The 121,896-nt window shown below is 45.2% G+C and overlaps 5 protein-coding genes and 1 long non-coding RNA gene across 12 annotated transcripts; 3 read left to right on the forward strand and 3 right to left on the reverse strand.

Moving 5' to 3' along the window:
• Positions 1-22,252: 22,252 nt before the first annotated feature.
• On the forward strand, positions 22,253-28,461 carry meox1 (mesenchyme homeobox 1). Its single transcript, XM_077000470.1, has 3 exons — positions 22,253-23,265; positions 26,784-26,956; positions 27,708-28,461. Exons 1-3 carry the CDS (start codon positions 22,788-22,790, stop codon positions 27,828-27,830), a joined length of 774 nt encoding a protein of 257 aa, XP_076856585.1. The 5' UTR covers positions 22,253-22,787; the 3' UTR covers positions 27,831-28,461.
• Positions 28,462-29,752: 1,291 nt separating this feature from the next.
• LOC143510777 (uncharacterized) lies at positions 29,753-41,626 on the reverse strand. The gene is made up of 3 exons (XR_013130081.1): positions 41,396-41,626; positions 37,609-37,770; positions 29,753-32,055 (listed from the first exon to the last, which is right to left on the reverse strand). It is a non-coding gene; the product is annotated as an uncharacterized LOC143510777 (long non-coding RNA).
• A 9,191-nt stretch (positions 41,627-50,817) lies between these two features.
• On the forward strand, positions 50,818-75,624 carry etv4 (ETS variant transcription factor 4). Of its 5 annotated transcripts, none has more exons than XM_077000480.1 (13): positions 50,818-52,057; positions 52,692-52,799; positions 53,452-53,542; positions 53,737-53,784; positions 58,827-58,880; positions 68,154-68,286; positions 68,403-68,591; positions 68,701-69,005; positions 71,257-71,325; positions 72,018-72,065; positions 73,006-73,178; positions 74,369-74,470; positions 74,580-75,624. In XM_077000480.1, the coding sequence occupies exons 2-13, from the start codon at positions 52,743-52,745 to the stop codon at positions 74,805-74,807; spliced, it is 1,497 nt and encodes a 498-aa protein (XP_076856595.1). In that variant the 5' UTR covers positions 50,818-52,057; positions 52,692-52,742; the 3' UTR covers positions 74,808-75,624. The 5 variants fall into 5 exon arrangements, with proteins under 5 accessions (XP_076856595.1, XP_076856593.1, XP_076856594.1 ...); XM_077000478.1 differs by lacking the exon at positions 50,818-52,057 and adding an exon at positions 52,090-52,234; XM_077000479.1 differs by lacking the exon at positions 50,818-52,057 and adding an exon at positions 52,147-52,252.
• On the reverse strand, positions 73,884-86,821 carry dhx8 (DEAH (Asp-Glu-Ala-His) box polypeptide 8). 2 transcript variants are annotated; one of them, XM_077000472.1, is made up of 24 exons: positions 86,664-86,821; positions 86,266-86,351; positions 86,007-86,079; positions 85,815-85,906; positions 85,594-85,700; positions 84,956-85,330; positions 84,687-84,831; positions 84,369-84,572; positions 82,947-83,034; positions 82,704-82,801; positions 82,446-82,593; positions 81,939-82,120; positions 81,622-81,816; positions 81,297-81,482; positions 80,916-81,126; positions 80,576-80,757; positions 80,340-80,480; positions 80,099-80,254; positions 79,790-79,927; positions 77,836-77,964; positions 77,343-77,539; positions 77,034-77,213; positions 76,651-76,912; positions 73,884-74,377 (listed from the first exon to the last, which is right to left on the reverse strand). In XM_077000472.1, exons 1-23 carry the CDS (start codon positions 86,770-86,772, stop codon positions 76,693-76,695), a joined length of 3,642 nt encoding a protein of 1,213 aa, XP_076856587.1. In that variant the 5' UTR covers positions 86,773-86,821; the 3' UTR covers positions 73,884-74,377; positions 76,651-76,692. The 2 variants fall into 2 exon arrangements, with proteins under 2 accessions (XP_076856587.1, XP_076856586.1); XM_077000471.1 differs by lacking the exon at positions 73,884-74,377 and having other exon boundaries at positions 76,048-76,912.
• A 286-nt stretch (positions 86,822-87,107) lies between these two features.
• On the forward strand, positions 87,108-111,041 carry spata20 (spermatogenesis associated 20). Of its 2 annotated transcripts, none has more exons than XM_077000475.1 (16): positions 87,108-87,376; positions 87,834-87,968; positions 88,120-88,184; positions 88,261-88,415; positions 88,517-88,660; positions 88,785-88,986; positions 89,359-89,489; positions 89,597-89,701; positions 90,142-90,216; positions 90,847-91,059; positions 92,553-92,745; positions 93,708-93,876; positions 97,572-97,780; positions 99,529-99,728; positions 100,184-100,299; positions 109,794-109,904. In XM_077000475.1, exons 1-15 carry the CDS (start codon positions 87,186-87,188, stop codon positions 100,289-100,291), a joined length of 2,295 nt encoding a protein of 764 aa, XP_076856590.1. In that variant the 5' UTR covers positions 87,108-87,185; the 3' UTR covers positions 100,292-100,299; positions 109,794-109,904. The 2 variants fall into 2 exon arrangements, with proteins under 2 accessions (XP_076856590.1, XP_076856588.1); XM_077000473.1 differs by having other exon boundaries at positions 87,109-87,376; positions 100,184-100,264; positions 109,794-111,041.
• Positions 111,042-111,571: 530 nt separating this feature from the next.
• On the reverse strand, positions 111,572-114,133 carry LOC143510780 (uncharacterized). Its single transcript, XM_077000476.1, has one exon. It carries the CDS (start codon positions 114,025-114,027, stop codon positions 112,261-112,263), a length of 1,767 nt encoding a protein of 588 aa, XP_076856591.1. The 5' UTR covers positions 114,028-114,133; the 3' UTR covers positions 111,572-112,260.
• Positions 114,134-121,896: the final 7,763 nt, after the last annotated feature.

Genomic DNA, 121,896 nt, shown 5'->3' on the forward strand with positions numbered 1-121,896 from the left:
GGGGGCATCAGTGATGGAGCCTCGCCTCCTGGGTCTGGTACTAGATATGAGCAGATTCCATTATACAACATTGAGAAAGCAAACAAAATATGTTTATTTTCTTTCAAGCATTTGAGGGTATCATTCAAGCTATCAAGGGTTTGATTCAAGTGACTGAGGGTATGATTCAGGTGGCTGAGGGTATGATTCAAGTGACTGAGGGAATGATTCAGGTGGCTGAGGGTATGATTCAAGTGATTGAGGGTATGATTCAAGTGATTGAGGGTATGATTCAAGTGATTGAGGGTATGATTCAAGTGATTGAGGGTATGATTCAAGTGATTGAGGGTATGATTCAAGCGTTTGAGAATATGCTATAGATCTATGGCAGCCATCTCCCCATATGAGAATAGCTGTTCTGCTCAGCTGTCAGATCAGGCACACAGACCATGAGCCAAACCTCAAAGATTCAAATTCAACAGTGTGTTTTTTTTAGACTCCCGGGCTGTCTCTAGCCCACACATGTATGCGCTCTACAAATCATATTCAAGCAGCGAGCCCTCTGCCCGGCATCTTCAGGGCGTGAGGGAAGAAAATGAGTAAACAGGAAGGCCGTCGGGTGACTGGGACAAACTCGATCTCGAGCATGAAGGCACAAAGCACGAGCGGGCCGTATGCACTAGGCGGGGCTCCACATGTGTGTGATGTTTACACAGTCTTCTGTATACAAGGGGTGACATCTCACAGGAATCCAACAGGCTCATTTGTCAGGGAAGAAGGGTAGCCGAAGGCAAAGGGAAATATGTCTAAGCAGACACGATCAACAGAGCCAGCATTTCTGGAAGCTATAGAGAAACATATTGTGCTATGTTAGTGGAGGATCGCGTGCTGCATTGATGATGCTAAGTGTCTCATGTGTCTGTCTCTTACACCACGGTTCCACGGTTAGGACTCTTTTTGGGAATGTTGCTGTCTAAGAGAAGAACTGGCTTGAGATGTTCTATCCCGCCACAGCCAGCGCTGCTCTGTGTGCGGCTTCAGACCCGCTGGACTTTTGCTCATTTGGCATTCGCATCCCGATCCTGGAACATGTGACTCCACCTCTGAAAGGTCCTGCGTGTGGAGCTGCTGTGTACTGAGCCGAAACTGCAGGGAGTGTTCGCAAACACAGGGCTTCGTTATCTACCTCCCCAAACATGAAGAGATTGTTTGCTTTTTTGGTTCATTTTCATATGACTGGTCATTTTTGTGCGGAGATTATTATTATTTTGTGCCAAATATTTAGTGTTCTCGTTATTTGAGCATGTGTATAAACAAATGCGTCATAAGTAATCCATCGTGTATGCACTAACACAGAGACATTTTCCCACACAGGGGCCAGGGTTGGCAGTGCGGCCAGGAGCCTCCGTCTCACTTAAAGCAGCCAGACGGGCATGAAGCAGACCCCCGCTACCCTCGGTAACCGTGCCACAGACCAGCACAGCTCATTTACACATCTATTCATAAATGGTGTGTCGGCCAACTCCGAAACCCCAGCAGTGACTCTTCCAAAGTTTAATATGCGCTGCATGTTCAGCTGACCAAAAGGTTAACGTCCGTTACGTAATCACAGTATTAGTCTCACTTACAAAACTGTATCCAAAAATAGAGCACTAGTTGATGTGTCGATTGCTGAATCAGTGTTGCCTATATTGACTTAACAACGGAGGCTTTAAAAAAAGGGCTAATCTTAAAAAGAATAAGGGAAGAGGGAGTTGTACAGAGGGGACATGTGAAAGCACTTTGATTGCGATCTAATTCCAGCGCAGTCCGTTCCACGTTCACTGGGGACGTATGACATAACCAGCCGACGGGAGACCAATGTGAACACTCAGGGCTGACACCAAGGCGCCTTGCGCGGTGAGCTCCGTCATCCCACGAGTCCCGTCACAAAACACGACTTATTAACAGCCGATGAAAGTTCCTAGTCTCCGCGTGCTTCTTCATGTCTGCTGCCCTCCACTCCTCGTATCTGCCAGCGGAAAGGCCGGCGTATCGCGGGGAAGTCGTTCTGGGCTGTTTTAGGAAACCATTAGCAAAGGCAGCGATGGCTCTGATTGTGGCAGGCTTGCTTCCTCACCCTGACTCATTGGCGTGCTATTTACAGAACGCTGATAATTGTTCGGAGGCCAAACACCAGCCTACAGATGCGTATCGTGAAATGGCCCAGCTAGGCTCCCGTCCAGGACTCTTACCCTGAAACTGCAGCTGGGTGTACGCGTGCTCGGTGTACCCACAAGGGAGAGAGAAGAAAAAGGCACACGCACGCAAGGACACACGAATGTGCACAAGTACACGCACACACACAGGAACGGATGGACACAGAGGCACATGCACAGGAGCTCATCAATCACGCTTCCTCTAGGGGGTCTGCATGGCCAGGCTTAATGTCTGTTGTGCAATCGGTCTTACGTAGCGCTCCAATATTGGTTACAGTCCCAAGGCCTCAGCTTGGCTTGGGGCTATGCCTAAATACTCCACAGCAAATCAAAGCTGTTTATAATGAAATTGTAAGAGAGGGAGAGAGAGAAAGAGAGAGAGAGAGAGAGAAAGAGGGAGAGAAATAGGGAGACGGAGAAAGCGAGAGAGAGCGAGATAGAGAGAGAGTTGTGTTGTGCAGATGTGATTGCTCTTTGCTTTTTACATCAGTGTGGTCTTCCGATGGCTGGCCATGGCCTTGGGAGCAGGGGCCAGGCCCTCCATCCATCAGACACCCGCTCTAGTCACACACTCCAGAGGGGGGCGGAGCCCAGCCGACTGCCTGACAACACACGACTTCATCAGGGTCCCACTTCAGCAGCAGGCCGCATCAAAGCACGGAGAAAAAAACCAGCACACAAGTCCCACTTTACTCTGTCTACATGACAAAGATGTAGTAAGGAGGAAACCGTTTCTAGAAAGAAACCGTTAACCGTTGCTTCCTTGTGGTGGAATTCGGCAGGCAGAATTGATTTGTTGATTCACCAAGACAACATTGGAAGCACCTGATTCCAACAAGGAAAAGGTATCCAAAGTACATTGGATGTTTATCCAATCCTGAAATAAGCACCGGTGACCCCAGTCCCCTCTGGTCTTGCTTCCTCAGTCCAGCTCTATAAAGCTTACTGTGTGACTCCACAGATGAAACACTCCAGTTTAAGAGCACAGGGAGGGACTTGGACACAGTGCTAGGCACTGTCACATCTGTAAACCATAACAGAAAAGTAGTTTGAAACAAAGGCTTTTTCCCCCCTCAAATATTCTGCGTCTAATGAGGGACAATCCATGTCTCTGGGAATTGAGGAGAGTAGAAGTCCAGAGAGGGTTTAATAGAGGAGTCTGTGTATTCAGGCAAACAGAAGTTGACGTCCAGTTTTGTTTTTTAATATCCCACTCCAATTTGGCATTGATGCCAAACTATATCATGCTCAAAGCCCACAAAATAACAGGCAATTCTAATACGAATGTTTACAAGTTGCTTAGAGATACAAAGTGGCAAGACACTCACACCCTCCCGTCAAAGTTAGTTATGTGTGAGCCCCGCACCAAGCACACCTCTCACCTCCAGACACGTAACCACCTCCTTCTCATCCGCCTGATAGGCAGGGGAGTGAACCATGGCTTTTTTATCATTCTCCTATTGCCATGTGCTTGGGCCTTTTACTGAAGGCAGCGAAGGGACTCGTGCAATTAGTCAGTCTGAAGTCTTTGTCTTAGATGGTAAATAGGAGACATTAGTGTAATTTGGGGCTGGCTCCATGGAGGCTGAAGGCTTCTCTCAACCCCGGGTCTGTCTCCGGCCACGTTTGCCCCTCTGCTACACGCTCACTCCATGCTGACTCCCACTGACATGGAGGAATAGAGGACATGTTTAATGTTTATGACCCCACAATGGACACTAATTAGATTTTTTTGGTGGGAGGGGTGGGGGTGGTCAATGCAGCAGAACTGATTAGGAAGAACTCATCAATTTGTGACAGAGAAAATCCCCTGGACAGCCTTGGAGGTCACGCCGAACTTTTCTTCACGACGCGTCGGTGTCGTCACAGCTCAGCGGCGCCGGCCTGGGCAGAGGTGTCGCTTCCCATCGTCCCATTTCTCATTCCTGCTGCTGTTATTGCCTAATCAAAGCTGCACGGCTCATTTGATTGGCTGACTGGTCAATGACACAACGCGTATGAGCGCTCCGACACTCGGCCAGGCAGAAAGAAAGACGGGTTGAGCCAAATATGAACCAGACTCATGTGGGCCAGCATCGGTGCAAAAGGCCCCAAACCACTGAGGCTTTGAGCGTGACCGCAACAAAATGAGTCAGAGCCCGGTCGGCCGGTTCAGACGTGGGCTTTGTGGAGTGGACCGTCTCCTCATCGCACCCCCTTTGCCATCACTCAAGCAGCCTGGGAAAACCTCCGCGGATTCACAGGCACTGAAACTTAATTGAAATAATAGCGGCGGTATATCTAAATGGGCAGAACACAGCCGCGCGGGCCACTGTTTATGTCTGCGGCGCGGGGTAAACAGGCTGTCATTTATCACGGCTCCTGTTTGTTATAGAACGTGGCTCGGCTACAGATCTTATCCGCCCAGACAGGGCGCTTCAGCCTGAGCCTTGGCCGCTGGCAGTCAGTAGGAAGCAGCGCTGGGACGGCATCCTCTGCTTGCGGCTTACCTGTCACTGGCAGCCATGATGCTGTCTGCAGGCCTGCCTGGCCTCACTGGTCCCCATGGGTGCCGGCTCCTGGCTGCCGGCCGGGGAGGGGCAGAGACGCCTCCGTCGCAAGTGATAAGTTCCTTTGAAACTCCTGCATGCTCATATGCGCCTTTCAAATACATTTCGCACAATTATGAAAAACGATTACAGCTATTCGCATGGGAGTCCGCGCAGACGGCTATCGGGCAGGAAACGTAAACAGCGCGCGCCACGGAGCACGCTTCAGCAGCTGGGCGACGCCGGTCACGTGCCGCCGTCCAAACGCGTGCGGACACGGGAACGCTCTTTTGTTTTGACTCGCACAGCGGTCCGACCCCGTTTCTGTGTGAACGACTTGTCTTGATCGGAGGGCGAGAGTGTAAATGTAAATCGTAGCTGCAGCACATCTTGGTCTCCAGGGCTGTGTTTCAGAGAACTTTCTGGAATGTGTCAGTGCCCAGCCCCAGCTACGATGACAGGTTGTGTCGTTGGGCCCCTATCAGCACAGTGTGTTTTGCTGAGGAACCGCATCCTCTGGCTGTTGGAAGCCCCTGACCCTAGGAGACCTTCTCTAGCGCAGCGGGCCTGTAGCTGCGCCCACACCGCCCGCTGGTGTTAAAGCTCCAGGGCTACGGGCGAACCTGCTGCAGAGCGCTCCGCAAAAGTGTGGGAACAGACGGGATCTCACGGTGGGGTCCATGCCCCCATCGCTTGTCAGTAGTGACAGATGCCTCTTTGCCCTCTGTCTGGTTATTGGTCGGGGGGAAGGGGGTCCACAGGAGGAGAACAGTCACAGGTCACTTGGCTCGGGCAGTGGAGGCCGGTAGGTTTCATCAGGCAGTGTTGCAGTGGCAACCTGAAGGACAGGAGCTGATCTCCTGGGAAGAGAGTGAGTGTCTGGGTGCTCTGAGCCTCCCTGGTGAGCGCAAGAGAGCAGGAAACGAGGAAAGCAGCTCCCTCCCCGTTCGGCATGTGTCATCTCTCAGGACTTAATGAAAACAGAGCTGAATGGTGTGATTGGGAGTGTTGATGGAGCTGGGGGCAGTTATATGTTAGACCTCATTAACAAGCCTCTCTCTGAGCCCCCCTGCATCCTCCCCTACCATTGGCTCTCTCTCTCTCTCTCTCTCTCTCTCTCTCTCTCTCTCTCTCTCTCTCTCTCTGCAACTATTTCTCATCCTCTTTCTCTCTCTCATTCTATCTTTCTCTCATTCCCTCTTTCACCCTCTTTCTACTCCCTTTCTCCTTTTTCTCTATCTCTTTCTCTCTCTCACCTCCTCTCTTTCATTCTCTATCTTTCTCTCTCACTCTTTCTCTCACCCCTCTCTTGTTCTTGTTCACTCCTCCCTCCCCCACTGCTGAACTGTTTCCCCGGCGCTCTCTCCAGGTGTGGCTCCCTGGCTGCCCTGCCCCGCCCCCTCACACCCAGGGCAGGTCTGCACCCCAGTGACCCTCTACTCAGCCCCGAAGGTCTTCAAGACCGGCCGATTGAAACCATGTGAGATGAGGCAAGGCCTGGAATCAGCTTTTGAAATGAGACCCACAATGACAAATCTGTGGGAAATGTAAGATCTGTAGTCACCACCCCAACATAAATAAAAAAATATGAATATATGAATACATAGAAGAGAAAATTTACATTTGTTCTGATACTATATAAACATGTCCTATGGTCATAATCTTGACAAGTGACCACATAGTTTAAAATATGCAACATGGAGGCATTAATGAAAATCCTTCATAAATAAAAGACTTATGACTTTTATCATCTCATCTTCAAGGTTTCAAACTTCCTTTAAAATGTATGTCCTCAAGTGCCTTGGGTATAACAGAGCTGCAGCATCTCTGATCACTAGTGCCTGCCTATCTCAGCTGTTCTGGCACTTAGCCACAGCTTACGAAACATGAGGTTGTGTGATAGACATTTGGTGAGCAGGCTTCACTTAGGTTGTGCATGCATTTGTAATCACTGAAGACACCCTTACATTTCACACTCTTTTTCTCTCTGTCTCACTCTCAGGATGGGGATTCTTTAGCATCTTAGCATCTGTGCATATGTACATGCACAAAAAAGCGCATGCCTTATAAGTGCTACACACACACACACACACACACACACACACACACACACACACACCACCCAAGCACATTGTTTATTTGTTTTGGGCGTAACTTTGAAACCACGGCTCTAGGTCACACATCACTTCACCTTTCATTTCAAATGGCAGACAGGGGGATGGATGGATAGCACATTACACTACACTTCTCCCCTCTTTCCCTCTTTCTGATTATGGAGAGGCAGATTCAGTTTGACTAATCACACTCTGCAGAAGCGGTGAGCTCAGCCGTTCCACTGCGGAGGCCAACTTTGCATCTCAAGCAGAGCCCACCTTCTTCTCCTCTTCCTCTCCATGAGGCAGAACTCTGTCCAGCTTTATAGAAGCCAGAACGCCAGCTGGCTCTGATCACACTCCCGTTTAACCCTGTCGGAACACCGGCGCTGAGACGCTCTGGACCTGCTCTCATTACCATCATCACAGGCGTGCACTGAAGGCGTGGACCCCCCCCCCCCCCCTCTCTCTCTCTCTCTGGAACAACTTTATGCAGCAATTCTGAGCAAAAGCTTTGAAGTGCTTGTCCGTGTCACCGCCCAGTATAAGGGTAAACATACAAACTCTCCTGCCAGGGTTATTTTATCAAAGAATTAAAAGATAATGCAAACGAGAACCACACAACATATAACTTGCAATAGTGTAAGCAGGTTGTAAATAAAATTTACAAAATTTAAAATAAGCAGTTATGATTATTCTGCCATTCACCAAGCTTAATGCTATCTGTGACACGAAGCTTTGATTGTCTGATTACATTTAGCAGTATAGTGATATAAAGCTTAGTTTAATTTAGCATTCCTTTGATTATTGGGACACTTAGGCTAATGGTGTTTTTATTTTTGTGATGTTTATGCTTTTTACAATTTGCTGTCCCACTTTCATCATTTATTTCACTAAATAGTAGTCAAGAGCATTAAGCCTACTGTACCATAGGCTGTATCATAACCATCTGTACATCACACCCCTCTGTACATCACACCCCTCTGTACATCACACCACTCTGTACATCACACCACTCTGTACATCACACCCCTCTGAACATCACACCCCTCTGTACATCACACCCCTCTGTACCTCACACCCCTCTGAACATCACACCACTCTGTACATCACACCCCTCTGTACATCACACCCCTTTGAACATCACACCACTCTGTACATCACACCCCTCTGTACATCACACCCCTCTGAACATCACACCCCTCTGTACATCACACCCCTCTGTACATCACACCCCTCTGAACATCACACCACTCTGTACATCACACCCCTCTGTACATCACACCCCTCTGAACATCACACCACTCTGTACATCACACCCCTCTGTACATCACACCCCTCTGAACATCACACCCCTCTGTACATCACACCCCTCTGAACATCACACCACTCTGTACATCACACCCCTCTGTACATCACACCCCTCTGAACATCACACCACTCTGTACATCACACCCCTCTGAACATCACACCCCTCTGTACATCACACCCCTCTGAACATCACACCACTCTGTACATCACACCACTCTGTACATCACACCCCTGTGTACATCACACCCCTCTGAACATCACACCGCTCTGTACATCACACCTCTCTGAACATCACACCTCTCTGTACATCACACCCCTCTGTACATCACACCCCTCTGTACATCACACCACTCTGTACATCACACCCCTCTGTACATCACACCCCTCTGTACATCACACCTTTGTGTACATTACAACCCTCTGAACATCACACCCCTCTGTACATCACACCACACTGAGCATTGCAAATGATTTTGACTCATTTGAGTTGTTTAATATGCATGTCATGTTTTTCAGATTAACTGAAGTATCATATAATGTTAGATCAACTGAAATATCATACCACGTTAGATCAACTGAAGTATCATATCATGTTAGATTAACTGATGTGCAACTCTTATACTGGTTAGAAATGTCTGCTCATGGCAACTTCAGAAGCTAATGATTTGAAACTGACACAGATAACTAGATAATTTACTATTTATAAACTTCAGACCCAGTTTCTTTGGGGAAGTTCATCCTCAGGGATGTGACATTTATTTTCTAGTCTATAATAATGCAGTGCTATAGTTAAGCTATAGTTAATATTGTTTTTAACCTAAAGTTGATAAGATATAGGTGACAGAGTTGATAATATTAATATAAGTGATATAGTTGATAAGATATAGGTGAAATAGTTGATAAGATAATGGTTATATAGTTGATAACAGTTGAAATAGTTGATAAGCTATAGGTGCAATAGCTGGTACAATATAGATGATATAGTTGAAAAGATATAGGTGATATACTGTAGTTGATATCCTATAGGTGAAATAGTTGATAAGATAGGTGATGGGTGATATACATTGTTTGATAATCTATGTGATATACAGTAGTTTATCAGATATAGGTGATATAGATGATAAGCTTTTGTTAAAATAGTTGCTAACATATAGATGATATTGTTGATAAGCTATAGGTGAAATAGTTGATAAAATAGACTATAGGTGGTATAGTTGATAAGCTATAGGTGAAATTTGATAAGATACAAGTGAAAACGTTTATAAGATCTTGGTGATATAAGTGATAATCTATAGCCCCCATACTCAAATAGCGGCATACTATCTATCTAGTTCTGGCCCGCGAGCTCTTTTGAAAAGTGTTTTTTTAGGAATCTTTTTTTTCAATCGCGCTATCCGCTCTTATTTTGAAATCGCGCACCGCGATCTCAAGACGATGCCGGGGATTGCCTTTATGGCAACAACAAACAGGTAGCAGACACCCAAATGCGTTCGCCACAATTGAGTGAGTACTTACCATCATGGAGACCATGAATTTTCTTTAAAGAAATAAGTATCAGATCTTGACATTTCCTACATGCTATGGGTTCATCGTGCATTATTGTGTATATCAGGGCTGCCCAAAGTGGGGCACATGGGCCATTGTTTTTGCCCTCAAAAACACAGGAGATAGTTATTAGTAAAGTTTGCATATAGCAAAAATCATTCTAAAGAGACATTTTTCTGACATAAATAAATAAATAAATAAATTTTTTATACAATTTAGTTTAGTTAGTCTTTTCAGAACCCCTGTGTTATATGGTCATTGCAGAGTCATGTTTGGAAGTAGCCTTAACATCACATTTTAGTGGCTGTCTTGTACATGGTTAACCCAGAAACAGACTCAGAGTCAGGTTAGAGATTGTGTTGCCTGCAAAGCTATCAGAGAGTGGGTTTGAGCAGACTCACGCGATCTGTAGTTCTGGAGGTCTCTTTAAGGAAGTGGGGCACTGGTTAACTCCTCCATACAATGTAGCTGAATCGTCCTTCTTACACGCAGCCTGCAATGTCGGGGCAGCAGATTTCTTTATTGTTTTAAATGGAGGAAAATAAACAGGGGCTTGGACAGGAACTGTGAAGAACAGACAGGCCCAAGGATCTTTAATTCTTCATGGACTTTTCAGAGTCAGTATACACGATGGAAATGAACACAGTGCTTACTTTTCCATTGAGGAACGCCCCAGGGCCCATCACCAACACACGCTCTGACAGACATTTCAGGACTACGATTGCTTATTGCAAAAACAAACCTTTCAAAATCATAAACAGGATTCGGAGACATTACACAGAAAATGTTTGTTTTCAGGGTGTGTGGCGCAGTCTCTCTAAGGAAACAGTGACTCCATCGGCAGCCTCTTAATGGCCACGCGTCCATGAGGACCTCGGTGCTAGGTGGACACCCCACTCTGTGTCAACCGGTCAGATGAGGCGTACTGGCGATGAACATATGGAAGACTAGGGGACACAGCGTGTGGCGGCCCAGATTAAAAAGTCCTTTCTCCGTGTAAACATGCGATCGGAAGTTCACAATTACGTGGGTGAAGATAAGGAGCTGGATGAGATAGGAGCAGAGCAGAGCAGGCCCACTCCCTGCAGGGCCTCTGAATGCACCTCCACACGCAGAGCACACACACGCTCAGGGGAGGAGCCAGCCCTGCCCGAGCAGACCAAGAGCAGCAGAGCAGGCCCCAGTGGCCGTAGTGCTGACCTCTCAAACGCCACTGGACAGACACCATCCAACCCAAAGAGAATCCCAACTAGAAGAATGTTGTCAGGACACCCACCAGCTTCTTTAGAATACGCATCCTGTAAATGTAAAGAGCACACAGCCCATCTCTCACTGTGCTAAATTTCAGTTGGTAGTCTGTTGGTAAGTTTTTGGAGGTATGTGTTACCTACAATAACACATACGGTCATAAGATTAGGTGTACCTAATGAAGTTGTAGATCTGTAAGCACATGGTAAGTGTCTCTCAGTGGCTGGTGAACGTACCGTACATATATGTATATGGATGCTGCCCAGGAAGAAAGCGCTGAATGATTCAAATAGCGTGTAACAGATCGGTGATTGGCTAATGAAGTCTGTCGCCTTTGGCTGTTGCCAGGAGTGTTGTTGGTCTGGAATGGTCATTAGAGTCACGCTGGAGAGAGGAGGGGGTGTCATGCTGGTTTTCAAATATTTAGCCTAGCCTCTGAGGCGAATAAGACACTGTTTATTTAATAAATCATTTCTCCCAACAAACCCAAGTACAAACAGTCTAGCACAGAGGCAAATATCAGGAGTGCATGTGTGTGTTAGTGTCTAAGTGTGTGCGTATTTAATGTGTTCCTGAGGGTACAAAGTAGAGAGAGAGAGAGAGAGAGAGAGAGAGACAGTGACAGAGGGAGAGATTGCAGGTTGGGAGGGGGGTTCTGTTGGCATTTTGCCTCTCTGTTGAGTGCTGGTGCCAGCGAGTCTTAATCCCTCAGCCCCACTGCATGGCCCTCATCTTTGGCTCTCAGCCTCCGGGGCCTGACCCAGGATCAGTCGACTGGGGTAAGACAGGCCGACTCACACCTTCCCGCCGCTGGTGCTGAAAGCAAAATCATCCAGGGGTGGGGGGGTTGGGGGTTGCAGCGTGGGGGGACACGCGTCTATGGCCGTCATGATAAAATCCGCCACTCACTGGTGGTTGTCGGTGAAAGATTGAACAGCCTATGCCATATCTGTGCATATCATCAACATATAAATTACATTACAGCATAAACAGTGCTGGAATGGAAGAACCACCTGTGGTTGGATAATGGTGGACGTAAATGGGTCTGTATGGTAATGCAATCGAGGTGATGCAGAAACTGGGGTCATTGGTCCAGGCTGAGCAGCTCAGGCCCATTTAGGAAACAGACAAACACCTGTGTAAAAGTTTCATAAACCAGAGGTTTCGCTGCACATAAATAGCAATAATGTTTATGGGATTCATCGTGGGTCAGGAAAAATATTCAAAACGCAAAGCTGTGTGGGAGGCTCTCTGAGGAAATAGCTTACATTAGGTCAGTACTACAGAGAGAGAGAAAAAGAGAGAGAAGGAGAGGAGAGAGACAGGGAGGGGGAGAGAGAGAGAGAGAGAGAGAGAGAGAGAGAGAGAGAGAGAGAGAGAGAGAGAGAGAGAGAGAGAGAGAGAGAGAGAAACCACAGAGTGACCAGAAAGAGCAAGAAACATGTCTGAGACAAGGGGATATTAGTTGTAAATTTAGAAAAATGTATCTGAAGTTAATATATGACCCTTAAAAAATAATAGTGGGTAAAAGTACAGGTCAGTTTGGGTGAACAGAATGAAACTGGCCTTCACTTACACCCCCCTCTCTTTCATTCTCTCTCCCTCTCTCTCTCCCTCTCCCTCACCCTTACGAGCAGACCTCAAGTGTATCTTGCCCACATCTCACTGAACCCAAGCTCACAGCCAGACCGGAACTACGGGGCATCCGTCTGCCAGCTAATCGCCTCTAATTGTGCCCTAATAGAGAAAGCAATGAAAGGACAGGAGGAGGAGAGGAGAGAGGGAAGAAAACAAACACCAGCAATAGGAAGAGGAAAAGAGTCATTTCAGTTGAAAAATATTAATGTAATCAAGGTAAATTAGCAGCATAGGGATAACATTCCTATGGTGCAGACTGTTTACTTTCCGGGAGAGCAGCAAAGAGTGTATGGGCACAGGGGAGTCCATCACACACACACACACACACACACACACACACACACACACACACACACACACACACACTAACAGATCATTAACCGTAAGCCTCCATGGTACAAAGCGCACACTTGAAAACATATATACAAATTCACTGTATTTACAGCATCTGCGTAAAGTTGGCATAGTGAAAGAAACAGAGCATTACACAACTAGGTCCTGTTTCCATGGTAAATAAAGGAATGAATAAGGGATGATGAATGAGGGCTAAATGGAACAGAGAAAATGTAGGGGAGGCTGGAGGAGTGAGGGGAAGAGGAAAGGAACGAGGAGTGTGATGGCATGGCAAAGATATGTAGAGATAAAGAGAGAGGGAGAGAGAGAGAGAGGGAGGAAGAGAGGGGGTGAGAGGGAGAGGGGGAGAGAAAGGGAGGGAGAGAGAGTGGTTTAGAGTTTTGGGTACTGGGTGGTTGATATGCGGGAGCTGTCATTCAGTTGATAGACTATGAGGACGTCCTGTTTTGGTATGGGGGCTGAACCTGAGACCCCCTCCTTGTTAGTCATGCTTGAGTGAGTAGGGGGTGACCTGCGGGGGGGGGCACTGAGCCCCACTGAGCTGACAGCATCCTGTGCTCCAGGCAGGGCACACATACTGGTGCCTTCTGCAGTAATATACACATGAACATACTGACTAGCATATACAGGATATAAACAATATCATACCACAGCATATTCACACTGGCTTTAGTCCTGTTGCTGAATGCATTCGTTCTTTCACACACACACACACACACACACACACACGAATGTACGCATGCACATGCAGACTTTCACATGCTCTCCATGGGGCCCTGTGTAACTGGTCTTCCATGCATTAGTGCTGGCTGCTAGCTGATTTACGGGTGTGTGTTTACCGAGGCGAACGTTTGAAACTGTACTCCTGTGTGACGGAAAGACTCTCAGAGGCATCGAAACAATGAGAGCGCACTGGAAGAGATGGCCAACTGTGCATGAAACGATGCTCTGGAGAGCCCAGTTCACGACCAGGACCGGGTCACGGCCTCGCGGTGCACACTGCTGCCCAGCGCGGACGCCAGGGACCACAGATGGGAACATACAGCTGAATCACATCCTATTACCAGATATCACGTATTGCCACATAGACCCTCTTAAAGAACGCACGTTAAAGTGATGGACGTTGTCTCACTCATCAGTAGAGTTTGCAGGCTGAAAACACGAACGTGACGTGAGGAAGGTTGGAAGGGGGGTTGGTTTCTCCAGAACCCCCCCTGTGCAGGTCCGGTTTGACCTCCATCTTCTCTCTGTGGCATGGGATCGCTGTGGAAAGGATTTCTGTCAAGCGTCAGGTTAAAGCAGTGTTAATGACACGTGAAAGACATTCAGAACCGTATGTGCCCTTGAACAAAACAATTTCATGGAATGAGTGTGTCAAATAAAGTCATAGAGCATCCACCAGTGGCATACTACAGTACTACACCTGTGGGTTTATTGCTCTGGGACATACTGATGACCAGGGACAAATCTCTGCATGACTTCTGCATTGGACAACAGGTGCCAGAATCCTGGTGTTGTACAAGAAGACTGTTGGATTCAATCCTGTACCGCTCTCAATATGGTATGTTTCAACGAAATATAAATAAATATGATGTAATGTTATGGGGTCAGATAAAAAGTGTAGGTCATTCATTGTCTATGAATAATGACAGAAATGACTTTGGCCAGTTGTTTTTAAATTGAAGACAGATGTTCTTGTGAAAACAGTTCTTGGGTGGTGTAATTTAGGTCACCCTCAGACATGGGGGAGTTTAAAAACAAGGTTTCAACACAGCCACCACTACTGGGAGTATTCGGAGGGCTGTGTTGCTGTATCGTAGTCCTGTAAATCCATAAACCTGACTATACAGTGAATAAACGTGAGCCCTGGAGGAACCTTAAACACATTTCATGGATATGATCTGTAATGATGTAGCAGATTATAGAAACACACACATCAGTTCCCATTACACATATGTGCACACACACAAACACTCAGACACAGTGAGTTGATATGCAGAGTTCTAAAGCAGTTCTAAGGACCACCAGAAGGTCTAAGGTCATATTTGGTACATGTGAACATGACCAAATTAATAATAATGTTAACAAAAGGTCACCTCGCTAAAGTGTTGGCTAATCTTTGAAATTTTTCTGTGATCTAAAAAGATCTCCTTGCACTCTTCATGGTGGTCATATCTGAACACCTCTCCAGAGATTCGCACGTCTTGACAAAGACCAGACAATGGCATAAACAGCAACTCAGACACTCTTCTGCAATTTGAAACTATCCTGTAGCTTAACAAACCCACATGTGTGCCTTTTAGTTCAGCAGCTGTGTTGTAGATGTCACACCATCCATCAAATATTTCACACATTTATGATTTTGTTTGATTCCACCCTTTTCAAGCCACTGCGGTGTATAGGAAATCACGCCTGTATAGTCATAAATCAAACCTCACTGCAACGTGTTCGGTCTCAGCGCCTGAAGACAGAACTGCAATGCCAAATCTGAGACACAGTGAAACACAGCATACAATAAAAATCTATATAAACAGACTGAATGTAAAACCACAGGTCTTCGTTTTTAAGACTCTTAAGCATCAAGTGTCAGATACCTGCACAATATCCCAAGGCTGTGAATAGAAGCACATAAAACCAACAGTGCACTGCCAGCATTAAGAGATGATCAGAATTCTCCAATTGATGTGTTTAAATACTGCTTTCATTTGATCTATTACAGACCGTTAAAATATTTTACTTTAATGGGTTTGTCTGCCATACCTATTAAAAAGTATACAGTTAAATAAATACCTTTACTGCAAAGCACAAAGGAAAATATAAAAAATAACCCTTTCTAACCCTGACTCTGAGATTCTTACACTGTCAAGAGTATTTTAAAGTCCAGATCACTAGTGTGAAGAGAATTGCTGGAGATTTCAGAATTAAAAGACTGCACCTTAAATCAAGAAATCCAGGTGGAAAGTACATAAGACAGGGCCTACTAAAAAAAAGCAAAACAAGCCAACAATTACATTTTTCATTGATGTCCACCAGATGGAGCCATATTCATTTGTTTTAAGGACAACTCAGTGAAGGCGCTTAGCATGGTACTTGGGGTCAATAAAGTTCAGAAATATTGGGATATAATGTAATAGCACAACTGAATTCAGCAAATTCAGTAAAAACCAGTTGTACCATTTGGCACAAAACATTAAAGCTCACATACAAAATAGTTTGTTTCAGGTACCATTAGTTCTTTGAAACTTTGACATATTAAACTGATTCTGCTCAGTGGCATGAAACCCAAATTCTCTGATGAAACCAGAGTATCTTTGTGACTGGATGTAAATGTACATCAAGTCTGACTTATAAGATGGATAGCCAATTCAATACATGATGGGATGGATAGGATACTTTATACATCTATATGCTAGCTGTAGGTTGACCCCCACAACCACCCCCCCCCCCCCCCCCCCCCCACACACACACACACACGTTCATATGCAGTTTGTTTTGGCAGCAGTTTGTGTGTACAGGAATATGTTGGAAAGAGCAGGCAAGCACGAGTACAAGATTTAGCAGTATTTCAACCCACCCCCATCCCCCCACCACACACACACACACACGCGCACACACATTTAGAGCATCTGTTTGGAGAGTGTATGCCCTCTCTAGAGTGTCCTATGTTGTACGTGTTCTGCTTTGGATGTTTTGACTTTAGCATTCAGATTAGCAGGTTTTTCACTTCTATATTTCAAATGTTTACTGGCCCTCTCTGTTACACATTTAAGTCCAGATTCTCAGCTGCTCTTCGTTTCACTTAGCAAATGAAAGTGCTATCTGTCCTGTGCCAAACGAAAGCTCAAACTTTGCTGCAAGATCTCTCGCAAAAACAGCTGCTTTTCCCTGCAACATTACACACGAAGCTCAACAAGGCACACGCGTTCCTGCTGTAGAGCCCTCAGCACTGCCAGAGGGACCGGGACGAAGTGTGTGGTTGTGGTTTCTCTTACGGCACCCCGGTCTGTGTTCAATCTGATTCTGGTTCCCCTCAGTCCTGCGTGACGTGCTTCCACGACCCGTTTCATCAGCCTGATCGGCGACAAAGGGGAACCGAGCTTCCCTCCCAATGTGGACTACCAGAAACCAGAGTAACGCCACAGATCGAATCAGCGCCATTTCCGGCACCTTTTACGGCGTGGAATTCCCAACACCACCCGGCGACTCGGTCCAACTGGAGGCGCTTTCGCGGAAAAGCCTGGCCCGGCCCGGCAGAGAGGGGCGGCCCGATTGAAGCGCTTCCGAGTATTCTCTAGCGGCGCGGGCCGGAGCGCAGGGGCCGGATAATGGATTTAGCAGGGCAGGTACACAAAGCTCCTGCGGCCAGGGAGCGGAGCTGTGCCGAGTTTACTGTCGACGTCTGGAATGTCTTTCCGCCTTCACTTCTCCCTCTTCTGACTGAGTCACGTCAGATCTCGACGCTGTCTCTCTTCCTCCGCGGCTCTCTGCTTCCTTTTGCTTTATTCCACGTTCCTGTCATCCCCAATTCTCGCTTTGCAACATTTTAAAGCATTCATATGGCACAGAGATAACTTTGTCTCTACCTCTGTTTGGGTCGGACTCGTGCTTGAAGGGGTGAAAGGAATGGTTGGTTTCTGGCTTCTTTTCATGTCTGTTGTTGGGCTATATGGTCTACGTTACTGTTACCCTGGAGCAGATGTACATAGGCAGATGTAGCAGATGACTTTAGAAAACTAATCTGCAGCGATAAACAGATCTGAGATGCACAGTAGGTCAAATCTTCCCCGTCCTCCAAACCAAACAGGAAGAGCGAAGCTCTCAGAGCTTCACTAACACAATAGAGCAGGACCGCCAACCGCTTCTGACGATAATAATGACCGGATATTATTAATTATCACCCTGGAAACACGTGCGGTTTCAAATAAGAAATTCAAGGTTGCATCAAGGCCATCTAATGACTATAATGGTGTAATTGCGGCATGAGGTTTAATTGTACAAAATGAGATGATAAAAAAGTGGATAAGCTTCTTCCTTCCAAGACAAACCAAAGCTTGGCATCGTGCTGCTCCAGTCCTTATAATACTCGTGGGCCGAAGAAGTGAAAAGAGACGAAGGGATGATGAAATGGAAACGGAGCAGTCGTCCGTGATGGCCCAAGTGTACCTGGGGGTGGGGGTGCGTGGGCTTCCATCAGCGCTGTTGGACCTCACTGATAGGGCCAGGAGGTCTCCGGAGGACCCTCGCCCTCCGCACATGTTTCTCTGAAAGTGCAGAGAAATGCCGCAACCATGAATAATGCACTTTACAAAGCAGCGGCAATTTACGACCCATGTAAGATGCAGCGAACTGGATCTACTGATTCAACAAACAGAGCGCTTCTGGCCCGAAAGCGCGCCCACGCTGCGGAATCAGCGGCGGAGCTAGAAGGCAGGACGCATGCGTCGCGCACGTGCACGGGGCTGCTGAGAAGTTACCAGAGAGACATACGGTTCCACCGCTGGGGTGTGTGTGTGTGCGCATGTCTGCGTCCGTGTCGTGTAAACCGGACCATCGCGTGGTGTCGGAGGAAGTGTTTGCGCACGCCGTTCCCAGTCGGGTTGTTTAGCAGGCCGAGGCCTGGTTCTGGGAGGCCTCAGGAGAGCGACACAGCCGGCGAGGTTCAAAGCGCCGCTCGCTGAGCAGGAAGTCCAGCCCTGGGCTGTTTGGAGCAGGCCAGGAAGGTGTTCCACGAACATGCAATCCCATAGTCCCCTCCCATCCCTACAGATCCTGAGAGAGACTCCCCCGGGCACAGTAAACACTGCAGAGGAACAAGGGACCTGCCTCAGGCATGCAGATCAAAATAAGCCTGGACCACGGAGCCATGCTCTAACCAGGAAACTCTACGTATGTGTAAAGACAATGTTAACTGAAGACGCCTTATTTCAATCATTGTTGTAACGCCAGTGTTTTGCTGTGGTTTAAACAGAAAAACGGAAGGCACCACAATACTTCTAATCAGGGGCTAAGCAAAAAGCTGTTTCAGTATGCGTCATAGCTCACTAATACCCTTGTAGAAGTATAGAAATGTGGAAGTGTTTGATTTCCACCACAAGAGGGCAGCATGCTCTCGCGTTTTTTCACCCTTCTTCCAAATCGGTGTACGTCAGTCCTGTACTGCGTACTTTGGGCAGCAGACAGGGCGACGGTGTTAGCATCACTCAAATCTTTGGACTGTTGAGCTGAGTTCACATATTAAAACCAACCTAGATTTAAAACATTTTCTGTCATCAATGACAGTATAATTTAGCAAAGAGTAAAGCTGTTTTTGTTCATGGGAATAATGAGAAAATGTGATACATCCATGAAACTCAGGCTTTCACGGGCGTGCCACCACACCAGCACATCATTCAAAACCTCTCATTTCTGAAAACGTCTCAGAGATTGGAACCCACACGAAAGTCAGAGCACTCAGAGCAGATTAAATGGGTGATATGTTACACTCATGGCAGCTCGTGTGCCACACCTACGGATGTGTGACTACCAGCAAAACCAGCCTGCTGTATCTTATAGCAAAGCACACATTTGGAGCTACTTTGTAATGACTCCACTGATAACCTCTGAACACAGACAAGCAACACTCCAGTGTATATTAAACACATTAAACAGAAAAGAAAGATAAAATAAGTGTCATGTTGCATGTCATTACTTGCAGGATATTTATTTCAGAAAAGTACCTACTCTGTATTTCTTGCTTTTGACACTCAAGTAGACAATGATTAATTCTTATTCTACATCAAGAAAGACTTTCAATGCTGAAACACAATTATATATACTATATATATATATATATATATATATATATATATATATATATATATATATATATATATATATATATATATATAGGTTTATAGACTAGTTGACAGGTATAAGGCTTGGTGTGGTAGCATATGGCCTGGTGTGTGTGTGTGTGTGTGTGTGTGTGTGTGTGTGTGTGTGTGTGTGTGTGTGTGTGTGTGTGTGTGTGTGTGTGTGTGTATAGACTGGTGTAGGAGTACAGGGCCTGGTGTGTGTATACACTGGTGTAGGTGTTCAGGGCCTGGTGTGTGTGTGTGTGTGTGTGTGTGTGTGTGTGTGTGTGTGTGTGTGTGTGTGTGTGTGTGTGTGGACTGGTGTAGTAGCACAGAGCCTTGTGTGTGTGTGTAGACTGGTAGTACAGGGCCTGGTGTGTGTATAGACTGGTGTAGTAGTACAGGGCCTGGTGTGGTTGTGGTTGTGTGTGTGTGTGTGTAGACTGGTGTAGTAATAAGGGCCTGGTGTGCAGGTATATGGCTGGTGTGGGGAGTGAAGTGGCCAGCAGCAGGAGTCCAGCAGGACTGTATGCTCCCGCAGCTCTGTGACCCCGTGCTGGGCGGCCCGGGCTGCCCCTGCGCCTGTTTTCCCTCCACTTCATCTTCCCTCCTGTCATGAAGACGGATCAAACAAAAACACCAAAACACCCTCAGTGCCCTGAAACCGACCTGCTAGAGTGACAGCAACAGGTTTCAGTGAGGAGCAGTGACTTCGTTATGACTCAAACCCACCTTCCCTTTGAAACATGCAAACATGGAAAGAAGACAAACACACACACACACACACACACGCGCATTCCCTTTCTTTAAATTAACATAAACATGCACCCATGCACACACAAACACACACTGAGGCAAACAAAACACACACACACACGAGCGTGCACACACACACACACACATACACACACACACACATACACACACACACACACACACACACACACACACACACACAAACATACACACATACACAAATGTACAGCTCTTACACAGATGGCCTCCACAAACCACAAATGCTGCGTAACCCCAGCCCCCTGCGGTTGTGGCTGGGCCCAGATTGCCAGTAAAGAGGAGGATGCTTCATGGCTCAGCTATTTGCTGGGTAAAGGGAAAGCATTTCTGGCCGACCTCAGCCTCTTCCCATCGGCTGGTCTGCTGCACTAGAGCAGAAGGCTGCTTAGCACCACGAGGCCAGTAAGAGGACAAAGCATGAACACCGACCACAATTATTTACCAATATACTAATATAAACATGTGCTGTACATCATTCTCAACACGACCTAAAGACCTGAGATGGTTTCAAACCTCAAATACACTGAAGTAAGAGACAAGACCCACAACAGCACAACAGCAAGCCGCCAGTATAAACACTTACTAATAACTTGGGCTGAGAGATACAGTGAGAGGCCAGAAGACTGTGAGTGAATGATCCAGACTGCAGAAATAACAGTCTGACCACATTCACAAAATGGATGAATCGTGTACAGACTATATGATTATCAATGATTAACAGTGATGTGCAAATATGCATTATGAGCTAACCGTAGCCTTTTCAGGAAAAAAAAAGACTTTAATGGTCTACCATGACAAACTATTTGTATAAATTTTTTAGCTACTGCCAAACTGAAGGGATAGTAAAATATAAGTTTTCAAATTATAAGTCAAAGAATGTGAATGAATGATGTAGACTATGTACAGAAATAACAGCGTGACCACAGTACAAATTGCATATTATGTGCAGATTATCCATGATTACAACTAATATACACAAACTCACATGCATTGACAGTGTCAACAGTCAAACATGACACCTTTCTATATTGAATAAATATTTTAAATGCTATCAAATTCAAGGGCTAATGATTTTCAAATATTAATTTTGATAGCATAAAATATACTTAATAAACTTTGAAATTAATGGAATGATTAAATCAATATGGCAAACCACTTCTGTGTCTCATTAATTTACATAACACATTCAAACAGGATGTTTGCTAAATGATCCACATAAATTATTCAGATCACTTTAATAATTTAGCTCCAGTAATAGCAGTGGCTTTCTGCTTGCATATTTCCCTTCCATAAGTGGATGTATCCATGGTGTGGTGCTAAAAGTCCAGTATTCATCATGCAATTCCACATAGGGCAGCGTGAAGAAAGGCATTACCAAACTCCACTGCTGCCCCCCCGGTAGAAAAACCACTCACTCTGGAGGCCACGAGAGGTGGAGAGTCCTGCTCTGGTGGTGTGCAGACCGAGCAGACAGGGTCAGCCCCCCCACCATGCCGCGTGTCAGGCTAAATTGCACAGATCAAGAAGAAAAAGAAAAGAAAAAAAAACTAAAATGGTATTTTTAAGGAAGAACAAAAAAGGGTGAACTGGACGTCTGTCCCATGTGGGTGTCCACTTTATATTTTACAGACAGTGTTCCTTTAAAAGGCCGCGCCTGGAAATCCCATTAGATGTGCATATAAAATTCCCCCCATGATTAATAGTAGATGCGGCAGGGCTGGGTTGGAGGGTACCAACATGTGGCCTGCAGGACTCCGCCCCTGCAAGCTCACATTACACTCCATAAACTTACCACTCTTTCCCACCTAAGCGTTTAAAAGGGAGGGGGATCACTTGACAGGAATGCCTCAGAACTGTGAAAGCAGCCCGTAGAGCTGGGAGTGGATACAGTGGGCTAAGATTTAAGCTGAATGAGAGGGTGTGAGAGTGTGGATCACAGCTCCATCACACACGGCCACTTTCAGAGGGAGAGGAGAAGAGGGAGAGAGCTGTAGTGACACTACTCCTGGAGGGCGTCTGACCTCACACTTCACGCCGAAGGAGCTTGAAACTGAATTGCGTGGAACACAGATTTGAGCGTTGCTGGTGACGGGGACTCTCCACGATGCACGCCTAACGCTACGCGCCAAAGTGGATGTTTCTCATCCTGCAAGTGTCAAGCAGCCGCATCTCCCAGGGACTCTGCCTTCAGACCGTGCGTGCGTGACCCGTGCGTGACTGCGTGCGTGTGCCTGCGTGCCTTGCACCTCGCGCGTGTGCTTCAGCATGGATCAGCCGGCCAGCAGCTGCATGCGGAGCTCGCACGCGCCCAGCGCCCTGTGGGGCTGCAGCAGGGGCCCTCACCCAGGCGCCGGGGCCGGGGCCGGCTTGCAGCCCTACCAGCAGGCCCCCTTCTCCCTGCACCAGAAGCACGACTTCCTGGCCTACGCCGACTTCCCCGGCGCCTGCCTGCTGCCCGCACCGCACGCCTACCCGCGCGAGGACAGGCTGTACCCCGCCGAGCACCACGGAAGCTACCAGCGGACAGAGTGGCAGTTCCCCCCGTGCGAGCCACGCGGCAGGGGCCAGGAGCCATGTCAGGCAGCCGGCGCGGGGCCTGGTGGAGGGGCGGACGTGGCCGGCGCGGTGGCCGACAGGCTCCCGGGGACAGTGACGGCAGGGCTGGAGGGCGAGTACTCCCCACAGGGTGTCACCCTCGGCGACACTGAGAAAAAGGGCTGCAAGAGGAGAAGAGAACTCGCAGGTGAGCACCATGATACATTATGGAGGTGTAAGCAGCTAGCAGGTCAGAAGGGTGTTCAAGATTCAAGAAACTCTATCTACATATACACATACATGTGAGTGTGTGTGTGTGTGTGTGTGTGTGTGTGTGTGTGTGTATATATATATATATATATATATATATATATATATATATATATATATATATATATATATATATATATATATATGAAAAAGAAAAAAGTACCAATTTAAGCTGTTACTTTGATAATTCTGCAGTTTTTCAATGTTTTATAATTGTCATGTTTTCTCAACCTGTAAATACCTAAATTCTAAGTTTATGTTTAACTGAAATACAAGCAAAACTGAGGCATCTTTTAATTATTACTCATACACCCATATCGGTATTCATCAATATTGGTATTCATCATGCCAGAAGTTTTGCATATTAATCTGCTCTTGCATGTTCTGCTTACACCACTCCATAATGAGTATTTGATACACACTGGATTATGCTTACAGAATTGTTGCCCAAGGTGCAAACAGCTCACAGCAGGATTTAACAAGGAGCACTTCACACCCACCCGAAGTAAACATATTAATACGTAACAACTTAGTCTCTGAAATTATATACAGGAAAACAATTAGAACAAAAATAGTTTAATGACTTAGGGTGGCAACAGGTATGTGCATAGTGATTGAGCCATAACCCATTAATCTTCCACATATTACATGCATTATGTAGTTTCCTTCTATTGTTGAAGCTCTTGGGCTCCCTGGTCATATTCAGACACCTATTCAGTTGTTAAAAAATACATTTTGTTTGTGCCATACAAAAATATCCAGGATTATTCTTATGATTCAGATTCTTTTAAATGCCTGTTAAACAACCTCCACACACTCTGCTTTAGTGAAAACAACACAGACAAAAAAGCCCAACAACAACACAGTGGATAAACTTTTCCAGAGGCAACAAAAACAGTAGAGAGGCCCAGTGCAAATCTACTATTGTATGGAATCTAAATCAAATCAAATCTCTGAATGCGCTCGACGTGCTGTCCTGTGGGAGCCAGAATGTCAGTGAGCCCTGTGGTTATGGTTAATAAACTCCGGAAATGATTAAGTCCATATAACAGCTCTGGAAACAAGCGTTATGCATCCTTCCAATTTCATGCTCTTCTGAGGAGGTGAGGGGTGCCGGTGTCACATCTGGAGCAGGCGTTCACTTCAGACTTCAGCCCCTCTGTGGAAACGGAGGAAGGCCAGTCGTTCTGAGAAAAAAAGAAACTTTCTCAAAGATAAATATATTTCCCAAATAATGTTTGAGTGGTTTTGTAATTCAGTGACTAAAAAGGCCGGTTTTGTATTCTCTCTCTGTCTGTCTGTCTGTCTGTCTGCCTCTCTCTCTCTCAAACAGTCGTGAGCAACTTATAGAAGTGATTAGACAGACTCTATCATGAGGCCCTCTCCCTAACCAGTATTCCCCAGCCTCATGACTCATTATAAATATATAACCCTCACTCACTCGTGGTAGAAACATGGCAGACCATGTCTGTGATATAACTTTCCTGTGATTCCGCTCCTGCGTTCTTACCCACTGACATTTTCCTGTCGTTAAGCAGTAACGTAATCCTCACAGAACACACTCTCAAAATGAGGAAAGCACACTGTTCCTAAATGTATTCCCAACTCCGACGGAAACACTCCGTATGCATATGCATGTGACTGTATCGTGGATTTGGCAAAGTGTCCAGAACAAAATTAGCATGATGCAGTGTGTGAAGTGGTAGGTGTTGACAAGATAATCATTCCCAGCTTTGTTTATGTTTTCAATGGGTTGTCACTTCATGTGACAACAAGACACTTACTGATTGTACATAATTGTTAACAGATATGAAAGTTAAGGCCAAAACCAAATTCTCTTTCACAAGACATGAACGCATCCTAATCTCACACAACAAAGACTCCAGTCAGATGATACGCCTGCCATTAATCAATTCATTCGTTTTTGCAAAGTAAAATCTCCATTTAATAACTACAGTGAACTGGTCAATAAAGATCACGAAAAATTCGCTAATTCTAATTCTACAACCCAGACGTGACTACCTTTAATGATATGCCGCCAAATATTGAGCCTCTCCTATTTTGTTTCGTAATGTTAATTGTCAGAAAGCGAACCCTAACTGCTGACTTCTTTTAACTTCATTTACACCAGCAGCTTTAGCGTCCTGGCCATAACGGACCAAATGCTGTCGGTCCAGGCGCCCTGCTGAGGTTAGAAGCTACTCACTAAGGCTTTATAGGCTTTTGCTAGAGAAATTTATTGGAGACTGTTTGGTGGACACACACAAGCTCGCGCGTGCACACACGCATACACTCCCACACACACGCACACACACACAATGCCAGGTGTTTCTCTCCAACCTTCCACCACATGTCCATTTAGTGCTCACTGCAGTGTACTTAAATCAATGGGATTTTAATGATGATAATATGGCTCACCCTTAAAGCCGCACTAGCCACAGGTTGCCGTGGGTATGAAGGCGCTTTCTCCCGTTGCTAGAAATCTGTCTGGCGCACCCCCGCTCACATCTGGCCATATGACTGTAGACCATTTCACAGTCTGGCCTCGTGGATCTGGCAAACGCCAAGCACAACTTCTCCCTTTGACAAATTATAGACATTTCGTAGGCATTGCGTCACCTCTTGGTGGTGCTACCGATGCTGATATATGACTCGGGAGCTCATAAGTTTAGGATGGCAAAAACAACCGAAGTCCAGCCTGTTTGTTTGTAATGGAAAATGCTCAGTGTGCTCTGTCTTTACACATTGTGTTAAGTATTTTATTAACATCTTGACAACAGACAAAGGCTCCAGCTTTCTCCTTCACACAAAACTATATTTTTTGTTTCTGCTCCAATGTGACTTGTCAGGTTGTGTTAAATTACAGTGGCAAGGAGTGCAGAGGGCATGAAAGGAAAGACTTCCCACACGCAACCCACCCACCCACACACACACACACACACACACACACACACACACACACACACACACACTTACTTCAGCTGTACCCATCCAAACCTTTGTTCTTTTGACAGCAGATTTAACTATGTTCCGGTACATTCCGTCCTAACGCGAGTCCTCTGTGGCCAGTTCGGTGTGCCCCCTCTACCTCGACACACCATAACTCGGGCCCAAGCTCTCTCTGATCTCCCTGCAACTCCGCTCAAGTGTGTGGCCTGCGTGGGTCACAACTGCCAGTAAACTGTGTCGTAAAGAAGGACCATTTTAAAAGTAACACGCGTGTAACACAGGCCAGCCATAGTGTTCTGCTTTAATGTTGCATTACTCCTTTTGAAGGGAAATCCATGTAGTACAAATGACCTTGTAGTTATAAAAAAATGTGCAATTGAGTCTGTGAAAGTTGTGAGTCTAAAATAACAGGAACAAATGTTTAATATCATAACACCTCTTCACAAAGACCTGAGCTGAAACAAAGGCAGAGCCTTAACTGCTTCTCTTGGTACCTGTCTTGTTCAGATATTCAGGACTCTGGCTTTAAGCCCGACTCTAACTGCAAGGCGCGGAAGGAGCGCACGGCCTTCACCAAGGAGCAGCTGAGGGAGCTGGAGGCGGAGTTCACCCACCACAACTACCTGACGCGGCTGCGGCGCTACGAGATCGCCGTCAACCTGGACCTCACCGAGAGACAGGTAGGACAGCAGGCCTTAGGAGACTCTCCGCTCGCCTCCCTAGGAAACCTTTATCAGATTTCAGCAGCTGATCCCACACAGTCTGAAGGAGGTGAAATGGGAGTGACATGGGGGAGGCTGGTGCAGACCCCCTCATCTTAATTTTAATCAAGCCTTCGATAATTCTGATATTTTTAAATTGTTTTTACATGTGGACTACTCTTTATTCCTGTCCTAGATGGCTTTCCCAGGCCCCCAGCCACACACACACACACACACACACACACACACACACACACACACACAGAGAGAGAGAGAGAGAGAAAGAGAGAGAGAGAGAGAAGATCCCAAAGCTGTTCAATCCCTCTGCACCTCTATCTCCACTTTTTCCAATGCAGTCAGCATTTTTTGGCTGAATGCCGCGCCTTGCGCTCAGATAAGTGGCAGATAGACCCAGAGAAGGGAATACACTTAAAAATAGTGTGGGAACAGATGGTCTCTGCTCCTGTGTTTCCATGGGGAATGCTGAGAGGGATGCACAAAGGTCACAGACTTTTCTCCTCTGAGTTTAGCAGTCAAAAGAATTACATCACAAGATACTTGATTAGTCACCACAAAATACCTTAATGTACATTAGAATACATCAGACGCATCAGAAAAGATGGGATTGTGATTTTCATAGATTTTCATATAAGCCTCGCCATTGCATATGAAAATTAGGATCAAATATGTAGGGATTTGACTGTATAGTGATGATGTGTATTTTCCACAGGTGAAGGTGTGGTTTCAGAACAGACGCATGAAGTGGAAAAGGGTGAAAGGTGGTCAGCCTGCTTCTCCTCATGACCTGGAAGCAGATGAGATGGACTCTGCAGCCTCACCCAGCTCTGAGTAGTGTCCCTGACCTCCATCTCTGTCTGCAGAAACAGGCCTGCACCACTTTGTCTCCTGGGACGACTGGCTGCCACAGACGAGCCATAAATATGCAATTAATATGATATGACATTTCCCATAATCCTCTTCACACATTCAGAAAACCTGTATGGATGAAAGCATTTGGGAGGGCCTCTTGTCTTAAGAGACTCTAATTTGGATCCACTATTAAGCCAAAATTCATGTTGCCCACTCATGAGCTCATGAATGCGATTGGTATCAGAGACTGCTTCTCAACTGCAGACACCACCCATGCTGCCGTAATGACACTGTGATGTGGGGGTGTCACCAGACAGACTTTGTGCCATGACAGACCAGTAGCTGCAGAAGCTGAGCTGCACCTGCTGTGACTTTTCCAAAAGGCCATCAGGACGGCTTCTCCTGTCCCTGCCCGGGTCGGCCTTCCATCAGCAGAAAGCTGTTTTCCCGCTCAAGTCACGCTGTCACGTTGTTCACAGAATATAGATTTTTATATATTGAACAATTGTTTTCTTTTTTTCGTACCTTTTTTTTCACATTGATTGTAGTTGATAAAACACAGATGTCGCATACTGAAAATTGCAAACATAATAATAAAAAATAAATCATTTAAAAATGGGAACAATATTATGTTATTTTTTAAAACCTCAAATGTTGAATTATGATCTGAAAAACCACTAAGACAGCTTCTTGGCTTTTCTTAAATCTCTGTCTATGTTTTGGCATTTTTGTGTAGGATTGAGTCTGCTTGGCATAACTACACTGTCTAAAATGTTTTATAAAATGTATATTATTTCAAATTCTTCAAGCAATAGAAGTTAAAAATGATTTAAAGCTCTCATGATGTTCTACATCAGATTCTTGTGATGAACATTTAGAAATAATAACCTCTCCTCTGTCACATGTCTTGAGCCAGAGCTAGAGATTTATTAGTTTTCTATCATTTATAACAGTCACTGGACACACAGTAGAACCCCCAAAGGAAATACCTTTCAGAGATGGCAATGTTCAAATTTCTTTTGAGCCATTGTTCGATGAAACAGATCTCCAATAGCCTCTTTTCCATCCTGCCGAAAATCTACTATCGAATTTAAATCTTTTAAATTAGACAGAACACTGAAATCCTCGTTATGGCCCTACACCTCCCACAATGTGTTAATGTAAAATGGCTGTTGCCTGAGGGCCCCTGTGCTACCTCAGCTTCAGGTCCTTGGCCTTGTGGCTAGTTTTGACGGAAGCATCTGGACCGTTCGGGAAAAAAAAAAAAAATCATCAATTCTTGCCCTAACTGGACATGGGGTGAGGCCACTTGGGCTGCCCGGTGCTCAAGACGTCTGGAGCCCTCGCACTGGAGGAACACAGCGGAGAAGAGGAAAGAATAGGTGGGTACGCAAGAAACGACAGCTTCTCAAGAGCAGGATGTTGTTGTAGCAGGTAGCCAGTCATCCAATTTCCTGCTTCCCAAAGAAAACAGCGGTAAAGCATCCAGAGTCCGGAGTGGGGGGGGGGGGGGGGGGGGGGGGGGCTTACAATGGTGGGCCTTCACCGTGGCCAGGCCGGCCAAACAAAGGCAGGAGAGGTGAGTGAACTCTATGCTGGGCAGACACAGGAATGGTCGCACACACCCACGGCAGGGGCGAAGGCTTCCAGTGCTGCTGACCCCAGCGAACACAGCTGCTCACAGCTCGTCCTTCATTGCTTCCTCTGCATTCCACTCTTATGAGGACTATTATTGTATTAGCGGTAATGGCTGTCAAAACAAACTGTACATATAAGCCATAATTATTGTGTTAGAGCACCTAAAGCAGGAGCACTACAGTGGGTAGTGATTTTTTTTACACCTATGACATTTTCTAAAATAAATACTTTTAACTGAAGTATATATAGAGATTAGGTTTCCTTTATGCAGGGGGGTTACATTTCATATGTTTAAACAAGACATTTTTTCAATTCACATTAGATATTAAATTGGTACAAGATAAGGCACGAAGAGACAAAAATAACAGCTAGTGTGTATATATAATTTAAGTAGGTAGATTAATATTACATGCTAAGTTGTCCCAGAAGCAAAAGAAAGAAAACATAATATAACAATACTCAGATTGCACAAGCTTTTACTGAATTAGCTCAGTCCTACGGAAAAAGATGAGACAAAAAGCATGAATCATGAGACATTTCTTCCCGTTGTGTCCTGAAGAATGCAGTAACGTAAAGGACCCGTTGCTAGCTGTCAGCACTAGCACAGAAGACAGAGCCTTCTCCAGCCAGTGTGTGATGATGAAAGCAGATTTAACTTTAAAACATTCTTTAAATAGCTTATGACTACAAATTTTGTGGATATGACCATTCTATGCCCAGTTAAGTAAAAAAAAACAGTAGTTAGACAAGAAGCAATACTCTGGTCAGTAGTTAGACAAGCAGCAAGTGACTTCACTTTATAGACCAACACACATGCTTCCTGAGTTTCACTTCGGAGTAAGAAGAAAAAAAATTCCTCAAATCTGTATTTATCTTCAACTTTTTCCCACATTGGGCAGATAAAGATTTAAAAGCTTTGCTTTTGCTCTTGAAGCAACATGGTGAGAAAAAAAGTAATCATGTTAAATTCAAACAAAGGCATTGAGTTATTTGTGTTGCACTGATTCTTTCTTGCCTTAATTCCATTGCATTACATGCAGTCTAAAGATATGTCACAAGCACCAGATTGCTCTGGCTTTTATTATGAAGTGTCCTGATTTGTGGTCAGTGCTGGAGTGAGTGGTGGGTGGAGTAGGGTGGGTGGGGGTGGGGGTGTTGACAGATAACCAGAACACTGTATGTCAGGCCTAAGAAATGGAATTAAAAGCATGACTCACAGGTCCAGTCTCAGTACCACTGCCGATCTGCAGATCACGTTTATATAAAAGCTCTCAGCTACTTTTCACGGTTTCCTAGATATGCGTTTCCACAAGGGACACTAAAGTATTCCAAGGCTGATAAGAACCACATTTACAACATCAAGCTTTCACTATATAGCACAATTGTCATTTCCATCATTCCATCACTGTGGGGTTTTTTATTGAAGTAGGCAGCTATAAAGTGTCTTGTCTTTTGTAAAATCATGTGTTGGACAGAAGGTTTGTGACTCATCAGTCACTGATAACAAATCATGTCAAAAACGTTCACATGAATGATGTCATGTGTAAAGATCTATTGTATGATACATGGCACATTTTGCTTACATCACTCAGGAGTTTTAGTCATTCATGTATAGTGCAAGAACAGAATGAACCTGAAATAGGGAGAACTATATAGTAGGACTATAAAACCTGTATGTTCACCCATTATAAATGTAAACACCTACAAACTGAAGCTTTACAACTCCAGTGTGCTGAAGCACAAAGCCTAAACAGCCTGAAGGATCCTCACGCGCCGTACTGAAGATGCCTAATACTTCACTTTTACATGAGATGCGTGTAGACTCCTGAGAGAAGCATTGTGGAGCCCTGACTCTTCCCATCAACCCCCGTGGGACAGCACCGCCAAAGCCTGGGAAGTCTGTCCTTCTTCAGGCCATCAGGCCTCAGAGCCGGCCTGGTGCAGCCCTGTGTCTCCTCCTCCTCCTCCTCCTCCTCCTCCTCCCAGACATGTCCCTGCTTACGTCTCCTCTGTGCTTCGACCCACCTGCAAATCTGCTTCCCTTTTCTCCACACCACTGCCTGGTTTTTGGCCCGCGCACACGGGGGGGTTCAGTGTCGGACAGGAGGAGAGGAGCTTGGGCGGAAATGCGCCATGGATCCCGCGTGGCCTCCCGAGAAAGCGTTTGAGCTCCAGAGAGGAGGCCAGGAGAACGCGGGTGCAGGAGCGCACGCAGCTTAACGGAAGCGTGGTGCGTGTCTGAGTGCGAGTGTGCGGCGTCTGTTGAAACAGCTTGCATGTATGCGTAGGATGTGGTCAGTGAAATGTCTGTGCCCCCCCCCTAAAAACTGCTCTGATGATTAGTGACCCCCTTAGGAAAAGTAAATCTTGCAGTTCCATTGCACAATCAGTCAAGATGGGCCAGGACTGCACAGTGCAGCTTTAAATTATGCGGGACTTCCTGTGGAGTGCCTGGGATGGTTCCTATAGCGAAGAGGAGGAAGAAGGCCGGAGATCATTCTGCACAGGCGAGTTCTCTACCTGCTCCGCTCCAACTGAAGAAAGGATCCAGGCATCTCGACGGGAGGCTCCTGAAATAGACACAAACATCATCACTCTTCTGGACTGAAAGAAAACACATTTTGTTGTATGTTAAATAAACATTAGTTGCAATTATCATCCAAATCTTGGGCAATAATCATGAATGGATTGTTCTGTTAACATTTTTGTCCTCTTAAAAGATCAAATATACTCATTCCATAGTCTTAGTTCCTGAGTAGAAACATTAGACCATGTTCACTCTGGTAGACATCCTCGAATGGCAGCGTCACTTTCTAAACAACAATCACACACAAACAGCTCACTTTTTTTTTTTTTGGAGATCTGAAGTTTTCTCATAAAAACTTTTAATTTCTACTTTTACTAAGGAACCTCCTCACCAAAATTCAAGATCTCCTAAAGGCTTTAGTGCTGTTGTATTGATTGAAAGTGATTTCTACCCTCGTTTGTTGCCCCTCCCTGTTTTCTGTCTGCCACCCTTAGAAGTGTCTGCCTAGCCCCTCAGTCCCTATTTAACAAAAGTCTTAATGTCTAGTACAATTGGTGTTGACATGTAGAGGTGCCGGCTTTTATGAGAGACCCGGCTGACTGAAATATGAGCAAAGGCATCGGTGCTGGATCACCACCACGCCACTGCCTGGACTACCCATAAAGACACTCTGTTTGAGCCTCATTTTAATTGCCCCAATAAATAGCAAACTTGGATTTTGACATAAGGACCAAAATGTGTGTGCGCCAACATTCTCTACATTCTCCGTTAAAGTTACTACAGCTTCACATCATCGTCGACGTTTTTGGAGTTGGGTTTGAGAACTGAATATGTCAGAGAAATCTAGGTCACATCAGTTCCAAGCATATCTACTATATATCTGCTGAGCATCTCAAATATATGACATGGCTGGTGTATTCTGTCTTAAAGGCAAATGCCAAAGCAAAGAAAAGACTGATGAGTGATCCAGGCAGCTAATTCCTTACAATCCTGCGATTGTTACAATGTAATTTAAAGATTAGATGAATTCCAGCTCACTACCATTTTATTGAGAAAACTGCTGTCATCTATAACTGCATAAGCTTCGTGGACATAGACACACACGAGCTGTGCGGTTGTCAGTGGTCTGCTGTGAGTGTGTGTGTGCCAGTGTGAATGGCCACCAGAGGATCTGGTGTTGTGGGCCACTGCTGCTGAGGCATCACTCAGGTCCGTGCAGCCACGGGAGAACTTCAGGAGGAAGGGTGCGCCACGGACGAGCTGCATGAAGAAATAAAACACGAGGTGCGCACGCAGTTCGCACAGCGATCCTGAAACCCTCGCGAGCAATTTGTTTCCGCAGTTTGGAAGGCAAGGCGAGCCAAGTTATTCATATACCTCCTTTCATAGACAGGGGCAAACGTGAAGGCTTCACATACGAACAGAAAAAGCTTATTACACCCTGAGCTCTGTCTGAGATCTTTGTCAAGAAATATATTAAAAGTTCACATATAAAATGTATTAAAATTGACATATAATTTTTTTTTAAGATAAAACTAAAGGTCTAAGAGAAATTAAACAGAGTTAAAGTAAATAAAATGAAAGATTGAGAGAAATTAAGAAGGAGACTACAATGCATAAGATAAGGAATATATTAACAAAGAAGGAAAATAAAATATTAATAATGAGAAGGGATGATTTTTACCTGTGAAAAATATTTTTAAATTAAAAGTAAACCCACATCATGTCTTTAATCTCTGAAAGTGTCCTTTGGCTAGTGACTGAAAGAGTCTCACATGAGTTCGATACAGCAGGCATCATGTAGCTCAGGCATACATCAGGTGTATATGTGTAACATCCAGCAAGTACCTGGTACATATTTTATTGTAATACAGTAAACAATCAAGCTGAAGGAAACTGATTCCACTATGATGCACCATGGAGATAAAAGAGAGTGCATGCATTCAGACAGGTATAAAACGCCTGTAGTACCTCACTGACCTTGTAGTACCCCACTGACCCTGTAGTACCCCACTGACCCCACTGTACTACAACATGCCATGTCATGCTTCTCTTCTCCCCCCAGTGGTAAGGGCAACACTAACCATTAGTCTGCAGTTTATCTCCAAGATTCGAGCAGACACAGATCATACTCACAGTCTCCTAACCTCCCTCACCTCAACACCCCCTCTGCCCCCCTCCGTCTTCTCTCTTTTCTCTCTCTGACCCCACAGTCAGACTCCAACTCCCATAAGGCCGTTGGGGGTGGGGGGGGGGGGGGGGGGGGGGGGGATTGGCTGAGCCTTGGCGTGACAGGCTGGGATTTCTGGAGCCTTGGCTTTAATATTCTCCTTCCCGCACTGTCTTTCATCAGAGCTGTGCTGCTGGGCCAGGGCTTGGATTTCAGCCTGCGTCCCTGCGCACCACGTGGGAGGATGATATCTAACACATGCCCCCATGTGTTCATCAGACAATGGAAGACCTGTCAACGTCTGCTCTCTCTTTCTGTCTCTGTCTGCCTGTCTGTCTCTCTCTCTCTGTCTGGCTGTCTCTCTCTCTGTCAGTTTCTCTCTCTCCATCTCTGTCTGTCTGTCTCTCTCTCCAAGACTGTGGTGCAGTTCGCTTGTTCGATGCACGCGCACCCACCTTCACGCCACCTCCCTACCTACACCACCTCTTCACCCACGCTCCCTCCGTCACCGGTCTCGCGAACACCACCCCCACGCTGCCTCTAATTAACACCTGCTTTCACGAGCATGTTCCCCAGTCTGGCTAAGCTGTTTGGTCTGGGGAGGATTAGTGAGGGACCAGTGGTAATGCTCTGCCTGCGTGTCCCGCTCACGTCTGAGGGACATCGAGCCGTGCGGCACAGACGGGGAGCGCTCCGCTCTCACGCCGGCCCTGGCTGGCACCGATGCTGAGTGGGCATCTGGCCTGGCGTGCCGCCCAGCACCCGGGCCCTGTGACCTGAGCTAAATCACAGCGGACGTCTCCTTACCATGCCAAGGAACTATGACTATACAATTGCAACATTATGAAATTCATACTTTTACTCTCAATTTAAATAGTTATTATTACTACTGATTTTCTGAGAAATAGAAATAATATGTTGTCTATTTACCTTTTATAAGGCTCAGGTAGAACAGATAACCAGTAAACCAGTGAAACAGGGCATAGTCACGAGCAGGCAACACTCAGATACAACTGCGATGTCATAATTTAGGGACACTAGCTACTCTGCACAGACACAAACAGTCTGCACAGTCTGTGGAGGAAGGAAATGAACATCTCTAATTCTGATTAGCACATTCGTCTCCTCAGACATAACTGCTTAGGTTCACCAAGTACAAGGAAAACGTTTTGGAAATGCCGTGAAGTTTTTCCCCATGGACACAAGTGATCTGAGTTTCCACAGAACGAATCTCATTTTTCTCTGTCGCCGCCTTCCCAACACGCTGTGCATCAGCTCCTCCATCCAGCCTCGGTGAGGACAGCCTGCGTTCTCTGGCCAGCGCCTCCTCTGGTTTGAAATGAGATATCTGAGAACAGCTAGCTGTGCACACAGCCCTGGGCCAGCCTGGAAACAAGGGCTGAAACCAACAGCCTGAGGTCAGGGGGGAAGCCAGGAGGTTTTCTAATGAGACGTAGTGCAAGTTGTGTTAAAAAAAGGGCAGGCCCTCCGGGGGAAGCTATACAGGATTTCAACGTCACTAAACGTGCTTGTGCACACACACACACACACACACACACACACACACACACACACACACACACACACACACACACACACACACACATGCACCCACACTTGCATGCAGAATTAAGTGAGAATTTCATGAACAGGATGCAGTGTAAGCTAGTGGCTAACACTTAAATCAGAGCTAATGGAGGTTGTGTACTCAGCCTCCCCACCCACCGATCTGAATATTATTTATCCCGAGCATATGATAGGAAGCACAGAGTGTATAACTCTCAGTTTAAATGTGCAATGATGCAAAGATATATGGAATTGCAATAGACTCCTACCAGACATGACTAAGTCTTTGTCGGCCCTGGACTTTAAGCCTATCTAGACCATAAATCCTAGAGACAGGACTGGGACACTGAAAAGGCCCAGCTGTTTAGTGAGCACATCAGTTAGTGCACTCACATCAGCAGACATCAGTGGGCAGACAGGCTGATTATGGGACCGGAACCTCGGACAGCTGGGGGAGCTGTTGATGGGCTTACACTCTTAACCCCACACCACACGTTCCTTTGATATAAACTATACTTTGATTTAGGAGTGGGGAGCTCCCAGAACCCTAGCGAGGCACCATACGACATGGTGTGTGTGAAGCCATCTACCTTCCACCATTCAGCACCCACACCGCTCTCACCTGTCCTGCCCTCGCAGCGATTACGATGAAACTTCTCTCCAGTCTGTGGAGGAAGTCTCCACAGGGTCCAGGAGGCTCGGTTTCCCCCACGGCTGCCCCTCTAGATAATGCAGCCCAGGACACCAGAGCTCAGGCGGTGTCCAGCCTGGCGCTGCCCAGTGCAGGAGCTGGGACCATGGGCTCTGCATGCTGACCCAGGCCCACTGCACGCGGGCCTCCTGCCCCAGGCACCAGGGCCGGGTCCTCCCTCTCCTGTAACTCATGAAGTGTTGCTCACACTCTTGGCTCTCTCTTGTCCCGTGTCTCTTTGGTTTGACTCAGCGCTCACAGCCAGCAGCAGGCTGTTCTCGTTTAGCGATGGAGGTCTGACCCTAAACTCACGCGGTCCGCTTTCCCCTCTCAATCACTCTCTCCCTGCTCTTTACAGCTCACAGCAGCTGGCCACAGCCTCACGCTCCCATGGGCTCTGGAGAGAAGTTGAAAGGATGAGGCAAGGTAGGACACAGGGACAGGAATGAAAGCCATTAAAGCGTATGAATGACAGATGTGAAGTTCTGAACTGCCAAGGAGTCGACGTGACGTACATATACAGAAATGGGGGTTTGAAAGCTGTAATAATGCATCGATAATTATAAACATGACAAGCCACTGCACAGTGGCAGAGTGTGCGTGAATGCACCGAGATGCTTTTAGCAGCAGCCACTGAAGGACTGCAGGAGAAAACACTCAGCTTGTTTAGCGTTTGGCTGGCACTAATCTGGCTATGTTTTATATGGCCTCTGTTCTCTTAGGGTATGCAGTCAGACATGGCTGAGACTAAACACATGGATGGAGAGGCCTGCACCTCCCCCGCACCTCCCCCGCACCTCCCCATGACCCTTTGTGAAAACCAGGAGACACGTCGGAGGAAACCCGAGCTGCAGCAAAAACAGCTATGAAGTCAGACCTTTATTTAAGGAGTCAGGCGGCAGATCTCTGATATCCCAAGTGTTGGTGTGCAGTGGGGTTGGGGGGGTGTGGCCAGGAGGGGGGTAAGGGGAAGATGGGGTGGGGTGGGGGGGGGGGGGGGGTGGAGGTGATGGAGTGGGTGGAGGGGGGGGGGGGGGGGGGGTTGGGTGAGGTTTGCGCTGCTGTTTTCTGAACGGCTGCCAGGAAAGTTTAATGGCTGTGGAATTTGGACAGGAAAAAAGCGGGCTGGAAGTTTCAGAGGAAGTGGGGATTTGTGGCTCACGCAGCACCTCTGTTTGTGTTCTCCCGGAGCGCCTCCTCTCCGCCTGCTCCCGCCTCGCTCATTGTGAGGAAGAGCGTCAAGCACTTTTCCACAGATCAGCCCGGCTGCCTCGGGAGAATAGGCACCGGCGACACGCAGGCCACGGTGTGTGTCCCTCCATGTCCACACCCTTAGCATAAACACACACACACACACACACACACACACACACACACACACACACACACACACACACACACACACCCACACCCACACACACACACACACACACACACACACACACACACACAGCATCTATGTATACACAGTACTGAACAATAACGTGTCAACAGCAACTACTAAACTCTAACTTTATGATTTTACATATAGTGTGGGCCATATTTTGAGGGGAGGGATCATTGACATAATTGACATAATCATGAAGGTTATTTGATTAAACAGAGAAACACAATCTCATAAGCAATCAACAAAACTATTCTATGCCATTCTCTAGACCCACAACCACGTTCTAGTTGGTTTCCTTGAATGACCTCAAGCATGGATGCAATGCACTGCTAGCTTCAGTTTGTTGACTAAAATCTTCCATTTGCCTGATTTTGCTTTGCTGAACTGTCTGGCTTCTCCCTGCCCCACACTCTCTGCCCCACACTCCCTGCCCCACACTCTCTGCCCCACACTCCCTGCCCCACACTCCCTGCCCCACACTCTCTGCCCCACACTCCCTGCCCCACACTCCCTGCCCCACACTCTCTGCCCCACACTCTCTGCCCCACACTCCCTGCCCCACACTCCCTGCCCCACACTCCCTGCCCCACACTCCCTGCCCCACACTCTCTGCCCCACACTCCCTGCCCCACACTCCCTACACACCCCAGGGTGAATTTATATCACTCAGAAGGTTACCAGTTCCACCTCAAGACCTCATCATGCCAAGTGCCATCAAAATATCCAAATATCATTTGATAAATAAATCATACACATATCTCTAATGAAATAAATAATGTTTAATATATTTGGCCCTATTTAACAACAACCAGTAACAGACATGCTGTGCATTACCAGTCTCCACATGTTTCTTATCTCTAAGTCCCAGTGGTCCCAGTATGGAAGACGCCACTGGTTATGGGCAGTGGAAAAGCGTGTCTCTGAGTTGTGTCTGCCCACATGTCCAGTTGCTGTCACTGGTAATGACTGTGCCTTTCAGCCTGCTCCCTATCCCTCAGCCCACACCTGCATCCAGAGGCCTCCGTGCTGAGGCCCGTACCCTGACAGCAGCACCACGACCCGCTCCGTGAAGCGGCTTCAGCCACATCGGGCCTGACAGCGCCGGCCACATCAGACTCACCAGCGTCGGCTAGAAATGGACATTTGGGGGGTGAAGAGGTTTTTGCTGCGCATTGATCTTTGAAGTTTGAGGATGCTCTTAGTGAACCGCGAGTGCGGTTGACCGTGTCGGTAGAGGGGCGGTGCGGTGCAGAAGGGGGTGGGGCAGGGCGGAGTGATCAGGGGGCCCCTGACACATTTGTGTGTAAAAGGTCTGTTTCCAGTCAGACTTTGTCATCAGGTTCAGTTCGAGAGGTGTGAAGCCAGACACTCAGAACTGCAGCACAAACGGACAGGAGGAGGAAATGTCCACGAGCAAATGGCTCACACGTGAGACAACGGGTTGAACATAAAAACCTACCACATCACCCGAGGACGAAAGAGAGGGAAACGGCCGTCATAATCCTCACGCGGCTGCTGCAGAAAGTCCCCTGCCTGGAGAGGTTGACAACTTTTAACACCAGAGCTCCGTCCGAGAAACAATCTTCTGACAACACAGACACCTCTAGACAAACACACTGGGACTCATATCAACCCAGCACGTGACAACAGAGATGACGGCCTGTGGTTATCAGTGCTCTGACCAGAGGAGAGTCAAATATGTCCAAAACACATTCAAATAACCACAGAGACACAACAAGGCAGGAGGAACTGTTTACGTCTTTCATCCATCACATTCAGCATGACACCCAATGGTTGTTTGGCTTTGGTCGTTTCCAAAGTAATATCACGTCAGAGAAGGATTATATCTTTTCTCCACATATTTTGCTTTCATACACAGGCTACTCTGATGAATCATGAAGAGCAACATTCCCTGTGTTGGGCGAGGAGAGGAGATGAGGCCTGCACCTGTCTTCTTACAACAGACCAGTACTAAGAAACCAATCAAATTTGCATTTACATTTAGGGCATTTAGCAGACGCTCTTATCCAGCACGACTTACAAAGCAGATAAAGAGGTTCACTATTTGTACATAGATTAACCAAAAATCCCCTTTCATTCCTGTTCTGACTGACGAGTCTGGACACAGTGGGTTAAGGTGATCCGCTTTCCCTTCTTGACCCGACTGTCACTCTCTACCGTTTCCCTATGCGTGAGAGACCTTTCCCAAGAGAGGTGTGTGTGTGTGTGTGTGTGTGTGTTGGTGGCTGGGGTGCACTGGAACCTTGCTGGCTACCTGTAGCTGAGCTCCCACAGCAGGTCGGGCTGGAATAACGGGGCGTGTTTATTCAGCTGGTTCAGGGGAAAGAGGATGTGTTCAGGGCCTCATTAATCACGACCGCTTCGGAAGAGATAAACAGCTCGGGCCCAGCGGGGTGCTGACGCTCTGGCCTGGTCTGGGGGGTGAGGGGGGACAGGGCACTGGGGACAGAATCTGTCCACACTACAGGAGGATTGTCCAAACACTTGCTGGACAACCACACTGTTGTTAATTACATCAGTAAGCCTACAGCCTTATGTTGTTAGTATTGATGTAATTTGATCATTTACATCTCATAAGTCATATGTGGGCAAAACAATGCCAAGGAATCTTAGAGGATTCATAGCTATCAACAATAACTAAAATCATTTTGTTGATTATTTTCAAAATATGCAAAAAAAGTATCACTTATTAGCATTCTGAATGCAATAATCTTTAGAGGAATTGTATTTGTCTGAATGAAATAATTAAACAACAATGAAGTAATAAAAAAAATAACACAAATCTTTGGTGGAAATGTACAGAAAATGTACTGTAAAATAAATCACAGGGATGCTGCAACAAAGAAGATCTTAAGAGTAAAACCATCTTACATTTAGCATTAATATTGTGATTTAAAATATTTTATAAATATAGATTACATTTAAATTTGTAAATTAAATATCTGTCAATATATTTAGATAATTATACATAAAACAGTTAGAAATAAATGATTTTTTTTTACAGTAATTAATTCCTTTTTAATTTGTATAATTAGATTTTATTGAAGAACACAGAAGCAGCTTGGTTTCTGGAGCGAGGGAAGGCATGAGAGAGGAGAGGATTCCCTCCTCAGATAAACATGACGCTGGCGTTATGAACCTGCACCCTCCACAACCAAACAAGACGCCAGAACGCAGCCACTGACAGCAGCTGTTAGAGGAGCCCTCCAGAAGCCCATCAAACTGGTTACACAGTTCATCAATGAGCACACACTGCATGGAGATCAGCTACAGTGGAGCGGTTCTGGTTCCAACCCAAGTAGAGCGTTCACACAGCTTCATTCACCAATTGCTTTCACAGAACAAACTCATTTCTAAATCATATTTAAAATCGAGGAACGTTCCACACACCAACAAACAGACGGAAAGAAAGAGGGAATCTGTCGTCTGGTGCAGACACAGGGCCAAACGGGTGTTATTCTACACTCCCCAGCCCTCTCCTGTCCCTCCACTGAATACAACTATGCTGCTGAAACCCAGGGCTGCTACACCAAGCCTCCTGTAATTACCTGCTGGCCTTCCAAACTCCACACTTAGCCCATGTGTTTCCGTCTAGCCGGGCTTCCAGTCGTCCTCCTGGGCTGGAGCTCTCCGGGGACGCGGGGAAGGAGGCAGGCGGGAGTGCAGAACAAGGGGAAGGGAGGGAAGAGAGAGACAGCTGGAGGAGGGGGAGGCTGAGAGATGAAGAGAAGCTCAAAAGTACGTGGGGAAGAGGAGGCGACAAGGAAGACTGTGCACATATTTTGGTAGGAATGGAGGATGAAGATATCATTACCTTATGGGTTGGAATAAATATGGAAGACATGTTTGTGTAAGACTGATTTAGCTGTATATAAGAGATTATTATGCAAGAGTCGGGTGCATAAGTGTGCGTGTGTGTGTGTGGGCGTGCGTGCATGCGTGTGTGTGTGCGTGTGTGTTTCTTAGTGTACATTTACAGATGACAGTCTTCCAGTCCCTGTCGACTTCATTGTCATGCTTAAGTCTTTCCAAATCCCAGTTCCGCTGCATGACATGAAAGCCTAATAGGACAAACTCAGTCTCCACACACAAATTTATTTCATGCTATATCAATAAAATATCCAGTTAATATTAGCACTGTCAAAACTAACACAGATAGTATTCTTTAATTACAACAATAACAACAAAAGACAGTAACCCTTCCACATCTAAAGTTATTCATTCAGCGTTAGACGTGCAACATATGAATGAGTACAGGCAGAGAAGACAGAATTGAAACCTCTGCTGCCATCTAGTGGAAACTCCATTTAAATAAAAAATATATATTAACTGGGAATTACCAGAAGCATTTATTCTGTATATAGTGCGTAACAATATCAGCAAGATATTTTTTAACGGCAAAAATAAGTATGTAATCATTTAATTATTTTTAACCCAGAGACATATTGTCAATTGCAAAACCTATAAATTAGCGAAATACTATAACAATAGGTTGCATTCAACCAGAACAATTTTCAGACATTGCTATAAATCTAAGCAATTTTCTTTGAGGAAAGAATACCCAGGAGTTTTCTTTTCATGTGAATTTCCTGTTTTTAAGTTAATGCCATTAGTGACCACTTGGTGGTATCTGTTACCACTAAAGAGCCCATTATCATGCCAGGAATCTTTCTGACTTGATGGTTGAATACATGACATTCAGAGTTCATTTCAGTGTTCTGTTTGCATTAGTGTTACACACACAAAAACTCAACAGCATGGCTTCATACAGTGAGCACCTACACTTCAAGCATGTCCCTTTGCATGAGCCGTATATCTACAATATGAACCTGGGTTTGAGAGAAAACAGACAGACACTGAATTCTCAAGACAACCGCAAACTAAGGTCATTTTAATCAGTAGATCCACCTTCATGTAATACTCGTGTGTTCCTCTCCAGAAAGAACGGAAGTCCGAAGCCTTTCCCATGAGCCTGCCGAGGTGGGAGGGATATTTACTTCTGACAAACAAACTGCTGGATTTACTTCACTAGGCCCTGTTACTGAGAGATAGTACCATAAAGCATATCAAGCGATTTCTCCGAATGATCTACGTATGCCAGCAGAAACCCACCGATGCACATGATCACAGTCAGATGTCTCCTGGACAGGGTGATGCAAGTATACAACTGTTTGTGTTTCTGTTTACTCAACGACACTGCCGTCTCTCGCCAGCTTGTGTCTTAAAGGGGCGGTATCGACTTTCACCACGGGAGGCTTGGTCTTGGGAAACTGGACGCCTCCCCGCCATTCACATTGTCCACAGCTGAAGAAAATGTGATCTAAAGGTGAGGCTCCACTAATGGCGATATTTTGACCAAGGCAATACCAAGGCTGCGATTTACCTTGGCACCTTGTCTAGGTCAACGGAACGATACTCCAGAGCAGAACAAAATGATGCCATCTAAAACTGAGAGATTATTGCGTGCATTTGTTGAGAGGAAACAATCCAGGAGTCCTGCAGTGTGAACACAGCCAGTTGAACCGTTTTTTCTCACCTCAAAGTTACTGTACATACCATATTTACACAATGATACGTGAGAATGGTTCACCGCAGGGCGACCACTTAGCCTGAATGCCAAACGGATTCTGCCTCCCACATATTGTAATACTCCACAAAAAAGGTTCTCCAAAGAGCTTAAGTAACAAATGGCTAAATGACCTCTTTTGAATCTCATATGATCATGGAATGGCAATTGTAACTGGATAGCGTGGAGAAAATGGTACAGTCAACTCCACCCAAGGTACTCATCTACGCATCTGAGATTCCTGTGCCAAATTTGTTTTAGTTAGTTTTTTTTTTTTTGTGGAATGTCTCATATGATGTGGAGGAAGCCAGACCTGAGTTAGGTTAACTAATAAGGTCAGATTTTACTAAGAGCAGCTCAAACAGATGAACACAACAGGTGGTGTGATATGTGATGGCTAATTGTGGAACACTGTGCGATTTGACTGCTATTATTCAAACACCTCATGAAGATCAAAGAGAAACAGCCCATGTTTGTGTTCGTCTTTTGTTCTTTACCAAGTATGAATTCATGTCCAGTTATCTCCAGGGCGGCAGATAGTTTAACAGCTTATTAGGGTCTAATTAGAACTAGATCACTAGAAAGTCCCTGTGATCTATTTACTTGTGGTCACGAATACATCTTATGTTTTATTTCAGCTAAGATGAAATAAAACAAAAATAAAATACATGTTTAGAGATCTTGTCTATGTCACAGCCTTGCTTTTCTTCCATGCTACATTCTTTGTAAACTGTTCACTTGATTGCTGGCCATCATTTCCTCCTTGGTAAAGAACCTATTTTCTGGGTCACTGACCCCACTAAGGCAGTCATTTAACCACTCAGGAGGTCCGCTAATGCTTCAGTACACTCCCCTACACAATCATCACAGCCTAGTTTCGTGACATTTAGGAAGTGTTACAAAAACATCACGCATGCCTCCAAGGTGGTGTGAGGTTGGCAAGGTCATTCATCTAAGTAATGGAACTCTAGAATTACCACATGTGCTAGGTGAGAAACAGACCAACAGATAGACTAAAGACTCAGGGAGTGACAGTGTGTGTGAGAGAGAGAGAAAGAGAGAGAGGGAGACAGAGAGAGAGAGGGCAGGAGTAATGCATTTCTATTCACCTGCTTGGTTTTTTGGCTCTGCTCATCTCAATTAGGGCAAAGAGGAAGGGAGGGATCTATTGCTCCATGTAACGAGATTCCCAGCTAATCAGTGACTTTCCTGCATTATCTCAGCCATCAGGACACAGGGGAGGATGTGTAACTGAGACAAAGGCTGATGTCATGTTGCGCTGGATAAAGTAAGGCCACAGTGGAGTGGGAGAACGACCAGTTTTTAATCTTGCATGATGTCCCATGAAGTGGCCCACCTCAAATAAGACAGGGAGGCGGTCACTTCATAATCAAGATGGTACTTTCTGTAACATGGACAGCAGAAAAGGAGGAAGAGATCTATGGCAATGATCGGATGAGTATATGAAGATAAAGGATGCACATGTGTATGAGTGTGCGTGCGTGCGCGTGTGTGTGTGTGTTGGGGGCTGAATCTTTAGGGTGAGTTGAGAGAACAAGATGGAGTGTACACATCAGATGGTCTACTGAACTCGATGAGGTTCTCTCCCTTACTGTGAGATGAAGGTGTCTCTTACACCAGCCCACTGTGCAGTGTGAATGGAAAAATGATCTCATGCCTTCAAATACCACTGACTTCATCCACTGACATCAGCGTGACATCAAAGTACACCTGCCTTCATTCCTGAAATGGATGGCAGCATGTCTGCAGAATGCTCTGTATACACCACGGCAAGACACACAAGAGTGTGAAAAGGGTTGAAAGAAGAAAGGACCTAAGCTTACGTGTAAGACCACGTTTGAATGTAACACCCAAGCTCAGCAGACGAAGAGAATATAATACAGTAAAGGGTCTTTATCGAGAAAGATATTGGGACTTTACTTTGCTCCAAACCACAGAGCCACCAGACATCACTTTTCCATTGTTGAAAGGACTAAAATAATGAAGTACAGATGCAGTCAGAAGCTTCAGGCATGCAGACTGAGGGTTATATCCAGCTGTTCCTCTAGAAATGTACATAGTGCAGTAGCAACTCATAATGAACATTGACACATAAAGCTGTGACATTTGTTATGGATGTCCTAACTCACCATGTTAAATAGCTGATGTGGTAAAGTTTAATGAACATTATTCAAGCATACTCAAGCCTTAAAACCAAGTCTCACTGAATCTATTAAAAAAGCTTTCAAGCTTCTCTTCAAGTGGAGAACTAAGAGTAATCGGGAATTATGATGTTGTAAATTTGAGATTTCTGCAGCCGCCATCTTGTGGCGGAGAAGCACGTCCAGCTTTGGAAGGATCTGATCCACGTTTGACATCAATATATTCTTGGGGCAGCCTCAGAGAACAGGTCCCACACACCTTTATAATCGCAGAGATGAGGCGTGGACATTCCAGCTACTCCTCACCTCAACCCTCCGGCTGGCGGAGGACACGGTGAGGAATTCTAACCTCTGTTCACACGTGTTCCCTGTTCTGTGATTTACAGGGTTCAGAGAAAGCTAATGGCAGTCCTTTATAAACACTTCAACAAGGAAAAACTAAAGGGGGAACACAGAGTGCAGAGTTGTTTTTGACGTAGGTGGCACAAAACAGAACCTTTGAATACAAAGTAAATAGTTGTAGAAGTTAAAGAAACAAATGTGATACGGGAAGCGTGGATCAAAACAGAAATCAATTCTACCCAATTTACACATGATTGACCATAAAGGGGGTGTGCATCTAATGTCAGATAAGACATAACCAGTCAAATCCAGAGTAAGCACATAAAACTGTTTGGGTCCTGTCTAGGGCTGAACGATTAATTGCATTTGCGATAATCTCGCGATATTTTAAAACGCGATTCTCTAATCGCACAGGCTGCGATTTAAACTGGTCACGTGACTTGGGAGCGAGCTGAGCCGAGCACGAACGGAGCAAACCGAGCAGGAGGCAGGGAGGTAGAGAAGTGAAGTTAACACAGCGCACTTTAACTTGTTGCACAATGGCTTCAGGCTCGACAGAAGCTGACACAACTGAAAGTCTAATACCAAAGAGGGGCAGCACATCAGTTGTGTGAAATTACTTTGGCTTTTAAAAAGATGCTGCTCAACGTCATGTACCCTGCAAAACGTGCCTTGCTACTGTTGCTATGACGCGAGGTAACACTACAAACCTCCTTCAGCATTAAAAAAAACACCACAAAGCCTCGTATGATATTTGTAAGGCTAAAATGCCAACGACTAGTGCTGCATCTTCAAATACGCAAAAGTGTTTCTCTGCGCTTATACAGCTTTAGTATGCGGTGAGCAGCGAAATACTGTAAAATCACGCATATAGGCGCAATAAGATTTAAAGCGCGGATGAATCGCGAAATCGCGGATAGCAGCAGACAGGGTTCACTGACCGAACCGTTTAATAGTGTAACTCCTTATGGATGTAATTTGAAGCGGCACGCTGAAATAACTCGGGCAGTAACGGAGTTCATCGTGAAAGACATGATGTCCGTTAATATAGTGAACAAGCCTGGCTTCATGGCTTTGTTAAACACACTGGATATGCGCTACCAAATGTCCTCACGCACACATTTTAGCCAAGTTGCTATACCTGCAGGGTTGCCAACTCTCACGCATTGAGCGTCTTAGACTAAAAAGTTACTAGTTCGCTCTGGCGCCAACCACAGGTGATCGATCGATCACGATATAATAATAATAATACTTAAATTTAGTCAATTTTACACCCCCCCCCCCCCCCCCCCATAACAACAAATTACATTCGCCACCCACTCCAGGTTCAAGTCTCACTCCAAGCGATCTTGAAAAGTTGGCAACCCTGTATCTGAGCTGTATAAAAAATGCCGAAACAGAGTTTCCTGAAAACAATGGAAAAAAATCTTGATTTTAAATCGCAATCGCAATTTATAGATAAAAAATTGCAATTAGATTATTTTCCAAAATCGTTCAGCCCTAGTCCTGTCGTAGTCTCTACTTCCAGCTTCATGACTACAACTGCCAACAATTATTATCTTAGAAAACATAAAATATAAGAAATATGTATAAAGAAGAAGGATTTCTCAAAGATATATTTACATTTAACAGGATATCCTCTGTCTGTACACTGAGAGTTATGATTGGACACATTTTCCACACAGTGTCAGAGTAGTTTATTGGAGAAAATAAACCCAGTGACCAAACCATCTACTATAGTAATATCCTGTTTAGACAAACACAGCTTTATGTAGGGCACATAGACTACATGTAAATAAATTCACATTGCAGTATGCTGGAAAATGGTATTTTATAATGTTACAGTGAACGTTACAGTAATTAAACAAACCAGACACATGGTTGTTTTTGTTGGTGTGATATTTAATGATATAAATAAGCCACCAGTCCACTAACTGCAGACAACTGATCTGAAGCTGTTTGTAATTATTACAAGCAATCCTTTTAATTCCTTTCTAGAATTATAGCAAACATGTAAAGCGTTCACAAACAGATCATTCCACAAATGTTCTGCTTTGGAGATGTGGTACACAGCATGAAGTGGAGACTCAGATGACAGTCTCGAAGCACTTCTGAATTCTCCACAATATGACCTGAATATGTTTATGATCTTGGCTTTCTTGGTCTGGTGTGGCAATTAGTCAAATCAATCATTCCATTTGTTATTCACAATGGAACAAACAATGTTGTTTTATTGTTTTTTAAACTGTTGATGATGAGAGAGCTCTGCACAAGAATTCCAATGTGTCTGGACGGTGGTCTTTACACAAATGGCAAATAAAAAAAATCTTATCTTATTCTTAGCACTTGTATTAGTAGGTTCTTGGTAGGCAATTCTACTGAAAAAAACAACAAATTTTATGGCTGTTTTTGCTATTTCATATTAAAATCTAGATTGGCTTAAATGGATATTTAAGCCCCATTGCAGTGGCATGGTGAGTGTTGTGGTGATATTTGATATTGTTTGTCCAATCTATTTTTGGTATTTATTGTAGGTAGATGTAGCAGATATTTTAAAAAAGTTACGTCTGTAAAATGTAATGTATATATGGGCTGCCAAATGCAGTCAATCTCTTCAAACATCTACAAATGTTACTCCTGTAGCTCATGTGGCAGAGCAAGTAGAGGCAGGTGTTAATCACACCAGGGTCATGGGTTCAGTTCCCAGGAAGCACCCCAAGTGCCATACTGACAAATGTACAAGTTGCTGTGGATAAGGGAGTCGGCCAAATACTGTAAATATAAACTCTGGTTCAAAATGTACCTCTGGCAATGTTATTGATACACCCCTGCACAAAAACCCAGGAGAAGTAAATACAAGTAGATTACTATAACGGACTTACATGTGATATTGCTTTATTCTTTGTATTAGCATGGAAATGAAGTGGAAATGGGATATAAATGTAAATGTCAGTGAGTCGACAGAGCCAACAATTGAGTGTTTAAACAAAACCAGCACTGTCAGGGATGCTAACAACAGTCCTCTGTGTGGCCCCTGCACGCCGCTCGCTCTCGAATTAGAACCAAAGAGAAAAAGTAAATCTCTCTGTATGGGCTCCTGATGTGTCACTGGCAGCCAGAGAAAAGCTGTGATCAGGAGCAAGAGGGAAAAGACATTGTTCCTGATGTAGAGATTCAGCTGGGCCAGTGCAGCTGTGTGGCCCTTAGAAAGATGTGGCCCTGGAGGGCGGAGCCATAAAGCAGGAGCCCATTGTGCCAGGCTGATTGATCTCCCACAGCGGCGAGCTTACGGCGAGACCCTGACATGAACAGGGAGAAGGCCTGTTGACAAACAAGCAGGCCTCTGTGTGCCTCCGGAGAGACAGGGGCTGCAGGTGCTGGGGGGCACGCTTGGACCGGGCCGTGGAGGGCTTCTCGGATGCCAGGGGAGACGTTTCCTGCCCAGTCCCACACAGACAGGCGTCCAGGCAACGGCCAAACACTCGTCAGGAATGACTACCAGGCCAGGAGCAATATCAAAGCATGCATAAACACCCGTCAGTGCAACAGAAACCTGCATACGCACAAGCATGTTTAAAAACACATCTAATTGCAAAGACGAGCGCACACACGCACACACATACACACACACAAAGAGGAGAAGATGCAAAGAAATCTGTATACAATAGACAAAAAAACCCAGACAGACATACAGATACAAACACACATTCACAGATGGACAGACACAGACTCTCAGTCACATTTGTTATAAAGAAGCCTAGGTCTCATCTGGTTGTGTGTCCAACAGTGCCAGGCATTGCTTGGGAGCTGGACAGAAATCATTTCATGTGCGCCGGTGTAGTGCAAACACGATGTGACACACGGGCCCTGTGCCAGAGTGTGTGAATCTGCCAGCGTCTGCTACTGTTCCACACAATGACTTACAACCAGCCACAGACAGCCACATGCTAACAGGCCATACTAACTGCATCTGACTGTGGTCAGTGTTGAGGTCTAGTGTTTTCGTAGTGACATGCAGCTTTTAAATAAGCGGAAGGGAATGGCTATAATAAAAACTATTTGCTCCCCATTCATGGAGAGATCAGTTGATGGTTTTGGAGATACCAAAACTTAATGTAGAGGAGTTATCACTAATGCAGAAACTACACAGATATCATAATACAGCAGATAATGTTCCACACATTCTCTGGAGCGCTCTGTAAAGCAAGCTCTTAAGGTGTAATTTCCTCCCTGCCATGACCATTTACATTCAAACATGTGCTTCGCAGGCAAAAGTGAGCCCTGGCCTTGACTCCAACACAGCGGGCTTTGTAGGAGAGTGTTCAGGTGAAACTCATTCCTTCCCTGTGACAACTGGAGGAAATCAGAGCAGACACGGAGCGGCGCCTGGAGGGGAGGCGGCGATGTACGGCAGCGCGGGCCAAATTTGGCACCCTGGCACAAAAAGGACGTCAGATAAGTCCACGGCCCAAGCATTCTGGGCGACTTATTTTTAGTCTGTTTTTAGTTTAAGTTTGAAGGAAGAGCCCCCACCCATTGAGTTAAACAATCTAATCCATCTAGCATTTCTTGCTATTCTTATACATTTATCTGGCAATGCACAGTAGTATTGCAGGAATTAATCAGCAGTGAAAAAGTATAGTTGCAGGAGGACCTTTAAAAGGACATGGCTGCTACAGACTACTCTGATGACAAATGTATGTCAGGCACAGTGTAATACACTTGGGAGACATAGTGATTATTTGGCAGCAAAAACTGAACATACGTTTCATGCCTTGCACAAATGGTTCAACCCTGGGAGATAATAGGAATCTCAATAGGAGGGCAAAGTGCAGGACGGTTACCCACTGCAAACCCTGACTGGAGCCCGACTTAATGCTTTAACCATTAAACCTTTAAAATATCATAGTGTGGGTTTCAACATCCCTTTCTTTGTCAGCAAGTTTAAATTGAAATCCTGAACAAAGCTGATAAGATAAAATGGTATAACCAGGTAATCTCAGCACTCTTCTTACATAAACAATCCAGCTCAATCTCGTGTGTTTATTGAAACAACCGAAACAACGTTCATTCTTTTTAATGTAGTTAACTAGGTCATTTAGACATTTGTTATCATTGAGTTTAATCAAATGCCTAAACTCCAGTCTACGTGACCATATAATTTACCACGAGACTTACCTAGAAGAAATCATATTACTCGACTGGTGTCTAAACTGAGCGATTAAAAAGGCATTAGACATCGAGAGCTAAATTCCTTACAGCCCTAACGGTGATAGCGATGAGATGTTTTCATCACACTGTCCTCGCCTCTCGCTTTTTTTTCGACAGAAAGAACCTAGAGTTCTTAAATTACATCTGGAAAAACTTTGGCAATATAAATAATACCAATCTTCGATTACTCTGCTTTCTGTTTCGTAGTATCTTCATTACTTAGTAACGTATTATTGTGGAGAGCGTATAGTCTTTAGTTTCCTTAATAGACGTCGGTTCTTCAGAATATATAACATCTCGGACTTTTTGTGAGCATTGTAAACCTGTTTTAGTCTGCGTCATAGCCTGTTGGAGTTTTCAAAATGTCCGGACAGACAGCGCAAATATAAAATGGCAATCCTACAAAAACATTAAATATTCATCCGGAATTTGAATGACGTATTTTATTTTCGACACGAGCACTATCAGCTGAAATAACACATACAGACAGACCTAGGCTATAGACCATTTTAAAAGCATTGAAATTGTCTGTATTTATTTTTAAATTCACGGTGAAAATATACTAATGTTTACTGGTGCTTTAAACTATTGAGAGTAAATCAAACCCGTTTAAATTGCTTAATGTAACGCAGCTTTGCTGGGGAGGGACCTCGTGATGTTTTTTCAAGCTGTGTCTGTTGTTAATAGAGCGTACGCTGAAAACAACTCCGTACATTCATGCCAGGGCAAGTTTTATGAATGGAGTTTTTCTCCCTCAACTTTCTCTTTCCTTTTTGTGAATGAAAAACAACTGCAAAATCTAGAAGGAAAACTGTTGGGGTCTCAATCGTGGATTGGTCGGATAGAAGCAGGCTCCACCCCACTTGCTGGGATTTAGTACAGTTTCGAATCTGATTGGTTCAAAGGAGGAGCTGAGATTTCATTCATAGGTAAGACCATTCATTTGGACAAAGGAAGAAATCTGAACCCTTGAAAGAAGAAATCCACCAATCACGAACGTTTGTGTCTGAGCGAACAAGACAGCGAGAGAAGCAACTCTTACGAAAACCAACTGTAAAGTCCGGGAAAAAGTTTTTTCCATTAAATTGTCTACCTCTACCATCTGGGTACATGAATCATCTAATGTTAAGTTTACAACGCTTTACATTTTCTGAATTTGATCACGTACAGGCATGCTTCAATTATTACAATTTCAACTTTAACATAAACAGCTGAGGAATGTGACATTTTAGACTTCAGGTTACTCTGCGACTTTTTGTGTCTTGGTGGAAAAACAGCAGACAAAATATCTTCACACCCTATTTACCAGAAATTCTATAGAGATTGTAACTTCCTAAAAGAGAATAGCGGGTAGATATACCGTAAAAGTGTTTAGCCTGAGATGAGCTCTGCTCTGGGGAAGGTTGTATGTTTGTGTTGATGGGTAGCCGCAGTCCGCTAAATGGGCGACTTTGCTTGCGCTCGCCGCATTTTTTTGTGAATGGAACTCATTACGTATGCATCTTTCTCTCCGCTCCATTCACAACTACTGCTGCCTCTCTCCCCTCTTCCTTCTCCCTGCAGGCTGCGTGGATTTCATTCAACACAGCCTAAATGACCACAAACGGTTAACGGATGGATTATAAAATGGATGGATATCTAGATCAGCAAGTGCCTTATACTTTAGCTAATGTAAGTATGTGTGTATTATATATTTTAAAGCTTTGCTAAATGTGTTTTGCTGTCGGTCCGCCGATCGTCGTTGCCTGTGATTTGTTTCAAGGCAGCGCTCCGCGATTAAAACTGTTCGGAGTTTGTACCGAAATAACTCCGAGTCTTATGCAGTACTTACTGATGATCTAGCGGAACGTTCATTAAACTTTGCGTAGAGTTGTACAATTAGTGCCTATTAGTTACATTTCCCAAGAAAGTTTCTGTTTATATTTCGAATTTCAACTAGAGTGTACCTAATGCGTAATTGTCTCTGTGAAAAATCAGGGACTTATTTAGGCTAGCTGTTTTAAATATGTGAAACTAAAATGATTCACTGATTTGGATATTTGGCAACATATAACAGTAGCATGGCCTTCTTTCATGCAGTAGGTAATGTGTTTGTATGTGTGTGTGTGCGCGCGCGTGTGTAACCCATGGTTATCAATAATATGATGTGGATTTTTATATCAATATTCAATAGTGGTATTTTCAAATACATCATCTATTGTATTTCACATTCTAGATTGAATCTGTTTACGTTTTTCAACTTTTCCTCAAACAGCCTATGCTTATTTATTTTTTAAACATGCGTATGTATTTCCACTTACATAATATACTTACTGTTTTGCAGAGGTCGCAAGGAAATGGACCCCTAAATAGACTGTTGCTGGCAGCGAAAAGGAAATACATGGACACCGAATTACCCCCTCAGGAATCTGAAGGTAAAATAACAAGCAATCTTAGGAAATTTACTTTGGCCTTTATTTAGCAATTAAACCCTGACAGCAGTCAGGACATCACACTTCATCAAGAACAGAAGCTTGTGATGAAAGATTTAACTTAAAATTGTATAGGTGACTTATTTCTTTTAACAAAGACTTGAATCTGAGGATAATATCTGTTTCCCCCTCCACAGATCTCTTTCAGGATTTAAGTCAGCTTCAGGAGACATGGCTGACAGAAGGTGAGGCTGGCGTTGTGTCGCATGTGTCGTGTGTCTGGATGCCACTGGTCGTGTCCTCTTTGGCAACGAGTCAATGTCACAGGCAGCTTAGGTACAGCACTGTCTCTGGGTGAATCGAAAATACAGGATTACTTAGATAGAAAAAGGAACCTTTTTTGTTAGCAGCATGATGGGATAGCACAGGGCAGACTGCAACATGATTTCTTTGACCCCTGGCCAGAGTCTTGTGTTGCTTTATTATGCTGATCTGAGAAGGAAATGGGTATATGTAAAAATAATATTGTATACGGAATATGAATTTGATAGTCTGATGCAATAATATTTTATATCCAGTTGAAGATGTTTTTTTTAAATAATGGGCCCTTTACTAACTGAGCATCACCAGTTTGTTACAACTATATTTTAATGCTGAAGTTCCAAGGATAGTAAAGTAATGCACCTTTGCCTGCTCAAGTACTGTATAATATTTAGAAATGACTAATCCACCTTTGAACATTTTACACATGTAAATTTTATTCACTGCATGGAAAATTTTATTTTCATATATTTATTTACTTACATACTTATTTACCTGCTCAAATATATTTAATATATACTTTACGAACCTAATAAAAACTTGAAAAATATCAAAATCAATCATGGCTTCATAAAAGCAAGCGGAAAAGGTTTGTTTACAAAGTTTTTTTTTTCCTTTAAGTTCTTTTTGTTGCCTTTTTTTCCTATTTTTAAAGAAATAAAGCCATTCTATTTAGGCAGAGCAAATTCCTTCTAAATATGTGGAACTGTTGCCTGGGGTTCGTAGGAACTGCTCTTTCAGATGAAGGGAAGTACTTGAGAGGCCAGTACAGACACTGAGCTATTGTAGTTCAAGGTCAGTGCTCACATGTCAATGTGGAGCCGTAATTAATGCTCACGGCTTTAAACATGGGAATCCTCATTATCTGTAAGGACTTGGAGGAGCCTGTCTGCTGTCTCTTTATGCTCTGCTATGCCTCTTGTGTAAATAGCACGTTTACATTGAATGGTTTTCTATTGCCTTCAAAGGTTCACTTTAGTTATGATTTAGGTGTAGTTGAGTAGATCAAGTGCATCATTGGCTACAGTGATTGGCGATTGTCCCGTATAAACGGATGTTGTTTTCCTCGGTAACAGTCAATTATCACACTGTGCTGCGTGTCACGCAGTGCTGAGCTGTGAAGTTCACACACAGTTCGGAGAGACGGGACAATGAGTATGAAAACAACAATGATAGCTATCGCATAGCCTCAGTTTGTGGACGTTTCTGAGGTGTATACTTATGTGAAACGATCAAGGAGATCTGGGACTAGGCAATAATTACGAAAGTTCAACTAGTAGTTAACCAAAGGGCTGAACCAACTGATTTAGAGGAGGGCTAAACGAGAAGTATGGGATTATTCTGACTGTGCATCTGCATACAGTGGGGCTCCACAGAAAACAGGACTGTAACCTGTTACAGTTCTGAGAGCATAAACTTTTCTTTTTCATCTGTAGAGGGTAAACATCTTATTATCAGGTGATTGTGGTTGTGGGTGATTCACCGTTTGTAAAAACAGCAGCTTGAGGGCTTTTGCACTTTAAAGGGATAGAGGAAGAGAGAGAAAGAGGACAAGAAAGTTCTGAATGGATAAGCTTGTCGAGTCTTGCCATTAGCCTTTACTTTTTCAGACGGACCTCTTGGCTCCTCCCAGGATCTGCCTGACTAAAAAAAAAAGTCATTCAGGGTCCCTGAGAGAAAAAGGAAACATGTCTCCATGCTTGCATAGACACACTTCCAGTCTTGTGCTGACTTGCATTTCAAAGCCCTTGACAAGATGTTCCTGGAAGCTAACTGACTACACACACACACACACACACACACACACACACGAGCGCGCGGACAGAGAGAGACGAGTGGGTTGGGTTCCAGTTAGCTCTACAAACCCATGAGCCAGGGGCACTGATGTTGAGACAGTCCTTAATGTTTTTGTCTTTACACATTGCATGTGTTCTTTTTCAGGCATGCTGGAACTAGCTTGAATGATTTATTGTTTGATCTGGAAGACCAAATATTGGCCTCTGCTCTGAGTCATGAAAAACAGTCTCATGCTGCCCCTCAGGGCAGAGAAGAAGAAAACTTGAGTGGGTCTAATAGAATTAAACTATAGCAACAGGATAGAGCAGTATGTAGGAAATTAATGTAATTTAACTGAGCATGCTCAAAAGGGCATCGGCCCTGTTTCCAACACACAGGAAGTGGCACAGTAATCTTCAGTGTCAGACTTCCTCTTTGTTGGTTTCTGTGTTTATGGTCTGCTGGCTGAGAAGGGAGGATGAAGGGTGTGAAGTGTGGGAAGATCTCGGTTCTGCTCCTAACCATGTGAGATTAACTCGCTCACTGGAGCACCTACACCATACACACTGGGTCTTTTCACTGTTGATCCCTGCTACTACTATGGTACATGGCAGCATACCTGAATTAATTATCTCATGTATTTATTTTTGCATTTTTAACCATGTTATTTATGAATCTCAATTCATGAGGTTATATAGCCTATTTAAGACTATGAAGAAGCCTATTGCTGCCTATGATCTGATAAAAATTTTTTTTTAGATTTATTTGTATTTGATTGTTCAAGGATAAGACTCTTGTTTTTTAGGTTCAAAAAACTTTTTAGACTCTGGACACTCTTGAATCACATTTTCACTGCTCTGATGAGAGAATCTTCCAAATAATGTCAATATAATTTTGTATACTTTAAATATAAATATGTTCAAGTGGATGTGCCTGTTGCAGACATACTGAAGCACTGGCAATGTGGCAGCTGCCATAGCAACGTAGCTTTCATTCATTATTTTTCTACACACCCTCTGGCTGGATGCACCAGCTCTTACCTGGCACCCTAACAGAGAACGGCCAGCTGGAACCAGGCAGCCCAGTGGATTCTCCTCCAGTTCCACCAGTCCTTCTTTCAGACTCAGTGGAGAGTAAATTAGGTTTTTTGTGTGTCCATAGAAATGCACGTAGACTGCAATAATGTCAGTGGAGCACCTGCAAGTGCAAAAGCTTCTTTTGCATAACAACTACGCAACTATTGTTCAGAGTTTTCCTCATTCGTAACTGCAGCAACTATAAACCATAAGAGGTAAATGTTCAGCATGCTGGTAAATGCGAGGACAAAATCATTATTCAAAGAGGTCATCCAGGTCGTGGACGGGCTCCAGTTACTGGCATAGAACAGGCTGGAGGATTGGAACAAATGAGCTGGATATGCAACTCAAGGGCAGTTTGGGAAATGGAGCCAGCGGTGTTTGTAGGGCTGTTGTCTATTTAGGCTGCTCTTAAATGACCTGTTTGTCTGTTCTCTTACACCGGCACTCGGCATGAAACAGGACAGCATAAATCCCTTTGAATGACCCGAAGAGTCGGCCCTACACTTAGAATGTTTTGGGCTCTTAGTTGTACTAAGTGGATATCCTTGAAACTATAGTCGATTATTGACCCAGTATTTTCCTTTGCAGATACATAAAAAACAAACTCAGCATAACCGCAAAAGGCCACCGATGCGTTTTATGGAACCATATTAAATTTGCCTCGTCATTCTGCAATCTAAGACTTGCCTGGTCTGTCTCTTGGTGTATTTGTATGTATTCATGTGTGTGGACTTCACCCTGCGTGAACTCTGAGGGGACATAACTGATTATTATCACGAAACAAATTTTTCATTCTAACTGCCCTGCAATAAGACAGTGAACAGCATCTTTGCATGTTGGAGATGTTCCCAAAGCAAAGAGATTTAAAAACTTTAATGTCAAAAAATAACAATGCATTTGCCTGTAATGCATTATTATGATCCTGGAAAGGGGAGTGGTGAGGAGCCCTTGGCTCCGCCCTTGACTCCACCCTTTCTCTCATGGCCCTTCCTCTCTCTCTTCAGCCACTTCTGAAGTATGTAAAAGCAGGTGATGAATTCCAGAAGTCTTCACCTAATTAAACACGTCGGTGCAGTCTGTGAAATTTCCTTGAGCCTGTGAGCAGGCAGAGACGTTGGGCAGAAACGCAGGGCTGACGCACCTTCCCTTCGTTTCTCCCCTCTCGTCCAAGCACACGGGGGATGGGGAGCACAGGTTTTCTACGTCACGGATGTTCAAACGTCCGCCGGCAAAATAGGAGAGATGATGAATGTTGCTACCGCTGCTTAAAGTCATCATTTCCTGTGCTCCTGTACTGATCCACTATCAGTTTGGTTCAGGAACACAGTCGCGTGTCTGACACTAAGGCCTTCAGCCTCTTAGTGTCATCAGATGAGAGACACGCAGAGCCAAATGCACACATAAACAAAATAGGATGTACTACACAATTCTTAACGTGCAGTTAAAACATGACGGAAAATCAAAACCACTTCTGTGGCTTTGTTGGTGACCCACTAAGAACTCGGCACAGTGCGGAAACTACTTATCGGTAGTTATCTTTAGCAGTGGTGTAACAAAACGTTGCACATTTGTAGAAGAATAGGCACCAGCCGCCTGATGGAGCCCAGCAGTAATCAAGTCATCCTTTCACACGCACGCACACGCCACCTTCAGCAGGGGTATCGATCTACTGCCCATGGAAAAGTGCTGGCACAGGCAAAAGAGGAGCTGAAGGTCACATGGCTACCCAGAGGCAGTAACTCAAGTTTCACCCAGATGAAGGTGAAGGGAATAAAGGCTTGTCTAATGGACAGGCTTGGTCACCCCTTCTCTGGAGCACAGGGCTCACGTTCAAGATGAACAGCTCTGCTCGAAGACAAATTATGATCTTCATTCCTCTATGAGAAATATACTCTATGAAAACATTTTGAATTAATTATCAGAACTATGATAGTATGGTCACTAGTTTTAGCTTTTGACCATGGCAATATCAATGACATTTATTATTAATATTAAATTTAAATATATTAATATTACCACATTTCTCTTTTTTAATTTGTACACTGTTATGTAGCTGTATGTCATCAAATCAGGAGAGTTCTGAACATGTCTTCTCTTTCTCCTAACTGCAGCTCAAGTTCCTGATAGTGACGAGCAGTTTGTACCTGACTTCCACTCAGAAAACTGTAAGTAAACTTTTCATTGTACTTTTGGCTTTGGTAGCTTTTGGTAGGTTGTGTGGCATCAAAGTTTTTACTAGAGTGACTTTGTGAGCTAGTGAGTGAGAGTTAGTCAGTGAGAGTTAGTCAGTGAGCGTGAGAGAGAAGGTTAATGCTTACTGGACAGAGACGGAGAATGATTGGTTGAGGAACTGCTTGAGGCTTAGGTGTGGTAGTCAGAGATATAATAGTGTTGTCCTGGAGCTTTACGTAAGAACTACGGTGACAAGCCCTTGATACATGACCTACTGCTCTTACAGACATATTTGGATGCTTGCATTAAAGGACACCGTCCATTTGCATGTGGTTCAAAGGCTCAATTGAGCAGCTCAGGAAACTGGTAAAGGATCATTCAGAAGTCGCAGACAAAGATTCTATTTTTTGTCTGTCAGAGGTGTAAATGGGAAAGCAAATTCCTGTACCACACAAGGACGCCTTTTCAGCTGGTTTCCTTTTTGCGTAGTTGTGTCACCGCACAATGGCGTGCCAGGCTTTGTGGAGGGGTGTGCACTCTGTAAACAGCTCTCCTGAATCTTTTGTGGAAGCCCCATTCACAGACCCATGGGTTGGGCCTTTACCGCACTGGCAGGTCTGCGGGTCCTGTTGTGGAAGTGCTGCTAGCATTTTTAAGGGTTATAGAGTTCGAGACATGAGTCACACAAACAAGGCCCCTGCAGCAGAGCTGTAACCCAAACTGGGCAGTGGCTCACTTAAAACGAGAGGACAGAATCTGTGCTTTTCACAGAAAGCCCAAAATCTAGTGTATGCAAATACTACCATTTAACCCCATCACGAGCCTGACCTGTGGTGACAGATGCTCCTCATAACATATTGTCCTTGTCTGTTGGCCCACAATGGGAAGGAGGAAGTGGAGATGAACTCTGGGGCATTGAGGGGTCATGTCTACTTAACCCCAGCAGGGCAGAGCCAATCGACACAGTTCAGTCTGCCACTGCGAGGTTGCAGGGGTGCTGCCTGACAGCCCTGTCACATTAGTTAAGTGGAGCAACACTATGATTGATGGCCATGCCCGCCCCTTTCATTCTGATACAATGCCATAATAACTTATGTATGCTCTGGAGTGTCTGGGCGGAGAAGAGACGGCAGTTGACAGGCGGCCATGAGCGGAGGCTCCTTCTCCCTCATGGTTTTGATCGCTGTGGTCGGAGTATTTCGAAACCACCAGTGTAGCAGAAATGGAAGTACTGCTTTGCTCTGCTGCAGGCGAGCGTTTGGTCCTCCCTTACGCGGAGAGCGCGGGTGCTGATTTTTCAGGTAAATCAGATGTTTTGAAGAGCCGTGCCAGCACGCTCCATCACACAAGGGTCTCCTTGTGTCTCGGATGTAAACAAGCTGTGATCGAATCGCATGTTTCAAAGCTATCTCTTCAGGCAGGCCGTTGCCCATCTGAGCACGGACTGAACACTAGAGCTGGGCTGGAATGTCTTTTTCTGTCTTTTTTTTATCTGAGTGGAAAACGATGTTGTGCAACACCTGCACAGCTGACAAATCTATCCACATCTCTTCCTTGTTTTCCACAATAAGACCAAATTGGCCAGCTCTGTCACTGCACCCGTAGGCCCCTGCTGAGAGCGCTCGGTCCATTGTGATCTCCAAGTGAAATCCCACAGCAGGTGAAAATTGCCTTTACGACTTGTCTTTGATACCTTTGAAGCAAATCTGTGGCCATTCTCCACTACCGCGCTGCTTTGTCCTGGGATCGTAGGGAGCAATTCACCAGCAAACATGGCAGCAAATGTAAAAGGTAGCATCCTCCTGGAGCTACGCTTGAAGTCAGCAAAACGTTTTAGTTGTGAGGCAGTTGTGAGGAAAGCCATAAAAGTTCACAAATACCTTTAAGTGTCTGGGATCCACATTTATTTGCTTACCTAGGGTATTTCACAATGTACTCTATTTTTCTAATGGAAGGTAGTAAGAGCCAAAAGAGATGTTATCACCGTAAACAAGGAACACCAAGTCCTCTGATAAGGACACTAAAGAAACTCTGATTTTAAAGAATGTATTTTTGTTATTCTTTTCCCATGAGAAAAAAAATTGATAATACAGATTATTGTTATCTGCATGTGTAATTATTTTTTTACACTATGTTACTATCATGAAACAAGTGATGATTGAGATGTGCTGTTTGAGTCTGCACTCAAGAGTCTCCCCATTCATGAAAATGTCCTACCGCAAGCTCCACCCTCAAGGTTCCTTTTTCTGAATGGAGGGTTTAGCCCCTCCTTTTTCCTGTTTCTCTACGAACTGAGCTGAAATGTGAAAATCTGGACTGCTCTCCTTTTCACCCCCCTTTCCTTCTCTCTCTGTCTGCACTGAGTGTTCCAAGATGTGAGCTAATCCAGCAATTGCAATGTTGTGTGGGCCGATTGTTTGGTTTGGTGCCTTGTAGTAATTATATAGGAAGTTGTGGCTATAAATCCAGTTGCAGCTGTTCCAAAGAGGCAGCAGAAGAGTGAGAGAGATGTGAGGAGAGACAGAGGGAAGGACAAGAGGGTTCAGTGAACTTGCTGTACCAACTTCCCTTGGTTTCCAGTCTGCAGCTCACTCTTAACTGTGAAGCGTATCAGTGAAGCAATGTAGTGTACAGGCCCCTCGGCCCACCCCTAACAAAACACACTGCTGCAGCACTCCCTACTTTCCAAAATACAGCTGCTATGCAACAAAGTCTGCAAAAACATCTTCAAGACTGCCAGAAATGCGCCGAGACTACTCGGCCAATCCCGTAGAGGGGGCGGGCCCTTCCTCCCTCTAACTTTTTGCAGAGAAACAACCTATCTACAGGCACGCACACACGACACAGGTCCTTACACACACACGCACACACACACACACACACGCGCGCACGAACGCGCACGCACACACACACACACACACACACACACACACACACACACACACCCACACACACACACACACACACACACACACACACACACACACACACACACACACACACACACACTTAAGCCCCACATTTGTATGAATGAGCTGGTTGTGAGGGCCAAGCCGAGCCAGGACACTGAGTGAAAATGAGATCTCCATTCACCACTCCGGCTGCTTGAGTGTGGCGCTGTTCAACAGCATGCTTATTGTCCCTTCTCTAATTCTTTTCCTTCCTTTCTTTTTCTTTTCTTTCTTTCATGACCCTTTCATTTTCTTTCTTCCACACTAGTTTGTGTTTATTATTCTTATTATTTGTAACGTTGAAACTAAATAAGACACAACTTTTTAAAATGAATTAATTTTTTATTCCCTCCTAAAATTCTCTTCATTTTATTTATGCACTGAACTATAATCTTTAGTAAACTATCACTCCCGATGTGAATGAAAGCGTTTCTTCTCACTGTTGTGGCTAAAGGTCTGGCCATGGCCCATGGCTCATTGGGGCTGAGGTACAGTGGTGAGGCTGCAACGTGCTGTACTGAATGGACAGTGTGTGTTTTACTGCATCACTCGGCCAAGGGCTCCTGGGGCTGGACGGGGGGGTTACGCCAAACACAAACCAGCCCAGGACGTTCCTCCCCCCTCTCTCTCTCACACACAGAGGCACAGAGGCACAGACACACACTCTGTTGTTGAATGGAAAAGGATTGGTGGGGAGAACAACAGTGCAGGCCTACATCGAGGTAAAAGAGCAGCAAAAACAACAGGAGAACTTTGGGTCACTGCTGCAGGCTGGTAGAAGCTGTGCCACTGTTGTTGGACGGGTCGTGCCTGGTGTTGGACGGGTCATGCCTGGTGCAGAAGTGTGTTAAACTCCAGACTGGATCTTTTCCTCGTTCTGTCTGTGTCCCTCTGCCCTCCCATTTGTTTAGCTAGGTGTCTCCGTGATCCTGCTGACACAGACCAGGTCATATATCGAAAAAGCAGTGATAGACCAGTCGATCCTACGTGGAGATGATGGACAGCTAGAAGCAGGAGAGAGAGAGTGACAGTGGTCCTGGTAGAAATGTATATCTCATGGGCCTGACAGGAATTCGATGGGCATGTTTTCCCTCTCGGGAGATAAGGAGGGCATCTTGTCCCCCACGCCTCACAGTTGTGAATGGGCATCTTCACGGTGGGGCTCATTATATCATTTCTGTAATAAGATGGAAATCAATATGTCCATTAGACATTTAAAGAGCACAGCTATATTGAGAGCTGAGACGTTGAAGGTGGGCTGATGAATTACACCTTGTACATACACCCATGCTCATACTCTCTCTCTTTTCCATACTGTTTCTTTCACTCTCTCTCTCTCTCTCTCTCTCTGTTTGTCTCTCCCTCTCTTGTTCTTTCTGTTTTTCATATTCTCAGACATTCTTGTACATGTGAATTCATCCTAACCCTGACATAATGAAATTGTTGGTGAAAACTTTCACCCAGATTTATTTGGATATGTCTTGTTTGTGGGCTTCCTGTGAAATGACAGTGGAAAATTTTTGCAGTTGGACAGTCGGGTCCCTCCGGGTCGTTCATCGTCACATAAGGGAAGTGAAAGTGTGAATATGCCTCAGTGTGTCAGGGTGCATTTTCTTCTCATGTGGTGACACCCACATGACCGTTAGGATATGACATTTTTTGGTTGCGTTATTGACATTGCTACAGACTACAAAAAAACAAAAAAACAAAACAATATATCTGCAAACTCTTTGTGTGAAGCATAATTTTAAATATTTAAATATTTAAATTCATAATTGCTGCCTGCTTTTTAAAAAATATGCATTAATATGTAGTTTAAAAAAAACTTTTCCATAACAAACAGGGTTCAGTCCTTGTGAAAAGTTCCATCCGTTGAACAGAGGGACGGATCTTGGGGCAGAAGCGTCCTCTGTGTCTGGGATCTCTCCCTGCTCTGCCATTCAGCTTTCCCACTGACCTGAACGCCACCTGTCCCACACATGTTTCTCCGCTCGGCCAGAACGACGTTTCTCCAGGAGCTCTGCGGCCGTCTGCACTCCGCACCTCCCAGTGTTCCACTGTGCCGCTGATGCTTTTATTAAAGGTAGAGTTACGTGCAAAAATTGCCCAAACAGACAAAGCCCTCAGAAACGGAACGAGGTTTCCAGATCCCAACAGCACATTCGAAAATAGCCATCTAATAGATTAATCCTGCCAGCGGTTGTCTAATGCTTGAAGTATTTACAAATCCCAAAGTCTCTAAAACAACGGTAACAAACAATAGGCTATGAAATCTCCTATTCATAACTATGGCATCATCATTTTCAGATTCTAGTTGGTGTGGCATATTGCAAAGGCGATTCTGCCTTGGGGAATGTGCCCTGACTAGACATGTTGTGACTGCTGTGACTGTCACCCATGACAGCCTTATGTCACCATTACATTCATAGCCAGTTCAATAGCCTTTGACAGCCACTGTTTGCACAGCAATGGTAGGCTTTTCAAGCAGCTTTAAGTGCCATACCAAAAATCAATCGCCTCATTTTGAGCATTAAAGCCGTTCTCGCATAATTGGCATCCTTGTTGTCTTTATTGATTTGTCACTGTTAACTGCAGCTGGCTGCAAAGTGGATTTCTCAGCGCTGCAGCCTGTCGCCCTGGGATAATGTACGGCTGCGTTGCCACAACACATCAAACGGCACACGCACTGCATTGTGGGAGGACGTGATGTTTGCTTTTTGCATGCTGGTCCCCACGTCACGTTTTAGTCCATTGTATTCACTGGTCTGAATTTTATCTTATCAAATGCAGTGTTCACATAGTCATGTGCCTGTTTGCTCCTGCTGTAATGACCTGTAGACCATACAGGTGTCACGTGCTTTGGCCTGCACCCTCAAACAGCACTGTGTGTTTACGGTTCCATGAAATAACTGTACGGACAACAGTGAATCACTGTACCTGTTGAGGAGTTGGCTTCATTCACAGCTGTCATGAGCTGAAAAGTTGCAGGAAGTCATTCTGACATGAGTATACAGTGCGTTAACACTGTCCAGATCTCCGGCGGTGTTGAGGTTTAACTCAAAAGCAGACTGCAAGAGGAGGACATGTGGGACCGTATTAAAAACATGGTGTACACAACGGAGTTCTTATAATGGTCCCAGTTCCTGAGGGCAGCTCCCTATTTCACACCAGGACTGTACCGTGCAGAACGAAATTGGCAAAATATTACAGGCCGCCATGGTGTTGCTTCTGGACGCTTATCCGCCAAGCTGGTTCCAGGTTGGGGACAGTAACCACCCATGCTCCCCTCTCAGGCCTGCAGAGGCCATGGAGGAGCCCGTGGTGCCTCCATCTGTCACAGCTGGTAGCGGTGTCTTTGTCTGTGTCAGGAGTGGGGGGTATGGAGGTCCAGAGATTTGTTTGTGGTGGGAGTTGACTGAATGGCCCTCCATAATGATCCTCCACTTCCTAAAGCACTCAAGCATCACCACCCCCCTTCACCTCCCTGCCCTATCTCTGAAGATATTTACATATGTAAAGTCCAGCACCTCCACCCTGGCCTGTCCTGCCTCTTTAGGGCCGTCCCGAATGGAGACTCTCTCGCCGTTTACCTACAATGCTACTGGTTTTTCACACGTATGTGTTTCTAGAAAAGAGGTGTGAATGCTAAGCAACAGAAGAGTTCACGTGGTGACTGCTTACCGCCTTGTTTGGCACACTGGGTTGAAGAGGCAGATGCAGATGTCATTGTTTTTTGTCCCCAGACCATTTGTCCCCAGCCTTAACTGTAGTACAACACAGGAATGAATCTAATGTATATGTATGTGGGTTTCTGTACTTCACGGCTGCAGTACTTAAAAAAAAGAAAGGAAAAAAAGAAACCTCAGCGGCTTGGGAGAGGTGTCGGAAAAGTTCTTCGGCACCCCACCCCCGACTGTGCGCACGCTCTGTGTGGACAGTATATGATCAGGAACATGTAAACACTTCACCCCAGATGACGTGCCACATACAGACTCTCAGACCCCTCAGCTCTGGCACCAGAGACAAGGTCTGTGAAATATGAGCGGGTTTTGGGGGAAAGCGACATCACTTCAAAATGAGTTGTGAAGAGAGAAGTCTGAAACTGAGCACTTTGGTCAAATTACCTCAGATAAAGAGCAGGGAAAAGAACACAGGGTACATACAGTATCACAGCTCTGTTTACTCTTCTGCCACTGGTGTATAAACTCAGTGCAGCTTTAACGGCACAAGGAAACGTCTTGATAATGTTAAATTTTTTCCAAGGATTTCCTCCGACCGTGATACATCTAATAGAGTAATAGGCCCCATTTTGAATGTTTAAAAGTACAGAATTTACGATAATCCTAAGATGCTTTATCCTGTAATCAGTTTATTAGATAGTGTGATTTGAAGCATGTAATCATTGCTGAATAATGCAACATGGTGAATTCTTCTGATCTCTAGCTTGATTAATTCGATTCATTACAAGGGATTTTTTAAAGGAGGAATGGGAGGTCAGCCAAACTCAGTGAATTAGAAACAAGTGGTGGAGCTGACACACAAACGCGAGGCCTGTCCTCATCTGATACATTAGCACCAACCTCCAGTGCCAACGGCAGTCTTCATAAACGTGTGCTGCGCAGATCTTGTTGCTTTTCCAAGTTATGTCCAGAAGACAATGTTGAGAGAGCACAGCCTGTCCCAGAGAGGGGGAACTGGGTGCAGCCCCCAGGTCTGTTTACTGTTCTCCTTCAGTTACCCTGGATTCAGTAAACGACCTCTGTGAGAGCTGGTGTTGATATAAACGTGCAAATCTGTCAAGCCCAAAGCATACCTGCTTGTGCAGAGTGCATATGACTTTGTATGTCACCCACAGACAAGTCTTAGACTTTATGGCATTTTACCACGGCCTGAGTGGATTAAAATGCTTAACTCCCTCTGTGAGAACTCGGCTTAAATACTCACTAATCCTTTGTGAGCTCTGCTATAAGCCAACACTTCCTCATCGCTCTGCCCAGCATGGGAAAGAAAGGATATAGATAAGTGCCATCCTCTCTCTCTCTCTCTCTCTCTCTCTCTCTCTCTCTCTCTCTCTCTCTCTCTCTCTCTCTCTCTCTCTCACTCCTCTCTCTCATCAGCTCTACCTCTCCATCATATCTTTCTCTCTCATATCTCTCTCATCTTCTCTCTCTCTCTCTCTCTCTCTCCCCCCCCCATCTCCTCTCCTTTCTCTCATCTCTCTCTGTCTCTCTCTGTCTCTCTCTCATATCTCTCTGTCTCTCCTTTCTCTTTCTTTCTTTCACCCTCTCTCCCCCACCCCCGTATCGTGGTGGTACAGAGGTACAAGTCCTTTTACTCTGCTCCCCATCTCTCTTCTTAGGGAATGCGTAATTAACCTGGGCCTGGGCTTCAGCCGGGCCTGTTCCGTCAGGCCTGCGCCCACGACAATCAGCACATAAACAGGCATAAACACAGGGCTGGAGCCCAGCTGGGGGAGCACAGCTGCTGCTGTTTACCCTGAACAGCCCGGGGAAAAAAACATCCTGTATGGTGTGGCCTGCGCGCCCAGCCCGCTCCCCTCCAACAATAAACAGCGGTGCAGTGCGGCGTGGCGGCGACGGGACCGTCCCGCAAGCAGGGGGGTCCCGCACCACGCCACAGCCCCGTGATGCACGGACAGCGAGCTGGACCGACGCCCTGGAGAGAACCGTCCTAAAGTTGGGCTGTGCAGGAATGGCGTGCTCGCTCCTGCGTGACCAGCGCTAGGTGTTTCTTTTTCGCCACATGCGCGCTTTGTAGTGCTGTAAAAGCATCGCGCAGCACCTTGCTGATGTTTTCGCCTTTTGCACTGGTGCAACGGTTTTTCTTTGATCACGGACTGAGTGAGTGCAGCTCTAGCGGTTAGAGTGGAAAAGAAGGCAGACAGAAGAAAACTCCCCAGCATGCCTCGGCTGTAGAGGCATGACGCCGAACAAAAGCGTGCCCCCGGCGTTGTGTATTTCGGTCGTGTGACGGCAGCAGAGTTGATTGACCCGCAGAGCGCGTGGGACGTTAATAGCCGTGTTGTGTCTGAGGCAGGAGAGCCGAGTTGAACCCGTCTGTCAGGACGGGGAGTGTCGGAGGTGTTTGTGCATGCCTGTCTCGGCGCGCGCGCGTGTCACGCACAGCACACCAGGACGTGGCCTGCTCTTCAAGGCCAGCCAGACCACATGTGCTGGACCATGTGTGCGCGCACGAGCGCGTTTTCATCTCTGTGTTTTGGTCTGGGAGTAGCTGAACAGGTCTGGTGTTTTCCGGCCGTGGCCGTGTTAACCGACGTGTCTGTCTGTGCCACAGCAGTGGCTTTCCACAGCCCGCCAGTGAAGATCAAGAAGGAGCCCCAGAGCCCTGGCTCAGACCCCAGCCAGTCCTGCAGTCACAAGCAGAGCTTCAGCTACCCAGGCGGAGGGGAGCAGTGCCTTTATGCCAGGTCAGTGCCGCTCGCTCTCACTCGCCCGGCTCCCTCTGTGTCCACCGCATCCCTTTCGCAATGTTCGTTTCGGCTTGCTGTGGTGTTTGATATCTGTGCCTCTGTGTGTCCTGCAGTGCCTATGAACAGAAGACGGCAGCAGCGACCGCTGCAGGACACCCCAGCTCCTGCCCCGGGACCCCCATGTCCCCCATGCCGCACTACTCCCCCAAACCACCAATGGGCGCTCGACCTGACACAGGGTACATGAACCCTCCCTCTGCCAGTCAGTCGCACCCCAGTCACAGTTTCCCCGTGAACCACAGGTACCAATGTGTTTTACCTCCAGTAGTCAGCGTCTCTCTGTTGGGCTTCCTGTACTAACATTGGGAGTCATTAAAAGACTGAAGCCTCATCACCTCTGACTCTTTCCAGCTCAAGGTTCCCCACAGCCTCTGCAGACATGTGTCCCCCGTTTGGAGCCCAAGGCCCGGCCCTGCAGCGCATGCTCACCGCCCCGCCTGGAGGGGGAGGCGCTGGAGGAGGCTCCGGCGGAGGTGGGGGGTACCACCGGCAGCACTCCGACCCCTGCATGCCCTACCTGCAGCAGAGCTTCAAGCAAGAGTTCCTGGACCCCCTGTACGACAGGGCGGCCCACACGGCTGGACCCCCCCCTCAACGGTTCCCCCCGGCTCACATGATGGTCAAGCAGGAGCCCGCAGACTACACCTACGAACCTGGTGAGTGGCGCTCAGGGTCGTGCGCTGTGTCATCACAACACAAAATGATCTCCAGAGACCGGAAGGGCTTAAGGAAGCGTTACTCATACAGTAACACGACCGCTCGGTTCTATTAAAATGGTCTTGCTCCCGTTCTTGAAAATCAAAGGCTGTATTTCAGTGCTACTACTGTAAACAGTGAACCCAAGGCCACTAAGAGTTGTTTGTCCTTTCTTTTCTTCCTTTCTCTCTTTCTTTCTCTGAGGGAGTTTGTTGTTCCTCCCTCCCGTACCCCTCACACTTTATAAAGTTCTTCACTGTGCTCTTGTGCACTCCCTGCACAGTCCCTGTCTCTCCCTACCCCCCCCCCTCTTTGCTCTGTCAGGCAGAGGAATTTCATTGAGAAAATGGAGGGCACTGGAAAGACTAGAATCCCCAGCGGAGCTGCAGGGTGTCTGGTTGCAGCAGCGGCTTCCTTTTTCTGCAGGCAGATGAACTCATAATGGAAAAATGAGCGTAGCCGCGGTAACGTGAGCCTGGCCAGTGGTGGGAGGGGGGCAGAGTTTGAAGGGGAGGGGGCAGGGCAGGGTAGCTGAGGTGTTTGGTGGGGGGGGAGGGGGAGGGGGGTTGTTCAGAGCTGTAAGCGCTCTGGCCTAGCATTCACAGCACAAGCTAGTGCTCTCTCTCTCTCTCTCTCTCTCTCTCTCTCTCACTCTGTTTCCATCTCTCTCCCATTTCTTTCTCTCTCTCCCTCTCTCTTTCTCTTTCTCTCTCTTCCTTTCTCTCTCTCTCTCTCTTCCTTTCTCTCTCAATCTCTCTGTCCCTCTCTTTCTCTTTCTCTCTCTCTCTCTTCCTTTCTCTCTCTCTCTCTCTCTCTCTTCCTTTCTCTCTTTCTCTCTCAATCTCTCTGTCCCTCTTTCTCTCTCTCTCTCTCTCTCTCTCTCTCTCTCTCTTCCTTTCTCTCTCAATCTCTCTGTCCCTCTCTTTCTCTATCTCTATCTCTCTCTCTCTCTCTCTCTCTCTCTCTCTCTCTTCCTTTCTCTCTTTCTCTCTCAATCTCTCTGTCCCTCTCTTTCTCTCTTTCTCTCTCTCTCTCTCTCTCTCTCTGCTGTGTGACTGACCTGAGACAGCAACATGAGCTTGAGTGAATCAGCCTCTCCACCACCCTGTGTGAGATCCCACAGAGTCGCGGTGGAAGCCCTTTGTTCTTCCCCAGTACAGAACGCTCACACAGCCAGAGCCACTTACAGTAACGAAACCTGCTTAACCCGATCAACAAAAACAAGGGCAAACTCTTCATTATTGTGTGTCTCTCCCCCCCCCCCCTTTTCTGTTTGCGTTATTGACAGCTCTGATGGGTGTTGTGACAGGGTTCATCTTTGTACGTGCAGAAATCTGTCAGCTTGTGAGCTATGAGGCATTGGAGGGAGGATGTTTGTGTGTGGACACGCTGTGCTATCTGAGGCGGAGGCCCACTTGGTGTGGCTGCTTATCAGTAGATGTTTCAAGCATGGCCAGGCCAGCTGCTAGCCCTGCTCTGCGGCGCCTGAGTGCTCGGCAGTGTTGGTAAACGGCCCACACAAGTCTCTGAATTGCACGCCTGGCCTGTCTCCCTTTTAGCTGGGAACAAAGCTGAAAGCTGTCCTGCACATGTTTACAGACTCCCTGCTGATCAACATAGCATCCATTCAAAATGAAACTGGAACACACAAACAGTGGGTTGCAGGCTTCACTCTGTGCAGCCGCACACTGCATTTCTGGACCGTGGTGCTCAAACATCTCAGCGGTCCGGTAGCATTACCGTTAACTGCGTGAGAGACGTGGGTCACGGTCTCTCCAAGCTGAGAACTCTACGCTCCCCTAAGACATCTTATCTTAGCTCAGGCCGCTGCATTCCCCAGGCATGAGTCACTGTTCGGGGACAAGATTGCTCCACCTTCCAACCCCACTAGTGCTTATTTACACGTACAAAGAGAGAGAGAGGGAGAAGGTGAGGGAGAGAGAGAGTTCGTGTTTGATTTATCGTTTGATGATTTGATACATTGGCTCTAAGCCTGAGAACATATAGACCACTTTCATAATGTCCCTGCACTTTTGTTTGTCATGGCTCAGAAATATGACAGATGCATCTTCTGTCCTTGACATGTTCGTTCACATCAGAAGATTCTCGGGCTTCATGCATGACTGATGAGTCTGCAGGCAACACCAGCACAGATTTTATTCGGAGACCTGAGGCCAGTATGTTAAGCCATATCCTTGTTTTACTCCACAGATGTGTCTGGTTGTACCTCCATGTACCACCACAGTGAGGGCTACCCCAATCCCCAGCACAGCAATGAAGGTAAACAATGGCCAGATTATATTAGTTATGTATACAGATTATATAAGGGAAATGTGTTAAAGGATTTCGCATGAAGGTGCTTGTGTATGGATGGTGACACTCAGTGCCCAATGTAGGCAGTTGAAATGTTTAGAAAGTGCACATCTCACGCCCATCAGACAGGACTGACTGCGATTGGCTGATGTTGTGCGGTCACTGGCTAACCAAGCCAGCGGGTCTGTGTTTCCACTGGCATCAGCTCTAGTCTCTCTGCTGTCGAGAGAATTCCAGAGTAAATATTACTACTGGAAAAGGCCAGTATTTTTCCTGGAGCAAAGAAAAATAACCCAGCCTCTTTGCTCACTGGGTTGGTCACACCATTTTGGGTCATTTCAGTCAAGGCTGGGCTCAGCTCCCTAATGGGGATTAATTATTGAAAGGTAGTCACTTCCCCGGGTGTAGTGTGCTAACTGCTCATAATAATATGTGTAATTGCTCCATCATTTCTCCTACCCCCAAATCACCGGCAGGAGGGGAAAAATTATGAATCTGCAAATTACGTCATTTTGCACGTTTTTAGAGGGCCATTTTTACTAATGATTGTTGTTAATATTTCACAATGTTTACTATGTCTCTTTTCCTGATATTTTTTTTTACAACAGAGACTCAAAAAACTAGTCAGTGAACTAACACAACCTTCATTCTACCTTCAGGCTACATGTTTGAGAACGACTCCCGTGTTGTCCCAGAGAAATTTGAAGGTAAATCTTGAGCATTCATCTCCTACAAGTATTAACTTCAAAGATCTCCGTCTGAATTGACCTTAAATTGGGTCACTGCGATTTGCGTCACCGTCGACAACAAAACATCATAAACCAGACATCATAAACCTACTATGGATAGAGAAACACAACCTCTTACATCTTACAGTTTGAGATCAAATCCCAGTTGCAGACAAGCCCTGGATTACATGTACCATATAGCAATTTCTTTCTCAGTAACCTCATCCACTGTCTAAAAGGACATGATACTGTCCTAAACAATACGCGGTCTGCCTGTTTGTCCATAGTCTGTTTTATGCTGAGTGAAGTCAGAGGCTATCGTTTCCCATGCATGACTATGGCCCAGGCTCTCATGACATCTTGAAGGAAACAGAGCTGCCAGTTCCCATGGCGAGGATGATTGATGGGTCTGGAGTAGCTGTATATCACTGCACCAGCCGGACTGGTAGAAGCACTCTACGGAGGTGTCGGTTGTTCCGCGAAAGTTCCCACGGTCTGGTTTGGTGAAGGAGAGTCATTAATACAAACTGATGTGACTGCATCATGGGAAAAGTGGAAGCGCTTGACACAGAAAGCTTCATGCCTCAGTCTGTTCCTTTCTGAACAACTTTGGCATTTACAGAACTTTTCTGGACAGCCAAATCGTCGACGTAGACCATACGTAGCTTGCTGCATAGAACTCTGGGTATGTTAGCTATTTGGAGAAGAGATGTGAAAGAACATTAGCCATTTTAGAAGGCCAGTGTCACTATCAGGCATAATGGATGGTTTGGTCAAAACACCCAGCTTAACTCCTACTCCCAAAGAAATCCCCTGAGGCAGAATGTCTCAATCAATGTAATGCACCATTTTTATCCTATTATGAAGACCATTGCACGCCACCAAGGAGCTAAGGTGATTTTTGTCTTCTTCTGCTCAGGTGAAGTGAAGCAGGAGGGGGGCAGCGTGTTCCGCGAGGGTGCCCCCTATCAGCGGCGTGGCTCATTGCAACTCTGGCAGTTTCTGGTTGCTCTCTTGGACGATCCCGGCAACGCGCACTTCATTGCCTGGACTGGCCGTGGCATGGAGTTCAAACTCATAGAGCCAGAAGAGGTGAGTCTGCTGGCTTTAGGAGGGCTTACTATATCACCAGGGCATTCAAATCAAAACACTCCAAGCTTAAAGACAGTGGCATTAAAATGCCTTCACGTTTACAAGGAATTTTAGTTCAGTTCAGTAATCTGAGTTTCGGCTCTTCAATAGAAAGAGAGATCAGTTGAAGAGATTTTTCCAACGATCAGCCCCTTGGTCCCCAGGGTCTCCCCACCCACACAAATTCAAACTCCATTAGCAGCCATGCATTATTTACCCCACTTAACAGCAGAGCAAAACAAAATGGAGTACGGCTCCATTACCAAATATTACAACCCTCCACTCCGGCTGAGTCCAAGCAGGCTGCTGTGGTTTAGACATGAATGTTAACCTCCCATTGTCTGTGGTCAGTAGACAGCTAAATGGCGTGAGTCAGCAGTCCGTCACGCAGAGATACCTCCATCAGGCCTGTTCCACTGTACTGCATTAATCATTCATTGCTGCTGGGTTTTATGACTGCAATTAGATGTGGGAGCTCTCTAAGAGTGCAAACAAAATCAGCAACACCCGTGGGACACGCGTGCTCCGCACCATAAGTCTGCCTGGATTATTGCCTGCGTTTTGACAGATGACAATTAAAACATAACAGTAAGTTTTTATTATGTATAATGAGTTCATTAATGGAAGACTGAAGCCTCAGGCACAGTACTGTTGCTTCTGTATGCAGAGTGCTGTCATATACTGTGGATCGGACACCCAGAAGTTTGACTTTGTTTCTGAGAGAAATGTCACTTTTGTGGTGGAAGTGGTGAAACGTCTGGTAAAACTTAAAAGGCTACAGCAGGAATCATATCAGCAGGCTTATACTTTTCATCAGGATGACGTTTAAAACACAGTCAGTGTCGCCCTCTAGTGAGGGGCTAATGCCAGTCCACAAATGAGAGCTTTTTCTGGCTATGAAAGGACATCAGGATTTGAATTCTTTTAGCATTAACATGTCTGTATTCTAGGATTTTTTAAAAGGGCAGCCATAAAGCAGCCTGCCATTTTCAGTTGGTGAAGTCAGAATTTTCCATCAACATAAAAATATGAAAAAAGAGAACGTGAGCAATGTATGTGGATCATGCAGTAGATGTGTGAACGTGACTGAGCTGCTGAAGGTTCTTCAGAATGTTCTCAGTCTTCTCATTTCTCCTCCTCTTCTCATGTAGGTCGCCAGGCTGTGGGGGATGCAGAAAAACAGACCAGCCATGAACTACGACAAGCTGAGTCGCTCCCTGCGCTACTACTATGAGAAGGGCATTATGCAAAAGGTAGCAAAGGGGCCCAAAACTAGCCCACCCTGTGTAGATATACATTAACACAAGTCTTCACTCCCATACTGACTGGCGAACCTGATGATCTCACTCTCCATGTGTTCAGGTGGCTGGCGAGCGCTACGTTTACAAATTTGTGTGCGAGCCGGAGGCGTTGATCTCGCTGGCTTTTCCAGACAATCAGCGGCCAAGCCTGAAGGCGGAGTTCGAGCGCTATGTCAACGAGGAGGATACGGTGCCGCTGTCTCACTTGGACGACGGCGTGTCCTACCCCTCCGAGCCGGCCGCCTCCAACCTGGGCCCTCAGCCCTACTCCAAAGGCTACATGTACTAAGGCCAGCTAGAGCCCCACCACCCCCACACCCTTCTTCCAATGCACCTATTGCACATGCCCACCCTGTTCACTTGTATATAGGGCTATGGTGTTTTTTTATTTGGAGTTAATTTTTTTCAGTTTTTTTTTTGGTTTGTTTAAATTAATATCACTAGGGACTCTGCATTCCTCTCAGTCCTGAGACCTGGCCAATGCAAACACGTGCCTGTGGTTGAAGAAATTGCTTAATAAAGACCCAATACTATTACTTCTACACCTCGAACAGACTGTTTTCCCACTTTGGTATTGAATGGTAGATACTGGTGTTAAGGATACAACGGTGCGAAGATTATCTGTTAGTTATGCAACCTACTAGGTAAACAAAGGGCTCTTTCATCAACACACACCTTTAGCACATGAGTATGTAAACAAGCCAAATCCAAGTCCTCCAACATATTAGCAGGAAACATGTGACCAGCATCAACATTCTTTGTGACCAATCACATTTTTCCTAGGTTAGTTCCCAGTGTTCTTGAACTCGTTTGAGACACCTCAACACAGAATTGCCTTCAATGATGTAAATATCACTGTCACATGGCTACTCCTTCAGCAACCAGTCGGGGTGATCTTTGACTTGCAGCTTGAATAATATGCTGGACCTGTAGTCTAAGTGGGGCATTTCTTAAAGCAGTAACACTATAATCCAAATAACTTGAATACTATGAATAAATACTACAATGTTTATCAGGTAATACTCCAGTGTTTTTCTCCCCCACGACTGCATATTCCTGGTAGTACATCTGCTCTGTCTATGCTGTTTAAATAAACTCTCTTGGCTTTACAAGTTAAGTGACTATCTTTGGTTTGAGCTAGAGCAGCGGTTATAACCATTCACAGGTTTACAAAGTTTTGATGGCTTCATCCATGCACTTGATGGATACACAACAAAACCTTATTTATTTTTCATTTAATATTTGTTGGATTAGATAAAATGAGGGTGGCATGGTGGTTAGTGCTGTTGCCTCACAGCAAGGTGGTCTGGGTTAAATTCTTGGTCCGGTCAGCTTGTGTGTGTGTGTGTGTGTGTGTGTGTGTGTGTGTGTGTGTGTGTGTGTAGGGCCATGTGGTGGACTGGTGACCTGCCCATGGTGTACCTGCCTTTGCCCAATGTTGCTGGGATTGGCTCCAATCCCCTGTGACCCCGACTAGCAGGATTAAGCGGTAAAGACAATGAATGGATAAAATGAGAACTTCAAACAGATTGGGCCTTTTGCGTGAACATGTTTAATGCAGCACAGAAAGTACGCAAAACATACACAATATATAAAAAAGCTTTTGCACATTTCTATTCCCAATTGTTTCCTGCTGTGAAACCCAATTACAGTACCAAGCTGATCTGGCCTGGTATGATATCCCTGTGATGAGTCATGGGGCATAAGTTATCTGAAATCCTGAAATAAGGACTGTGAGAAACAGAAGGAGAGTGAAAAACTCATCACGTCATTCTCTTTCACCACTTCGGTCACTAAAAGTCTTCTTGACTAAAATCAGGTTAGTATCTGTTTTGGAAGAGCTACAACGCCAGGAAACTTTATACATCATTTTACAATACAGATGGGTTAGGGCAGAAGGCCTGATCCCTAATAGGAAATATAAATGAAAATAAAAAAATGACAACGCTTTCACTTTCAAAAGTGAACTTTAAATAAAGAATTTCTCATTTGTTGATAAAGGTTCCGGAATCATAATGTCGCATTCGAATGGGGATAAAAACCAACCACCAAACCAGACAACTGACCCCCTACATTCTCTTTACATCAGGACTATCTAGCTTCCACTGTGTCAATGCGCAGTCACCCCTCACCTGCAGGGGGCACTGGCACTCTGGACGTCTTGGAGAAATGTTCTAACGTCTGCGGAAAGCTCTAGAGATTCTCCAGGCGTTGGGCTCCTCATAGCGGTTGTAGAGAGGCTCCAGGCGCTGCTGCTTCTTCTGCTTGCTAAGGCGAGTTGGGTCAGACACTTTGAAGAAGGCTGGGGCAAACTCCACCAGCCAGCGTGGATCGATGGTGGTCACCTCCCTCATGTACTCTTTAGTGGTCAACACTAATTCATGATACACCACCCTAAAGGGAGGCATAACAAGACACGATAAGAATCAAAGAAAGACAACGACGACAACAAAATAACAATCAGCCCCGCTACAGGGCTGGACATCCAGCTTCCTCAATGTCCATGCTGACGTACCATTCAGGCTGGCGGTTAAACAGGGCACTGGAGGGGTGGATATAGACCACCTGCTGGTCTATGAGGGTCCTATAGCCTTCCTGGGGGTCTTTTTTGGCTGCATTCCGGAAGAAACCGCTGCAGATTGCTTTTTGCACACGCACTGTGGCCTTGCCACACGATACAACATCCAACTTGTGTCTGAAAGAATGAGAGCGGGAAAAAGTTCAACTGCCTGTTCATTGCCTAATTATTTTAAAGCAGTATAAACTTACTACAGAGTAAGCTAAATTGAACGACCCGTGAAATTAATTCCCTAAAATTCCTTACCGGTCCATAATGCCCAGCATCTGTTTTCGAATATCCTGCGCACGCCGCAAGGAGCGTGCCTGGATGAAGTTCTCGTAGCACCAGGGATTGGAGAACTTGTTGTTCTTCCAAGAGTTGTATACAGCCAGTAAGGTCAGATGGTCTCCCTCAGGCTGGTGGAATTTGGCCTTCTTCTGGTCTGCCAGAGCCTGTTTGTCCTGAAATACAAGAAAACACAGATTATACATCTAAATTTACCTGATTTGCAGTAATTTATGGACAAAAAATAAATAAAAAACCAGGTACAACATAGTTGAAATCTGTTCTTGATGTTGCCATTTTAATTCTGCATTCCTTCTAAATGTGATTTTAATGCTAACCACATTTAGTTCAGCTATACGTTTCACTGAAGCACTCATTCAGTGACGTATTGGCCTTGAAGATGTGGCTCAGGAGTGGATGAGGTCACCCACAGTGAGATCACTCTGCAGGCAGGGGCTGCTGGAGGAAATACCTTTGGTCGGTAGAAGACATTCTGCACAGACAGCATGGACACGATGGTCAGCATCTCTTCACTGCAGCCCAGGTGGACAGACATGATGAGCATCTTACACAGCATGGGCTCCAGAGGGAACTCCGCCATCTGAGACAAATCATGGGGGGAAAATTACTTTCAGCATCTTCATGTCAGTGTTTTGAAGTTTTGAAGCAAGACCAAGACACACACACACACACACACACACACAATGATTTTCTATACATCTCCCCCACTTCTTCCAAATGGTCCCTCTTTCCTTTTTCTTTCAAGTTCGAGGGTCCGGTGAGGTATCTTTCCAGGACTGCACAGGAACCACTGCTGCCTTCACTTTGCCTCTTTTTGAGCTCTTCTTTTAGCCGTTGGCATCCAGGCTTCCTCATTCCTGGTGCTGCCATCATTGGGATTGCTGCATCCATCACTATGGCCGCCTTCTGCTCTTCGTCCATCACTCCTACGTTCCGTTGGTTAGCCAGTACCATTTTGTCTAGGGATGCACCGAAAATTCGGCCACCGAAAATTTTCGGCCGAAATGGCTTAAATTTGCATTTTCGGTTTTCGGCCGAAATACTTTCATCACCGAAACAACACGGCCGAAACAATGTGCTGTGATGACGCAAGCAAAAATCGCCTGCACGTGTTTATTTGGATAAAGCTAGCAAAAACGTTTTCCAGTGATGGCGCCAAGGCAAAGGACATTACACCAAAAATTATGGAACTCGTTGCCTTAGAGTCTAAGCCTACGAAATCCCTACGACAGAGAACGGCTGATCGTCTAAGGCTTAGACGATCAGCCGTTCTCTGTCGTAGGGATTTCGTAGGCTAATAGAGCACATTGAGCCCCGTTATGTTTTGCCGAGCAGACGACATTTCTCAGAAGTGTGTTTACCTGAGCTGTTTAATATTGTTGCAACTCACGTCACGTTTTTATGAGAGAATTTATATTTATCTTTCAGGCCAGTCAGTTATAATTAAATTTAACTCGTATAAAATACATATATTTATCCTCTCAGGTAAAAACGGTCTGCAAGCGAGTTAAATTTAATTAGTGGTCGGCCGTTGTCAGCGGTATCGCCGTTAACGGCCCACCACTAATTTTATTTTATAATATGCATTACTGTAATGTCAGTGCTAAATAAATATTTTCAAATCAAATTTTGTAGTTGATTTATTCTTTGAATAGCAATGTCATGATTTTAGTGAGGTTAGCCATAAATCCAATGTTACTAATAATTGGCATAATGTATTTCGGTGTTTCGGTTTTCGGTTTCGGCTAAGAATTTTCATTTCGGTGCATCCCTAATTTTGTCAGTGTGAATCTGGATCTTAGCTCAGTCATTCTCCACCACCTTCAGGGGCACATCCCACGTTGGCCTCAGGTCCTCTAGCCCGTACTTGACACAGATGTTTCTGTATATTATGCCAGCCACTTGGTAATGGCGTTCCATGTACACGCTGCCTATTAGCATCTTACATCCTGCTATTATGTGTTGGACGGACTCAGGGGCATCTCTGCACAGCCTGCATCTGGAGTACTGCCTGTTGTGGTAGATCTCAGCCTCTACTGATCATGTTCTCAGATCTTGTTCCTGTGCTGCTATGTTAAGCACCTCTGTACCGTCTTCAGTTCAGCCTTTTCCAGCCTTGGTTGGTATTTCACCAAATTTGCCGGTGTTTCATACTACACAAGGGTTTGTCATTGTTCCTGCTCTTCCTAGTACTGAAGTGAAGTACAGTACTGAAATTTGGTAACAGATCTTCCAAGGAACTATTTTACACTCACACTTCCATCTCCTCCTTTGGTCAGCTCATTATGTCAGCAGAGTATCTGATGACTGGTAGAGTGTAAGCATAGGTGTTAATAGCCTGGATGTTGTTCTTCCCTTTCAGCTCACACACACACACACACCCACACACACCCAGTCTCACATACCCTGCGTCCAAGGCGAGTGAGCAGTCCCTCGTCATCCAGAGCCCCCAGCGTATACAGCTGTTCCATGGCTGTGATCAGAGTCTCCATCGGCGGAGCATCCATGAAGTCAAACGATAGCAGGTCATTAATGCCCATAGCCTAAATCAGAGAGACAAAATCGAATAAATTAACAAAAACAAATCATAACAAGAGCAGCAGCAGCAGCATATCTGCTCCAGCATATCTCCATTCTGTAAAATGGCTTTTAATTTCCTTCAAGACAATACAGAGTAACGTTTGAGAGGTCTGTGCATGAGAGGGGAGGGCCACCTTGAGAGAGAGCACAGTGCTGGCCAGGTTGGTTCTCTGGATCTCGGGCACATTGGTGGTGAGCATCTCATCCCGGTAGGCGCGCTCCGTGTACAGCCTGTAGCACTTGCCCGGACCCGTCCGCCCCGCTCGTCCTGCCCGCTGCTTCGCCTGCGCCTGAGACGCCACATAGACGCCACATAAGTCTTCACAAGGCCTTCGTGACCTCCACCGTGGCTGCTTTAGCAGCAAAGTAACTTACCTGAGAGATTGGAGTCACCACCAGCTGGTCAATACCCGTCTTGGAGTTGTATACCTTCTGTTTGACAAAACCTGGATCCACCACGTAGTAGATGCCATCGATGGTCAGAGATGTCTCAGCAATGTTTGTAGCAATGACAACCTATGTAAAAAAAATAATAATAGAAAGTAAATGGTCAAATGGTTGAAGGTTGAATATGCAGCAGGTACTGTGGAGGACAGGAAGAGGGCTGCAACCTTTCTGCTGCCAGGTGGAGCTGGGTCAAAGATCCGAGTCTGCATTTCACTGGGCAGGGCGGAGTACACAGGCAGGATGATCAGCTCAGGGACATCGGGACCAAGTGATTTCATTCGCTCATACAGGATCTCGCAGGCTGTGTCAATCTCCTCCTGACCCGTCAGGAACACCAGGATGTCACCTACACACACACACAGAAGATACGGGTGTGACTGCTGAAAACAGCACGTGAAGAATATGGAGATCAGTCAGTCCTCTACATTTGCATAGTGAACATCTCAAATGTTTGTTGGGACAGGGACTCAACCTGATGACAGACTGTGGGGGGGGGGTGGTTACCTGGCGGCTCAGTGAGATGGATCTGCATGACGGTGATCAAACTGGCGTCCAGGTAGTCCGTCTCGGGCTCTTTGGTGTACAGCACCTCAACTGGGTATGTGCGACCAGGAATGGTGAAAATGGGAGCCTCGTAGAAATACTGGGAGAACTTCACGGCATCCAATGTAGCAGAGGTCACAATGAGCTTCATGTCTGGGCGTTTCTGTACAGTCTTGAAATGCAGGAGTACAACAAATGGTCACGGATAAATACACAGGTCAATAAAGCTCAATGTAATTCAATACAAATTCAATACAATCCATTAAGGACATTTAACCAAAGCAATGACAAAGAACTGTGTGTTTTTACCAACAGAAACCAACACTGGGGCGGTGCCTATACCTTCTTGAGCAGGCCGAACAGCACGTCCGTGTGGATGGTCCTCTCGTGGGCTTCGTCCAACATGATGATGGCGTACTGGCTCAGGTCTGGGTCAATGAGACACTCTCTCAGCAGCATACCGTCCGTCATGTACTTGATGACCGTTTCTGGACTCGTGCAGTCTTCAAAACGGATGGTGTAGCCCACCTGGGTGGACAGGAAGACGGGTGAAATTATTCCAACTGTAAACCTCATCCCCAGCAGTACGAAGGGTCAAGTCACCAAATGGCTTTGGCAAGCACGTACGTGCAATGTCTACATACAAAGCCTGATAAGACGCATTTACCTCCTGGCCCAAACAACATCCGTACTCTTCAGATACTCTCTTAGCCACGGACATGGCTGCCACTCTTCTGGGCTGTGTGCAGCCAATCTTCCCACGGGTAGTGTATCCCGCCTCAGCCAGGTACTGAGTGATCTGAGTGGTCTTCCCGGAGCCCGTCTCACCAATCACAATCAGGATCTGGTTATCATGAACAGCCTGCAGAGACACAAGAACAGAATGTGGTTAGTCTCTCCATCGGGTGAGTCGTCCCCCACTTTACTAGATATATAGCGAGTGGAAGATATCGCTATGGCATTCTGCATTCTCCCTGCACAGACCTGGATGAGCTGCTCCTTCAGCTTGTAGATGGGCAGACTCTCCCTCTGCTCCACGATGGACAGTTGTGTCTTCTTCCCGTACGAGGCCTTGTTGCCACCGAAAGCGTGTTTCTTCCACTCGGGGATGTCGTTGGGCATCATGCCGATGCCCCTCATGTTGGCGGCAATCTGCCTTCCGTCGACTGCAAGGGGAGCGGGGGAGGTGTTTATTGAGAAATGGACATGCATGATGGACTCTTCCCAGGCCAGAGGGTGAACAGGGACCAGAGATAAGTGCAGCCTCCATCCGCCCTTTTAACGGGCAGCAGGAAACCAGATGGCCATCAGACACACAGCTCGGACACGGAGTGGCCACTCCGACCGGAACCAGCTACTGTTCAAAATTATGTAGCGCTTACATAATATTTGTGAGTGCAAGACATATTGAATGTACGGAGAACCCAATTCTATGACGAGGACCCATTTGACTTATCTACTACATCAATCTGCTGCTTAAGCCTATCGTACCATCAGGCAGGGGGTCCACCCAGTGCTTGTTGAGGCCCATGGGGATGGAGTCCATTTCTGCTTCTCGCTGGGCCTGCTTCACCTCCCGCCTCTCTTTAGCCAGGGCACTCTGCATCATGGCTGCCTGAGACAGGGAGCCATCAGGGTTCTGAAAGAGATGGGGGGGGGGGGGGGGGGGGGGGGGGGGGGGGGTGTAAGTGACCTGCACGCGCTTCTCGACCTGTGGACCAGTCACTATCCATCACTATCCATACTGACCTTCACTATCTTCACAGGACTCATGTCCATACTCTGTTTGGTGTGTCCTCTCAAGAAAGGAGGCTCCTCCTCCACCAGCTCAATCTCCAGGTCCTCATCTGAGAAAACAAAGCAACGTGCAAATGAAAATACACTCGGTGGACCCAACGTGGTTTTCCTCCTCAAGGAAGAAAAATAAACACCAGCTACAAAGCTGTAGTTTAAAATCTGACTGAACAAAAGGCAAATAATTCTCCTGCACACCCTCTTCATCATCTACTTTAGGCAGGATCCCCGTCTCCTCATCAAAGTCTGGGAATTCTTCTTTGGACAGAACATTGGCTGCAATCATCTAGAGACAAACAGTTATACACACATAAATAAAACCCTATTAAAACACTCAGCAAAGTATCACAATTATGGCATAATGCTCATTAATTAAGACAATCCTGCCCCCTTGTGGCAATGAAAAGTCTAGCTCAGGGATGTCAAAGTCAAATACACCGAGGGCCAAAAAAACAAATTTGCTACAAGCCGAGGGCCGGACTGGTTCAATGTTTATTAAAAGATATTAAAATGATTGCACATAGCCTATTGAACCAAGACCTAACACAGTGTATATTATTTAATGCTTAAATGAATAAAGCAATATTTTCTTATTTTCAAGTGAAAATATTTTTCAACAAGCAAACATGAATAAAGTAAAGGTTTGAAAAGTGCTGGAATTTAAGTTAAAGTACTTGAAAATGCTTGAAATTGTAACTACTTCGTTTCACAACAAATAACTATCTGACTGAACAGTTCTCTTGTATCTTGTAATTCCAGGACGAAACATGAGAGAATGTGAAGACGTTAATATTGGGCGTTTTGAAAATAAACAACCATTAAATAATGTGAATAAAAAGCGAATTATTTCGAATCATTTCGAATATATGTATAAATATTTAACTTAATTAAGTTTAACGTGCTGGGAAATATTGAAATGAACCTTGAAAGTGACGTACAAGTGCTTTAATTCCACCTTATAAAGATGTATGAACCCTGCAAACACGGACGTAATTTTGGGGGGGGACGGGGGGGACATATCCCCCCCACTTTTTCAAAAGCCGGCTTTGGTCCCCCCCAGTTTTTACGGTTAAAACCAAATATTTAAATAGCGACGAATCTATGTCCCCCCCACTTTTGAAATCAAAATTACGTCCATGCCTGCAAACATGACTGTTCATTGCGCTGAGGCGCGGCGCGCGCAAAGTACAAAATTCGAGAGATGCACGACCTCGCGAATCGACAGCGCGCGAGACGCTCGCGCACGAGCTGAGCCACTGCGATTACGTTATTTTCGCCGCGCTGACCGCTTGTGCGCGCTGCAGTGACTTCGCGGGCTACCGTTGCATTGTGGGGAATGTAGTGTTTGTGCGTGCAAAACACCAGCGGGTGGCTGTGGCCTGCGGGCCGGTTCTAATAGTAATTAAATATCGTCCAGGGGGCCATAGATAATCAATTCGCGGGCCGGATTTGGCCCGCGGGCCTTGACTTTGACATATGTGGTCTAGCTGTACTGTTGATACACAAAGGGCCACCTCCAAACAGACCAGATCTAGTGCTCTGTAATCCAGTGAAAGGGATAAATGAATAACAATAATAGACTCTTTAAGTAAACACTCTCACATATACAAGAGTTCATACCTGTTTGATCTCCCACTTCTCAGGGTCTGAGATCTTGGTGAGTCTCTTCCGCTCTAGTGTGTCATCCTCCACCTCAGGGGCGTGGCCAAGGTTGAGGTTGGTTGGTCTGTCTGGGTTCCTCATGGCTGACTCCTCCTGGCCCTCACCCACAACATTCCTCCTCCGATTCGGGTTCAGATCCTCACCAGTGTCCTGGTCAACATCCTGACAGGCATGGAAAGCCAGCGATCAGCAACCATAATACTGCCAACCGATTCAGGCTCCACTGGAGAACCTCTGGCAGCTGCAGGGCTTCTCTGTCGTTGTGCTTTGACTTACCTTCATGCTAAGGCTAGTCTTTGAGCCTGTGAAAGACAACACCTTGACCTTCACCCTCTGACCTTTGCTGACCACATCTGCCACGTTTGCCACTCTGCCTTCCCTCCTGAGCTCAGAGATGTGAACCAACCCCTCCCAGCGTTTCCTTTACGCAAAGACAGGACAATCCAAAGAAGAGAAGATCTCAGTTGCCAGCAACATTTACTATGAGAGTATGTGATCATGACCACAGGTATTCCTGCATGGGGAATCCCTGCATGGTAACTGACCTTAGCCCCTCCAGCTGAACAAAGCAGCCAAACTGCATGATGCTGGTGACTTTGCCGTTGTAGATGTCACCCACTGACGGCTCCTCGGGTGGGGGCCGATCCACGTGTTTGTCCTTCCAGCGGTCCGCGCCCCTCTCCCGGTCTCCTCGGGCTGGACTCCTGGACCTACTACGGGAATGCCAACGAGTCCTGCGCCTCCTCCTCTCTCGGTCAGGAGAGCGAGACCTGGAGCGGGAACGGGAGTGGCGTCTCCTCCTGTCCCTGTCTCTATCCCTATCTCTATCTCTGTCTCTTTCCCTGTCCCTGTCCCTGTCCCTGCTTCGACTGCGACTCCTGCTCCTCCGTGTCTTCTTGCTGCTGTCGGTGGTTTCTGATCTGAAAACCACAAGGACCAAATTACAAAACCTGAAATACTTTTGAATACACAATATTTACTTCTTAAAAATAAACCCATTTATGACAAATAGTGCGTATCACAATTGTGCTTAAATGACATACAAACTCATGTAACTGACTCTGAGACCTTCTTAGTCAAAGTTGGAGCTTTGACAATATTTTACGTACTGAAAATATCAAGAATTTCCCTCTGGGATCAATAAAGTATCTATGTATCTACCAGTGATGATCATGAATCACACCTGTGTTTGCTGCTCTTGGACTCTGCTGCAGTGACACTGGGCATAAACATCTCCAGCTCTTTCATAGCATCTGCAGCAACCTTCACATCATCTTCATCCAACAAGCTCTGCTCCAGGAAAAGGTGCAGGTTATCATCATTATTCTCTTCAAATGACAGAACTCATACAACTGGAACACTATCATTATTACTGTCAAGACTATACCAGTGAGAAGAACATACTCTAGTGTTGGGATTATCTGGTCTGCACAGAGCAGGAAACATCTCCTTTAACCGATCTTTTTCACTCTTCGGCTTGACAACAGGCTCACCTCCTACAAGACATAAAAAACACAAAGTCAGAATGTACAATAACACATTTTCTTTGTAATTGTACAGTCTTGACTACAAAGCCAAAATGAAATGATTGTTTACCTTTACTCGTGGACGCTTTAGACGGCTGCCGCATGGTCTGAATGAGTCTGAGCAAGTTGCTAATGAGTGAATCCTACAAGAAAATAATTAACTATGACAATGTCTTATTTTCATTGTTATGTTGAAAATAACTGCATTTATCCAATCATTTATGCAATCATTCATTTTTGAAACAGTTATTTTAAAAAAACAAACCAACAGATCAAGTAACTAATATGTTCTGTTGGTCTACATTCATCTAATGCATAACAACACTTACTGTAAACTCAGCTCCATTTTTAAGAAGTACTGACTTGAACCCGTCAAATGTTGGATGTTTCTCCGCAAGACTGATGACAAATTCAGCTGCAAATAAAGCGAGATATTAGTATTTAAAAGTATTTATTAGTATATATGAAACATGACACATTTCAAGCTACCGATTTCAGCTACACACTCACGTGTATCATGACAGCTTGGTGAACATATTAACCCAACTAAGGACTATAGTTTGTTATTTCAGCATAACCTACTCTAAGTGCTGTAGAACAGGTTATTTAGCGCACGCTATCTAGCCACTAGTGCGCGAGACAGCTGGCTAACTAGCCGAACTAACTAGCTCGCAATTCTTCAGTTACATAGAATAACGGAGAAATAACGTAAAAAATATTAGCTCACCAAGGTCCTTGTCGCTGATTCCTAAATGGTTGTCAAGCTCAGTACAAACTTTCGACACTAAAGACAAATACTCGAGCTTCTTAAGCTCGTCTTCTCCGACGTCAACCATTTTCAACAAGCTAGCGAGCTACCGTTGTTGTTGTCGTCAGGAGGACAGGAAGTAAAAACATTCTTTTGACGTAATAAAGACTTCTTCTTCCGGAGTATTATTGACCAAAAAAAAACTCGGCTCCCCCTTGTGGAATGGTCTGGTATTAAACTCTAGGTTTTATTAGAGAAACAATACAAAACCCGGAGACAACTACGTATACAAATACATGAATTTCGTTTGAAGTTTTCAAATAACTAGTAACGTCACGTCTGTGTCAAATTCACTATATTCATCAATCTAATGACCCAAATGGCGAGTTGGGTATATTATATGTATAGCGACCTCCTGTGGTAAAGCTGTGAACTTCAAGCATTTTCACTGACAAACGTCAGAATCTGGAGACCGGAGGCAGGACTTTGTGCGGACTGAGGATGCTCAGGTTTGTCTGGACATGGTCACTGTCGTCCACAAGACATTTCGGACCATCCAGACTTCTGAGTGGAGTTTTCTTGAGAAACGACAGAACTTTGACCAGCCGCCGGGGCTCGGGACCCTCGTCCACCCACGACTTTGACAGTTATCCTACACTCCTATATTACAGGTCGTCTTTGGGTAACTTCAGGTAAAAATATGTCGAAAGGTCTCACGCTAATTTGTATAAATTAGCTAGATAGATAGATAGGTTAATTAACTGCTATCCTATCAGTCTAAGACTACTAGCTAGATGATATCAACAAATTTAGCTAGGTAACAAGCTAACTGATTAGCAGTCTTGTTTGCCCAATTTAGCTGGCAAACAAGGGAAATAATAGTAAGACCAGATCCATACTAGCTAAACTGGGCCAGAGAGTAGCAGTCTATTTGTCTCTACCAAACCTGACTCACTCATAACATACTGGTTAGCTGGCTTGCTATTTAACAGAATTCTGTGAAGTTCAGCAACTAAAAGGCACTCGTTTTTTTCTGTCTTTTTCACATGTGGCATAAATAAAACGAATATAAAGACTGTGAATTATTGTGAATAAGTGAATTATTGACACTACATCAGGTACACACTCATATGAGGTACCTCTGTGTAGGAGTCATCCAGCCTGCTTTAGTATGGCGTCAGGGAGCAGCGGGGGGGAGAGTTTACACCCACCGAAACACAAGAATCGCCTGAGCAAAGAAAGATCCCCATACCTTCTCCAGCATGCATTCAACCCTGTTGACTGGTGAGGGCATTCCTGCAGAAGGATCTGGTCTGGTTGCTGCTTTTTTGATTCAAAATATCTCTTCAAAGCTTCCTATTCACAACTGCCTTGAAGAACTGATTGTGTGTGTAGAATTAATGTGCGACTGCTTGTATATTTTGTTGGGATTCAGGTTCCCATGGGGCCAAGAGGCATTCGATAAAGCAAAAAGTGAAGACAAGCCCATTTTCTTGTCAGGTAACAGGGAACATGTTTATCATAAACCATTTCTATGATTTCCCCACTCATTGAACACTGTTGCACTCCGTCACAGTGGGTTACTCTACCTGTCACTGGTGTCACGTGATGGAAAAGGAGTCATTTGAGGATGAAGAAATCGGGAAGATCCTTAGTGACAACTTTGTTTGCATAAAAGTTGACCGCGAGGAGAGACCTGATGTTGACAAAGTCTACATGACATTCGTACAGGTGTGATCTAATACAGAATCAGACTGATCCGATTCTCAATTATGTAGTGAAACATGATGGAATATGCGTGAAGCAGGTTCTCGTCTTTTCTGTCATCATAGGCAACCAGTGGCGGTGGCGGCTGGCCAATGAGCGTGTGGCTCACTCCAGATCTCAGACCCTTCCTGGGCGGTACCTACTTTCCTCCACGAGACTACGGGAGAAGACCTGGATTTAAAACTATACTGTTGAGGATAATTGAACAGGTGCGGTGCAGATCGCCTGCTGTGACCTGCGGATGCGTGCTATGTGATGAAGATGTATGATGAAGTTAACATCCACCATGTGTAGTGCTGACCGGCCTCGGTCGTCTCTGCGTGGTCGTTTCAGTGGCAGGACAACAGGGAGGTCCTGCAGTCCAGCGGGGAGAGAGTTGTGGAGGCTCTGCGGAAGGGCACCTCCCTTTCTGCCCACCCCGGAGATGCTCCACCTCCAGCCCCGGATGTGGCCAGCAGATGCTTGCAGCAGCTGGTCCAGTCATACGAGGAGGAATACGGAGGCTTCCGAGAGGCTCCCAAATTCCCCACGCCAGGTAAGCAGATGGTGAAAAGAGTGGGAATAGCCTACGCCAGACGCATCAGAGGAGAAAAATAGCGCTGAAGGACTATTGCTGACGAAGCTCTTTATGGTGGATGGGTAGTGGAGCACGTGTGCAGACTTGGCACTGAGCAGGTTTTCCACCTGTTGTACTGACGGGCCTGTGCCTTTTGGGCTGATAGTGAACCTGGTGTTCCTGATGTCCTTTTGGGCTGATAGTGAACCTGGTGTTCCTGATGTCCTTTTGGGCTGATAGTGAACCTGGTGTTCCTGATGTCCTTTTGGGCTGATAGTGAACCTGGTGTTCCTGATGTCCTTTTGGGCTGATAGTGAACCTGGTGTTCCTGATGTCCTTTTGGGCTGATAGTGAACCTGGTGTTCCTGATGTCCTTTTGGGCGGTAAATCGTGCTGCGTCCGAGGGAGCAGAGGCGCTTCAGATGGCTCTCCACACCCTCAGAATGATGGCATTAGGGGGGATTCACGACCATGTGGCGCAGGTAATCCACACACCCCCAGTCACACTCTGAATGGCCATTGACCACAAAGGGAACAGTCTAGCACCAAAAGTTTCTTTTCTTTTCTTTTCTTTTCTTTTCTTTTCTAGGGTTTTCACAGATACTCCACAGACTCCTCTTGGCATGTGCCCCACTTTGAGAAGATGCTGTATGATCAGGCCCAGCTGGCAGTGGCATACATCATGGCCTACCAGGTGTGTGTGTGTGTGTGTGTGTGCGTGCCTGTGTGTGCATGTGCATGTGTGTGCACGCATGCAAACATTTATGCAACAACACCAATATTCTATTGCCATGATCTGTATGATAATACTTCAAATCTGACTGTCCATAGACATCTGTTCATCTTTAATCAATCTTTATAATCTAAGAATCTATTTTAGTTATCTAATCATCCCCCAAAAATCAAGATCTTTTGATTGTCCTTAGTTTGGAACAGGAATATGGGTCTATTAAGTCTGGTACGTTGGCTTACTGCAGATGTAACTCTACATGTTCACTTAAAATAAGGTCAGAGGAGCCAGCGGGTTTTCTAAATCTGTTGCTCCCTGGGATGTATGGCTTGCTTCAGCACTTCACTTGATGTAACACTTGTGTGGTTTGGGTGTTTCTCCACTGTTGCTTCTGCTTGCTCCAGGTAACCGGAGAGCGCCTGTTTGCAGATGTGGCCCAGGACGTGTTGCAGTACGTCTCCAGAGACCTTAGCCACGAGGTAAACCATCTTTCTACTTATTAGCTCCTGCCTGCTCTGCTTTGCTGACTTGGCACCGCAGCCAGACGGGAGAAGAATGTTCCGGGTCTGGGCCCGTTCTGAGGTCGACCTGCCTCCATGTGCCGGTGCAGCACGGCAGCCATTTTGTGATGATGAATGGGTCCCTGCCAGGGAACAAAAGGAGCAGTTCACATCCTCTGAATCATTAAAATCATGTTTGTGGTGATTTATGAAGTAATTATGTGTTAAGATGCTCATTTACTGTACACAGTCTGTTCTGTTGGTGAGGGTTTTTGTTGGAGGTCAAGTGTTGTGCATTTACGCTATAAGGATGAGGTTACATGGCAAGATCTGTAATCAGCAGGAAATCAATCTTTGGCTTGTGCTGACTACCTCAGGTTCTAAGGGACTATTATAATAGGCCGTTTTGGTACTGTGTTTAGTTCTGTATTATCTGTGATTAATCTAGCTATATACTTTTGAATGTACCGTAGGGAGAGAGGATGACAGAGGAACTTACTTATTCTAGAAATGACAGCATAAATTTTTAATTTTCATATGTTAGTGGTGACTGAATGCAAATGTTTACCAAAGGTTTATTAACTATTAACACTCTACTGCCCCCTGCAGTCTGGAGGCTTCTATAGTGCAGAGGACGCAGACTCACTGCCCACAGCTGAGTCCACAGAGAAGAGAGAGGGAGCGTTTTGTGTGTGGACGGCTGGTGAGCTGAGGGAGCTGCTCTCCTGCGTGGTGGAGGGGACCAGCGGCGGGTCCACGCAGGCCGACGTCTTCATGCACCATTACGGCGTGAGAGACCAAGGCAACGTAGAGCCGGAACAGGTGCACTGCTTCTGTCTGGGTGTTAACCAAGTACACTTCTGTTTTTTTTCTCATCCAGGCTCTTAAAATATGGCAGTCTTGCGATGCCTCCGCTGCCGTCGTAGTGAGCGCCTGTTCTCCAGGGAGGCTTCATTCGTCTGCAGACAAACGTTCGCTCTGCTCTCCATTCACATTCTGGGCGTCGTCAATCAGGCACTTCCACATGGAATTTAGCCACTAAGGTTTAAAACAGCTGGTATCAGGCATATACTGAAGAAAAGTAATGGTGCTCCCCATAGTCTCAGCAACTATACACCAAAGTAAAAATGTTCCCTTACTTAGCAGTGTTATGGTGAAGCTGGTTTTCATGGAGTTATACTACTGTCTCAATTCCAGAATCTTTAATGAGTCTGTCCAGTCATTTGAGTTCATTATAGTACATAAACATCACTTCTTAAAGTTTTTAATGATCCTAGAATTATTCAAGATTCATGTCTCATTTGAACAGCTTCATCAAGAACTCTCTCTGCCCCAGATCTGGTTGGCCTCGCAAATTCTGTATTAAATCAGTTCTGAACCTAGCTGAGTGACCATGAATATTGTGTTGCACTTGGAACTCGCAGAAGTGTCAAACTTTGCCCTGTCCAGTATCTCAGAGTTTGATGCAGCACTATTTAACCTGCACAATGAATAAATGCACCATCTCCTTTCACCAGCATGCAGACAATACACAGCTGTGTGCCTATAGCTCCTGACCACTGAAGGTCACTCAGCAACTTGTATGACTGTCTGGAGTCCTGGATGAGTCACAGGTTTTTTTTAAACAAAGACAAAACCCATTTCCTTGTTATGGAGAATGGAGCACTGAGAAATATTTTACTGCAGAACTGAGAATGTTTGTAAGGGCCAAAAACTGAAAAATCTGGGTGTGACGTCTCACACAACCTTAATAACCTTGCAGAGAGTGCAGAATGCTGCCGCTGGAGTTCGGAGTGCATGAGAACGAGGGTCAGAGGTCATGTGTTCTCTGGCATCTGCACTAGCTCCCTCTGTTTTCAGAATTCACATGAAGAAACTCTTTAATGATTTTCAAACGCCTTCATGGCCTTGGCAGAGTGTACCTCAGTGAACTAATCATTGGGTATATAATATCTCAGATATACCTACTATAACGTAGCATATATAACGTACCTACTATAACGTAGCATATATAGCGTACCTACTATAACGTAGCAGTCAAGCCCTCTACCTGACTGCAGGAGTAGAGCAGCCTGTTCTTACTGTGGTCCTAAAACGTTGGTTCCTTGCCTCATCAACTGAGGGCTCTTAACAATCTAGGTGAATTCAAGAGGATTCGAAACCAAAACCTTTAATTCGTCTAACAACTTCGCTTTATTTCCCAATATTTTTATATTTATTTAATTTATTACATTTCATTTCATTCCTATTTGATAATATAAAAATAAAACACAATAGGCATATTTATCATCTCTGGCTTCTCCATGTCCCCACAGGACCCTCACGGGCAGCTGTGGGGACAGAACGTGCTGATCGTGCGCTACTCCGTAGAGCTCACGGCCGCACGCTTCGGCCTGGGTGTGGAGCGGGTGGAGGAGGTGCTGGCCAACGCCAGGGCCAAGCTGTCCGCGGTGCGCCGGGCACGTCCTCGCCCTCACCTGGACACCAAGATGCTGGCCTCCTGGAACGGTACACGCCCACTTCCAGCCCCTCCGCTCAGGCTGGTGGTGTAGTTCTCCGCAAAGTGAAGCAGGAAGCCAGTCAGCATGCTAATTAGTGTTCTTATGCTTGTAATTAATTAATCGTATACTGCGTTCTAATGGAAATGGCAATAGTTAATAAGTAGAGGTGGAGGCATGGGTACCATGGCGTTGTCCTGAAGGACTTACTCCTCACGCTCTCTGACCCGCTTGCGTTATTGATTGTTGTAAGCCAACAACAGCCATTACAGACCAGGCTTTGTAAATGCTGCGCTGTGATATTGTTTTCTTTAATAGCTCTGCTGCTGTGAATGTTCCCTTGAGATTGACGAAAGCCTTCAAAGAAACATTCTCTAGCGTGTACATGACCAGCTAATGAAAGGCGAAGAAAACCTTCCCAGGGTTCTGTGGTCCATTCAGGGCCTGCCGATGTTTAACGCTGATCACGGTGACTAATGAAGTGGTGTTTTAATTGAACAGAGATGAGGACATTGTTTAATCTCAGTGGGCTGTAGTGTGGCCCACGCTACTACTCTGCCAATTCACCAAGACTGCCTTTACCTGCAGAAAGAAGCATTAATCACAGATGATGGGGCCCTTCCCACACTTCTGGAACACGGCAACAGGCCTTTTGTCAGGGATCCTGAGCTTGGGCTCCCTGGTACTTTAGATGAGATGTTCCTCACCAAAATTCCTTTTTTACAAGCAGCACCAGTTCTTTAACCATCGTGTTTACCTGGGCCTGCGATAGGAAATGTACTGTTAGTTCAACTGAAGCGTTAACTAGACTAACGAGCAAAATGTGTGCGTGTGTCTTTTTTTTTTAAAGTATTTCTGTTTTTTAACGGTATATACGAACAGCCTCACTGACGAGTGTTTTTGTGTGCACGTGTGAATCTGTGTGCGTGCGCACGTGCGCTTACTCTGTAATGAATCTCTCTCTGGAGGCAGGTCTGATGCTGTCAGGGCTGGCGTGTGTGGGGTCGGTGCTGGGCGATGTGGCCCTGCTCCACAGAGCTGAGCAGACGGCTCTCTTCCTCCAGCAGCACCTGTGGGACGCACAACACCAGCGCATGCTGCACACCTGCTACGGTGGCGCCAACGCGGGGGTCACGCAAACGTAAGGGGCGCTCGGCCGTGTCTCTCAAAGGTGGGGTGGTGCAATTACAGGAGCAGACCAGCACCAGACGAGACTTCAGCGCTGCTCTTCCTGCCACGAGGGAGCGGGGTCGCCCTGCTCTTCAGCCTGGGTCGCCCCGCAGGACACGGCTCTTGAAACACGGAGCGAAGTGCGAATTCCATAATCCAGCTGGCGAACGCACGGACACCTGTGGGCCAGCGGCCCTGTTCCTGTTTCGTGATCGTGCCGGTGCAACAGGGCCAGAACAGACGCACCTTAAATGATCTTTTAAATGATCTCTGAGCTTCCATCACAGTCTGAGATGATACGCAGTGGCAAAGCTGCACTTTAGCACACAGAGGCTGTTCTGGCGAAGTGGCAGTTGAGTTCTCCGTTGGCCAAGGAAAGTAGCACACCACCCGCTCTGAGCCCAGCTGGTAATCACTTGGCACACATATCTGCAGAATTCACCCAGACTCAGCAGAACACAAAGCGTCCTTGTGCTAATGCACAAACAGGCGTTGGCCTTATTTTGGGGCTGCCTTCTTAGATGTAGGCCTCATTATATACTGTCAGCTCAGCAAGTGTCTTACTCCACCTGTGGAATGTTTTTGTTTCTTGCAGTTATTCTCAAATGGGAGCTCACTAATTCTGTCACGATGCTGGCAACAGTCAGTACACAAGCAGAGATGATGAAGGACCTCAGTCCAGAGCATCTTCTTCCTCGTACTGCTCCATGTATTTCTGCTGGACTTCAAGACCCTCCTGAAAAACTGCACACAAAACCCATTCCTATATTGGACACGTTTCTGCGTGCACGGTTGTTGTATGACACCTCCTGATGTATCACAGAAATCAAAACGCCAAACTAGTTCCTGCATAAACATGTTTGTCATCACAGCGTTGGTTCTGGCGGGGAGCCAGAACCGGCCTGGCGTTATCGGGAGCAGCTGTGTGCTGGGTGTTTGCAGAGCTGAGGTGCAGAAGCACCCGATGTCAGTCTGCTTTTAATTTGCATGGGGAAGATTTGCGTCCAGTGCGTGTAATAAGTGTGAGTGTGGAGGCAGGCTTGGGCCCATCTTCCATTACAGGAGGTGGACGACTGCAGCCTGCAGACTGGGAATCCACCTCCGTCCTTCTATTCCTGTGCTGCTGCTTGTGAATTTTTTACTTGGCAAATTAAAGTCAACATTTTCTCGGGGAGCCAAATCAAACAGTGTCAGGTGTAGACCCCAAACCCCCATCCCCCCAAAAAGCAAAATATTTGATAAGGAGCTTATTCTGCAGTTGAAAAATCTTTTTGAAATTCAATTATTGTCAGATTTTCAACAGAAATATCAGCACCGTATGTTGATCGGGTATAGTGGTGGTAATATGTAAATAATTTTTAAGCGTCTGTTCATTCTTTAGTAGCAAAGGAACTTGGTGGAGGAGACACGTCATTTGTGCTGAGGAATCTCATCCTTTGAGCCTTTTCAAATGCATCATGCTTTGAGTGAATCCATGAATAGCAATTTTGAACGACTGTGTGCAGTTTCCTCAGGAGAGATGGGGGAGGGAGGGTGGTGGAGTAGCCGTGTTTTGAGGAAGCCACGTCCCCTGGGGAGCTGAAACGGGGAAGGCATGGAAACTCCAGTCACGGAGCCGTTCGCTCTAACCAGGCTGGCCTACTTGGGTTTGTTTTTGTGGTCTCCCAGGTCTTCGGCGCTTGGCCTCCACTCCGAGTTCGCCTGTAGAAACAGAGGAATCATGTTTAACCACTGAACCCAAGGCTGTTTTTGTGAGCACAGAGCACGGTGAAGTTATTCTGACAGTGTAGCAGGGTGTGCTGCGTTGCTTTCTGAATCTCAGTGGAACTGTGCAGATGGCGTCTTCATAGGTCTGGGAACCTCACGCCCGGCTGCAGGTGTGTGTGAGGGTGGGCCGGCTGGGCCAGCAGTCATACCCCCGTACCCAACCCAGGTCTTCCAGGTGTGAAACAGGCTCTGACCACCGAACCCTCTTAGGATCAACACCTTTATCTCAACTCTCGCCTTTTCTCACATCTCTGGAAATCTGACGTTTTATTATGAGTGGAACCAAGATGAACGGCAGTTGCCCAAGGCACTAGACCTGCTCTGATGTTCTTCTGTAGTGTAATCTTCAGTGCTGTCACAACAGTTCTCTTACACTCAGCCAGCTACAGTACCACCTCCCTGCACATGCCTGGGAGCCCGGGCTAAAGAGGCTCTGCCGTGTACGCTGAAATCATCAGATTAATCTATTTTAAACTTCAAAGAATTCTCTTAGTTATCAGGCTTCCCCTTTCAAGTGGACTGTTACAAGAGAACTTAAAGTACACCTGCCACTCCCCCCAGTGTTACATCAGAAGAATGGCCTGCAGAAGTAACACAGTCTGCATCAAAGGCATGACATTTTTTCCGGATAAAGACGAACTTGCACAAATGTGGTGTGGCAAGTGTTTTGTTCTCACCCTGGATTTTCAGGCTCTGGAAAATGTCCAGGTTTTAAACCACATAGCAAATAGAATTCATGGCCAGATGACTTTTAGCAAGTCTTCACAAAAAAGAGATTTCATAAAAAATGTGTTTTCACAAGGTTGCCAAAGAAAATATGTATCCCACCTTTAAATAGGCAGACGTTTGTGTAAGCTTGTGCAGAACCCTCATAACTCAGTCGCAACACTACAGGTATATTTCATGTAGTTTTCTAATGGTTAAGGCTGTAACCTAGTGCTTTGTAAGTAGAACCCCAAGCAAGTACAAATGTCTTGTCCTCATCACACCTTCTATAGAAAGAAATAACATCACATAACATCAATCACATGGAAACAATTATTTGGACACATCTGGCTATTTGACATCTCAAAGTCAGTTACCACCTGAAAACTACATGTACTTGTTGAACTTATGACATATCAAAGCTATGTTATAGGAGTTAAAGCCTCTCTAGATTACCTTAAATGAACCGGCAAAATAAAACCAATCTAACCTTAAAAAAAAACCTTTAGGTGTTTTCACACATTCATAGAGTCACACCTGAAGAGTTTCCCACTTTTTACTGATAAAGAAATGGGCAAATATTGTGCTGTTCATCTCTGCACTGAACACTTCAGAGACTGCTTCAACACCTTAAAGCATTCTTTCACACATTACACTCTTTAACACATTACGATGTTTGTCCAATGCTTGAAGAGAAGAGAACTGCACAGATGGTGGAGGATATCAGCACGCACAGGAACAAAGAAGCTGTGAATGATCTCGTGCTTCAAAGCTCCACTTCTCCTGCCTGGTTGATGATTCAGACATCCCTCCTTTCTTCCAAGGGCACTTTTCCAAATCCTCATGATGCAGTGACCAAACAAAGACACTGATGGGGGGGGGGGGGGGGCATTAGAGAAAACAAGATGGACTCACGAAGCGAAAGGAACTGCAGCTCGTCTCATACACTACAAGATACAGAGTCAGTGGGAGCATTTGTTTTGTTTGTCTTTTCTTTAGAACAGGTGCAAATAAACAAATGCAAATAAGTGCAAATGTGCAAGTAGAATTAAACCTGTTTTACCACCACCATAAAATATTTGCAGTCCCAGGATATGAGAAAATAACACATTTGCATGTAAATTGATTGTGGGTGCGTGCTTGCTCCTGTTTGTGGTCCAGCGTCGGTGGTAACTTCACCCTCATCTTCTCTAGAGCCTCGGCCATTCCGGGGTTCCTGGATGACTATGCCTACGTGGTGTGTGGCCTCCTGGATCTCTTTGAAGCCACGCAAAACGCACGCTGGTTGCAGTGGGCCGAGGAGCTCCAACTCGTGCAGGACCTGCTCTTCTGGGATGCCCAGGGCAGCGGCTACTTCTGCAGTGACCCCTCAGACCCCACCATGCTGCTGGCCCTCAAACAGGGTGAGACAGGGCGAGGTCCAACGCACACCTCTCACGCCCGATCAAACGGGTGGTGGAGGGAGGGCGTGGCGCTCGTAGATTTTCAGCAAATGATGCTTTTTCGCAATGACGTATGATTTACGTTTTGTCGAGAATTTGGAAGCATCGTGACGCCTCCGGTCGTGACATCTCTTGCATGTCTTAAATAGGCTGCAGTGTGGCTGGGCTGTTCTTGGACAGGCTGAGTGGTGTGGGAGTGCGTGGGAGTGCGAGGGAGTGAGTCATGTGGACAGGGTGATGGAGATCTCCTGCTGTCACTCAGTGTTCAGCATCACTCCACTGCATAGCACTACCATCACCCTACTGCTGATAGCATGCTTGCAATGTTGGACGAGTCTTTCATCACTCTGCTAGCGCCCTGTCTTATGGGCCCTGTTTTGGTGAGATGTGTCTTGCCTTCATTCCTTTCCTCTCATATTTCTATTTTTTACATCTTTCCTCTCACTCTTGATTTGCATACCCCTTATTTCTTTAGTCTGTAGTCTTTTCTTTAGTGCATTTTATGTACATCCTTTTCTTTCTGTATGCCTCTCATATGCAAAAGGGTTGAAAATGCAGCAAACACCCCCCCCCCCCAAAAAAAAAAAAAAAAAAAAAAAAAAAACAAAACAACAAGAGACCATCTGCCAGGGCATCATTAGAGTCCTAGGTGGTTCAATACCATATTTTGTACGTTCTGGTACATTCTGACACAAACTCTCAGACGTCCCACCAGGCCTCAGCCAGCCATTAACGCCACTGCGAATATGACATTGACAGCAGTGGGACGTGGACCCGGGGGGGGGGGGGGACCGTTATGCTTTCGTTGTTGCCACTGATAAATTAAAAGGGACGTAAGACAGATTTTTTTTTGTTTGTTTTTTTAAAGTGACCGCACCATTACCCAGCGAGCCTAGCGTGTAGAGTTCCATTAGGGGCTGTGCGGAGCCGAGTGTGTGGCCCCAGAGTTGCTCCACGCCGCTGTCGCCACAAGACGGATTACCTCCCGCAGCACACGCCACTCTGCCTTTTACACCCTGCCCAAACACAGCCAGTCCGTCTCTATTCTCCTCAACAGCAGTGTGTTTCCTGCACATCACAGAGGCCCTGTGAACATGCCCCTCACACACCTCCCTATGGAGTTTGTTGTTTGTTTTGGTGTGGATGAAGTTTTAGTATTTGGGGTTTCATGCAGTTTGGAGCGTCTCTGTGCTTGTCACATGAATGTGCATTGGATAACATGTGTGAGCATGTGTTATATAGCAATGTTTGACATTGTGTGTGTGTGTGTGTGTGTGTGTGTTTAATATGCTGGCTACATAATAGCATCTGCATGAGACAGTGCTGTGCTATATGTCAGTACTCACCTCAGATCCCTTTCCTCTCTGAGCCAGGTGCCACCAGTCTGTCCACAACCCCAGATGTTTGAGGTCACATAGTGCAGGATTCCTCTCCCCGGACACACACATGCACACAAGATAAAACCCCATCACCTCACAACTGACTGTCACTCTACATGCTATATCAGCCACTTTCACCCCCAGTCAACCTGATAAATGGCCAAAGGTCACATTGATAATTTGGATTATCACCACAGTGACACTTAGTTTGCCACTTACGTTTGATAACTGTAACTGTATCACGTTAACAATGAGGAAAAAAGGCTTGATGTGATGGTGTTGGTATTAGATTACTGTGTTTACCGTTAGAAATGACCTCTTTCTCTCCAGATCAGGATGGTGCAGAGCCCAGTGCAAACTCTGTCTCTGCCATGAACTTACTACGCCTCTCCCACCTGACGGGCCAACATGACTGGATGGAGCGCTCTAAGCGACTGCTGGCTGCCTTTTCTGATAGGCTAGTTAATATGCCAATCGCCCTTCCGGACATGGTCCGTGGCCTCATGGCTCATCACTACACTTTTAAGCAGGTAATCAGTGTTGGTCTGACTGCTCACATATACAGCACAATTCAGCAGAGTTCATTTCTTGTCTTTATTGCCCACAAACAAAAAAATGCAGCTGTAGCTGCCTTAATGACATTGTGAATATTTTACTGTACTCCATGTCTATCTTGAAGTGAATGCCACATCTTTGGTCAGTAAATTCTCATGGAAGTCACTTTCAATTCTGACCACCCCCAACCCCTGTGAAAAAGCATCACCACGACTAGAGCTGACCTGCCCCTGCCCAGGGCAGGTTATAATCTAACGGGCTGGAATTACAAAGTAGATACCAAGACATGGGCAAACTGATCCCAGCACACCCACCTGACCTGCCTCCCACCCAATCCCTTCACTGATTTAATTTTTCTGTCTCGTTTCTTTCTTTCTGTGTCTGTCTGTCTCTTTTCCTGCCTGTCGTTCCTTGTGTTCGCCTGTCTCAGGTGATTATCTGCGGCCAGCGTGATGCTGAGGACACAGCCAGTCTAATGGCCTGTGTCACCTCCCTGTTTCTTCCCTATAAGGCGAGTCGTCTTCACTCTTCGGTTTGATTTCCTCGGTGAGGCTGAGGGGGCTGACTGAATGAGCTACACTGCACTTCCCAATTATCAGCAGTGTTGCGGGACGCAAGTACACGAATCCTCCACCTGAGCAAAATAATGTAAAATATTTATGTACTTCCACTAATATACACAGAAACATCAAGATCCACAGTTAAAAGATGAATGACCTGCAGCCTGTAATGTCTGTTCGCATTTCACGGTGAATTTATCCAACCGACATTTAAATTAGTGTTGTTTGTTTTTCTCGTTCAAAATGTCGTCAACATGTATGACACTTAATCAAACACAGAAGAGAGTTGATCTGCTGTATTTGAGGGAGTGGTTGATTAGGCGTGACATGCCCTTAGCCACACCCACCGCAGTAGGTCATGTAGGACATCCCCCCCAGCAGAATCGATAATGTTACTGCAGCCCAGCTCATGTCTGCTCCATCTTGGTCAGTGTTGTTGTTTGTTTTTTATTTATGAGCAAAACCCCTTTCAAAGATGTGCCAGTACACCAGGAGCACTGCTGTTTTGATACTGACACAGTAGAAGCTGGATGCTACTTGCGTGTAGATGCTTCGTTCACACTCCCTGATGCTTCAGCTGCATATAAACTGCACAGAGACATGCAACATTTACTGAATAACAAACACCAGACTCAGCAACACCAGGTTGTCACACACCGACTTCTCAAAATTAAATTCTTTACACTATTTTCCTCATCAGCGCCGTGGTGTAGTCAAAGCTTCACAAAACTGTGATCAAGCCTCTTTTGCATATTTGCTGTGTATGTTAACGACTGCTCCAGTTTTCACCGTCCTGAATGACACACTTGTCGGTGTGCCATGTGCCTCAGCGGCCGGTCCGAGCCCTCATGCTAATGAGCGGGCAGAAGTAATCTCGCACTAAAGGTCAAGTTGTCAAATTTCTGCCCTGCGCATGCTGGTGCACACGGTGTGAGCCAGGATCTTGGACGATGGCTACACAGCACAACGTGCGCAGAATGATTGTGGAATAATTACTAAAATAATTTGGTTTCTCTGGGCGTTAGCCGCGGGCCTGGCTTTGTGCTGCTTCTCTCCCCCTTTAGTGTAAAGGTCAGCGTAGCTCACAGATAGCGTTTGTACCCTTCCTGCCCTTTTCTACAGCTCAGCACTTATGGCTTCTGCCTCATACACCGTGATGCACAGAGAGAGAGAGAGACACACACACACACACACACACATTACACCTGGCCTTTTGGGGTTTTTACTATCACACGGACATTCCTAATACAACACTCGTGAAGAGCCTATGACGGGGGCTCCCCTGTACCACCCCCTCCTCTCTCTCTCTTTCTCTCTCTCTCTCTCTCTCTCTCTCTCTCTCTCTCTCTCTGTGTGTGTTTGCAGACAGGGATACCCATACTGAGAATCTTGTTACTGTGTAAGCAAAGGCTCTCGGGAGACCCCTCCTCATCTCTGTTAGTGGGAACATGCAGCTAAGGCTTTTGCAGGCATATAGATGAGATGTGTTGGAGTGGCCATGAATCTGGTGGCCTCGCACTTTGTGATTTCTGTGTGCGGTGTGCACCAGTGTGGAGCTGTAGCTCATCAGGTTCCTGCGGCTCTGCTGAGCAGACCTGTCCCTGCTCAAGGAAGCAGAAGTCATTCATCTGCTTCTCCCCTAACTTCAAAACAAGGCCACGTCACGTTTAATGTGAGCGTTACTTGTGTGTTTTGGAGAAGAAAAAACTATTTACTTACCGTAGCCCTTTTTTCTGCCAAGCTTCCAACAAAAAAAATTTATGGGGCATCTTAAATTGTCTGAGAGTGATGGATTAGGGATGGCCCTGTTTTGTCTGCTTTAGCTCTGAATGATTGTACTCTCAGCTAGCTCCTGTCCCCGGGTCATTAACACTGAACCCGGGCTTTGACCCCCGTTGGACCCGTCCATGCTCGGTATGTGGGACACAGACTGCCAGCTCCTGTTAGTTAGCAGCAGTGCAGTGACACAATCACAGAGTCGTCCTCCGATCTGAAGCTCTCCCTCCATCTCCGTTTGGCCCTTAGGAATTTGTAAGTAAGTGCAAATTTAAAACAAACACAGCAACGTAGCACAAGACTGCAGCGAAATGAATAATAATAAACAAGCAACAAAGAAACGACGTTCGTCTCGTGAACATGTGAACAAATCCATTACAGTGATGGATTAGCGTAGCACACCCCAGAGCGCATGGAGTCACCTGGCAAAGTGTATTTTCAGCTGTGGCACTTGAATGCAATCTCAGAAAACGCTGAGGCTCGCTGGTTCTCATTTTTGCATCTAGATTCAATTGCATATCCTCATGCGCCCAATCCACTTGTCCACAAGTCTCATACATCCTCTGGATTTTAGACCAGCTGGGATGAATCCAGTCTGTTGCCTAGACACGGTCGGGCGGAGCTAAAGGGTCTGGCGGTAATGAGTCAGAGGTAGTGAGGCCAGTTACAAAGCGATAGAACAGAATTTCATCTGGACGGGCACTGATAAAGGAAGCGGGCGTCCCACGCACGTCCCCGTTTTGCAGAGGCAGAGCCTCAGATGGAGCTTGGCCCTCATTGTTTGTTTAATTGACTCAGACATGATCGAAGGAGCCAGCCGCATCACCCTGTTGATTGCAGAGTCGGGAGAGCTCACTGAAAAATAGATGACTTTCTCTTATTGAGCCAAACCTGCAGTCAAATCATCATCCCTACCGTAAACCCTCTGGGGATGGGGCTATTCTTAGACCTGCAGAAAACGCTGCTTTTGCGGTGTCATATTTCGAAGTCAGGTTGTCCACAGGAGTAGCCTAGACGTTACTACATATATACAGCATACTATATAAATATATAGTATGTCTTCCTATAAGTTATGGTGGATGATGTATGCAGAAATATCTGGCAACATTTCAGATATATTGAAAGATGTGATACTTGGAGCAGGTGACTGTCAGGTTTAAAATCTTGTACACATAGAAGATCCGTGCTCATCTTCCATGTCTGAATGACTTGGGTAGAGCTCCTGAACATTATTGTACTGTTGCTATTGTACTGAGATGTATTATCTAAACACAGGAACACAATATGCATGTAGTCAGTGCATTATATATTGTAGTCATACATTTTCTCACAGAGGGGGTAAAAATGTGTGTTTTCAGTATGTCTTTATCTGAAATAAGACACACACACAACCTACATTCTCTCATTCACACAAATTAGAGTCATGATCTGCTTCAATATGCAAAATATCATGCTGAGTTCAGAATGGCAGTAGCACAATTGGCTCTACAGATTTGACCTGAAACCCTTTATATTGGCACCGAGGCGCTGTGTTACCATTAGGACACGCTGTGTTTGATTTACACTGTGTCTGCAGTAGACTACACCTGGCACACCCCACAGCCCATTAAACCAGCAACGACTTCTGTCTGCTGCTTTCTTCACAGCTGCTTTTTATAGATATACTGTACTGTGTGTGGATGCAATCACAGTCATTTAATTGACAACTTTTGATTTTGTACATTTTGTTTGTTAACTACATTCGTTTATTGTTTACTTCATTTAAGGTTCATTTAATTGGAAATTAAGACTGTGACCCCAATTACACGAACACAGTTTGATAGGCAACCAGCACTCACAAAGAGGCATATTTTCATCATAAACATTTTCAAAGTGTGACACTATTTTTTCCACATGAAAACAGTCAGTACATAATCCACATTGATTTTAGAGACAAATAATTTATTTTTGTACTTATTACTAATTATTTCCATGTTGATGGCTTAATCAAGTCTCCACTTTTATGAGTGGAATTTCCTCTGTGTGATAATAGTATGTTGAACTTCATCAAACACTGAGATAGAATGGACAGAAGCTTTATGAATACAAAAGTAATTGAATGTTTCAGGGACAATGCTGAAAATACATTTCCACAACACATTACCAACACAGATGAGAAAATTATTATTCTTTTTATTTTATTTAAATCCAATTATTCTGTCATCTGTTTGTTCATGTTAGGACACAGGGTTTAGTTGTGGGGAGTGAACTGTGTCAGAATTCTTATCTTTTTCTTATCTCATTTGCATGTTTTCATTTAATTCAGATTTACAACAAGACTGTTAAATCTAAACCTCCATGTAAATGAATTAATTTCACAAATCACATCAAGGCTGATTAAAATGGTCAGGAAAGGCCTCTCTGCAGTGTAATCAGGTCTTGGTCTGTGGAGATTATATGGACATGGCCTTTCTGCAATGGCTCCAGCGCTACGGCTAAGGCTTCAAACGACCGCTCCATCTCTGTGATGATGGCAGCCAGCTGCTCACTGCCGTAATTTGACTTTAATCCCCTGAGACACACTGGGCAAGCATTCTTTAATGAGCAGAAATAGTTTTTTGTCACCTCTAGCTCAACAAAGAGAAGAAAAAAACGACATTAATTCTGGAAAATATACAAAAACACACTTGTTTGGACTCATCAAGTATGAGTAGATTATGGCCTGTCTGGAAGGGGTTTTCGCTGTAAAGGAAATGCATATGTAGGCAGTGCAGGCACGTTCGGAACGGCCAGTGAGGCTGCAAAGAGCTCTCAACCTAGTGATTACAGAGACGGATGGCCCGATTCTCTAACAAGACCACAGAGAGAGCAGCCAGAGAGCTGGAGGCCTGAAGGAGCGCAGACAGAGACTGAGCTAGACGACTCGACAAGGAGGCGGTCTGCTCACAGCCCGGCTCTCGAGTTCAAAACGCAACACGGCATGGGATTATGGCGTTTGAGCAGAGAGCACTTCTTATGTGTTCTTCCTTTCTCGCCGAGTGTGAGAAACAGGGCGCTTGATCCAGCTGGTAAAAGCACAGGACTGGCCTTTTTGGAGATGGCTGTTACTCTAGCACAGTACAGTCTTGAAGCACTTGGTTTGTGGCTTGGTAAAGGCTCCGGCAGATTCAGAGTTGAGGATGGTGGTCTGTGTTGGTATGTTGGTTTGGGGTGAGCATGTTGAATTTGGATCAGAAGTCTTTAGTCAGGTTGAGATCGTGCCCTGTACCCTGAGGCTGATCTCAGAGCAGTTTGGAGGGGAAAAAAATAAACCCAGCACACCAGGGCTGTGACTGTCATGTCTAACACACTGTTACACTCACATTCAGGTTCCCAAGTCCTGCTCTACAGAAGCTCGGGGAGTTTGGAATCAGAGCTCAGGTGTGTCAGGTCATGAACCAGACTGCTTGGGAAGGGATGACGGTTGTCTCCCTCTCCTTGTTCTTCTGTGTCAACAGCGTCAGATTAAACAGGGTCTTTGTCGCTGTTAATTAATGTCAGAAAGCATGTGTTGCCTGTACCCACTTATATTTAGGTCCTTTCATTTCCTCAAGTGCCATCTGTTTTCAGAATATCTGAAAGACATACCAGGTGTGAAATCGCATAAAAACATGTATGCTTCCAGAGAGTCTCATGAACAGTACAAACATGTTCCTTTTCTTCAGTCCTCGTGCTGCTAAATCTTTGTGGACAGTTGGCCTGATGCAATTTGTTATTTAGGCTTTGTACTGTAGTGCATGGTATTCGTAATGAAGTAGGTTCTATAAAGTCAAAGTGCAGTGGATCAGTTTTAATTCAGAATGGGTACATGGATGCTCCTTGCAGGAATTATAACCCTTTTAGTACATACCCTCCCTATTTCATGGCCTGCGTTTTTGTATTGTTTTCTAAAAGTTGTTCCTAGAGTATATGCAGATACATTATTAGTCCATGCCCCAAAAGGCCCTGATTCATTTATGATTAACACCGAATAGATATAGATACCCTCAATTCAGAGCCGAGAGAGTAACCACTGAAAGACACAGAAAGGTTTGTGCTGAAGCTTTGATTCTCTCAGGCAGACCACTAAGGTGCTCCTTGTCAAAGGAGAATGGAGCTTTACGCAGCTGCATTGGCAAAGCCAGTCAAAGAACTGATGAGCAGTCCGCATGACGGCTGAATGGTGAAGAGGTTACATACTTCAGTCCTGTAAACGCCCAGAGTCATGAATTACCCTCTCTACGCACACGTCTTCTCTAAACACGTGTCCTCTCCATAAACGTGCCCTCTCTATACACGTGTCATCTCTATACACACGTGTCCTCTCTATACACACGTGCCCATGTCCTCTCTATACATGTATTCTCTCTATACACATTACCTTTAAAGACATACATACAGGTATGTGCCCTCTCTATTCACGTGTCCTATATACACACACACGTGTCCTCTCTATACACATTACCTTTAAAAGACATACATACAGGTATGTGCCCTCTCTATTCACGTGTCCTATATACACACACACACGTGTCCTCTCTATACACATTACCTTTAAAAGACATACATACAGGTATGTGCCCTCTCTATTCACGTGTCCTATATACACACACGTGTCCTCTCTATACACATTACCTTTAAAAGACATACATACAGGTATGTGCCCTCTCTATTCACGTGCCCTCTCTATACACACGTGCCCTCTCTATACACAAATGCCTTAATATGAAAATCTCTGTAGAAGACTCTTCTACCTTCATTTTGTGAGCTGAAATTGATTGGATGGATAAATAAACCTGTGCAGCCAATTGGGCATTATAAGCTGCCCATTATTATAACTCCTCTCAGGGTGCGGTTGGGGGTGAGGGTGGGGGGGTTCTCGGGCCCCGTTTGGAGAAGCTGTACTGCACATCAGGCAAAATTGGAGGATGATTCTCTGCATGGACAGTTGATTTTTACTCAAGAAACTGTTTGATATTGGCATTTTTTCTTCTCAAAATCGTCAGGGTGTTAGAAATGGATCACATTATGGTGCTTAATAAATCTGGTGTGTGTCCCAGTCCTTTATATTAACTGCATTAACATTAACTGGTTTTGCACAAAACATTCATTTTCTGTCAGTAAAGTTTGGTTTTGAACAAACTCTGACGTATTTAATTGTATGTAAATCCTGCAGCAGTTGTTCCATGTGTTGAGGAAGCACCACATGATCACACATTAGTGCTGGTAACTGGAGAAGGTAATGAAGACATCGGAATGACATGCTCCATCCCTCATAGTCAGAAATAAACTCACAGTGGATAATTGAATGAGTAATGGCTGTGTGCTCCACCTGTGTGTGCTGACAGCCTTAAGCTTTCTGGAGCAGCTCTATCCTGCTAGGAGACAAAGCTGATGAAATTCCCCAGACTAATCAACTCTGTGTGTGTGTGTGTGTGTGTGTGTGTGTGTGTGTGTGCGTGTGTGTGTGTGCGTGTGTGTGTGTGTGTGTGTGTGTGTGCATGCACACGCATGTACGTGTGTTTAGGTGTGTAGAAGAATAAGCTGACAGACTGGAAGATGGATATCGCAGCGTGATTGTAGGAATGGAATCACATGTCAGATAGCTCATGGGAATGAAGGGGCAGGACTAGGTGTTGTGTGTGGAGGTAGTGACAGCTGGGGGATGGAGATCACATCACAGGATATTCACTGGTATGAGGTCAGAATAAGGTGCAGAATAAGAATGGGGTGGATTCCAGTTTCTATCAGTATGGAAAACCGAATGAGTCATAAGACATGAACGGTTATTATGGCTTTTGGATGGTGATCTTTTCTGTTGGTCAACAAAAACAAAAATGTAGGATTCAAAATGTAGGATGTTTGATCTGTTAACATCATCCTTCCTGTAACCTTTTATAATCCAGTGAACCACTGGCCAAAGTTGACACATTCAACACGCTGTGTGTGTTAACGAGGGGCTGCAAAATAGAACGGTTAGGTGTCTGTGCAGAGTTCCTGAGACCTCCGAAACTAGCTGTGAAGGACATGTCACCTGGCGTAACCCCAGAGTGTGTCTCCTCAGTTTGTTTGGTCTGCGTGTTGTTTTTGATGTGCTGCCTTGGTGAACTGTCATGCCCCTTTGAGTCTGGCTGCTGACAGCCCATGTGATGTCCCCACACGTCTGACAGGAAGCTGCTCCTGGCTGCTAGCAGGAAGGTAATGATGCGGAATTCTGAGCTGCAATAAAGTGCGAGATCCCTGCAGCAGGTGAGAGTGGTACTGCTTAGGTGACTGGGAACAGGTTTTACATAGTTGAGTTGTTACCATGAGTGTCAAGAAAAATCACACTACGGAGGTTCTGTTTCATGGCCATGAGAGGTTAACAGAAAGCAAATAGAAACGCTGGCTTTGACAGTCTGGATTCTTCAGCTTGCGGGGTCTCCTCTCTGCCTCTAGAGCTGTGTCCTAAAGTGTAACCTCCATCATAGCTGAGAACGTGTTCTTCATAACTGCGTCTGACTTTTGGGTACTCCACACTGCCACTCAGACTAGACAGCAACATCTCACTGAAAGAATATAGATTGACTTTTTCATCCATGTGCGTCCAGTCACTGTCTGCTCCTGGGAGCCCAGACTCCCTCCCTCTTCCCTCCTGCTGCTTTATTATTGGGTGGAAGGTGAATGTCAGTCAGGTCTCCCCTCGGTTACAGGGATCGAAGCGGAGGGTGACCACCCCACCATCCATCCCTGCTGCTGCGCTAACTGGTCCTGCAGCAAACCATTGACTATCAGCCAGCCCCCTGACTGGCCTCGGCCCTGATTGAGTTATTTTGGGCTTCCCTCTCTGTTAGGGGGTTGGGCAGAATGAAGGGTTGTGGTGACACTGGCTGCGAGAATCAATAGGACTGAATTATTAAAGGTTGAGCTTTACATGTGTTTTTTTTTTTACATGACTAATATTATACAGGCTCTTGTGTTATACAATGACCATATGTTGATCTGTTATTGAGCTAGATCAAATATCAAATTGTCACAACAACAGGAGATCTGTGAAGGCCAATGACAGGTCAAGGTCTTCTCTGTAGTAACACCTTTATCATCTCTGACTCTACAGGCTTGTCTCGGAGGTCCATATCTGAACACTGACAATCAGAAATGAGCCATTGATAGAAATTTACATTTATTTACATTTATGTAAATGCTAAATGCCATAAATGTAAATGTATTGATAGAAATGGCACTATAACCGCTGCTCACTCTGTTCCGCCGTGGTTTAATACCGACCAGAGAGACGTATGGAATTCTACATTTTCCATTGTCTTTGCAGCCTGGCTCTCCCACTCACTGTCTGTTCTTTTCCACCTCATTGTCATCAATATGACAGCTATTGTGCTCCTCCTGCTCTCCCTCTGTCTCCCTGCTCCCTCTTCCCGGCTTCTGAACCCCTCCCTCACTGGTGTTCTCCTCATTTACATTTAGGGCATTTAGCAGACACTCTGATCCAGTGCTTTGTCATCTGCTCAAAGAATGCAGTACAAATATGTTAGGAGTCCAGATACCTCTGAACACTGAATCATGCTAGATGCCGCGAATGAAAGAATTACAAAATGAACACTGTTTAATACTGACCTGGGAAGAAGAAACGTAGTGCAGTAAAGGCAAGAGCACATTTCAGTAAGTACAGGGCCATTTAAATAGTGCATTAAACCCCCCATTTCCCTGCAGGTCGTGGTGCTGGCAGATGGTAACACAGAAGGATTTCTCTACCAAAAGCTGCCCATCCTCTCCTCGCTAGTTCGGCTCGATGGCAAAGCCACAGCATACGTGTGCCGGGACTTCACCTGTCAGCTGCCCGTCACGTGTCCTCAGGAGCTCAAGAGGCTGCTGCTGGAGTGATGTATGGTGCTGCGGTGCCTGTTGCTGGAGTGACTTCTGATGCTGGAGTGACTTATGGTGCTGCAGTGATGTATGATGCTGCTGTGTCTACTGCTGAAGGAGGAGATACTGCTGAAAGAGTGACTGAAGGAGTGACTTCTGGTGCTGGAGTGACTTCTGCTGAGTGAGTGACTTCTTATGCTGGAGTGACTTCTGCTGATGGAGAGATGCCAAGAATCGGCATGGTTTGACATTTCTCTCCAGATCACATGAATACAGAGCTGTCTCCCAAACAACTCTGAATCATATATTGGTTTTGCACTGAGTGCCTTTATTTATTCTTGCCAGGAAACTGGTTAAGCACTACAGTTAAGTCCTCAGTATTTGTAGAGCTTAACTCCTACAGGTCACTGTAGTGTCTTCCCACACTCCAAACCTTACCTTAAATAAAGTCTATAGGGCACTTAAGTGCTTTTAGTCGAAAAAATGCTTCAGCAGAGCATATGAAGGTCAGGTCATAATCATTCTGAATGATCTAGCATGTTTTCCCCACTCTGTGAATGTACCTATTATTTACTATTAACTTCAGAATACTCCACACTTTACAACTCGTTGTTTACTGGTAAATGGGTTTATCATTAACCACTGGTCAAAGATGATTGTGCTTCCTGCAACACCTGTTTATTATATTTTTGCATGCTGAATCCAAATATGTTTTCACAATTTCTCTATCCCCACAGTTTTTGGTTCAGAGATGTTGTTATGTATGAGAATTATGTATTTCTGTGTTGGCAGACTGCTGCCGGACACTGAAGACAGATAACTGAGTCCAAAAATAAGCAAACATGGATAGAATTTAAGAGAATATTCCAGCACTATACCTTAATTTAGGCTTTACACTGCATATAAACTTAAGACATGTAACATAGTGAATGTGATTTCTGAGGTATTCACAGATCTTGTGTCTTAGTGAGCATTCTGGGGTGCAGGGGGTGGAATTTTGACAGCACTGCTGTGTGGAAGTGAGGACTGTTGTGTTTTTTGGAAACAAACACAATGAAATAGAACATGATGAATAAAAGTGCCATTGTGACTCAACCCTTTCTTGAGAGAGAGAGATAGAAAGTGTGACTGAGCGAGAGTGAAAAGGAGAGAGAGAGAGAGAGAGAGAGAGGAAGAGGGAGAGAGAGAGAGAGAGAGAGAGAGAGAGAGAGTGAGTAGAGGCAGGAAGCCACATCAGCCCGTGCCCACACACAATAGCACAGCTAGTTGAACCAGACAAATATGCCCTGGGTAGATGGTGATTTTGACTGCTAGTTCCCTGCCTGATGCATCCAACTGTAGGGGTTATAGTTATGAGATATAACTAACCTACCTGCTTGCCTACAACCAAGGACGGAAATAGGTGCAGAAGAAGGATTGACGTGCATAAAACTTAAATATCTGACTCCAAATTATAGTTGGTAAGAATCTAAAAGAACTCACTTCTCAAATAGATCAGTACAGGTTATAGAATATACCTAACCAACTTTATAAAGTACCTTGCTATAAACAATAGCCTGCTTTGTCAGAGGTTTATCATAAACATGCGTAGTAGATGGGATACCTTAGAGGGAATTGGTATTAGCATTGATTTACCTTTTAACTGATACTAATAATGAGCTCATCTGGCCCAGTATAGCTATAATCAAGGAAGACCGTGGCTACACAATTAACCAGATTTATTCAATAACCAACAAAATATAAAACAATAACAACCATACTAGATTAAAGTAACAATAATACCTAATGGAAACAGAGATACCAACCGGTGCAGGCTGCCTCACGGAGAAGGACCCCAAAGGAAGCAAGGAAGCCCAGATGAAAGAAGAGCCCAGATGAAAAAAGCAACCCCTGCACCCACAAACTTCTCTTTTTATATCCCCCCAGCATCTCAAAGGGACAGCAGTCACAAAAACCAGGTTAACCAATGGGAATCAGGTTGCTGGTAAAGACATCAGAGTACATTTGCATACAGTGTGCATTCCATACAGGACTGTCCCCTTTGGGGTGAAGTCTACAAACCTTATCAGGGAGTGATGGAACTCTTATCCTGTTAGCATAACCTTTACCCAGTACACAACAAGCTGCAAAATAAGACTAAACATGCCACACAAACATACTGACATAACTAAAATACAAATGGTCAGTTTTATCCCATTGCTCTGGGAACCTCTTGAGGTAAACCACCATTTGTTGCCCCCCATGGTTTTATGGAAGAACACCAGATCCTGCATCCCCCACAGGAACACATCTGAGCACTCCTACAAATCCCCCCTCAGGGACGCCAAAATGTAGAAACATTCAACGACCCGAGAGTGAGTGTCTCTGTCATAGTGGAGCGAAGGGCAGTGATGTGCTTCCTGAAATAGCAGAACTGGATCAGGGTGATGGCGAGTATTAAAGAACTGGCCAGGACGCATCCTCGGAAAACCCAGTCCCACCAGGTATACATGTACTCCGCTGAAAGGGTTGAAGCACTGGTCAGGATTCTCACCGTCTCACTGGCGAGATGCACTTCCACTTGTGCTTGACGAAGATGATAGCTGGTTGTCTGAATCAGGCGCTGAACCAGCTGTACAGTGTCTGTTAGAGGTTTTGTGCTTTCCTCATAGAACGTGTCTTCCCACCATGGAGAAACATCAGTGTCCATTGGTATCCTACCCAGAATGCTTAAAGGTCCCATTGTGAAGTCATCTCTCACCTCTAGACAGAACGAGTGATTGGCAGGGCACAGAAGACCCCCATAACTGAAAGATGTCATTTCACTAATCACACACCACTGGGTGTGTGACACTTGGACTGCATCAGAGTATCCATGCAACGAATGAACATTTATCAACTTAGTATCATTTGAAGAGACAGGTTGTAATGTATTGCATGTACAGATTACATAACTGGCTGTTTCATGGCAGCAAGAACGTGTAGTAAGCAACATTTCAGAACCCTTTACAGTCATATAACCAGTCACCTGATCCCATTTGACAACCTGATCCCTGATAACCGTACCCAATGAACGTATAGTGGTGGAATCTGGAAAAATTTGCTCAGGGTGAATAAAAGGATAAGTTGCATAAAAACCAATACAACCGGGGCACTCGTTTCCATTGTACATCATAATAGTTGTAAGAAGTTCAGCATAATAGATGGTTTTCATAGAAATTGATTTAAACCAACGATCAAGATCAAGCATTTCAATCAAATCAGCTAAGGCATGACGTGGTGATTTCTGGAATCGGAGATCCAATACCTCCTGCCTTGCTGCTGTAAACAGATCTTGAGCATAAGCTCTGCATGCAAAATCAAGCTCTAAGGTATGTGTTTGGTTAAAAATCATATGACTAAGGTGTAACAAAGCTTGAGCTTCTGACTTTACTGCTTTAATAATATTATCTTCACCATTAGTCAGATGTTGAAAACCAGTTGCAAACTGATTGGTAAGCCAAGATGTATACTGTGATTGTTTGGAAATTTGGTATGTGTTTATTAGTGAATTACTACTACCAAATAATCCAGTGATGTCCGAGAATAGATCTCGCTTCATGCGTGACTGTGAGTATGGAATTTGGACTGCTAATCTGCTTTTGTAGTCATACACTAAATCTTCAATTTGAGTTTTGAGCCATGTGTATGTTTTAGTGTAGGCTTTACAATGTGTCAGATAAGCTGAGAGGATATTTGAAATATTGTAACTAACATGAACCATAACAAGGTTTACATCATGCAATAGGGTCTTATTAATGTTTCCTCTAATAAGACCAGCTAGAGGGACAGGGTATGTATTTGGACACTGTGTTGGTTTGTGGTAGCCGCATGTCGTTAAATTGAAACAATATTTACGTGTCCATGTGCAATTTTCTGCACCTGTCCACAAATTTAGGTCAGCTTCACACCTACCAACACAATACATGCCTTCCCGACGTTTTGTCCAAACAAAAGGTTTGGGAGTAATAGAATAATCCTGTGGAGAAGAAAGATTAAAAAGATGGGATGTATATGTGTTGTGTGTAGAATTGAGTGGTTCTATATGTGTGCACTCATACATGGCAGGTTCAAGTTCTTTTGTGTTATAGCACTTCCGAGGATCTACTCCATTATTTCCTCGCTTGTATAATGTGCTTAAAACACCTGCTTCTTGACCCTCAATTGATTTTAGTTTTATCCATTTTGTAAAATTTGCTTGGCTTGGACCATGGATAATAGGGATAGAAAAACTAATTGTAGAAGGATGGGTGGAACCTAAATTACAGCAAATTTTAGTTATACAATTTGGTTCTGGTGCTACACCAGGAGGCCATGTAACTATTTGCTTAGGTAAAATTGTCAGTGAATTTGGTGTGAATGGCCCCTTGAAATACTTCCAGACCCATCTCCCACATCCGAGCATGTGGCTCAGTTTGACTCTCAATGCAGGTTTCTTTGGTCACCGTCCTAGCATCAGGTGACACCTCTGGATCAATGGGGAGCTTCATGACTCTTCCAGTCATAAGCTCATAAGGGCTGATACCTGTGGCCCTTAAAGGAACGGCTCATAAGACAATTAACAGTGTGGGCTCATCAGTCAGTGGAAGTGTAGGATCTGTACATGAACATGAATAGGCAGCTCCCGTATCAACAAGCGAAAAATCATAACCGGCCTCCAAGGTTAGCTCTAATTTTTGATACGATTACCATGATGGATATTACTGCCGACAGGAATGGAGGCCACGCACCCTTATTGAGGACCACTGTTTCTATCTGACAGGGTTTTGAGGTCAGATGTTATGAACTTCGCTTGTACAGCATCTAACTGCTGACTGATCAGTGCAAGCTGCTCTCTTAACGTCTGATATTCACCAGTAGGTCTAGCCTCCTGTCGTTCCTTTGGCTTATGTGCCCTTTTAAACTTCTGTTTGTTTAGCTTGAAACAGTCCTCAATTACATGTCCTACCTTGTTACAAAATTTGCAACGTTTCTCAAAAGTAGGCGTACTTGGTTTGCTAGGGACTTCACCCTCAGCTAACCACTTAACTGTTGCAAAAGGTCTCTTGTTTGTTTTCAAGCGACTCTCCATCCCCATAACCCACCTGACTATGGAGTCAAAGGTGTTATCTTGAGGATTTGCTCCATGACTTAGTGCCTGCTGCACATGTGGACCTGCATTATTTTTGAGGAGTTGCAACAGGATTTCATTATCCTTAGTTGGCTCTTCAATTCCTGAATACTCCCTAAAAACTACCCAAAGGCGCTCTGCAAACTGTTCAAACGGTTCTTTCCCTTGTTTTGCATCAATGATCTTATCCCAAGCTGCCGGAAATATACCCCTAATATCTAGAAGGGTATCTTTCAGTCTGGCTAACACATCCGTGTGTGTTTCTCCCAGTAAGGGAGTCATGATTCTCCCATCCAGAAGTTGTTCTGGAGCTTTAGATATTAGCTCTGGAGGGATAGTTGTGAGAGCTATTTGCCAAATGTCCTTTGGTTCTAAGCTAAAAGCGCTAGCTTGACGCATTAATGCACTCCAGTATGGCTCAAATGGACCTTTACAGGGAAGCATCCCAACAACGCTGGAATGTGCTGCACATTCATGAAAAGTTAGCTGTCGGCTAACATTGAAGCGTTCCCCGTTGGGATCTGTCATTGTTTTAATGACGGCTACTTTAGATGCACTAGCAGTTTTAGACCTGGTGCAAATAGGACTACGCTCCCTGTGCTCAGGTAACCCTGGAATTGCTGCTGCGAGCACCTGACTGCTTTTGTCTTGTCTCCATTTTCTTGGGCTTACGGCCACATGGTCTTCCTTAACCAAATCTGCAAGTGGGGGTGTGGGCTTTGACCCCACAGCCTGGCCAAACCCAGCTGCTTCAGCTAGCTGTGGTATCTCAGCTGGAGACTGCTGATAAACACTATCTGTATGAGGCCGTGGCACTAACCCAGGTGCAAGGACTGGTGCTGGTGGGGGTGGTAACACAACCCCCTGCTGGCGGGCCTGGTCTAACCTACTGTTAGCAAAGGCCATTAACATAACATCTTCATCACCCTCAGTATCATCCAACAAAGGCATGATTTGAGATTGAGGGTTAAAGATCTGTCGCACAGCAGCCACAGGAATTCCAGCATTATCACAGCATTTCTCCAAAGTTGAGGCATAGTTCGTACCTGCTCTCAACTTACTTTGGAGACTAGCTATTTGCCTAGTGAATGCCTCACTCTGGCGTGCCCAAGTTAGCTTATCATACGCAAAGCTGTCTATTTGTAAACGCATTCTCCTGATCTCCTCAGATCGGAGGCTTTCCAAGTTGCGCATACTGTCCAGTGCTTTCTTGTGTTGCTCTAAAGAGTTTAGGCTGTTGCGGAGGACTAAATAGCCTGTGGCGGCTAATAGTTTGTGTTGCTTAGGCTTTTTCAGTAAAATATGTTGGAGTTTACTCCTAGTGCTAAGCTTACAACCCTCAGATGAGAGCCAATTTAAAATGAACTCATTGCTAGCATTTAGCGACAATCCTTTGATGCGCATGCTAACCAGAGTTTCTTTTACCTCCAAAGCCCAATCCTCCATGAAGGCCTGCTCTTCTACACTAGGATATCCCTGAGCCATTGTGTATACAAGCTAAAATCCTTGTCTTTTTGCACGTGTCGGCACGCCTGCTACTCGGTGGGTATTCCGACCCGTTCTACAAATGTGTCTGTATGGTGCACCTATGTTTTCCCTGCTGCTAAAAGAAGGGTATATTTGTCTTACCTCAGAAGAGACCAAACCCAAAGATGCAGCAACATAGGTGTGAATCACAGACAGCAATCCGGGTGGATGGTCGTTATCTGCTTGCAAAACTGTAAACTGGTTACTTTGTACTAGTACTGGATCACACTAGTACACAAATTTCTGTACTAGTACCATATCACGTCGGGGTCACCAAATTCTGTAGGGGTTATAGTTATGAGATATAACTAACCTACCTGCTTGCCTACAACCAAGGACGGAAATAGGTGCAGAAGAAGGATTGACGTGCATAAAACTTAAATATCTGACTCCAAATTATAGTTGGTAAGAATCTAAAAGAACTCACTTCTCAAATAGATCAGTACAGGTTATAGAATATACCTAACCAACTTTATAAAGTACCTTGCTATAAACAATAGCCTGCTTTGTCAGAGGTTTATCATAAACATGCGTAGTAGATGGGATACCTTAGAGGGAATTGGTATTAGCATTGATTTACCTTTTAACTGATACTAATAATGAGCTCATCTGGCCCAGTATAGCTATAATCAAGGAAGACCGTGGCTACACAATTAACCAGATTTATTCAATAACCAACAAAATATAAAACAATAACAACCATACTAGATTAAAGTAACAATAATACCTAATGGAAACAGAGATACCAACCGGTGCAGGCTGCCTCACGGAGAAGGACCCCAAAGGAAGCAAGGAAGCCCAGATGAAAGAAGAGCCCAGATGAAAAAAGCAACCCCTGCACCCACAAACTTCTCTTTTTATATCCCCCCAGCATCTCAAAGGGACAGCAGTCACAAAAACCAGGTTAACCAATGGGAATCAGGTTGCTGGTAAAGACATCAGAGTACATTTGCATACAGTGTGCATTCCATACAGGACTGTCCCCTTTGGGGTGAAGTCTACAAACCTTATCAGGGAGTGATGGAACTCTTATCCTGTTAGCATAACCTTTACCCAGTACACAACAAGCTGCAAAATAAGACTAAACATGCCACACAAACATACTGACATAACTAAAATACAAATGGTCAGTTTTATCCCATTGCTCTGGGAACCTCTTGAGGTAAACCACCATTTGTTGCCCCCCATGGTTTTATGGAAGAACACCAGATCCTGCATCCCCCACAGGAACACATCTGAGCACTCCTACACAACCAGAGCCACGTGAGTTGTTGCAGAGGAGGGCGGTGAGCAGGGGGTGTTGCGGGAGTTCTGCTGCGTCCTCTCTACTCGCTGCACTTCAGGAGTCACCCAGCCATGCTGCACTCTTTTCCCTTCATTTCACTCCCAGGTCAGCTCCTCCAGTGCTTTGATATAGCGGTGCGCTATCACCGAAATCTATAAAACACTGACGAGTTCATTTTCAGGCCTTTCCACTGAGGAAAAGCAAGCAGGATCAGAGTCACATCTTTTTGCACCTGTGCTGTATGTAAAGGCAATCCAATCCGTATCTGTTCTTTTTTTTGTTTTGGTTTATACAAAATATGACTTTTGTCAGGGGCTGCTGCTTTGTTTCTTCATGAGAATTTCAAGTTGGATTCAACTGAAGAAAATGGCTGCTGCCCTTCAGACCTGGGAAATGGACATCAGAGAACACTGTTCTTCAGGACAGTCCATAATCCATCCTCTCCCTCCTGGCCTGGATGCTTAAGCTCTGGGAGGATAGGTCCCCTTGGAGATCATTACTGCAGGAGGACTGTGAATGGGGCTCACATCAGAAGGTCTTTCCCACTGCTTGGTAGCTGTGTAATAAGGCCACATGAGGCCCACTGCACATAGGATCATCTGAGCCTCCAACATGCCAAGAATGAGGCAGCACTGGGAGATATGAGGACAGATGAATTAAAATCACAGATGATGAAGTCAGCTCCTATAAAATAGTGTATAAATGATGCATACCTCATTTAAGAATGGGGGGGGGGGGGGTATATAGAAATAATACAGATTGTGTAAGGTCCTCACATATAGTCCCTATTGTCTACTAGAATTTTTCTCTATTACATGGTTGATAATTACTATAATGAGTTGTCACCCAGTAACCATTATTAATTCTTGGATCACTTTTGAGGAAATGGGAACTATTCTCTCTAATGACACAGTTGCATATTTTATTGGGACTTTCTCGTAAGTCAGTTTCCAGCAGGTCTAATTAGACTTCATCCAGAGCTGTTCACCATAGCTATAGCCCTACTCAGACACTTATTTAGATATTGATTTCTTTCTGTGTGTTTTTGTGGTCTATTGGCTTGTAATCGTTAGGAGTAGCCTAGAACCTATGCCATGTTGATTGTGGATCCATTCACAATTGATTAACTGAATGGTAAGACTGCACTCACACAAAACACCTTTATGTCATGTGTTATGACCTTGGAGACATAACATGAATGTGCAAGTATTCTGTTGAGTTTAGTTCAAGTGTTACATCATAAAACTGGTGGAACCGATCCTGCTGACATCTGTCAGATTTAGCCACCACCGGAGTCTATGGCCTCAACAATCCCACACTTTCGGACCAAACCATAGTCCCGCCGTCCAAACACTTGCACACTTGGTGCATAGCCTACTCTTCCATGGTTTGTGTGCACATGCAACACTATTGATGGGTAAGAAAGACCCATGGCTGGCCCCCAGGACCATTTTCTTTTCTCAGTACAAATACGTCAGTGATAACTATCAGGATGTAAACAGATTAGTTATAGTGTTTATAAAATACATCACTTAAATGAGCTTTAAAAGTGTGCCTAATCCCTCCTGTTATCTGCTCTCTTTCACTGGAATTTTACAGTCTGTGAAGGAATGCAATGCACCACTGACAGAGTTATCAAGACTTAATATCACCTTTCAGTACCACTTAATATAACATCTCAAGGGTTTAATTCCCAGAGTCATTTCATTGTACTGCTCTACTAGCTTCTTGGTATTTCCCCAGAGTTCATGCCCTTTTTTGCTGGTTCATCAAGCCAACTGACTGCCATTCACGAGGAGCAGCTTTGTCCCAGATCCTCTTGTCCCAGAGGACACAATTAGCAGTCCTCCTGCTTTGCACTTTGATACAAGCTACACCCCCTGACTGACACACGACTCGAAAATTGTTACTGTGGATTCCTGTGCCATCAGCTAAATGCACAGAGGCAGTATATCTTCAAAGCACGATGCATTCTCTTGCTTGCCTCCCCCTGACTGTGGGTCCCTCCCATGTCAGTTAGCAGCAGCAGGTGGACCGTGTGTAGTAAAGGCACTGGTGCAGAGATTGATCTGATTTTAGTATTCTCCCTTGCCCGGTGCAGCCGGTCCGCGACGATGGGATCTGCCCATACATATTGATGAGCGGAGAAGGTCGGGGAAAGAGGAGGAGCACACAACACATGCGACGGGCACAGGCAGTAAATTCACTCCAATGGGTGGCAGAGAAGCCAGTGTTAGAAGTGACATTTCTTGGAGCTCTGAGAGCACCAGACAGAGGGGACATGTCTGTCATTTTAGCAATGTCCCAACTGGCTACTGCTCTAGTCTTGAATAACTGGTTGCTGATGTGGTCATGTGAGGTCATATACACTGGAACCATTACTGTCACTCAGGCTCAGGTGTCGAGGCTGCTGGCACTGCAAAATCAAACCCTTGTAAAACATTCATCATTATGTTGAAATGGCAGTTGTTGTTTTTTGTAGAACTTTTCTATGCTGTTTCTTGCTGTATCGTAAATAGGTCAATGTTCCTGAAGGCAAAGTATTTCATGAGATTTAAACAGTGAAGGCAGGATAAAAAGTGGGAGAGGCTTTCCTATATATCTTTTGCCAAACACAGGTTCTTATAAATGCTTTAAATACCAAAATAGAAATTCACGTTTCTATGTAAGTCATTCATGTAACCACATTTTAACACTTTAAACCATGGACGTAATTTTGATTTCAAAAGTGGGGGAGACATGGATTCGTCGCTATTTAAATATTTGGTTTTAACCGTAAAAACTGGGGGGGACCAAAGCCGGCTTTTGAAAAAGTGGGGGGGACATGTCCCCCCCGTCCCCCCCCAAAATTACGTCCGTGCTTTAAACAAATCAAAGTGTTAACATAAAACATTTTTTTTAAACTGATCAATTAAAAACAAATAAGATGTTTTGTGTTCATTCAAACACCATCATCAGTTGTGAAAGGTGACGGGTAGTAATTCTGGCAGAAATATATACAAAGATGTCACATGATCAGCACATAAGACATTAGTCCCTTAACTGCTTAAAATATCCCTTGTGTGATTGCAGAGGAGGATGGTATTACCATGAGTTTACGAAGATGCCCCTCATCCCTTCATAATAAGCCAATTTTAACAGCATTATAAGTTGGTGTTACGTAAGCCATCTTTGTCAAAGTGGATTGACCTGCACATAAATAAATTCTAGCTTGGCTCCCATATATCTGGCTAAGTCCCTAAGTCTAAGTCGCTGTGTCCCTACTCGCAGGCTTCTGTCATCTGACTCTGGACTCCTAGTTGTTCCCAGATTTAAGCTGAGCTCTATGAGTGGTCGATTTAGTGTGGCGGCCTCAACCCTCTAGAAATCTCTTCCCCTCTACCTTCATCTCTTACCATCTCTCAACGCATTCAAGGCTCAACTAAAAATTCATCTATTTACTCAACATTTTCTCACAACTTCTTCAACTTAGGTTTGTTCTATGGGATTTGTTTTTCTTTCTGTTTTTGTTGTTTTTTTTTGTCTGTTTTGTTCTTTCTTTGTGATGAGCAGGGAGTGCAAAATAAAATGGAAGCGATCACGCCAAGTCTCAGGGAAAAAGGATGGTTTAATAGAAAAAGTGCGCAAACCAAAACCCATGACTTAGATCCAAATGAAGGATATAATGACCAGCGGTCAACTGGTACAAAGACAAGACATATATAGACAAACAAACGACCCTCAGGTGAGATGGATCGCGGGCTCCGCCCACCTGAGGGACGAAACACCACAACAACAACAATGACAACTGCCGCTGTGGACGGAGGCGACCGGTAGGGGGCCCGCCGTACCGTGACATTGTCTTTTTTTTTTTTTTTTGTATTTCTCTGTAAAACGTCGTTGGGTACTTAAGGCGGTATATAAATGGAAATAATAATAATAATAATAATAATAATTATTATTATTATTATTAAAGTAGGGCACTTGAGAGATCACATGTCCCCAGCCTACAATGCATTGTTAAAGCTGTA

This window comes from Brachyhypopomus gauderio, chromosome 3 (assembly GCF_052324685.1).
Source record: "Brachyhypopomus gauderio isolate BG-103 chromosome 3, BGAUD_0.2, whole genome shotgun sequence".
NCBI lineage: Eukaryota > Metazoa > Chordata > Actinopteri > Gymnotiformes > Hypopomidae > Brachyhypopomus > Brachyhypopomus gauderio.

Excerpts from the sequence above, each read along its gene's own strand:
- spata20 (XM_077000473.1), top strand. The coding sequence starts at position 87,186 with ATGCTCAGGTTTGTCTGGACATGGTCACTGTCGTCCACAAGACATTTC. Across the intron at positions 88,185-88,260 it reads CAAGCCCATTTTCTTGTCAG|TGGGTTACTCTACCTGTCAC; the intron begins GTAACAGGGAAC and ends ACTCCGTCACAG. Across the intron at positions 89,702-90,141 it reads CATACATCATGGCCTACCAG|GTAACCGGAGAGCGCCTGTT; the intron begins GTGTGTGTGTGT and ends TGCTTGCTCCAG.
- LOC143510780 (XM_077000476.1), bottom strand. The coding sequence starts at position 114,027 with ATGTATGAGTGCACACATATAGAACCACTCAATTCTACACACAACACA.
- dhx8 (XM_077000472.1), bottom strand. The coding sequence starts at position 86,772 with ATGGTTGACGTCGGAGAAGACGAGCTTAAGAAGCTCGAGTATTTGTCT. Across the intron at positions 85,701-85,814 it reads CAGATAATCCCAACACTAGA|AGCTTGTTGGATGAAGATGA; the intron begins GTATGTTCTTCT and ends TTCCTGGAGCAG. Across the intron at positions 79,928-80,098 it reads GCACTGTGCTCTCTCTCAAG|GCTATGGGCATTAATGACCT; the intron begins GTGGCCCTCCCC and ends TCTCTGATTTAG.
- meox1 (XM_077000470.1), top strand. The coding sequence starts at position 22,788 with ATGGATCAGCCGGCCAGCAGCTGCATGCGGAGCTCGCACGCGCCCAGC. Across the intron at positions 23,266-26,783 it reads GAGGAGAAGAGAACTCGCAG|ATATTCAGGACTCTGGCTTT; the intron begins GTGAGCACCATG and ends TGTCTTGTTCAG. Across the intron at positions 26,957-27,707 it reads TGGACCTCACCGAGAGACAG|GTGAAGGTGTGGTTTCAGAA; the intron begins GTAGGACAGCAG and ends TATTTTCCACAG.
- etv4 (XM_077000480.1), top strand. The coding sequence starts at position 52,743 with ATGGATTATAAAATGGATGGATATCTAGATCAGCAAGTGCCTTATACT. Across the intron at positions 71,326-72,017 it reads TCCCCAGCACAGCAATGAAG|GCTACATGTTTGAGAACGAC; the intron begins GTAAACAATGGC and ends TTCTACCTTCAG. Across the intron at positions 72,066-73,005 it reads TGTCCCAGAGAAATTTGAAG|GTGAAGTGAAGCAGGAGGGG; the intron begins GTAAATCTTGAG and ends TCTTCTGCTCAG.